This window comes from Melopsittacus undulatus, chromosome 2, assembly GCF_012275295.1.
Source record: "Melopsittacus undulatus isolate bMelUnd1 chromosome 2, bMelUnd1.mat.Z, whole genome shotgun sequence".
NCBI lineage: Eukaryota > Metazoa > Chordata > Aves > Psittaciformes > Psittaculidae > Melopsittacus > Melopsittacus undulatus.
In genome coordinates, this window is record NC_047528.1 from 97,451,986 (window position 1) to 97,596,164 (window position 144,179).

Below are 144,179 nucleotides of genomic sequence, written 5' to 3' on the forward strand. Positions count from 1 at the left end.
TTTAGAGTGCTTGGGTTTTGCTATGAACAGAGTATCTGTACAGGATAAAATGCTGAAGTTCAGACATTTTAAATTCACTTCCTGAGGGAAGTGAAGAGATTATGCTTTCCAGAGTACAATATTTGAGCAATGTCATTAGTAAAAGGATAAACTGTTATGTTATACTGAAGTGCTGCTTAGGCATGCACTCTCTGAAGAGAAAATCATCAGGAAGACTAATTTAAACCAGGTTCTGATGCTGTTTCTGTCACTGACACCAATGCACAAGAATGAAAGGGTAAGTAAATGTGTGAGATATGACCTGGAAATATGAATTTATTTCTTGGGTCAGACATAGTGTGCTTACATTGCAGGACTCAGAATTTAGGAGGGAAATGGTTTTCAAAAGCAATAGAGTTGGAGTTCAAAGTGTAAATTAAATTTCAGTTGTGTCCTGAAAGATGTCCAAGAAGCCTGGGTAAGCATAGGTATTATTCAGTATATAAAGCTTTGGGTAATTTTTCTTTGTCTTGGTAGCAGTGGTCGTCTAATACAGAGAATGTAAAAACAGGTGAGTAGATTATTTTGATCACTAATTCACAGTACTAGTTAAATTCACTGCATATATCACTCATAAACAAAGAAATCAATGTTAATAAAAACAATATGTCCAAATTTAGGGCTGTTTTGGAATTCAGACTGCACTTTCATTGCATCCATTGCTACTTTGATGAGGAATTTGCAAAACCTACCTCATTAGCAAAGTTCCAGCATTATATATCATGTCCCACTGGTTCTTAGAGATCTTTTCTGGTATAAGTTGTTATGCTTATTTTAAGCATGTATAAGACTGCTTGTGACTGGTGCTACAGTATTCTTATGTGTTCTCTGGGATTACCTCATTCAGTTTGCAAATTCCATGTTCATCAAGAAACAGTAGCCAATATCTTGATCATTTGTTTGGAGGAGATCAACCTTGGTAAACTATCTGGTAAGAGAACTCAAAAATGATATACTGAGATATCAGACTGCTCTTTGATCTGCGGTCTAAGGTCTATTTAAATTGTCATCAATACAGCCAAGGTGGGCTAGATGTTATAGCATATGGCTGGAATATGTTATCAAAACAGTTGGGTCACATATTTACATGATTCCATGAACTTCAGTGGCAGTATGATTATACTTGAGGAAATAAAACACACAACTCGGTCCATGGAAGGTGACACTTGTCTATGGACAGAGAACTTGACATCAAGCTGTATTACACTAAAAAGTTATTCAGTCTAACCAGGCATATGTGATATAATGTGGAAACATACACTGTATTGCTGGTAGTGAGACGTGAAACAAAGAATCGAGCAGACTTTAACAAGTCAAGGTCCAGATCCCTTCAGGAAGTGCCTCTAATCTTGAAAAGCCACATTTGGTGAAAAAGGGTAGGGACCTCTGGTTTTTAGAGGACAAGTTATCTTTCCCTCTTACATTTCATAACCCCTAAATCAACCCAAGATTTTGGAGACCTACTGCCATGACAGTGTATGATACATGCACCCGGTCATTCAACGTGTCTGGACAAAGATCTAGTTATGAATCAAAACTATTATAAGACTACTCTTCAATCAGCCATTTTAACATGTGTCACCCTCTCAATCATGCCACTGCTGAGCATTTTCACTTGTTTCCAGCTTATTACTAGTATACTTAGCCAGAATGACAGACTGGATTAACTTCTGAGATAAATACACAGTTTAACTGCTAAAGCATCTTACATGATTCTAGATGGGATTTGTCTTCAAAAATTTGAGAGAAAGAAACATGCATCACAAATTATATATTGCTTGATGGAAATCTTGAAAATCCAGCAGTAAAACAGCTGTCAGATTTTGTTTTAAACTGCAGGGTTTATTCTCTTACCCTAGAGACTTAAGGTTTTACGTAACTTTTATCCCATCTAATGTCAGTCTAGAGTGAACCAGGCTCTACTAATTTTAGTGGAAAATTCTCTTAGTTTGCAAGCATTTTTCAGTGTGTGCTAGTTCATTTGTCAGGTTGCACTTAATATACACCATAATAAACTTCAGTTTATATATATTTCACTCATGCTGGGAATGTACAAATAGGCAAAGGAAAACGTAACTCCCTGAAAACCACATTCCACTTAATGTCAGCAACTGCTTAGTAGGCTCCTTTATGACCTTATTTAAATCATGTACTGCAAGGTACAACAGAGTTTTTTGTAAGCTAAATGGAACTGTCTTATTACTCTTCCTAAGTCAGTGCAACAGAACTCCTTGGTATTCTTTGGGGTACTTTCTCTTTCTGACATTTGCATTAGAGCTGTCATGGACGGCAGTGCATGTTTGCTACCAGTACTTAATCACCACAGGTTTTTAAAGCCTCCTCTTAAACATCAGCTAGTTTTATACAAGCAGCTCTACTCTCAACTGGTTAAAATTTAAGGGCAAGCTACCAGACAGTTTTAAAACAGAAACTAAAATACCCTGTTGTACCTTCTGCTTATATGTAAATACTTCTGCTGCCTTGCAATTTAGTTGGCCCATTTACCTAACTACCTCATGTTGATTATAATCACTCATCTTCATTTTTCCCATATGTACAGAATAAGAAGAGAAGAATTTAAACTGCAGATGCTCCTCCTCATTTGTTTACAACACATTGTGGAAATATTGGAAAGCTCAAAAAGGCACAAGTAGTCTACATATCTGTCTCTTTTATTCTTCTTTCCCTCACCTTACATATGTTATGTATATATGTGAGTATATATACCTATACACTCCAGCATACTTTATATCTCCATCAAAAAAGGAAAAGTTCAGGTAACATAAGCTAGACCTTAAATACCACTAATAAGTCTATTCTATGTAAAGGAAACCCATTAGTTGCAATGGCCTTAATGTTTCACACTGCCTGAAGTACCGTCCATTATTTAAGCAGTGAATTTATTTATAAAAAATGAGGAATGGTCTTTTTTCATGGAATATGAGAATAACATGAAAACATCTATTTCTTTTGTTAAATGTTTTTTCAAAATATATTAAAACAGGTATTCTTTTTCAAATAGAATTTGAAAATTGTTTTGATTTATTTAGGGGAAAAGAAGGGCATGAACATTATAACATTTTTTACTTTTCTAATACTTTTATTTTTGTAATTACTTGCTCTTTACCTTTTGCCTACTAATTTTTAGGAGAAAAAAAAAAGCCTGTTAGACAAAGAGGTACTCTGAGGATGTAAATAGAAAGAAGGGATAAGAAAGACATAGTCTTTTGGAAAAAAAATAGTTTCAAAATTTTACTTCAAAAATAAATCATCTTTCAAAAAAAGGTAAAAGTTTTTACTTTTGCATCAAGAAAACTACTTTTTCATCTTAAACAGTGGAGCTGTTACAGCAAGTCCAAAGGAGAACCACTAGGATGATAAAGGGGATTGAGGACCTCCCGTATGAAGACAGGCTGGGAAAGTTGGGGCTGTTCAGCCTGGAGAAGGCTGCGTGGAGACCTCAAGCAGCCTTCCAGTATCTGAAGGGGGCCTACAGGGATGCTGGGGAGGGACTATTCATTAGGGACTGTAGTGATAGGACAAGGGGTAATGAGTTCAACCTTAAACAGGGGAAGTTTAGGTCAAATATACAGAAGAAATTCTTTAACATGAAGGTGGTGAGGCACTGGAACAGGCTGCCCAAAGTGATAAATGATCCATCCCTAGCAGTGTTCAAGATGAGGTAGAATGGAGTCTTGGGTGACATGGTTTAGTGTGAGGTGTTCCTGCCCATGACAGGGGGGGGTTCATAATTTTAAGGTCCTTTCCAACCCTAATTATTCTATGATTCTATGATTATATTTAACGTGTCTGCAAAAATCAGTACTGTGATTTTGTACTGACAAGAAGCTGTAAGGATTTTTTTTTCATCAGTTTTAATGATGTATTATACTGTGATAAAATACTTCTGCTTTAGAAAGTCCTTAAAGAATATGTTTAAATTTAAACTTCTGGTTTCACTTACAGCAATAACACGGTATTCTTTGATGTTATAGCAGTATTTACTGAGGCTCGCAAACAGTAGCATGATGTCAGCAAACACTTCACTGCCAGAACTGAAATATGTAATATTGCTTTGCACACTTAAATTTAAACATGTGCTCTAGTAAGAAAGCCCAGTACCTGGCAGTCATCTCTTGGTCACTTCTGCTTGCTGCCCACACAATGTAAACAAGCTGGCTACACTGGCATTGCTAGTAATGAACCATAAACACTGTACTGAGTTTGCAAAGCCTCAGCACTGATGTTTGAAAGTCCTTCTCTGGATTAAGATTTCTTGACCTGCCTGCAGCTTCATTTTATTCTGTTTAGCTTTGACAGCAGTTTCTCTAATTGACCAGGCATCCATGGCTAGATTTATTTACTTTTGTTTATGTTTATGTGAGACAAGCACAATTTTAAATAGCAGCAACAAGCAGCTACTCTGAGCAGAAAACATTTGTGACTAACACAAAAACGCAGTGTAGGGAAACAGCCTGGTGCAACAGCAGAGGTTTTGTCAAGTAAAGCACAGGATGCTGAACAGAGGTGCACAGGCATGGGATGGTCAGAATTGGGACACAGGGTTGCCCTGAAGGCCCCCACAGCTATACACAGCTTACCCATGGTCCTTTACAGAAATGCAGACCTGAACAAAATGAGGCTTAAAAGTGACACAGACAACACAGAAATAGTATTTAACATATGTAAAAGGTATCATATATGGTAAACTTGACTGTAATATGGAACTGCAGACCAGTGAAGCAGCAGAAAGACATAATGTGTGTTACTAAACATATGGAAAATAACTGAAGGGAATCCTAGACCAAGGAAGAAGGAGTGATCAGCTTCGGCATAATCCTGCCAGTGAAGGACTCCAGATGCAGAAGACTCTGTGTAACACATCCCACTTTAACACCAGCAAGTGCCACCTGGAAATTAGGACTCAGAGGAGCAGTGGCAGGGTGAGCATCGCTCCAGGTAAAGGAGTAGAAACTAAGATTCAACTGCTAATTTTTCTCCTATTTTTTTTTGTAACAATTAGAAGTAGACTCACAATTCTTGAAATATGGTACTAAGATTTCAGTCATAGTAAAAATAAATTATTAGCTTTATATACTTGTTTTTATATATATAACATATGCCTGCTCTTTGCATATAAAAAAGATTTTGAGCATAACAATGAAGAATTAGACTGTTTGTAGGAAACCTTAGTATTACCAGAACAAAAATTAGTGCATTGCTGGAGTGAAGGCAGCATATTCTATGAGGCAGAATTCTTTCTTTAGAAGAGAAATAACCTCAGGGATATGTCAGAAAGCAAAATTCCTATTGATCTCTTATTTTGCTCAGCCAAGGATAACACAAGAAGCAACACTCTCAGATAAAATTTGCATGACAAACTTTTTCTGGAACAGTTTGTTGATCTGGACTATGTGAGGAAGTATGATTAAGTACCAAATTAATTAGACTAGGGAAAAAATATTGATACAGGGTGTACAGGGACAACTTTTTAACTTTTTTAAACGCAGGTCCAGCTAAGCCCTTTTCACATAAACAGCTGTATATTGGATCATGAAGATGATTTATTTTCTTCCTAAATGCTCCCGAGTGACAGGCTTCTCTACTTATCCTGTCAACATGTTCCCAACTATCACATTCCATCCTGGTACCTGTAGTAGTCTTAGGTCGCTCCATACTCCTTAGAGTCTGTAAAACATCCTCTCTTTTGTTTCTCTGATGTGAGTGACATGGGTATTTGTTAAGCCTTTGGTTCATCAGCAACTTAGTTCCCTTTCAGGTTCTAGTTTCCATCTTCCACAGCTCTTTTTGCATGTTTTTTTAATCTGTCTCTCTTGCCTCATCTATTTTTTCTGTTCCCATTTTATTGTGTTATTTCCTTTTTTTTTCTGATCTTCAGGATAAAAGTTTTTCCTACTCTACCATTTTTGTTAGCCCTGCTTTTTTTTCTCTGTTGACAGATGTTTACACTTCTGGAGTTGCCCATGCAGTTTCTGCTCTTTCCTGTTCCATCGTGTCAGTAAAAGATCTCCACATTCAGACAGACCCACTCCTAAGTGTTACTCCAAAAAAAAATGGCATGATTACAAAATAAGTTTTTTCTTGACTCACAGACTATCAAGGCAGGTCAAATTAACTAGCTTTTGGAAAACCTGTCCCTGAAATTGTAGAATCAAAGAATCTTTATGTTGCAAAAGATCTTTAAGATCAAGTCAAACTGCAAATTTAGCACTGTCAAATCCACCACTGAACCATGTCTCTAAGTGCCACATCTATGTTTTTTAAATACCTCCAATCATTTCCCTTGGGCAGTTTGTTCCAATGCCTGACAGCCATTTCATTGAAGAAATTTTTCCTAGTAGCCAGTCTAAGACTTCCCTGGCACCCTTTGAGGCCATTTCCTTTTGCTCTATTGCTTGTTACTTGGGAGAAGAGACCAACATCACTCTGCTACAAACTCCTTTCAGGTAGTTCTAGAGGGTGATGAGGTCATTCCTGAGCCTCCTTTTCTCCAGGTTAAACAACTGCAGTTCCCTCAGCCAATCTTCATATTTTCTCTACATCCATCAACAACTTCATTGACTTTCTTTGTACATGCTCCAGCACCTCAACGTCTTTCCTGTAGTGAGGGGCCCAAAAGTGAACACAGGATCTGAGGAGTGGCCTCTCTGGTGCCAAGTACAGAGGGACAATCACTTCCCCCCTGCTGCTGGCCACACTTTCTGATATAAACCAGAATGATATTGGCCTTCTTGGCTACCTGAACACACTGCTAGCTCATATTCTGGCTATATCCCCAGGTATAGCTTATACCCCCCTTATACTCCCAGGTAATTTTCTACTGGGCAGTTTTTCCAGCCACTCTTCTCTAACTCTGTAGCACTTTATGGGGTTCTTGTGCAGGACACAGAACTAACAGGTGTTGAATCTCTGTTGTGGTGTAAACCCAGCCAGTAACCAAGTACCACATGCACTCACCCCTCCCCCTCAACCAGGCAGGTTGGGGAGGAGAATAGAAAGAATGTTAAACCTGCATATAAGAACAGTTTAATAATGAAAATAAAGTACAATGTAGTAATAATACAAATAATATCATCAATTACAATCCTGATAATAATAAGGGACAACAATAACAACAACAACAAAAAAAAAGTAATGAAAACTCAGAAAACACAATTGCTCACCACCTGCTGACAAGCACCTAGCCTGACCTGAACAGTGATCAGTCCCTTCTGAGTAACTCACACCAGTTTATATACTGTGCATGATGTGCTGTGGTATGGAATACCCCCTTGATTAGTTTGGGTCAGGTGTCCTGTCTCTGCTTCCTCCCAGCTTTTTGTGCCCCTTCCTCACTGGCAGAGCATGAGAGACTGAAAAGTCCTTGACCAGGGTAAGTGTTACAGAACAACAACTAAAACATTGATGTGTTATCAGCATTGTTCTCAGACTAAAGCCAAAACATGGCACTGCAATAGTTACTAGAAAGAAAAATACTTCTGTTCTAGCAGAAATCAGGTCATTCTCTTTCAACTGGCCTCAGTCCATTGATCCAGTTTGTCCACATCTCTCTGTGGAACCTTTCAACTAATGATTAACTATGTAAAATACTCAGATGGCAAATAAAGGAGATCATATCTTGTGACTGCGTAATATACTAGGTACATAGTCTACTAAAACCCATGGAATACAGTGTTTTCCTCAACCCCTTAATTTAATAAATCTTACATTGGTCTAAATAACAGCTGGTGGATCTCAGACCCAAGTTGAAGCCATGTCACCAGCCCTGCCTCCCACTGCCCCTGCAGATCTTTCCTGGTCAGGTCTTAGTCAGTCTGTCCCCTTGCAGTGCCCACGGCTGCTGAGGGGACTGTGGCCTCCCACAGCCCTGCCTGCCACAGTCAACAGCCAGAGGGTGAGGGCAGGGCCCTGCCTGTACCTGGGGCAACCCTGACTTCCCTGGGGTCAGAGCATTCCCACCATGATCCCTGGAAGGTGTTTCTGGTCAAGCAATCTGTCCATAGGAAACATCAGGTTCCCCTTTGCTTATGGTCCATCCTGCTCAGTCACTCCTGTCTTTTTCCCATTTATTGTTTTCGATCAGGTTAAATGGCTGTGTGTGGGAAAACTGTACTCTTGAAAATGAATCCTAGTATTGCTCTTAACATGCTTGGAGAGTATATGTATCCACATCTGAAATCAAGATGGGGCATTGCTCACTTAGCTGTTCACCTCTCAAATTAATATTTTATAAAGGATATCTTTAGTGAAGCAAAACTCCAGTTATGGAGGAGATCATAACACTGTGGTGGGGGTTTTTAATAAAAAGTGAAGGAAAGCTTAAGTTATATAACTTGTATTTCTTCCCAGATTATTCCTAATCTAAAACAGGTTTATAAATGTGATATAAATTAAATGTTCATCTAATGTTTATAAACATTACTCCTGGAATGGATCAATGTTTACTTTGATTTTAATTATGGAAAAATCAAATATTATCTGTAGTGTGTTAATCTGAGCTTCCTTCAAGGACCTGTGATTTCAAGCCCTAAGCCTTTTGAAGCCTGTTGCAAGATTTTCTCTGCTGTTTATGCTGTACAAGCTCTTTTCCATGGGGTTTAAAACATGACAAGATATTTTAAGATGCAGAACAACAGAAACTTGTAATGGAAATCTGCAGAAGAGCAAGTAAGTATCTACTTATTTGTGATGAAATGAGGAGCCCTAGTGTGGAACACATTTTCATATAAAATTTGTCATCCAAGTACTTCAAGTGTTTTTAAATTTAGGGCTTTTCTGTCAACAAGATTTTAGTGGGTTTTGTCTACACAAAGTCCACAGCATTATTTTTAATTTTTGTTTGGGTGTTTAGTTTGTTGGCATTTGTTTATTTGTTAGGGCAGGAAGAGTGTTTCTAGATTCAGAAGTCAGGTAGTGTTTTTAAACCACGTAAAAATCTTTCAAAATTACCTGAACTTTATCACTTCCATAACTGTAGGTCTGGACAACTCTAGGGAACCATTTTGTTTCTGAAAATTTGCTTATATTTTGGTATTTTTGCAAAATTGTGAAAAAGCTAGAAATAGCCTTGTGCTACCATAAAATATCAATCTCAGCTACAGAAAAAGCCTCCCGCAGATCAGGTGCCTTGGTCACTCAATCTTAGTAAGAGTGTTATGTGTTTTTTTCAATTCCTTCTACACCAGTAGAAAGTTCAAATGTTGGTGAGGAGAGATGTCCGATACTAATTTTTATGCAAACCATTGCATGATTTCTTTGAATTTAAGAATTGCTAAGAAGATGAACCATTATGGCAAAAGGTCCTGCTAATGATGAAAGATGCAAGGTAGTATCCTGGCATTCACCATGGTATCTGTGGTATTCCCCATTTCAGACTTGTTTGATGCTTAAGTACTAAACAAACTAAACTAATTCAAAGATAATTTTGGACTGTGCCTTAGGTGTGGATTTGGAAAATAGTAAACAGACTAGGACTTGGAGAACTTTTACATGGGCTGGCTGTGGAGCGGTAATACTACAGCTTGCCAGCCAGAATCACTGGAACTACAAAACAGCACCTGCCATAAGAAGAAATGTGATCTAATGCTAATTAAATCAATGAATGAAACATGCTATTCTAAACTATCTAGCTATAAAATAAAAATAGCACAACAGTATTCTAGTCCTCTCTTCTTTCATGACATTGTGTTATCAATACCTAATTGCTTCCAAATAAAAAGGCTATAAAGTATCCAAAAAAGCTGACAGATAAATACTCAAGTTTTAGCTGTTATTTCTATTGCAGCTGAATATAGTTTTCCTGTCATTAATACGTTCTCTGAATTTGTAAATGAGTATTCTGTTTATCGGCAATTCTATCACTTCCGCTTTAAAAAGGACAACCTGCCATTTTCTGAAAGAAATATATCTGGATGTTGGTTCTCTTTCTTATAGAATGGACTTTGAAGAGCACATGGCATAAATAAGAAGATCACAATTGTCTCTTGGTTTTGATAAATTTAGAAAGTAAGAAAACCCTCAATCATACAAGATCTCTGAAAGGAAAAAGAAAAATATGTATTTATTTTCTGATTTCAGGGTTTTGCCCATCAGTATAAAAGATGCAAGAACTCATGTTAACCTAGTTCACCTAATTCTGCAGATACTTCAAATACTGAATAACTCCTACAGAGACTATTCTGTCATAAACCTGAGTCTTTTCCTGCCTTTCCCAGATGTAGTTAACTGAAGCAATAATGCACACAGAGAATTAATTTATATAGATAAATTAAATATTTCTAGGATCCCTTTCCATAATCATTGAAAAGAATAATTAACCTCTAAAAGTGTAATACATCAAAAAATGGTCAATTTTTGTCATATTCTCTGGTATTTCTATAAAATCCTTCCAAAATGACCTTGCGTATGTAATAGATTGTATCAGATACTGGGTTCAGGTAAAACCAACATAACAAAACCAAAAACAACAGTGTCAGATAGAATTCAAAGTCATGTAGACTTCTGTTACTTCTATGTATACTTAATTAATCATGAAAATTCTATTTTTAATTTCATTGCAGGTTGAAATATTGTTCATGCAAAATCCTTCTGGAAAAAATAAAAAGTACACTAATTTTTGTATTTTCTTTCTACATCTTGGTGGCCTACTTGTAATGACTGGACATGACAAGGGAAAAATGTTTAGAAGGTAATGCAAGTTACTTGGCAGACCATGCAACTTAACAGATTGTGAATAAGGGGGAGATAAAACATTTGAAGGAAGTTGAAAAGTAAGATATTCACTTTTTTAAAAGAGGAAGGCTATTGTGAGAAATAAGTACTGCTGTTGGAGAAAAATGAGCGTGTATGTAACAAGAATTTGAGCATCTGATTTAAAATAGCCCCAGCTTCTGTAGCCAGTGAAAAGAAGAAAATATCACCACCTGAAATCTTATCCAACTCCTCTGCTAACAAGAGGTGGGTTAAGTAATTTTCCAGAAGTCCCTACTAGCTAAATAGAGTCTAAATGGGTAATCTGGCCTCAACACCTCAATCTTTGATTAAATCAAATCATTCAATGATTAAAATTGGTTTGAGTTAGCTTCTGATGGGAATTCTAGAAATATACTGAAAACAATGAAGAATTAAAACTAGATTTAGTTAAAACCTAATTGTCACTCATTAAAGCAAATACGAATAAAAGTTTGAAGTCACAGAATCACAGATCCATGACAGATCAGCAAGTCTATTTCCCTGTCCTAGGGCACGATAACTTAGATTATAATCTTCTTGAGAGTGTCACAGTCTAGTTTGTTCTTAAAGATTCCTTCCATAGCAGAAAACAAATATCCTGTCATTGCTTTCTTTCCTGCAGCAACCTTTTTAACTCTTTGGAGATCTGTACCATGTCCATTCTCAAAATTCATTTCTTTTGACTAAAAGACCCAAAGTTGGACACATTTAATATATGAGAAATCATTATTTTTTTCTCATTTCTGCAGTACATCAGCTTGGAGTATGGCAAGTGGCTGATTTAGACCAGGTAAGTGTAGGACACATTTTTTTATTCATAACCCTTCCAATTGTTCCTTTCCTCAGTTTTTGACTATTTTGGACATGTAGTTGTCACTAACTAGGCAAGATTACTCTTTTTTAGAACATCTAGGTGCTCTTGACCTATTCTCAGCTTGCAATTCAGTGATGCACCCTGATGCCTTTACTGCATAGCTGCGATCTACAAAGTTATTGATTGCTAGACGAATATGCCTGAGCAGCAGCACCTTTCCCTTTTCCCCGTTAAAGAACATCGTGCATCTTTCATGTCGCATACCATCAATTTTCCAAGATAATTTTGAGTCCCAAATTCCCTCTCCTGTATTTGAGGAATGTCTTTCAAAATGATGTAATCTGTGAGTTGAACAAGCACATTTCTTCATTCTTATTGTTAATAAGAGTATTGAAAGCAACAAATGTCTAATTCTGCTTGATAACCTTTTGCTATTGCTAATAGCAAAACACTGAGGTGCATTCAGATTTCAATGAGTTCATAGCCCAATACGTTATTTTCAGCTAGACCATACTTCCTTGTTTGCACAAAGAAAGTCGTGTCAGAAGACTTACTAGCATGAAAAAATGACATTTGCTACTATCCACAAGTCTTATTGCCATGTCAGGGAAGGAAATTAAATTGGTCTGACAGAGCTTTTTGCTTGACAAATCCATACCTCTTCAAAGACATTTTCCTCCCTCAGTTGTTCAGCTTTGAATTTCTGAACTGGAACTGGCGCTGTCATGAGACCTCAGTTGTTTTCTAATTACCACAGAACTCTTAGGACAGAAAAGGTCTAAATTGCTTAGTTTTAAATGTAATTTTTTGTAAGCTTTTTAGTAGTTAGAAGAAAAATATGTAAATAAGCTTTTACCTTACTTCTGCTAGTGCTTTATTTGAATGCTGTCTCCAGTATACAGATGATTGAACCCTAAACCAACTTATTTTGACTTATTTTGACTTTTTTTACTTTTTTTTTTTTACACTTAGCACTCAGCATTATCTATAAAAAAAGTATTTTATATGTGATTATAGCATGGGACATTCTTACATGAACAATATGAGTAAAAGTTTATTCCCATGAATTTGAGTTCTAGGGCAAAGCTGTACGTTCTCCATAGGTGTTGTAATTTCCTTTAATTCCCAGGTGCAGAAATAGCAATCAACTCTTAAAAAACAAAACAAAACTAAAAAAAATAAATTCTAAACAATTGCCCATTCTAATACAATAATCTATGGTTACCTATTTTTGAGATTTTTTTTGAAAATGCTGTTAAAACAGCTGACCATTTCATTGATAAATGTTCTTTATTTATAAAATAAAGAGAATTAGTCTTTATTCACAAAATTAAAGTTAAAAGTATTTTCAACTTATGGGAGGGTCACTATACCACACACTGTAATGATACAGCTCACACTGGGCAATCTCAATGTCTGATGGAAAAAATAATCTGTAATATTCAATAATCAAAGATGAAAAAATGCCCTGAGAGCAAGGTATCTGATAACAACTTTATTTGTTGTTTGCAACAAGTCATGCTGAAATACAGAAGAGATTCAAGAACTTAATACAAAATGAAGTTATCTGCTAAGGGGGGTTTCTCTTGTCCTTTGTTGAAGTGCTAGTAAATATGTTTTACTGACATGTTACCTGTGTATTTCAAGAATATGAGAACATTGCCCTCAAGCAAATGGCTCGGTCACTTTAAGTCTGTTTAGATAAAGCAGTTAGCTGGACTCTGTTTCTGAATGCTATCCAGTTGTCCAACAGAAGCATACTCTTACTGTGCTTATTAGCTGTCTAACATTTGGCAAATGGTTTATCTTTAACCTTTGTTTTGTTTTTTTTTTTTACCAGATCTGTTTTGAGCAATTCAGCTCTTTCAGTATAACCAAACAGATTTACAAAAAGCTAGAAGATAAATTTCACTGCGCATTATGAAAGTACATTTGAGAATACGTTGACAACCAAAAGTATGGGCTAAATATGACAGCAGTGTTCAGTCACCATTACTGAAGTTTTTACAGTATGGTAAGACATTGTCTGCTCTCCACTTTTTTACAATCTTTTTCTTCTTCCTTATCGATTTTGAGGTCCCTTAATGTAGGAAATTGCTTCAGTGGAGTTAGGATAAATGTTCCCAGCTCAAAATCCAAGAAGAGAGAAGTCAAGAGCATGAAAAACCTCTTATATTTTAAGAAAAACTTGTGATGCAGATTTTTGTTTTTAAAAATTCCTTTGTTGGCTTTTATTATTGACAGCTTAAGTTCATCTCCAACCACACATGCATATATGAAGACTTCTTTTTTTTTAATTAAAATGTGCAATATGACTTCCATTTTTTTGGAAACAGCAGCAAATTACAGTGTGCATTTTTGATTGCTATACATTTGGGAAACAATTTGACAAAAGCAAGGAGTTGGTATTGATTAAGGATAAGTAGTTCTGGTAGGAGAATCATTTTCCAAAGTCAGCTTTCTGCTAACAGTGGCTAGAAGGTGAGAACAGAATATAATTACAGTAAAAATGTTCAAATTTGATTTTAATCTAAGCTATTAATAAATCCTTTAAAATTCATTTCTTGTTGATTACATTCTCTTCTTTTTATAATCCAATTTGATGGCAGTGTTAGGCCTTTCAGACATGGATACGTGACATTTGAGAGTTAGTTAAATGCCACTTAAATCAATCTTCTATCTTTGCTATTAAAACTGATGTCTGTCTATAGGCATCAATAACTCTTCCAGCCTAATCTTGGTACCTTGGAAGGTGATGGAGTAACTTAATTGAATGTTTTCACAATGTATACAGAACTGCCTCTCTCTGGGATCTGTTCAGCCTGGAGAAGAGAAGGCTGTGTGGTGATCTCATAGCAGTCTTCCAGTATCTGAAAGGGGCCTACAAGAATTCCAGAGAGGGACTATTCTTCAGGGACTGTAGTGGTAGCATAAGAGGTAATGGGTTTAAAGTTAAACAGGGGAAGTTCAACATAAGGAAGAAGTTCTTTACTGTGAGGGTGGAGAGGCACTGGAACAGGCTGCACAAATAAGTGGTAAATGCTCCATTCCTGGCAGTGCTCAAAGGGAGGTTGGACATGGGTGACATGGTCTAGGATAAGGAGTCCCTGCCCATGGCAGAGGGGTTGGAACTAGATGATCTTAAGGTCCTTTCCAATCCTAACTATCCTAACTTTCTATGATTTCTGCATGTTTTAAACATCTGATTTTATGAATATATAATGTCAAGCTCCAATCTGGAAAAGTCTTCATGAGGAACTTTATTACAACTTGGATTTACTCATTGTGGTATTACTAGGAAATGTGCAGTGGAGGCAAGAGTGAAGAATTAGTGGCCTCATAGTAAAGGCCAGCAAATTATCCATATTCTCTTGTATGATTTCTTAATATCCTTCCTATATAATGCATTCTTTAAAATACCTTGGCTAGCACCAATGTTTTTCATGTTCATTGAACTTTAATGCATTCACAGGATTCAAAATATTTTCAGAGACTTTTCAATTCTCTTGATCCAGCACTTACACATTGCAATGTTTATGCAAATCAGGAAGAAAGCGATCTTTCTGATAAACAACTTGACCCTTTTCTATTCCTTGTGTTACCTTAAGTGCAGCAGATACATGGCATTTTTGTACATGTGGATATTTGTATAAGCTGAGATAAATGCCTGCTGGTTGCGAAGAGTAGTGATACAAAGTAACTGGAAAAGTAAAATCAACAGTTTGACTCCTGGACTCACAAAGGCAGCTTCAATAGAGCGTTTCACCCCACTGTCCTGTTTCCAGCCTTGTGTTCATGTTCAGCTTTACGCTTTCTTACCTTTCTACCACAGCACTCATTCCAATCACAGTCAATCACAGTCATCTGCAATTACATTACTTACTTCCTTTTTCGTGACTGGGCTTTCACAGAGTGCTGCTGTGGTACAGAAGTGTTCCTGTTGTCCTGACCTGTCGGCTATCCAGAATGGCAACATGACAGATGTTTTCTGTCTCTCATATTAGTCTTACCTGATTTTTCCTTACTAAACCTATGGTAAACGAGGGATGAGAAAGAAAAAGTATGCCTGGATACTGTTGCCTGTACAGCCAATTATGTAACTGAGGAAGACTCCTGCATACATATACAAATGAAAAACACATAGGCATAGTTTTATGTATATGTATTTACAAGGACAATGGCTTAGCACTGACAAGTCCACCACTGAACCATGTCCCTAAATGCCACATCCGCATGTCTTTTAAATACCTCCAGGGATGCTGACTCAACAACTTCCCCGGGCACTCTGTTCCAATGCCTGAAAACCTTTTCTGTAAAGGCTTTTTTCCTAATATCCCATTTAAACCATTTATATTTCTAAATTAAGTCTAAAAAATTAGTGATAATAATGCTAAGTGGTTAGACACCACAGAAGCTTTGCCTATGTTATATCATCATACTCTGAAAAACATATCTGTTATCCCCAGTATTGCTTTGGAAATGCAGAAATGAAGACCAGTGGCTTATGCAAGGCCTGTGAGATGGTTTCTCATATGAATTTTAGTGTCAAACAACCTCATTCCAATTTATCATTAGGTGTCTCTTGCTAGCCCACATTATTTGGCACATAAAATAATTTATTTGTAAAAAAATGCAATTACTTGAACTACTGTGTCAATCTTTAGCTACTCTGTTTCACATAGCTACAAATCACAAAGATGTAGATACACCTTACTTTACTATTATTGCGCAAAACTCCTCATTAATACCTCAACTTGCTGTTATTTCCTACAGTGATAATGGATATAATGGATACAGGAGCACAGTGTGAGGATTCACAACCAAGCAGTAAAATTTAAATGTCCTGCTAACAAGAAAACAAAGCTTGTCACTACTGTTGAGACAGCTTATATTTACAAGTCTTCCATTTGTGACACATTATTTTGGAGGAAAATAGCTATTCAGAAACACATCTATATTAAGCAGTATGTTGAAGAACCTAAAGTGAGAACAGTTTCGGGTGCTGGTTTTGACAGGAAACTAAAGCAGATTGAGGGCCATTGAGACAAATGGAACTGAATTGGAGGTGAGGCTATGAAATTGTCCAGAAGGCCTATCCAATGCCTGCACTCGATACCCTGCAGGACGATCTACCCCAGCAGTGTTGCTAAATCTTGCAATTTTACTGCCCGCTCCATTATACTTTGAATGTTCTCAAAGCCAACTGGAAGTTATATTAGTACATTAGGATCTCTGTTTTCTTACCTTCAACTACAGGACCAAGATATCCATAAAAGCATGCACAACAGAAGCAAATTCACAAAGATACAGAACTTCTCCTTGGCTTAGATACACATCATCATATTTAAATTTGGTCATATATGTACTGCCACAAGTGTGTTTAAACACAAGAATTCGGTTTATGAGAACAGGTCTGGACCTGATTCTGTAATCAGAAAAGAAAAAAATACAAGTGAATTCATAATAAAATTAATAATTGGCATATGGGGGTGATTGTGTAACTTTGCTGCCTGCCTTGAGCAGCAGATAAATATGAAGGTATACTGTTAGGGAAAAAGAATGTAATTTGGAGACAAATGGATATAAATATATGGATTTGATTCTGAGTGATTATAAGGAATTTCATGCATGCTGGTTATTCACAAGCAAGTCAGAGCAGACAAAGCATCAGAGTTGATGGAAACAAGATACAAAGACTTTTTAATCTAAGTTTTTATTTTAGTCTTTTATTCAATGACAGCATTGTTACATAAAGAAAGGTAAATATTAATAATCTGATCTTTCCTTTCCTTTAGTGCTGTGGTAATTTACATATTTTTTAAAATATGGTACAGCATCAATGTTGGTTTTGTATTTCAGCTCTAATTATATATCTTCTACATTAGTATTATAAATTCATTTAACTACTAAGGAATTTGGGATCCCCCTTCTCTTATCCTGATATCACTGTTTCAGATTTGGGACTATTTCATGCAAATCTCTGTCTCTGATAATGAGCTTTGAAATTTAGCAAGCTAGTGCAATACTAATGAGGTGTTTCTTTTGGCTTTTTAGTACCACAAGCAACCATATAAATTAATGTATTCTAAAAGTTTCTCTGGAGCATGTTTTGTGATAACTGTGTCCCTCAACAAACTCAGCAAAACCAGTACTCTACATCAACACATAGTTGGCAAAACCACACTACTTACTCTATATTCTGATGAGTCCTTCAGGCCCATTATGCTTTGTCAGTGACTATATTCGACTCAACTCAAGATCTCAGTATCTTATTGGTAAAAACAGGAAATGGAAAAGTACTTTAATGCCCCCAGCTGCTACTACTTCATTACAGGCTCTACACATATCTCTCTTAGATCAAGGATCATTGACCTGATAAACTTCAATAGTTGATTACGTTTGCTTTCCATGTTGCTGTCATGAAGGTGCATTAATTAAGTAAATACATTAAAGTTGCATTTCTCTGTTGAAAGGCAGATGGTTAGTATGGGCCTGACAAAATAGGACTATTAATTTTACTATAAGGTTTAAACCCACTTAATTCAGATCATTACTTGGAGGACACAGCTGAAGTTGTTCTGCAGACAAAGATAAAAGTCCTGCAACCATAAAGGTAGTCCTACTGAAGCCTGCACAAGCTAGAGAGCTGCACGTCTGTTTTAGAATTAACAGGACAGAAACAGGACAACACCAAACCACATCATGAATGCAGACACTGTTTTGGTTGGTGATTATATAATTTATTAAAATTTGACTGTGATGTAGCTCATTTATGCTCTTCGTATTTGGGGCAGGGAGGTCATTATTGCTGAGATCCCAGCCTCTGTCCATGAGTTTTTCACTCAAGGACCCAATTTCTTCCATACAACAGACCGTGAGCTGCAGGCATAGCACACAGAAATTGTCTTTCCAAAGCTGTCCTTGGCACATTCAACAACAGGGAGCCAAAAGCAGTAGCAGTGGTTTGTGAGGAAAAGAATAACAGCTAACAGCTGTAGCCTAAGAAGACTTCCCTAGAGCCACTCACATAAAAAATACTCCTGCCTGGAGTATTTTTACCTCTCCAAGACTGAACTTGAAGCTACACTCATATCCAACCCAATATCTATGCTTAGCCACACTGGGACTGTATATTTTAATCTTTTAACTAAAGTTAAAGCTTTGTTTGATTTTACCAAGGCAAGCTCAGCACTTTTCTGGAAGTTGTGAATACTCTGAATACAGAAAAAGGATTATATAAGGTCAAATTCTAAACAATAGTACTTAAAGAAGGTAACGTAATGCTTTTCCATTGAAACAGACAAGACTTATTCTAAGTCAAAACAAAATTGCAAAGTAAACCTAAAATAAAATCTGAAGTTCTTCATCTCTTTTCCATTAGTTTCTCATCCATCAATCTGTTAGCAAATGAATTTTGGCATAATTTTAATGAATAATTACTTATATAGGAGTTGTTTGAAACAAGGAAAGTTAATTTGAGGGTGGGAAGAATCCTTTAATTTAGACAAAGAGAACAGTGTACAACTAGTAAAAAGTTAGTCAACCCTGTATTTAGCATGAGCAGATTGATTTGGCTTAGACATCAAAACAGGGCTGAAAGAGCAAACAGCAAAAATATTGTTACTAACAAAAAAAGATACTGTATAAGTGCAAGCTGTGCCAAAGCTTGTAGTGAAAAGTACCAATGCTGTGGTTCTTCTCACTGTCTATTTAAAGGAGCTCAGTCATTTGAATATGAACACAATTAAACTAGCCTAAAAATAATACAAACACCTGCAATTAAAGGCATATTTTCAGCAAAAAAAAAGGTCATATCAAGCATGTAGAGCAGTTGCACTTGGGATTCTGGGCTAAAAATAGACAAAGTGGTTTATTGCACAAAAAATCAGATGTGTATAAAGTTTCAGTAAGATTTTTAAGTGAATGTAACAATGGCATGTTTCATTGCAGTTTTTCTTATAAAATATAATATGAAATTCTAATATCCAAGTCTGATCATAGTCTCCATTTTGTTCAGATATAGAAAAGAGAGATTCATTGTAAAAAATAATAATGAAGAAGCTTAGACAGACCATTGAGATATTCTACATGATAATTCACAAAAAGCAACAATAACTTGGCTAAAGCAGAATGTAGGGCTTTGGAAGCAATATATTAGGGCATCAGGTGAGTGTACATTGAAGAAACAATTACAACAGATACAGAGGCCAGTTGTGTAGCCTTAGAAACTTGTCTTGAATAAAAGAAAGATGCATTTTACTGAGTGTTGAGAAAGAGTAAGTACTGTCAGCAATGTTCTGGCTTGCATGAGTATTTTAAATAAAAAGAAAAATCTTGCTTGGCCTGCTCAGTGAAAAGGAGATGCAGCACAAACAACTGGTATTCAAAAACTAAATATATATATATATTTTATAAAAAATATATAAATCTATATTCCTACTTTAAAAAAAATGCAGTACTCATTATTTTAAGGGACTCAAAGAATTGTAAGTGACATCTGAAATTAAATGAGAAAGACAAATAGAAAATAGTAATGGGGTCAAAGGCTAACGGAGAATAACTGCTGGAAAAGGGCAACATTCATTAATTACACAGTTCTGAGCCTGGGAAACTCCTGACAATGCCATGACATCCTGCACTGACAGAGTAGACAACAGGCAGACTGTTGCACAGCAGTGTACCACAAAGCACACCAATGCTTTCATTTCCCCCATCTGCATATCTTGTGCACGAAAGGTCAAGATCTCTGGTTTAGGCACATTCCCTGCAGACTTTAAATATCCTCACCTTGAGATGAGTCCTGTGAAATAGGAGTTACTGTTACCCCTCCTTACCTCTAAGCCAGTGGAACTTCAAGGCTTAAGGGAGCTATTGGTATTAACGCATTTAGTTTCATACTCAGAGTAACCATTTAGAGACATTTGCCTTTCTTCATTCTTCATATTATGCTTCCAAATTAAGAAGCTTGTTACAATCTGAAATAAAGTATGTCACCGATCTTATAAATTATACTATATTTTTATGTTTTACCAGTCACATAAACATGTTCCATTTCTTTCTATGTCATCATTTAGATTGTCAATAGCGATTTGCAGGTTACTTAGATTTCTGCTACTGGTGTCTATTTCCCTTTCTTTAGGAATAAAGTGAATTACTTATTTAATATATTTTAATGTTGTCCATGGAAATGAAAAACATTTTTTCAGAGAAAATTAAAGGAATAATACAAGATGATTTCTCTTTGGGTTTTAAGCCCTTTATTTTATAATAAATACCATTAAATTCTATAAAATAAATAACAAGAAAGAGTAGGGTGAAGGTTAGGAGAACATACTTGTAATCAAAGGAAGGTCTTCACAACACAATTCAGTGTAGACTGAAGACAGGACAAGGATTGCAGACAGTAGAATTAAATTTCTCAGTCTTATATATCTTATAGGTCATTCATATTGTTCAATTGTATTTATGTCTCTTAAGAACAGTGTGTTCACATACTCTTTCTTTCTAACAAGTTAAGGTACATGACAACTTATAAACATAGAAAGTTTATACCCTGTATTAAAAAGGTGGCTGCTGTGAACATCTCACTGCACTGGAAACGCTTCACTTGAAGCCATGAAAGGAAACTCTTCAGGCTTGAAAGACTAAGTCACAGCCATTGCACCTGATCTGTCAAGGCAATATTTCAATGGTGCAAGAACTTCCATCTGCATCAGAAATCCATTAGTCAGTGAACTTTAATGGCAGAATGAGCATAATGGGTGGATAAGCTTCTGCACTTCTTTGCCTGTTTTCTTTACTTCCTATTACATATGTGACATTTAAAAATATTGACAAAGCACAAATTTGCACTTTAAAGAGCATACTCTTTGAAGTTTTGGATTAAATCAGCACACAATTCAAATATTTGATACCTTTCTAATAGTAACTGCAATTAAAGAACATTAAAAAAAAACCCAACAACTAACCAAACAGAAAAAAACCTAAGCAAAGAAGTGTTCCTTTTCTCCCCTCCTCTCACCCTTCTAAGCATGACCATGACTCATGCTTCCCTAGAAATCTTCCAGGCTTGACTCTTGAACACTATGATGAGCAATCTTGATCATCTATAGGACTGGGAAGATTTTTCCCTTCAATGCAGTATGAAACAGATCAATTTGCCCTAAAATCTTCCTGTTTCCTAGTAGTCCTTCTAAGGATCTGAGTTGCAGTATTCCTCCTCCAGTTCTTGATCTGCAGAGGACACAGGAAACATGAAAATGAGTCCTGGAAAGCATCATGGAAGCACAATAGAAGTGTTCTTAGTATATAAAATTAAGATTCCATACCTCTCTGCTAATGACTATGCATCAAGAATTGCTCATTGATAACTGAGTGCTTTGACAGATGATGTAAACATTAAACATCAAATGATGAGTGGATTGGAAGCAGAAGAATGGGCAGGTACACCTCCTCTTTGTCCTTCCACTTATGACCTGGATTCTAGAGACTGTCACAAAAAAAAGAATAAAGAAAACTGCAGGATTTTAGTTCTGCACACAATGCTTTTCTTTTTCTTAACCCCTCCCCCAGACCTAATTGTCTCAATAGGTCCAATGTATTTCTGTTCCTTAAAATTTTTAAATTAATTATTTATTTTATTTTCATACAAGTATAAAATTATGTTCAAAATTGCTAAAAGTATATGCTATTCACCATTGCTGTTGAACATATTTATCTTTGTATTGAAAAAAGGCTAATGCCTTTTAGTGATGCTAAATTCCATTAAGATGAACAAGGATAAATTGGCAGATGAGGTTTTACTCTCCAGTCCCTTCCACCAATGAATTTTAAGGATTTTTACAGATGTAGTGACAGATTTCAATAAAAGCCATGTTAATACACCAAGAGACATTACTCAAAATTTTAGCTACCAGAAAAGCCATGACAAGACTCTCATTGCCTTAAAAGCAGCCAAGATTTTGTCCTTCAGTATCTGCTGGTGAAACAGAGACACAGATTCCACACACTAGTGTAATTCTGTTGAACCAACCCTGTACCAATATCTATTTTGCTGCATGGGACATATTTGGCAATCAAGAATAGCATACCAGGTCTGAGACTCAAGTCACAAACTTGTGGTTTTCGTTGCTTATTTTCCTGGTCTGTAATATCAGTATGATTTTATTTATGCAATATATGTGTCCCACAGGAGACATATCGCAAGAATTTCCATTGATTTCACTGTTAATTCAGTGCAAACAGAAAATATAAGGCTGAATTACTTGTTAGCAGTTTTAAATAAATGCAACAAAGAAAAAGGACAGGGATAAAAGACGTGACATCAAAAGGATACAGGCTCACTACAGTAAATCCTTCTATGGTTATTATGCCTACTTCTAGTTCTATTAACCATTATTTTATTTAACATCGCAGGTGCTTTACTACAGCCCTAAAGCTTCCTTCTCTTAGAATTTTTATCTTATTTGAAAAATAGTTTTAGAAGCTTTCATTGTATTTGCATGGAATTTAAAAGATCATTGTGCACATATCACAAATTTATGTATGCCATAGCTAGTTATTTGTAACACAAGTGGAAATGGTGGCTGCAATACTGTTCCATGTCAGAAAAATCTAATGTAAAATTTTATGGATTTCAAAAGGAAATGCAATGTTGGATTATATTAAAGGTGCAATTATACCCCATGCATAATCTAGCTGGCGAATTTTCTTTTATCTATTGCCAGTAAACAGTGATTGCTGCAAACTTTTGTATTTGTATCTACTAGGCTTTGATATAATTTGTACAAGTTTTACCCCACATTTTTCTCTCCTGCACGCTGACTGGCATTTTATACTTCTTATTTATAAAATGTAACAGATCACTGATACAACATATCAATTTTTCTTCTTTCCAGATGAGGTGACTTATCCTTTAAATAAGGGTGAGTTGCTTTTCCTTTTTTGCAAATTGTTAATGGATATTTCTTAAGAATAACAAAAAATAAAAAGTTTATATTATATAGGCTTTCCTTTTCTTAATGACCATTTATTGCTAAAATAAGCTTTTTTTTCCCATAGAGATGGTTTTACTATGTTTTCCATATATGTTTCAGTATTTAAAGTAAGATGTCAGTTTTAACATTGCTTAAAGTGTTATAGTTTCAGCACTACAAAACAGGTAATTAATTTTAGAACTAAAAGAACCACAAAACTTTTAAGCATGCTCTTCATCAGTAATGACTGTTGCTTAGCATCTCTTCCACAAGTTATCCTGAAAATGTCTGCTTTAATAGACAATTGGGGAAAACACCTTTAATGTGTAGTTGTTTTAATTGCCTTGCCTATAAAAATCAGTGAATTTTATTAAGTAAACCATGTCTGTTTTGCATAGGCAGATTTGTTCAGACTATATAGAAGTGCACCACAGAACAGTAATTGACTGCATTTAATGCCACTTGCAACACAAAGACAAAAAAAAAAAAGTGAGCTGTGTTCTACTACTGCATCAGTCTAATTCTAACAGACACACATTGTGTGGTTAAATATACAAATGCTGGAAAAGTGTCAAAATTATAGCTACATATGCAGGTCATTTTGTTCAGGAGCTGTCACTAGAAGGACTATCATTTCATAGACAATAGAGTGAAGAGACCAAGTACTGATCCATAAAATCAGAGCAAATGAATTGAAATTGATGGACCCCAAAAGGTTCAATGCTTCTGACTTAACTCTTTCCAAAGACTTTTGGCTGAAGAAGTGCACTGATACCTACTGCAAGTATAGCTGGATTTAAATTTTAATCATTCTATCCATTTCATAGTTCCATGCTGTCAAATTCTGTTAGACAGTAGAGATGATGATAAATCTAAAACATTTCTTTCTTGCTTTCAGAGCTACCCTCAAAGTCAATGGTTACTTACAAGAAAATGACAAGATTGAAGTGTGCAAGGTTATATTTTAGCATGCTTAAAAAAGATGAACTTCCCATGGGACACACTTGAAATGAAATCTCTCACACTCAGATTCATGACTCCCATTCCCTTACCTGAATATCAAGCTCTGGTCAGAACAGTGTGAAAAGGTTTATTCAACCAAATTTCTCCAGTCTAATTAACATTTAATAAAACTGAAGTTCATTTTTAAATTAAACATTTATTTCAAGAACATTTATATACATCTAACTCATGGAGGAAAGAAGGAGGCTGTTGATCAGGGAAGCTGGGAATTAGTAACAAAAAAAAAAAAAAAACAACAAAAGGAGGAAGAGAGCAATTAAAAGCAAGGGGCTTCCTCCTAAATCTGCTGTACCCACCCAGAATTGCTTTTCTGTCCTGCAAGGAGCTGATGAGGAAATGCACTTGCATCAGAAACAGTCAGCTGGTGCACTGGTACAGAAGATCTCTACTGGTGCCGCCAGGAAAAAGAGGTGGGTTGTAGTAGTAGGGGACTCTGCCTTGAAAGGGACAGAAACGCTCATCTGTCGGCCTGACGCGGTCGCAAGGGAGGTGTTTTGCCTACCTGGGGCACGGATCAGGGATGTTGCGGAGAGGCTGCCTGCTCTAGTAAGTCCCACGGACTATTACCCGCTTCTAGTGACACATGTGGGTGCTAGGGATATAGATAGTAGTAGCCTGAGGGGTATAAAGAAGGACTACAGAGCTCTGGGAGAGGTGGTCAGGGGTTCTGGAGCTCAGATAGTCTTTCTGACAATTCTCCAAGACACATGGGAGGACCTTCCAAAGGCAAGAAGGGTTGGACAGGTTAATAAATGGTTAAAAGGGTAGTGTCATAGTCAAGGGTTTGGGTGTCTTAGACATGGGGCCCACATTTGTAGGCCAGGCCTACTGGGGTCTGGTGGAACTGCTCTGATAAAGAAAGGGAAGAGTGGCTTTGCTGGGAGGCTTGACAGACTTATTAAGGATGCTTTAAACTAGATGTGTTGGTGGAGGGGATCATCATTCCATCCCAACACACCCAGTCAGCCCCAACTTTCTCAGCCTGTCTTCATATGCGAGGTGCTACAGTCCCCTCATCATCCTCGTGGCCCTCCTCTGGACATGTTCTAACAGCACCATGTCCTTTTAATGTTGAGGACACCAGAACTGCTCACAATACTCCAAGTGAGGTCTCACCAGAGCAGAGTAGAGGGGCAGGATCACCTCCTTGGACCTGCTGGTCACGCTCCTCTTGATGCAGCCCAGGATACGGTTGGCTTTCTGGGCTGTAAGCACACAGTGAAGCTGGCTCATGTTCATTTTCCCATTGACTAACACCCCCAAGTCCTTCTCCGCAGGACTACCATGAATTTCCTTTTTGCCTAACCTGTAGCTGTGCCTGGGATTGCTCCCACCCAGGTGTAGGACCTTACACTTGGCATGGTTAAACTTCATGAGGTTGGCATCAGCCCACCTCAGAAATGTGTCAAGGTCCCTCTGAATGGCATTCCTTCCCTCTAGCGTGTCAACAGAACCACACAGCTTGGTGTCATCGGCAAACTTGCTGAGGGCACACTCAATTCCATTGTCCACTTTACCTTCTTGTTTGTATTACAGTTTAATGCAAGATCACAGGTGAGATACTGAACCTACAGCAAATTTGAAAGTGAAGGAAAGACTTTTTTGTTAGCTGTGAAATATTGTCACACACATTTTTCCCATCCTCAGCTGAAACTAGGAATTAAATCTTCAGAGGATCATTGAATCATAGAATAGCCCAAGTTGGAAAGGAAAGGATCCCAGGTCATAGAATCATAGAATACTTAGGGTTGGAAAGGACCTTAAGATCATCTATTTCCAATTGCCCAGTATAATTTTCTATCAAATCTTAAAAACTTCCAGGGATGGGGACTCTACCATGTTCCTGGAGGTGCTTTTCTGGTGAATTATTGTTCTTTGTGTAAAAAAAATCTTTCTTATACTGAGACGAACATCTCTGCACTGGAAAATGTTACAGGTTGTACCCCTCCCATTGCAACTTGTACTCATTTCCCCTGGTCTTCTCCGTGTGGTCCTTTGTGAAGAAAAAGCCTCTGACCAGTTTGTAGACACACTTTAACTGTGATGAGTTCTCCCTCGCGTCTTCTCTTCTCAAGGGAGAAAAGGCAAAGGTCCTTCAGACTTTCCTCCAAAAAGTAAGATGCCCACTTTTTGGTCATCTTTATGGCCTTCCCTCGGAACCTTCTTTAGTCCAAATTAAATTATTACTGTTAATTAAATTGACCTTTCTAAATTTCTATAGCTTGAGAAATGAAAAATAAGGAAGAAAAATCTATCTGCCTGAGAAAAAGAAATCTTATTTTAATGTAAAATGGAGTATGTTATAAAGAATTTTAATGAGCTTGGAAAAAGATTTTCTAGGAAATTTTGGAAATTAGCAAATTAGATACCTTAGTAAAATGTTCCTTCCTCCAAATTCACCATTTTCAAGTTAAAAAAATGGTTTTATAAATTCCTTATAAGATCTGATTTATAATGAAAAAAATACTAAAACAGAACTGCAAATTCATATGAATGACTAGAGAAAAAAAAGAAATATTACTATTCCTTTTTGCATTAAAAGTAATAAATGCATTTAAAGATAAATTCATAGTGCAGTGTCCCATGAGAAGCCTAAGAGAAGCATGAATTGAACCTGCATTATAGTCTATGACCTTAAGTGTAAAAATATGCAGTCTTGAAGCTGTATAATTATTACTACAAATGAAAAGTTAATTACAACTATACTCTCCTCACTACAGTCATCCTTTTGTTTCTCCGTTGAGAGGAAAAAAAACTAGTAGAGTGTCTCTGAGAATGTCATTCACTTTTATGGACTGTTATTTCCTCTGTGCCTTTTAAATCTAATTGTCAAACAGCTCAAAGTCTCTTTTGTTGAGAACCTCAGTAGCAGTTTGAATGACTATCAAGGGCAGCAGCAGCAGTTTAGCTGCTGAAGGCTGTATGGTGCTGCACACTTGGTTCTGGAGGCTAGACTGAGAAAACAAAGTGTGTATTTCAGATAAATTCAGCTTTGATTTTGCAAGTCATTTCCTCTCTTTTCAGATGCAGGAAACTTGATTAAACAAGGAGAGTTAATTGCTACAGATGGTTTTGCTTTTAGTTGAGTTGGTTTAACAGAGTGCTGTGGATTGCTTCGGGTAGGATGACCACAATGTTGGGAAAAAAGTATAGCCAGTATTACAGTGTGTCCAAGGAACACAAAACAGAACACCATGAGCAATACAAAGTGACATGAACAAGTACATATTCCTGTTACTTCCATGATGGCTGACTTGTATTGTGCTTTCTCTAGTGTATATGATGTTCTGTGCACATTTTAGAGAGCATGACATACCCGACACTATGGGGAGCACTGGATAACATTACAGTACTGTGCTCAAATGGCTCAAAACAATACATTTTAAAGACTAAGAGTGTTAAATGGTTAGGTTTCTGAAAGTCAGGATGCAAGCAGCACTCACTGTCTTATGGTCTCTGTTTCCTTCTTCTGCATGTATATGTCCTTCTGGCAGGACTGCCATCTTGGAGGAAAGGTGACACAGATGTTTCACGTGCCTGGATGATGCTAGAGTGTATCAACCAGCTTTCAACCACAATAGTACATTCTTAAGGAAAGAAGGAAAGATATGTCTTCTAGAATGCTTCTGAACCAAGTAAATAGCAAAAGGAAATCCTGTAGGAGAATTTAGCATTTTCTAATCTGGGAATAACATGCAAGGAGAACATAGAACTGGAAAGGGTTGCACTGAAGTAAATGGAGTCAGAAATTGTACTGCTCAGAGGATGGAGAGAAATATGGGCAAAAATATTTCAGTGGATTGTTCATTTATCACCTTAATTTCTTAAATAATCTGACAGGGGTTTACAAACATTCATCTGTGTATCTTTAAAATAGAACTATGATATTTAAAGTGTTCTGTTTTGCATTTATTATTCAGGCAATACTTAGTCATCAGAATAATTACTAGAGGATATGCAAAATAACGCACCAGACCCCCCCCCCCAAAAAGAAAAAAAATGTGAACAGCAGGGTGATGGGCATTTTTGTTATATTTAAGATTAGTAGAACTATACAAATTTCCTTCGTTTTTCATATGAAAATCAAGTTTATCTTCCCATTTTGTGTAGATGTACCTCTGTTCTAGATTAAAAATCTGCCCTGTAAATCAGCTTTCATTTGTTTCTGAGAATTTCATAAAAGAACACAAAAAAATATACCATAAATAAAGTGGATTTGCCAGCCTTTAATATCTGTACTCTTTGCCTCACTCTGTATTAAATAGCATTGTGCGCTATTTAAATCTCAGTAAGATGTAAGAAGAAATCATAACAAGTAAAGCACTTTATTTCCACAACATTTTGGATTCATCAGAGCAAAACACTGATACACATTATTACAGCCATAAACACATTGGGACTGGCATTTACCTAAAGAAACACACAATGTATATAACTATTAACACAGCAATTAGTGTAGTCATTCCTATACCAATATAACATTACATTATTTTATTAATATAAATTTCCCAGTCTGGACATATGAAAACTACCTTATGTAACATATAATTGAAATTACATAACCTTAAATAATTACATTTCCAATAAAATTTAACACCTTTGCCAAAATTTCACCCAGTAACCAGCAGTAGAGGGAATGGTTTACAGCTTTATTTGTTTAGAAGCTAGCTTTTATTTCTTCATTTTAAAGGAAAGGGTACGTTTGTAATAGTTCTTATTTATTTCACTAAGTCATTGACCAGAGGTTAACACCATTCTGGTATTGCACTGGTTTTCTCTTGCATAGCATATATGTAACATAACAACAGACACTACATTCTTAGGTCAGCTTACTGATGAAGAGAAATGATTGAAATAGAATTTTCTGCTAAAATAATTGCTTATAATTTAAAATGTTGCATTACTTTTTAAAAGGCTATATGACCCATTTTCTTTTCCCCACAAATCCTTGATGTGTAAGAGGGGTTGTGGTTTTGGTTTCATGGGGTTTTAAAACTGCTATTATTATGTTTTATTATCTGGTACAATCTAACAAGTAATAACAGAGGATATCAGTTTGTAATTACATTCTCAAAAATCTTTCAGAGGTTTTTAGAAAAAAACAGTCTCCTAATCCTTCCTTGATTCCTTAACTTTTTCCCTACATTTTAATTTGCAATGTAAATATGATGATCACAGGAAGCCAATACCTCTGAAGAATAAAATCTCTTTACTACTGACTCACAACTTGGTAAAAATAATATTATTGAAAGGGGGAGTCTGATACTTTGAAAATATTTTTGAGTTATGAAAACTTTGAATAGCCAGTTTAACTGAAACGTTACAGTTTCTGAGTTATTTGACTACACAATCTACCTCCAAAACTATTCAACCTGCATTCACGCAGAGGAACACAGAAAGAAGAACCTAAAATTTTGTATGCTTGCTCTTGAATAAAAGGTATTTGAAGAGGTATTCTAGTTTGTCACCAAAAAAAAGTGACTTTTGAGCTTTTCTGGCCTGATGGTAATGGCAAGCAGTTTGAATCCAGTTAATTTAACTGTACTATGCAATATAATGGAGAATAATTTTAAAGGGTATTTATGCTGTCACTTGGCTCGAGACATGGCCATAAAGGATTATGCTTTCAGAGAAACAGTGTCAAAGAAAATATTCTCTAAGGAAAAGATTTAAAAAAGTATAAAGAAATAGATATAAATTATGCTATATATGGAAAATTTACTAATATATGGGAAATCTACAAATTTTTTAAGAGATATAAAATGTATCTGCAAAGAATAAAGATATTGTAGAGTGTAAATGGTTTAGAACATATGATTTCTTATTTCTGTTTTTTTCAGAATTAATGATGTGGGTTTGTTACCTTCCTCCAGACAGTGCAGAGAGGTCACATGCCTGCATGTGCCTTCACATTCACATTTAGCAGCTAGGATTTCTTAATTAGCTTAGGCATATGTAGAAGCAAGATTTTTCTGAATAAACATGAATGCATCTGTACAATTTGACTTAGAACACACTTAATATATAGGGTACAGATATAATGTTTACAAAATGTACTTTGTTGCTGTTTTTTGTCAAACAAGCAGAAACAGAAGTTTTCCACATCCTTTCACAGAACCAGCTTAAAATCCCAGAACTCAGACTGCCCATCACCTTGCAGAAGAGGAGTAAGAAATCAGTTTTCTTTGTTACAATATATTGCCGTCACCAGTAATTTGTTCAACATTGAAGGATAAATGATGCCCTTTTAATAATGAGGTATGATTACTGACCCAACGTACAGGAAAATTGCATAAATGTGACTTTGCAGACAGGAAGTGAGGTTTGGGCCATATTTTTGTCCTGGCTTGCTAGATCGTTACTGTTGACAGTCTAACGTGAAATGCACCTACAGGTTTTGGTGCAAAAGCCTGAACTGTTGACTCCGCCATGACTGCCCATGTTACTTCCCAAGAGAATATGCTAATGTTAGGCTCCTGTGAGAAAACGGGATACCATACCTGCAACATCATTTTTAATTCCTTTCTTCTTCATTATCCTTTTTATGCCACATTTCATAATGAAAAGCATTTAAAGTTTTATATGTAACTTTTAAAGGATGATTATTAAAATTCAATGAACCAAGCAACCAAGCAGAGGGGTCGGACTACAGTACCTGAGGACAAGACCTTTAGACAGTAGCACAGTTGAAGGCATAGTTTGCTACTTAGCTGCTTTATATGTTGAAGATAACTGTCTACTCAGTGTCTGGCCATGTAGCCTCCCAGACTAAGAGTCTAACTTTTTAATGTGTGGCATATGATTGAGATTTCATACTCACCTTAAAAAAACCCTTCAGATGGGGTGTTAGCTCCTGCCACCTGAGGTATCAGTTACCTTGGGGTGTTTGTAATCACATACGCTAAAATTGTTATGGGACAGCTTTTGACTACTCAATTTTATATAGTTTAAGTGATGTAAAAGAACTTGGACAATGGCCTCTCTTGTACAGGGATAAATGTTTATGGATTAAAGCACAGTTTGTTCTGTGACAAGATTGTATATAAATCATAAGAGAAATACTCTGATAAGATTTATAATGAATTTAAGGACTTTTATTAAGTTATCTCTCAAACCAGCTTTTTTTTAAAAAAAGTTACTGCTTGCAGTATATTTTTGTATTGGCTCTCATGTTTTCATTGCTGTTGCATTTCCATCATGTTTTTCACATGACGCATTTTCAGCTAACCTTCTGGACTAAAGTGCCATTATTAGAACAAACTTGAACCTTTATCTCACAAGACACAACTTTGTCCTTCTTGTTATTATTAATGATCATTGCTATGGCCAATGAGTAGACATTTAGCAATTGTATTTTTGCAATTCAAATCTCAGTTGAATATTTTATTAATATTAATAATAATATTATAAGCTACTATCCATTGTCCCCAGGGACTAGACAAATCTAATGTAATAATAATTCTATTAATTTGAAGTAAATTTTGTTCAGCTCTAAAATTCATTTCAATTAAAAAATTTATATGGACAAGCAGAGCACTCTTGTTAAGTACTGGCAAGTAATAATCTGTAATTCCCATTTCTTACAAGTCTGGTAACTGTCCTTTGCAGCGATAGGAAAACTTGAGTACCGCAAAGGGAAAATGAATTAAAGACCATGAAGACACAATATGCCAGAAGAATTAAACTAGCTTATATTTTGAAATAACCTAGCAAGATGACAATGAAAAACAAAATGAACTGCAATTCTTAAATTATACAGGAATATTCCATCTATACAAGAATACAAAATACCTTTTTTCAGCCTATTATATAATGTAATTTCCACATGGAGCAACTTTAAGGAAAGGTTTACACTGAGGTCTTCAGTGAAGACCTAACAGCTGTGTCTGACATTCCTGTCATCATAGTGTACCAATGTTAGGTGAAATAAGAGCACATTAGTAGTTTCTCCCTTCTATTAGAATATATGTAATTTTGAAATTAGGTAAGAATCTTCTTCACTTTGAGCAGCTCATCATCTGAGCTAAATCAGTTCAGTGTATTAGCCACCTATTTAAAACCTCTAATATAATGAAGGTCTTCAAGGAAGCAGAAAATCATTGTAAACAAGTGGAGGAGTAGAAACAGAAAATTTGAACAGATCAAAAAGAAAACCAGAAAAAAAGAGATAAAATAAAGAAATATGTAACCTAAAGCCCATAAAACATGCAATATTGGTTTTTTTTTTGTGTCAGGTACTTAGAGAAAAAGAATAAATGATGGGGTCTTCCATGAAGAATCCAAATATTACGAACAATCTGAAGGAAAAAGTCATAAACTAGCATTTTACTCTTCAGTGCTCTTTTTGAATTAAAAATCAGTAATAATTTCTGACAAAGTAATTTTCCTTCTAAAAAAAAACCTCTGAGTAATGAGGCAATAACAAAAAAAAAACAAAGTAAGTTTCAATGTGTAAATCAAAAAACAAAACCACTAAATCAATCCAAACCAAACAACAAAATAGCCAATCAAACATGGAGGAAAGAATGGTAAAATATTGACTTCAAAAGACTGACATTTCAAAGTAAGTCCCTTTGAACCATGGACCCTTTCCCTCCTCTCTTTATACTTTGACCTAATCCATGTATGAGGAATCAAGGGAGCTGGGAAATAGAAAGAAGAAATGGCAGAGGGAGGAGGGAAAGAACAGCATCCTAGAAACATTTTAAAGAAATTATGATTAAGAAGAGGTTGCCAGAGTTAGGGAAAAAATTAGTGGTGTCTAAGATCTGATCATTCGGTTTCCTCAGTGGGTTTGTGAAATTAAATGCTTCCTTTAGACCTTTATTATTTAATAGATCCATATATGTATGCTTTCATGAGCTCTTTTTTTAACATTATATAGTGATTTTAAAGTGAAAGTTCTGGATGTTTTAATTACCTCATTCCTTATGTTGAGGTCAGACAGTATATGTATCAACTCTTGTACAATTTATAGAATTCTTTATCTGTGTAGCTTTCTCTGTGAGGCCTCTTGCTTTCAATTACTTTCTTTATAGTCTTTTATACATTAATGTGAACTAAAAATTTACTTCTGTACTCGTCAAAGATACTAGGCCAGCTGTCCAATGGTACCCTTCTTCCTCTACCTGACTCCTTTTTCCACCTGCATGATGGTTATATTAACACAATGTCTCACAAGGGTTTTCTGAACCTCAAAAATGTGATTGGAAGTGCCCCTGAATTCCTTAAAAAGAACTCATCTCACGTCAGCATATGACTCTTTTTTTTCTGGATACCTCCCCCAGATTTGAAGAATTCAGGCAACAGTTATTATTTTTTTTTTCTTTAGACATTGCATAGCCCATGTGTGGGCTGTTTCTTTCTTTTGCTTTTTCACAGGAGTAGTCCTGTTAATAGAATAAATGTAGCACCTAGTTATGTTTTATAGTCCCTATAGCACCTTTTTTTTTAATGATGATTCAATTAAAGAGCTCTCCATAAAAAAATGCCACTACTGAGCATGCTTGACCCAATCAGGCTAATTGTTTACTCCATTCTAGAAGTACCCTTTTTCAGGGGGTAAAAAAACCTCATGAACCATATGTTTTAGAGGTAATTTTATAAAAAGGATTCAAGGTACTTAATCTCATCTTTGCATAGATATCCTTACAAGGAAACAACACAGTATTTTATTGATGGCACACCTCTTCCTTTTGAAAGTGTTCTGTGAATTGCAGCAACATGAACTAATACAATACTATGTTGATCATTTAATTTTGAAAAGTAATACAGCTCTGCCTAGTTGTATACAATATGTTCATTTCACTTGTTACACTAGGAGACAGAAGAGACTTCTGAATGAAGACTTATGATGCTCTCACTTCTCATATATTTCCATTATCCATTTTCACACAATCATAATGTCACTGCCAGTGACAACACCTTTGAATTTTTAGATGAAAAAGTTTACAGCTTGCCTATTTAAAAAGGTATGTCAATTACTATTTTTGCATAACCCTGTTATTTTGAAAGCTTTACAACTTGGGGGTTTCCCACCCAGGTTGGTGTTTGGTTGGTTGGTTGGTTTTGGTTTTTTTTCCTAAACAGGAAGAAATTAATAACAACACAAAGAACTTTTGATAATGCATGAGATCGTATGCCTTGACCCTTATATCTTCATGAGCCTCTTACACATGCACAGCTGCTGCCTCTGCATTTTTACAAGAATGGCAAAAAATAAGCCTACCCAATACGGACAGAATACTTATGGGGAAAAAAATACAATTACTAACAGTGTTTATGTGCAGGTACTGGGAAAATTACATGCTTTTAGCAAGCTATTTGAAGTAATGACTGCTCACAGTTCAGAACAGTTTTAACTAGATGAAGCACCTACTTTAACAGGCATCAGCTTTACCAAAATGGTTTATAAAAAGGTGAATCAAATGTGCCGTGAGTTAGAGTAGGGAAATAAGGTACTGGTATATGTACATATTGTAGTTTCAATGTTAACATCACTGCAACAGCACAAAAAGGTGACTACCCAGTGAAAGAAGAAAATGCAACAGCAAAAGTCCAGAAACAGGTGAGGCATGTAGAGTGGGTGAAATGGACAAACAGAGATGGTAGCAGAGCCCAGGCCTTGGTGTCTACAAGGACTACTCCAGAAAAGAAGTGTCTTGGAATCATTTCTATTTCCCCTGCAAAGCTTAATGGGAAAGTCCTATTTTTTGCTTTAGTGGTCTTTACATATTTTCTTAAGTGGTGTTAAATTAGATATAAACCAGAGCTACACTTGACTGCTTGAAGAAATAATATAGGCAGGCAACCTATGAGTCTAAGGGTGCTTATAAAGTCCAGGCTTCACCTAAAACAACTGAACTCGTATTCCCATATCCAAAGAAACAGGGTGGCCTAGAGCACTGAACCTATTGGGTTCAGGATTGGACTCAGAAACTAAACTTTCTAATCTGAGTTGGCATGCAACAAAATTAACAATAAACTGGTGTTTGAACAGGTATTCCCAAGTGTTAGCTCATAGAAGATTGCACTAAATATAACTCCATTTTATATCTTCACATTATAACAAAGTAAATTTGACATTTTTGTTTGCGGTGATTTTCATATACTCTGCCAAGCTATTTCCTCATAGGTGAAAATTTCTTGATATCTGTGCTGCCAGGTTTTTGTGGGTATTTCTGATAAAAATAGATGGCCCTCTATTGCCTTTGTAGATTTTTCTCTGTCTGATGGCAAGGGGTTAAATAAGATTGATATAGAAGAAGCAAAATGGAACTGAATCAGTCAGAAAAAAATGTGCAAGGGAGTAAGTCTGGGGAGGAGAATTGTATGCCTCTCTTGAGTCTGGCATGATGTCAGAACTCTAAACTTTAAAGACACTGGAAGATCAGACCACATACAAAGCATCAGTAAAAACTGTCAGGCACACGGAAAGGCATAGGGAGATAGAAGGAACATGCTGAGAATGTGCTGAGATGGCGTTTTCTCCAGGAGCAATCAGGGAGGGGAAGTAGTACAGCCAAGGCAAACTCACAAGGAAATACTGAAATGAAGAACTGTAGATAAGGAGAAACATAGAGAGATTATTATTATTATTTGCTCCCTCTGCTATTTATTCTACATAATATAGATTCAATCATTTGGTCTGCAGATTCTGTTTCTATGTCAGTACAAATTTATACTATTAAAGGCTCCTGCAGATAATTCCTCACAAATGGCAGATGCAGTATAGCTGGTTATATTAGGTTTCTGACAAAGATTCAGCCTTCAAGTACTATACAACTGAATCCTAGTCTGAATCAGAAGGGAGAATTGTGGACTTTCAACAGAAAAGTCCAAACTGAAATATTAATACATGTCAACTGAATAAACGTCAGCTGAACCCTATCAGCTTAGTCCTCATTTCTCATTAATATTTTTAAGATTTTAGTAAGATTTAGATGAGTTTTCAATGGGAAATCACAGTCTATTCCACCTCAGTGTTTCCTCTTGTCCCAGCAAAATGCCATATAATTCTCCACCATTTGCCCCAGATATTTGAACATGTAATGAAGCAGCACTTAAGAAATTTCTAGGCCATAATGGATTGAGTGGAAAATTTCTAAGTGTCTATGGGTTGGTTTTTGGTGGTTTTTTTTTTTCCTAGCAAAACATATCTACTCATGTTTTTACAAATGCTGGGGAGTTTCACTTGCGCAACATTCTGCACAAGTCCAGACTCTGAAAGCAGCTTGGGCTGGAAGGGCCCTCAGGAGGTCTTTAAGTCCAACCTAAAGCATGGACAGCTCTAGTGCTAAATTAGGCTGCTCACAGCATGAAGAGATTGAGATCAAGAGGAACCTGTGGATGAAGAACTCTACAGACAAATAGGAAAAGCCTCACATTCGCAGGCCCTTGTTCTCATGGGGGACTTCAACCACCCTGACATCTGTTGGGGCGACGGTACGGCCTGGCACAAGCAATCCAGGAAGTTTCTCGATTGTGTGGAAAAAAACTTCCTTCTGCAAGCAATAAAGGAGCCGACGAGGAGAGGTGCCCTGCTTGACCTCGTGCTCACCAACAGGGAAGGGCTCATTGGAAATGTGACTCTCCAGGGAGGTCTTGGATGCAGTGATCATGAGATAGTCGAATTTGAGGTCCTCAAGACAGTGAGAAGAGCGTGCAGTAAGCTCACTGCCCTGGAGTTCAAGAGAGCAGACTTTGGCCTCTTCAGGAACCTGCTTAGCAAAGTTCCATGGGATATAACCCTAGAGGACAAGGGGGCCCAAGACTCTTGGTTAATATTCAAGGATCACCTGCTACAGGCTCAGGAGTGTTGCATCCCTACTAGAAGGAAGTGCAGAAGGAGGGCCAGGAGACCACCTTGGATGGATAAGGAGTTGCTGAGGAAAATTCACAAGAAAAAAGAGCCTTATAAAAGGTGGAAACAAGGACAGGTGGACTGGTATGAATACAGGGATGTTGTCAGGGTAGTTAGGGACCAAGTTAGGAAAGCTAAGGCCCAATTGGAGCTAAACTTGGCAAGGGATGTTAAAGATAATAGGAAGGGATTTTATAGGTATGTAGCAGCTAAAAAACAGACTAAGGACAATGTAGGCCCCCTCCGGAAACTTTCAGGAGAACTGGCTACCCTGGATTTGGAGAAGGCTGAGGTTCTGAATGGCTTCTTTGCCTCGGTCTTCACTGGCAAAGACTCTGACCGCAGCACCCAAGTCTTGGAAGGCGGACGCAGTGACTGTGAAAACCTAGACCTTGGGCCCACTGTACGAGAGGATCTGGTTCAACACCATCTTAAGAACCTGAATGTACACAAGTCCATGGGACCTGATGAAATCCATCCGCGGGTCCTGAAGGAGCTGGCGAATGAAGTTGCAAAGCCACTGGCCATCACATTTGAAAAATCATGGCAGACAGGTGAAGTTCCTGATGACTGGAATAAGGGAAATATAACCCCCATTTTCAACAAGGGTAAAATGGATGATTCAGGGAATTACAGACCAGTCAGGCTCACCTCTGTGTCTGGAAAAATCTTGGAGCAGATTCTTTTGGAAGGCATGCTAGGGAACATGAAAAAGAGAAATGTGCTTGGTGACAGCCAGCATGGCTTTACTAGGGGGAAATCCTGCCTGACCAATTTGGTGGCCTTCTATGACGGGGCTATGGAACTGATGGACAAGGTTGGAGCAGTTGACGTCATCTACCTGGACTTGTGCAAAGCGTTCGACACTGTCCCACATGACATCCTTGTCTCTAAATTGGAGTGTCATCAATCTGACAGATGGACAACTCGGTGGATAAAGAACTGGCTGGTTGGTCGCACTCAAAGAGTTGTGGTCAACGGTTCAATGTCCAGCTGGAGACCAGTAATGAGTGGTGTCCCTCAGGGATCGGTGTTGGGACCAGTCTTGTTTAATATTTTTGTCACTGACATGGACAGTGGGATTGAGTGTGCCCTCAGCAAGTTTGCCGATGACACCAAGCTGTGTGGTTCTGTTGACACGCTAGAGGGAAGGAATGCCATTCAGAGGGACCTTGACACACTTGTGAGGTGGGCTGATGCCAACCTCATGAAGTTTAACCATGCCAAGTGCAAGGTCCTACACCTGGGTCAGAGCAATCCCAGGCACAGCTACAGGTTTGGGCAAAAAGGAAATTCATGGTAGTCCTGCGGAGAAGGACTTGGGGGTGTTAGTCAATGGGAAAATGAACATGAGCCAGCAGTGTGCACTTCACAGCCCAGAAAGCTAACCCTATCCTGGGCTGCATCAAGAGGAGCATGACCAGCAGGTCCAAGGAGGTGATCCTGCCCCTCTACTCTGCTCTCGTGAGACCTCACTTGGAGTATTGTGTGCAGTTCTGGTGTCCTCAACATCAAAAGGACATGGTGCTGTTAGAACATGTCCAGAGGAGGGCCACGAGGATGATGAGGGGACTGGAGCACCTCGCATATGAAGACAGGCTGAGAAAGTTGTGTCTGTTCAGCCTGGAGAAGAGAAGGCTGCGTGGAGACCTCATAGCAGCCTTCCAGTATCTGAAGGGGGCCTACAGGGGTGCTGGGGAGGGACTATTCATTAGGGACTGTAGTGACAGGACAAGGGGTAATGGGTTGAAACTTAAACAGCAGAGGTTTAGACTGGATATAAGGAAGAAATTCTTTACTGTGAGGGTGGTGAGGTACTGGAATGGGTTGGCCAGGGAGGTTGTGAATGCTCCATCCCTGTCAGTGTTCAAGACCAAGTTGGATGAAGCCTTGGGTGATATGGTTTAGTGTGAGGTGTCCCTGCCCATGGCAGGGGGGTTGGAACTAGATGATCTTGAGGTCCTTTCCAATCCTAACTATTCTATGATTCTATGATTTGCATGACCTCTTGCAGCCAGCTCAAATCCTTCACTGCTCTCAGGGTGGAAAAACTTTTCCTTATATCCAGTCAGAATGTCACCTATTTCAATTTATGCTCATTTTCTTTTGTCATCCCACCAGGTATGATTGTAAAGAATCTCTGCATCTCCTTGGTAGAGACAGGCAGGAAACTGTCAGACTTCCCAAAGTTGTCTCTTCTACAGACTTAACAAGACCCAGACCTTCAGCCATTCTTCACAGGGCAAGTGCTCCAGCCCCAAACATCTTGGTACCCTTCCATGGAACTTGTCCCATTTTATCAACGTCTTTCTTGTACTGGGGAGCCCAGATGTGAAGCACACAGCATGCTGAGTAGGCAAGGATAATCCCTTCCCTCCACCTACTGGCTGTTTATACAGCCCAGGACAGCGCTGTCTTTGCTGGCCCTCATTCAGCTTGCTGTTAGCCTAGACCCCCAGGGCCTTTTCAGCACAGCTGCTTCCTGACTGGTTAGTCTCCAGCCTTTCTTGTTAAAAAATGAATATCATTCCTTTCCAGATAGAAAATTTATCATTTGCCCCTGTTGAATTTAATTAGGTTCACTCCTCCAACTTGTGTCCACGGGAGACTGCATTTTGGAAACATTTATCCTTACAAACCACACTTGCATGATGAAATTGTAATGCATATTAGAAGTAATTTTGCAAAAATATTATTGAAAAAAAGCTGAGGTTTATTGAGACTCCTTCTGAGCTTGTTGTTTTACCTGAAATTTAAACTCAGAAATGCTCTATGCAGCTTATGAATATGCAAAAAGTTCCTTTTTATTTCAACCAGATCACTTTTTCACAGTCAAAATTGTATCTTAGAGACTGAGGAACCAGACCTATTTTTGCAAAAATCCTAATCACAATGTTACTAGAATTTATAATTTGGAAGATAAATTGAATTGGTCTATGATTTCTGAGTGTTTGAAATAACAGTGCAGGCTTTGGTTTAAACCAAAACTCACTGGTATCAGTGGGTTTTGATCCAGGCTCACAGAGTGTGCAGCTGGCAACAACAATATTTGAAACAGCCTCTCATCACCCTTGAGGAACACAGAACTGTACAGAAAGCTAGAGGTGTGCCAAATAGCACTGATTCTTAAATCCAATTGTATTATCATTATTGTCTCTTTTAGACACTATTAGCAATGTTTTCATAGATTGGCTTATGCTTTTAATGGTAAGCGCTTTTGCACAGCTGAAGTGGGAACATATGGCCAAAAGAGGTTTACTAGAGGTTTACTCAGCAAAGAGGTAACAATGACATTTTATGCTCTTAGATTGAATACTTGTTATCCCCAATTGTTCTGTTTTCCCTTTAAATTCATAATATGCAAATCAAAATTATTTCAGCCTTCAAATGGGTGTGATGATTATTTTATTTTCTGTCCTTTTTTCAGGTCTGATCCCTGAAAAAAAGGAATTGTGCATGATATTTACAGATTATATATGCATTAGCTGTTTCCTAAATGGAATTAAAGTTTATCTCATTAAGAGATCCATAACCCTGCACACACTGACAATCTTTAAGCTTGTATTCTGAATTACTATTAGAGTTCTATTATATCTATTAGAATCTAAAATCTAAGGGATCTAAATCAGTAAATCCAATGGTCCAATACTGCAGAAAGCACATTTTGATTGTACTGAGCATGTATTTATGTCATTTCCCCTTCTGTCTCCCTTTCGTCCCTTTTTATGTATGTAAACATACAGAGTTTTCCCTAGAAAAGATGACCCTTACACAACAAATATCAGCCACACTGTTTTGGAACCAATCCAGCAAACATTTGCTTAACATTTCCAGCATAACTAGCTCCACTGATTTTACTAGGATGACTTCTGGCAGTAAAATACATGTGGGAGTATTTTCAAGGCTATGTATTACTAAGGCCCTTGGGATCCTTCAACAAAGGAAACAGGAGCAGGTGACAAAGTGCTCCATTATCCTCTGCTGTCACTTAAGGGAACTGACATCTTTACAGTTACAGTGCTCTTCTTTTAAAAAAATATTTTCTGAGGAGATACATGTGTTAGGAGGGAGGAGAGGAAAGACTTAATTGGCATCTGTGATCACAGCACATGACAAAAGGCCAAGAATAAAGCACTGGCCCTACTCTGCTACTCTGCTCAGTTTATAGATCAGTATCGACTTAATAGAACTACCCCCACCCTATAATAACAGAAAATGAGACTCACTGAGTATAAGATCTCTACCTATAATTTAATTATAATTTCATTCTTTGTACAATCCCAGAAAATGTCCTTGGTAAATCACTGTAACAGCATGTCCATCTTTCCTATAATGTAACTGCGCCCTAGAAAACTTCTCTGAGCCCAAACTTTATTCAGAAGCTTTTAAAAATAAACATTTTGAAAAATGTTGAAGAATTCTGTGTCCTAACATATTCTTATTTTGTTTTAAATTTATCTATCAATGTTAAAGGAAAAGTGGACATTTTGACCTTACAATATTTATTGCCATTTTCAGGAGTTCTCTTAATGTCCAACTACTGACTGGACATTCTATGCAATTCTCTAAATTTGCCTTCTAGATACAATAATGAGGTCAAAAACAAATGATTGTTTGTAGCTCTATGGATTTATTTTCACTATTTAAATGTAATTCTACCAATGTATCTTGAACAGAATTAAATAAAACTACTAGATAGCAGTAATGTGAACATGACTTAATAAATGAAATTACTTTGCTGCTCAATAATCTCATTTAACTGAAAGTTTTCAAATTATTTCAGTAGGGTATTGTACAACACACTTATCCGCAGCTCCCAAGGCATTCTTTTATTTTAGTTATTAATTTGATAACTTAATATGTTTTCAATTACACTGTATTAAATCAAATTCACCTTGCAATGTTCCAAAGCATTCATTTTTAAAAACAGGGAGAAAGGAAAGTGTCTTACTAATTCCAAAACAAACCATGCATGAATTAATTTCTGATAGGATATCACTATATACAAAGATTTATTACTGGAGCTAGAGAAAAATTTAAAGAAGACAGGAAAATTCACCTGGCTGTAACTTCTTTGTTTGTGTAATCTTATATTCACTTTGAGAAAGTATACTGGAGACTAAGTTTTCAGAAAATAATATTTATGTTAGAATATATTTTAAATTAATATTACAGAATGTGCATGAGAAGTAAATGTTAGATTAATGTATTCAGATTTTATACAGGGTAAATGATTCTATAAGTTAAATTATTGCAGTACACGAACTGAAATATGTCCAATCAAAACTAGACAATATATCTTGATTCTCGAAAACAGGTACCTGTCAATGGACTGTGAGCCACCTACAGTAAAACAGCTTTCTGTATTAGACTAGAAATAATTAGGCAAAAATACACTTGATAAGACTGAAATTCTCACAGATGAAAAGAGAGTTGGATTTTTCAGAGAACACCAGAAAAAATGTATCAATAAATCCCCCATTGCAATAAATTTTTCTCACTCACAGAAGTTGTGAAATCTTTGACTAAATTATGTGTTATGAATTTTTTCCTTCCACTGAGTTCTCCCACATATTGTAACCTTACTGGCGTGCTTAGACTATATTTGTACTCTGGGCAGATACCAGTATATGTCTTTCCAACTACAGAATGTAACAAGCATCTGACTGAAAACAAGACTTTTATTTTGATTAGGACACTAACCCTAGGTTGACTAACGTGTTTCAGCACAAATTTTGGACTCCTCTCTACCACTCTCACACGTTCGCAGAATGCAAGAAACACCGTCAGCTAAATATTATCCTTAATCTCATATAAGAAAGAAAGTTTTGATTTCAATGGTCTTTTAAAGTCCCATTGGATTTACAAATATACAAGAATGCCTACTTTCTTTATGAATAGGCATCTTTGTTTTTCAAAACATATTTAATGAATAATGATTTTATAGCAATTGCTACATTTACTCTAGGCCTCCTGGCTTCAACAACCTCTTCTCATTGTCAATTTTGCTAAGCATGAATTTTGAAGATAATGTAGAGGTAAAATTATAGTAAAGAATGATAAAGAGATTTTTTAAATGCTAATCTTCAAACCAACTTATTTTTCTTATTGAGAAAAGCTTCCATACATCTTCATTAACTTTACCAGGTCAATTTTTGCTGTAAGTTTACAGAAAATGTAAAATCAAAATTGTACCAAATCTTAATTTTTACCCAATTACATTACAAGTAAAAACTAAATATTAACTTCTGTTTTGCTATACATCTAATGCATATATATTCACACATAAATAAATATTTCTACATTTATGCACACACATGAACATTTTTGCATGTCAGTCTTAAAACTCTGAACTACTGTGCTTCTTCTCCTAACTAGGTTTAATATATATAGAAAATAAACATATACATTTGTAGAAAATGCTGTTAATATGCTATGTAAATTGTAATAGAGCTGTCTCTGCTGCGATTTATAAAATTCTGCAATAATAAAACAATATCTAGATGCCATGGGAAAACCTGAGTTTCCATTTACCTTATTTTTTTTCCATTGAAATAGTTCTGAAACAATGGGTTTCTGGATAGTAGCTCGCAGTTAAGAGAGCATTCTCTCCCAGGAAATAGCAGTACTACTAATTAACACATTTTCAAAAACCAGACTGTTGACAGTGAGCTGCAAGAGCAGAAAAAGGTTGCTAGGTAGCTGAACCCACAAGACCTGAGTTTTTATTCTTTGGGAGACAATATATTGCAAAGGTTTCAGTCCTGGCAACTTTCCCTGCTAAGAAATTTATTATTCAGTGACTGGAAAACATTACATCTTTTTAATGAACTAATGGGTCATGTAAAGCACCTTATACTTTAGCAAAATCATTTTTTAATCAAACATTGTATGTTTAATTGGTTAATACTTGAGCTACATTTTGTACATCAAAACCCCACCACTAGTGTTGCCACACAGATGACAGTTGTGCTAACTAAATGGATAGTTTAAATATTTACTGCAGTTTTCTCACTGTTTTCTTAATCACAGCACCTTCTGTATTTTCAGCCTATCCTCTTCCCAAGGCCAATAAAGGTTCCATATACATATATTTATACAGAAATAGAAATACATATTTCTGTATTAGAGCACTGCAATTTTATGTACATGTGCACATTAGTACAAATGGTGGAATTCTTTTTTATTACCATAGAGATATCTATAGAGCATACTGAGTTTGCAAAATAGGCTGAGATACTTTCAAGATTTGAAAAGTCATGGACATAAGTCTGAATGAGATGTAAGTTCATTTTCTTTGTTAACACTGCAAAATAACAACCTGTTCATTCATGTTATATATGCCCTTCATGCATATTTGTTTGCTCATTTATGAAACCTTCATGCAGGACAGTATGACAGAAACTCCTTCCATTTTATAAAGGACTTTAGTTCATAAGCACTTATATGCCGTTATAAAATTATATGCTGAGTGAAGCAGGATCTCAGCAGGTGAGAAATAACTTAGCAGTACACTGACCAAAAAGGCCCTGTGTGGTTATCGGCCAGAGTTCTGTCAGTGAAAGTAACAGATTTTCAGCAAAATCTGCCTAACATCAGACTATAAGAACAGTTTAGTTAAAACAAGCACTGTTTTTTCCTGGTGTTTTTATTGTATTTCAGTGTGGGTTTTGAGAAGAGGTTGGTTTTGGTTTTGTTTTTTTTTTTTTTCTTTTCGGGCTAAGAAGGTAGAACATTTAGCAAAGAAGGTATAGGAACAAAGCACAAAGACAATGATACTTCCCTCCATTATCGTCTTTTCAACTCTTGGACAATCAACCATAGTTCACCACAAATTATGCTGGTGAGTAATCCACCCCAGTTAGCACCATCCTATAATAATTACTCTCTTTCACGGACACCGCCTTGTCATGGGGAAAGAGCTTGCATGCCCTTGTGAGGTTGGGAGCTATGCTGGTGGTGGCATATGCCTCCGGTAAGGTGTCCCATGCCAGACAGGTCTCAACTGAAGGGTCAGACAAAGCGTGTCCATAGGCAGGATGGGCTCACTAGCCTTCAGGCAACCATCCTAGAAGGACAACTCTAACTTCAAACCCGGGCAGATGGAGCTGCTTACCTCTGTAAGGCCATCCATGTAAGAGAAGGATACTGTAACCAAACCTAGGACCTGAGGACTTTGCTGTCACCATCCAAGCTCGCTAGGCCCTGGCAGATAAACCTCAGGTGTAAAGGGTGGGGCCAGTTCTGTGCACTCTGTGCCTCACCTAAACAATCCACTGCGCAGGCCCAAAGGATTTACCCACACTTAGTCCTGTAGCGACAGGCGAGGGACAAAATGGCAGGTGATAAGGTGCACTGGAAGTCGCAGACCCAACCCTGCATGCAGGAGGTTCAGGACATTGGTCGCTCCATAACGCTGTTGTCTCCTTTGAGAACTCACACAGAATTAGTCTCCAGGAGAAAAGACAACATAGAAAGAATTGCGCCCTGTTTATACCACCCAAGGAGACCTTTCACAGTGCTTTTTGCAGCCAGATTTGCCTATCCCACTTTGGCTTTTTTAGTCACCAGCGCACTTATAGTAAGCATAGGTAAAGCCCTTCCCAAATCTTCGTTTGCGAATTCAAGTTATGATGATGATGGTAATCACCAAAAAGCTTTTAATTAATTTATTTTACTACTCTAGCAACACAATTTAAATGGTCACCATTGCATGGTGGTCACCATTGCATGGTTGTACCTCATGATACTGTGGGGTTAAGAAGTCTAAGAACAAGATTGCTGACATCATCCTTACACATGGAGAACAGAAGGAAAGCATCCTGCTAGTTAGGTGTGTTCCTAGAGCAGGGAAGTGTGTCCCTTGATCATTTCCTCTTACTTCTAAAATTGTGTATATACGAAGGAAACCACAGGTTTAAATTTATCCTGGTTGTTAACATTATAAGAGACATCTTGAAACATTTACTGAACTGTCATTTTGTTATGGCAGATGAGACATTGAACAAGGAATCATGTAGACCTGATACTAATTTCTAAAATGGGATAATTATATTTACTTTCTTCATGATGAATGTTCTACTCCTCTGAGATACTGAGCACCCTCCATTTCCACTGAAGTAAATAAAATGCAGATGTGACCCTCAACATTAATTCATCCCCTTGTGTTTGCTGTAAGCATGATGTATGCTTTTTTCAGCTCTGACTAGACTAGAATAATAATTATAATCATCCTATTATCCCTGTGCTATAAATTAAGAAAACCTTGCCTTGCAGTGAAGAAGCTCTGCAGATTTCAACATATAAAGAGGGAAATGAATTGGAAGAGACCAAAGATGCAGAACTCTTGTCAAACATGTATGAATTGATAGAAGTTGTGAACTACAGCTGCTAATCCAATGAACCAGATGGTATCAATTGTCAAACCAGGTGCAGGAAATAGGGTTGTTAGCCCTCCTGCAAATCAATTAGATCAGCATGAGAAATCTGTAAATGAACTTCCCACCAAACAAACAAATTGTACCAAAAACTGTTGTGGCTGTTCAGCTGAGTCATGAATGATTGGTCCTTTTGCAAGTAGCAGCTGCCATTAAATCTCTTTATTTCTTTTATGAATAAGCCTACCAAAATTTAATTTTCAACTGTTAATGCATCATTGGAAGCTGCCTGATCCAACATCTTTCTTTTTACTGATTCATGCTAATTGGAAGTTTCAGAATGCATGAAGTATGTCACTGAGCTAACACCAGTTCTGTTCCAGTAGGCCTTATTTAGCACAATAAAAAGTTGTTATTTCACTCAGGAGAAAGCTATTCCCAAAATGGTGTTTCTATAAGGTATAGAATAATATTAGTCAATCAGGTTTTGGCTAATGTTTTCTAATGTTATTGAATGTGTGACATTTTCTAATGCAATCTGATTTGTCATTTTCCCAAAAAAGATACACTCAGCATGTTTCTTAAGAGACAATGGAGACTTGTGGGTTGTTGTAGCTACTATGAGGTTGCTTAGCAGAGAGATTTGGGATGATTCCAGAGCAGTCATAAGACGGAAACTCATTAATTAGGTTTCAGCAATTCCCTATATCATGTTGTTTCCTAATTCTGACAGAAAATTTTTTAAAGGAAATGTAAAAGAATACACTTAAATGTCTTCCTATATGTGTTCTGTAAATGATTTTCTAATTTGATATATAACAGAAATCTTGAAATACCTTAAACACATATTAGCTAAAACCACATTTTATGCACGTGTATATATAAATATATTTACATTGGCTATATTTGAAATGTTCTTTTAAATTATATTTTCATTTATCAGCTCAAAGAAGACATAGAAACAGACTTACTGCACTTTGGACTCAAAGTACATTTAAGTGACCCATAATCAACATAATCCTCTCCCTGTAAGCACTTTTGGAAAAAAGAAAGCAAACAAGTGAAGAAAAAATGCACCAAGTGGGGTTTCTATACATTTAAATCCTCATACAAAACAGACTACCACTGGGCTTGAGTGAAAAAAGGTACTCCTATTAAACTTGCGCTTTACAGCTAAAAGTTAATTGGAATCATTAAAAAGGTGTAGCAATCAGGATAAACATGTACATATCTGCATGGTTCTGTAGATTAAATTATCCAAAAAGAAAAAAACAAAAAATAAAACAAAGCAAAACAGGAGAATTTGGTGTATGAAGACAGAGTATATACCTCAGAAGATGTATTGCATGATAATGAACAAGGAGGGTGAAATTACCAGGAAAGCTGAACAATGGAAGACAATTATAACAATCTGTTCCACTCACAGGAGTTCCATAGCTAGAATCCTGTTTTAACAGTCCCTGATTGTCATACATCCCAGAACACAAAAGACTTTGACCAAATAAGCCTGAGCTTAGATTTCTTAAAAGTTTTGTGCTGCTTCAAGCGTTGATTAAGGATACAACTCTGAAATGCTCAGCATGCACACTATCCCAAAAAATTAAGAATAGTATGCTGTTTTCAGGGAAATCCTGGATCAGATATCGTCAGAAAAATAACAAAGCCCCAGAATAAAAAGAGACAAGTCACATCAGAGGCAAAAAGAGGCAAATATTCCACTGAACATGAGATGGACAAATTTAACCTTTGTATTTTCCATAGGGGTACTTATGCAGAAAAGATAATACAGTAATAAGTATCAAAAAAAAAAAAAGCATAGTGTAATTTTCAAGGGTTTGTTTTGCTGGTTGGTTCAGTGTACAATTGATGATAACTGCAGTGTAAATTCAATACAGCAAATAATGTAAGTTGATTTTAACATGAAGACCATCTTCAAAGGCAGAGTAGCATGAAATTCTATCGTATAGTTAACCCTCTGGTTAGGGCCATTTTTAGTTATTATTTAAGATCTGAGCACTCATATACATTTACTTTTCTACTGTAATGGTATTAAACGTGCATATCATATGTTACAAAACCAAAACAAACATACAAAATTACATCTCTATATAACAAAGTTGATTGTACCTCAACATATTTACAATTCTGTGGCAATTTCAATCAAGCCTGTGAAAGCTTCTTGTGGTTTACAAAAAATTAGTTATAATTCAAAATAGCTACATGTTGAGGGAAATTAAGTAAGGATTATCTCCTGAAATGTGTGCATGTGGGAAGAAATGTCACTTTTAATACTATATATAATAAACTCTCAGTGAATGGAATATTAAAGTTCTTTTTCATTAAAGGCATTATTATTCAAAGTGTTTATAAGGAAGAGGGTATTTTTATACTACAGCAAACAATGGCTTAATGAGAAACTACAAGAGCAATAATGCCTAGGAAAGCCTGCATTTTTAATTCTATAGAATACTTAGATATATTTTAGGCAGGAAAGTTAAATTCTCAGTCCTCTACATAGAATATCCATTCCATGCATACAGAATAGTAGAGATATAAAGATACAATGAATATGTATTGTACTGACTAGAATTTGTATGGGTTCCACGATAGAAAAGAAACTGGATTCCTCTTAAATTCTCCCAAGACAAAGCTAACACTGAGCAGTTCCTTCCCATATCAAATTCATAACTGAAGCTGATTACTCAATGCAATAATTCAGTGACTGAATAATTGGAACACACTGATTTATTGATTCAATTTTAAATGTGCCCATTATTTGATCATTGTACTGTTCATCTTTAATTAGCTAATAAAACTCTAGCATATTACTTTAGAAATATGTCTCATTAAGTGAGTATTTGCTTGCTTATGCTTTTCTTTTTAAAAAACCCATAGTTGGCTCATAGAACTGATTTATTTTCTCTAGTTGCAGTATGTGCCATGAACTTTCAGACCACAAGTAACTGTAGATAAGCACCTTCTGAGCAGTTTTCTCTCTTTGTATTCATAAACAGTCAAAAACAGAGATTGAAGAGAGTTTCCTTTTAAGTATATTTTCCCTAATACTGAATCCAAAGCAGAGCTGGATTTACCTGAATGGTAAATTAAAAAAAAAAAAAATAAAAAGGAGGGTGGGGAGACAGTGAAATAAAGGAAGTGGGGGGAAGGAAGAGAGGGAGGGAAGAAAGAAATGCCTCATGCTAGTCAAGTGTTCTGTGAAGTTTTAATGCCAGTCAAAGACAGAGGTTAAAGTGCACTTACAGCCATCTAAGAATCCGCATATAGGATGGTGTGGTGCCCCATACTGAATGGAACAGATCTCAACAGTTGAAACACAACCCTGAGAGGAAAAGAAAAATGACCTTGTATTTTATATAATAGCCTGACTGTGCAAAATATGGTAAGCTTTAGAACTTCTCCATCAGTTCACTCTCTTCCTGTTCCTGAACATCTCCTTGTACTGGGTCTGCTTGGGAATTTGTTTCCTAGCAGCCTGTATGCTGCTATGGTTAGGATTTGCGGCTGAAACAGTCACAGTAGCAGACCAATGTCTTGACTATTTCTGAACAGTGCTTGCACAGCTTTCCCGCATCCCGCCAGTTACAACAAATCTTTTGTAGCATAATTGCCCTATAGATGTTTCTCCTAGTTAAGCACAATGAACCTAATAGACTACCAATATAAATAACTGCCTCTTTAACCAAGTCAGTTCTGCACTGATCCAAACCAGCTGGCATCTCAGCACAGGAGTCAAATATTTGAAGAATTCTTTCATTTTTTTACATAGCTGTAAATAATTTTCTTGAAAAAACAGATTTCAATGAAAATCATAATCTCAGAAATTAAATTGCCACTATACTTTCCTGTTATAGCAGAGAGTACACTTCTATTTTGAGAGTATTAATCAGAGACACTAGATTATATTCACTAGAGGAGCATCAAAGGGGAAAAAAAATTGTAAAAGAGGCACCACATATATTTCCATCAAATTACTGGACATATTAATTGCAAATATACGATCTATATGTAGAAGTTAAAGTCTGAATACACTGCTTAAAAAAGATATTTTGTAGAAGGGTTGTCAACAGGAAAACCACATATTAATTAAAAAAGGAAGTTCAAGATCCTTAAGTCATCTGCTCTTACCCAAATGCTCACTTAAGTACAAATTAAAAGACAAAATAATGATTGCAATGTTTACAAGAACACTAACAAAAGATTTATTGATGTAGAGTGAGAAAACTATTTTACTGACACTCATTAGGACAATTTAAAAAATATCCCCATGAAAGATTTAATATAATTAAAAGGTAAATAAACCAAACAAGTTTTCTTTGACTATCAATGAAAATACATCACCTGTCATAAAGTATCAGTGGTTTAACCACAGTCTCTTTCTAGTTATGACTGTACAAATCCTAAAACAAAACAATGCATGGCAAAGGAAAAATATATAAAACAAATGAGTTCAATTGAGCAGTAATGTGACACTCTCTTGACTGTTTTATCGCAATACAGATTTTTTTATTTTATTTTCTTTAATAGCATCTTTCTGCTGAGTTCCTCATATGTGAGCTGCTGGAGTATGTATAGAAACAGCACTGCTCCACTGATTCTCTGTGAGTTTAACCTTTCTGTTTGCAATAAACTCACATTTGAAAATAATTACTTCTCTCCTTCATATTGGTTGAAATCAGTGACCTTGACAGTGGATGGAAGTCATAGTTGGTTGGTATAGCCTTTTCTGCTGGCTGGACACATATCACCAAATGCTCAGCTCTTCCCAATGCCATGGACCCTCAGAGGCTAAAAGCATTGCTAACAACATGAACAGGCAGGTTTACAACAGCTTCAAATGTCTCTATGAGCAACTCTCAAAAACCCCAACCAAATTAGAAGTTAGTTTAGGCACTTCAGATACTTTTGACTCATTCTGTTTCTTTTATTAAAACATCTCGCTACGAATGTCCAGAGATACTTCTGCCTAAATGAACACTTATTTAAATCATGCCTGTAAATCTTGTATATATCAAACGAAAAAACATAAATTTTGTTGACAGATTCAATGTACATTTTAAGCTTAAATATTTTTTTTTGTGGGGAGTGATAGTGTATTCATTTGTTAAACAGCGTTTTATTTAAAAAACCTAAACACATAGAAAGATTAATAAGAAGATTCATTTGTTCTATTAAATTCCTAAAGAAACAAGTCACAATAAACCGCTGACTTTTTTGTACTTTTGAATGGTCTGTACACTAATTTCAAGTTCCTTGAAGAAACTCCTTTTTTCGTTTCAATAGATCAGGATAGGTGAAACTTTCTGCTTTTTAATCTGTAAATTGACTATGAATATCCCTTTAGCTGTAATCATGATCTGATGTTTAATATTCACATTTAATCATTGTTAGTAGCAGGAGTTATTACAGCATTAACTTTTATTCATATTGAAAGTCACAGTAGTCAGTTCTGGGGCTTCAAGATTGGCAAACATATCTAGATGGTCTCCTCCCACTGAAGTTATAGGTAAATAAGATTACCACATACTTGACAGTGGAGAGGAGAGTGAAGAACAGGATGCCTAGAGGTCCCCATGTGTTAGAGAGAGAAGGGGGTGAGATGGTCTTCTGTGAATCTCCAAATTCCAAACTAGGATTATATTTATAGGTGTCCAAGAATCCCAAATTCTTCATGCTTTCAAAAACTAACCAACCTCTGACTCCTGGCCATTAAAAATTAGCTTTTAAGTTCTCCCACCCCAAACAATGCAATGCTTTCTAATACAAATTCCTAGCTCATGACTACAATCCGTTTTATGAAATCATACTATTTTCAACACACTTTTCTCTATGCCTCAAATCTCTAACTTAACCCCCATCCGATTTTCTGAATCCTCTCTGATTGTTGTCATACTCTGCAACCATCCTGCAGGTTGCTCTGCCTGTTTAAGACCCCTCCTTGAACTTCTTTGAAGACACAAATTCCTGTTGGTTTTAGGTGAAGTTCAGAAGCCCAGCTGTAGGTGACACTCACCAAAAAATCTTCTCATGTTAATCTTATTAATATGAATGAAGTTGAATAATTACTGAAGATTTGTGCAGTTTTTTCTTCCCCCCCCCCTTTTATGCATTCTTTGTCTGCTATTAGATCACCATAAAACATATTTAGAAACACAAACTAAACTTACATTCATTAGGTTTTCATTTATCTGAAGTAATTGTGAACTTTACATCTGTGGTCATATTTCTGAAGTGTGAAATAGGTCTTTGCCAAATGATCTCCCTGCACTAGAAGCTCTTAAAATCAGCTTCTAAATTCCGCTTCTCCAGTGGACTAATTAGTTTTTGTTGCAGAGAAAGTGTGTTATGGCAGCAGGCAACTCACCAGGCTGCTAGCTAGGCCCTCCAGATTATGTTGACTGGACAGGACATGGAAGACTACTGGACAATACATGACAAATTGCTGTACCTACCAGGTAACAGTGTGAGAAGCTGGCAGAAGTGTCAGACAGTGCCAAAAAGGACAGAGGGATTTCATAGGTGGTTACAACAGCGAGCTGTGAGCCAGGTAAGGAAACACCTATATGGAAGAAGGATCATGCGGTCTAGTATCATCACCTAAGCACCTACCCACCCATCCATAATAAAGTATACTGCGTTTGTTGTTCCAGTACAGTTGTATCCACTACATGCAGAAAACAAAAAGATAGGTACATAGATCAGAATGTCTTTGAAGAGTATATACTATCTTTGTTCATATTTTCTATGGGTTCTGTGCCAAGTCTCTAGTAACTTGGTTTGGGTAGCCTGCATTCCAACAGCATTCTATATGCCATGTGAAATACAGTACTTTAGGTGTGAATAACTTGTCTGCAGGCATAACTCCTTGCCATATAAAGATAGTGACCTTTGACTTGTAGCTTATCAGTATGTTAATGCTAAGAGGGGACTGCACGAATTCAATGTAAATTCAAGAGAAGATGTCCAGGCAAATACTTCAGAAATACCCTCACCTCTAATGCTTGTTAAGAAAGTCAAGAAAGCTTCCTAAGAATAAGCTTTTAATTCTGATGTCCTGGCTAAATTTCAGCTCAAGTAATTACACTCTGCTTCATTGTCCTTTGCATTTTCAATTAGACTCTGCATTCTTCTGCTTTTGTCCTAAGCAATTTTACAGTGTGGCTGTGCACTATTAACTGCAGCATACTACACCACAAATGTACTGCAGAACTGGCCAAAGCAATTTCTTTCTATATAGCTTGTAATGTAAAATATTTTGAGGCATTCCAGGAAGAATAGCTCTTTATAAACATATGGACACTTAGCATGAAATCAATGTAGCAAGCAAAGGTTGGCCAGCCTCTCTGGTCCTGATCCAGCAAAACACTTCAACATATGCAAGCTTCTTTTGGCTTCATCTCCCATGCATAAGTATTTTGGTAGAATTGTGTTCAAATGAGAAAATTCTGTCTGATCTGCGATCAGAAATGCTGGGGCAGGTTCTGTACATTCTTTGACCCTAATCCCTCATTTGGAGCAGATTTCCACAATCTCTCTCCTCTCTCAGTTCAATTCATGTTGTTTGCTGCAGCAACCACACAGCTTTTCAGGGAAAGAATAAAAGCAGATTACTGCATGTTCTCAAGGGAAAAAGAGTGTCATTAACTCTCACCTCACAATTGCCTTTAAGGAGAAATCAAAATATACCTCATCGCTGACACAAAAAATATCATGGTAATTTTCAGCTGTTAATAAACTTGTCTTTGCTATACAGGATGCTTTGAGACCTGTATAGCTGATATTCACTTTCCTTTTTCATAGCTAATTTTATTAAATTAGGTTCAGGCTGATTAGTGGAACTTCTACATTACACTTGCTTTCCTTCTGTGTTATATTTTAAAAGTATCATGAATAATGATATCTTATTACAAAAAAATCTAGCCCTATCACTTCTAGTGTAATGCTTGGACTTCTGCATTGCTTTTACAATATATACTAGGTTAGCAATACAGACACAGATCCCTGCTATTGTGTTTATTGACTTTAACTGACAACTTACAAGATGTACGAAAATAAGTTTATTTTTTAGGGAACTGGTAAGCGGAAAAAAAGTGTACATTGATACAAGGAGGCACAAAAGCACAAATGTAATCAGTTCTAAGTAATAAGTTTGATGGCTTTGTAATGGAAAATAACCGTGGTGCCTGAAGGTAGTTGACTTAGTTTCAGGTCCTCAGAACCTTAGTACAAAAGGTGTGAGAAAAGCAGAATGGAAGAACAGGACCTGGGGGTGGGGAGTATTTGGAACTAGCTGATGGCCAGGATGGGAGCAGTTAAACTAACTGATAAGTCTAAGGACAGGATGATTGCTATGTCTGTAATGTTAATTAAGCTGGAAAAAGTAAACGACCCTTAAAGACCACCATCACATTTTTGTATGAATGCGGGAAACTTTCTGGAAATGATGTAATATGCCCGGTGATCATATAAGGATGGCCTGTAGAGCAATACGGGGAGACACGTTAGGAGGAGCTATCCCCGGTGTCTCCCGGCGCCGCAATAAATAATACCTGCTTGTCAACTTGAAAAATTTGTTGGCAAGTTTGTTCTTGGAGTTTTCTCCGAATCAACACCCAGTAGGAATTTGTTCTCAAGGAACAGAAAATCTCTTTTTTTAAAGAGTGTGAAGATACTCTTCTGATGGTATTTGAAAGAAATAGTACGGATGCAAAAGACTCTCTACAGAGAAAAGTACTTCATTTCTAGAACAAATCTCTTTGAAATTAATTTATAAATATTAAAATCTTAATTATCTTAATAAAAAAAATCCCATTTTGATTACAAAAGCCTTAGGGTTAGATATAAAAAAAAAAATCAAAAGGTGTAATTATTATTTAAATACAATACTATAAGGTGTCCTTATGTATTGGTCATTTTAAGACATATGACATCAAAGGCAACTATCTGATGATGAACAATCAGAACTGATAAATATTTGTACAAGAATGTCTTTTTAGAGAAAAGCACAGATTGGTAACATGAAAACATTCAACAGGTTTGCATTGATTTTGCTTCATTGTTTGCTAGGCAACTGCTTCATTTAGCAGCTCCAATACTGATTGCACAGATTCTGGAAAACAACATTACAATCAACCTACTTCTGTATTGAGGAGATGGGGCATAGAAACCACACAATAGCAGACATGGTGCTAATTGGAGCCAAATGGTTTGATTAGTCCTTGAGGCTGAACTTAGATGCAAACAAACAATTGAATTAGGAGTTAGAACAGGCAGTTTCCTATAAATGACAATAGGACTACTCTTGAGAGAAGTACTAGCTCCTGAGAAAATCTGAATCACTGTTTCATAATGAATATATGGATGCATTAAAAGAAAGTATTTAATAATTTTGAAGTTTTGCACTTTCTTTCCTACCAGAAGATGTTGTCACGAGCTTCTGTTCTCATAATGTAAAGGGAAGAAACTAAAAATCACTCCAAATACAGAGATGACATCAGTAAAGTAGTCTATTAGAAGGCACTGGACAGTGCACAGTGTTAGTATATATACTACCTATTTCTATTATCTATAATATTAAGCACTTCCATACAATTTTGACAGATATTCTTATGCAGTTGTATGTAGGAGAAAGTATATCTATCATGTAACAACATTTTATTTGCACTTTTTTTTAAAATCAACTTGCAATAGTTTTTCATAGTGTTCTAAGAATATGTATTTGTGAGGAAAACAGAAAAAGCTGCTTCTGAAATGCAGAGAATACACTCATTTCAACAATGAATAAAGCCACTACAAACCTTGAAGACACTTACAAAATCTTTAGTGAGAAAAGTAAATCCATCTCAGTGTACATGCTTACATGTCACATGGACCTATAGGCAGCATTGAGCCCTGTTCTTAAGGTGTAGCTAGCTAATCCATACACTGCAGAAATACAAGTTAGAAAATAAGCAGCTTTAGCTTAACCTCCCTTTGGTCAGAGAGACATTAGCAGCTAACTCTTCTTGGATGTACTTGGATACTTGGATCTTGGATGTACTATGATTGCAATGTTACAGTGATTTTAAAGTGAAATAAATGCCTTATGGTTGTGATTATAAATACTTCTTGCAAAGTCTATATGTGGTGTTGTCCGGGCTCTCCTCTCACATCTCTAAGAGCTAGACTTTGCCATATTAAGAGAGAAATTCTCCAACTGCATGCTCTTTTAAAAAGCAAAATGCAGTAAGAATGCCAAAAAATTCAAATCCTAGAGATCTCACTCCCTCAAGTGCCAAGCAAAAACAGCTTAGATTTCCATCTTAGTAGACAATGCAAATTAGTTTAAAAAAGAGACAATCCATTCTACTCTACATATTACTGTAAGAAACTATAGACTAGAATATTGTTTATTAAGATTTATGTTAAGCCCAATTTAAAAAGTAGCCAACAGACACTGATAAGATCACCGCCAGGTGCCCAGGAAATCGCATATGTGAATAGCCAAGATGACCACCAGGTGCCCAGGAAATCGCATATGCGAATAGCCAAGATGACCGCCAGGTGTTTAGGATGCAAACAGCCACCAGACACTGCTTGTGCAAGATAAGATAACCGCCAGAGGCCCAGGAACCGACAGAGTTGTATAAAAAGGGGCTGTTTGAACTACTCAGTACGGCAGTAGGCGGAGCGCAGACTCTCCTGTCGTCCAGCGCTGTATTTGCTCATATTCTACTTGCTATAATTAATAAAATTTTAATTGGATTATGATCCGTTGTGGTCTCAATTTATAACATTACTAAGCAAAAAAATTATGTTTTTCATATGCAGTACTCAAAAAAAGTGTACTAAGTATTTTATATATATATATACCTATATATATATATCACAATTAAGACTTTTAACTCAATTTCAGTGACATAAAGTGCTCCTAAGGTTATCTCACAGCAAACTATGAAGATCTCCTATATCCTTGTTAGCAATGTTGTACCAGTCATGTGTCAGTGTATTTTGGTTCATTTATCGTTTGATCTCAGCCAAGGAGAACAAAAACCTCAGGGTGATAGTGAAAACAAAAGTAAAAATAATGTGGTTTTTTTTTTTTTTTCTGGTTTGCTATGTTTGAGTTTGAAGGCTTATTTTTGTGTTCTCAAACTAAACATCCCTTCCTGAAGGCAATAATTAGGTTTATCATTCTTTTACCACTGAGGTTTTGAGTATAAGAAAAATCATGAAAACGTGGATGTAACAAACTAGTAAAAGCAGAATGGAAAACTAGATGGAGGAAGGGTGTTATGTGTTTGGGTTTCCTTTAATTCACCCCAGAAAAAAAAAAAATGAAGTGGCTCAAAATAAAAACATATTTCAAGGAATCATACCTTACCTATAAATATTCAACCTCTTTAAACAAGCTAATGGTCTGTCACATGATTTTTAACTATATTCTGATAAACTGGAAAACATGTTTTTCTACATAAGAAATATGTTTTCCAGTTTATCTTCATTTTCAATACTGCAGCTGACCACTTCAGAGCAGTGCATCAATCACCATTCCTGCTTCAGAGCAATGATCTGTCTGACAAACCTGATGGCAAGCAGACAAGAAGTATTTACATTGTGACCACTGAAGTGCTAGGAGGCTACAGTAGCCAGTGAGAAGCAACTGTGCTTTGAGTGTAATCCTGGTGGTAGAATATATTTAATGAAAATGTATGATTTAGATTATACAGAGTGTGAATTGCTATGTTTCTAAATAGACAAGAAAACAATGGATAAATCTTTTTTGTTAACTGGAAAATATCTGCAATTTATCCTGTTTATTATCATTCAAATGCAATTAATTGTACTTTTGAAAGATATTAAAAATGTGCAATACAGAAATAATCTCTTAATGCACTTCAGGACACACTGCATTCAGAACAGCAAAAGCCTGGGGGAGGCTTTCTTCTTTTTTTTTTTTTTAAAAAACCTCTCTTTGTGGCAATATTCTCAAAGAAATTAAGAGAGATTTTTAACCTCTGAACTTCACAAACAGAATTTTTTAACAGGGAAGCACAGCTGATCAGGTGGCAGCCAAGAAAATAGTAATCCTGGCCTTAAACACTTCAAGGGATGGGACATCTACAGCTTCTCTGGGCAACCTGTTCTAGTATCTCACCATCTGCATAGTAAAGAATTTCTTCCTTATATTTGATCTAGAATTACATTCCTTCAGTTTAAAGCCATTCCCCCTTGTCCTATCTCTAAACGACCTTGTAAAAAGTCCCTCTCCATCTTTCCTGTAGGCCCCCTTTTGGTTCTGGAAGTTGCTATAAGGTCTCCCCAAAGTCTTCTCCTTAAGCTCTCAATCTATTCTCTGTCCAGCCTGTGTCTGGGATTGCCCTAATCTAGGTGCAGGACCTTGCACTTGACCTTACTGAACTTCATGAGGTTTACATGAACTATTATATCCTATACAAAAAAAAAAAAAAATTATTCTCCAAAAATAATCACCTGACTTAAGTTTCTAGCAAGTTTAATTTCCTTTTAGCATAGAATTATATAAGGTATTAAGAATGTAAATTCAGAAAGAAACAAACGCTAAAACCAAACACTTTAAAAATTATTTCAGTCTTCTTTGACCTTGGTATTCCTAGCTCTGCTGATCAGAAACATGTGTCAAACTTCATTTTGTCAAAGAGACTGATAACTTGTTTCTATACTAAAACCTAAAACCTACAATCGATTGCATTGTCATCATAAACCATTGCCATCCAGACCATTCCTCATATCCAGCAGCATATTTCAAGTGTTTCTTTAGCAATAAGACACTTTAAAGCACTGTACCAGCTATGAGTAATAATGTTTCTCAGTCCCTACAAAAAAAAAAAAATCTCCAATGTCTGATTCTAAAAAAACATGAAAAACAAAAAAGGGGGAAAAATATGTTAAATACAGGAATTCATAAGGGATCTTATTACACAAACTTATTTACACAAGACATCTGCACTCAATCATAGACACAGTTTAAACTGTAACCTTTTCTTTAATCCTACATAAGTTTATTGTAATAATTTGGGAGTTAAGATTATTAGACAACAAATCTAATTATTTTAAGATCATTGAGAAGACTGAAGAAGCTTACATACTCAGTAGAAAGACAATATTTCAAGAGATAATGGCATCATGCAACAAAGAGATTGAGGGAGAATGGAGTGGAAAAAAAGTTAGAGCATCCACATCAGATATTTATGCAAATAGTGTGGATATTCCTTAGTCTACTCATTGGTAAGACATCTAAACAGAGAAGTGAGGTAGGTATCAGATGGAGATTCTGAACATAGATGATAGAATTACCACATAACACATATTTCTGAAGTTTTCCTCTACTGAAAGGGATTTTAAAGACTCATTTTAAAACCAGTTTGCAGGTCTATGTACTTCCAAGAACATGAGCACTACAACAGTATAACAGATACTGCAGACAGTGGGAAGCTACTATGAGGTCTCCCTTGAGCATTCTCTTTCTCCAGGCTGAACAAGCCCAACTCTCTCAGCCTGTCTTCACAGGAGAAGTGTTCCAGTCCTCTAATCATTTCTGTGGCCTTCTTCTCTATTTGCTCAAATAGGTCCATGTCCTTCCTACATTGGAGACCCCAGAGCTGAATGCAGCACTGCAGGTGTGGTCTCATGAGAACAGAGTACAGGTGCAGAATCACCTCCCTCAGTGTGCTGGTCTCACTTCTTTTAATGCAGCCCAGCATACAGATGGCCTTCTGGGCTGCAAGCACTGTTTGCTGGGTCATGTTGAGCTTCTCATCAATCAAAAACCCCAAGTCTTTCTCCTCAGGGCTGCTCTCAATCCATTCTCTGCCCAGTCTGTATTTGTGCCTGGGATTGCCCTGACCCAGATGTAGGACCTTGCAAGCAGCCTTCTTGAACTTCACGAGGTTCACATGGGCAAAAGAGACAAAAAAAAAAAAAATTCATTTAACTAATACCGGTTGTATTTGATGTGTTATACCAACCTTCCCTCAGTTATGTCCACAAAATCCTATTATGATTTGTGTTTGCCGGAGTCAGCAGGATCACACAAAGGCATCCAGTGAACAATGCCAACAGAACAAGTTCATAAAAACCATAATTTGTTCTCAATTTATGAACCAAGAAAGGTATACTCATTGAGTATACAAGCTGACTGATATTGATTCAATGAGCCTCTTTCAACATTTGTGTTCCTATGACTGCATAGTGCAACCTTGACTGAAGAAAATGTGTGCTTTAGTTCTTGACACTTTAAAAGCTATCACCAGGAGGAAGCTGGAAGGTTTTTATAAAACCCTATTTATTCATCGAGAATACATTGTTTGTTATCTTAATGGTATCTATGAAGCACTGTGTATCACTACCTATCCCTATTAAATCTACTTTCATATTTCCTGCTCTCCTGTTCTTTCAAATCCATTTGGAGAACTTGATGAGGCTGAATAAAGACTATAATAACAGGATTTAATGGGTAGAGTATCTGTAGGTCGACAAGGTTATAAGTATTGAGCAAGTAGTAGCAAAGGCAGAGGAAAGAAGGATGTTCTTGAACAAATCAAAACCTTGCAAAAAGTTATTGCTAGTTAATATGCTAAGGAAAAGATTCACTTTCATTGTGAGTGAAATTCTCTGTTTGTAAAAAAATCATTAGATTGTTATTTCTATAAGCTTGCTCCTTTCCTTGAATTTTTCATCAACTGTCTTGCTTAGATAGTTTAATGTTTATAAAGGCACAGTTTAACTAAAAGCAGCAATGCAACAAATCCCCCTTGGTTACAGAGGATTTTATGATGCAGAATCCTTCTGTGAATCAGGAATTTTACAGATATTGAGAGTAATCCTTTCTATAATTTGTAATTTGATTGTTCTGCTGTTGCCTGACCAAATAGTTTAAACTAGGGCTAAATGAACCTTCCACAGGAGAATATAGTGTATTGTCAAAGTTATTTCACAGATGCTGTTAAGTGTAAGCAGTACTGCCAGCTTGATGCATGACAATAAGTTAATTTTAATATATGGACTTGAGTATCTTACGTTTTAAGGGTTGAGTGATCATCATTTTCCCTAAGAAATAAATTTCAGCTGAATGCGTGTATTTTTATTTTTTATTCTGTCATGTGAAAATATCAACAGCATTTAGCATCTATCCAGTCCAAGAATGAAGTGCATATATTTTGTCAGGTTATTTTAACAATAGTGCTACTAAAACAATAAATCACACAATTACAAATATTCCAATTTTCATATGTAGCCATTCTTCTTCTCTTGCTCATCTTTTTCTTCCTACTTTTGCCTAGCTCACATTTATCTTCTTTTCTTCCTCTAAAGCCTTGAACCATTGCTGTTCTTGAGCCCGACAGCTCTTTCTTGTCCCCACTACAAGTGTTTCATCTGCTTTTATTTCCCTTGCAGGCCCTCAGTGATTGTTGCATCCTCTGTTACACCTCCTGGCTCTTCCCAGGCCTATTCCATTCCCTCACCGTTTCCTTTCCTCTTTCAGCTCACATTCTTCTGCTCCTAACTTCTAACACATTCAAGTTCTGGGTTAAATTTGGCTTTTACATGTCTCAAAATAATAATAATTTAAAAAATGCATATACTGGGTCAATACTCAAAAGTTTTTATTATTCAGCATTAGCTGTACAAGTAGAATTCAACGAAACACCATTAAATGTATTGGACTATTAACCCACATTAGCAATGGGAGCATACAAAGTCACCCACCCACACAAGGATTAAAATGAACCAATATTCATTAGAATACAATCAGAAGCAAGATTTATTTCCTAATAATAGATGGATTTCAGGGAGAAGAGATTAAGTGAAGGGAAAAGACTATGTTTGATGTGAGCAGCAATAATAAAGGATCAAACTAAACATTTGAATCATAACCTTCTAATAAAACATTCACTTCATTTTGAGTATGTACTTTGCAAACATATAATATCCTACTTGGCATCGCTTTTGGTTGATTAATTCTCTCCAGGTGTAAGTCAGGCACTTTCACTTACACGCTTCAATACACATACTCATTAGTCGAGTCATAACATACTTTTTTTCCCTCATCTTTTTAACTACCAGGAGCTGGACTAAATATATGGGTAATAGAGAGGTAAAACATCCTCCCAGTCTGTTTATTACAGTAACTAGAGATAATGGAGTAGCAGTGCATTATAATAAGGACCAGATCTTTCACTGGACTAGTGATTTCACGAGCAAATTTGGCTGACAATCTGGTCCTATATTTCATAGTGATTCACCTGTGACAAAGACAGAAACTTGCTATACAAAAATATAAAGAGGATTTCTAATGTGTTAAGAAACAGGTAAAACTATTACAGACCTCCATTGTCTCCATGTGTGTTTGAATTTCTCTGCAGAAGTGATTTTTTTTCCCTTTGTGTCTTTGTTCCCCAAAGGCTCTGGACGCAACACTACAAGCCTCCTATCTTCCAGGCAGCTAAAAGTATTCCACATACAGTCCAATAAACTTATGAAGTTCTCATGTTTTCACTAGGCTTCTGAGCACTCTGTATGCTGAGGTTAACCTAACTCCCATGTGTAGTATTTATGACTATGTCATTATAAGTGGGAATACTTCATAACAAACTTCACAACTGACTTCACCAAGCCACACCATTTCAAATAATTCTGCAGTTTAGAATGAAAAAAAAATTGAGCTGCCCATGGTGTATTTTGATCTTACATAAAACAGTATCTGTAGTTGGTATATATCGCTGCTCTATATTAAGGGTTCAAGAATTAAAGATAGTAAAAGTTTACTAGATTTCACAATAGAAAAAAATAAGTCCAAAAAATGTCTGTACAAGGCCTTACAAATTGTGTAGGTAATCAGAGAGCTTTTAAACAAAAAAAAAACAAAAAAAAAAACCAAAAAACTAGATTCCAAAGAGTTCAGATGTAACTCAGTAAAGGCTGTCCAATGTACAGAGTAATTTTACAGTTTGCAATTTAAATGCTGGAGATCTCACTACTGTCTCCTTTAAGTTCATTAAATTCTTTTGAGATCAAGTCATAATTCCTCTTGAAAAGTATTCCCCTTGAAATTTAGGTGATGATTCCCCTTTGCATGTTTTAAAATTCCAGCCCAAGTGGTTTATAATCAAAAGATCTTCAGTGTGTAAGTACATGCTGCTTTGCTTGCCCATTTGCTTTTCTGATGTTGCTTCACATTATGTGGAAACATAAGCACTTAATTAAACCTCTTTTTTTTTTTTAAATTGAACATATTGTCACTAATGAGAGTATTGAATGATTTCTGTAACAATGTTAGTTAGCTGATTAGGAAAAAACAGTCAAATTTTTGTGAATTGGTGTTGGAAAGAAGGTTGTTTAAAAGCCTTGCAACTGACACAGAATAAAGTAGAGGTAGGATAACTGCCTAACCACTGAATTACATTACACAAATGGTTACATATTCTTTTTTATTACCTCACACCCTCAACTTCTCTTATAATAGTCCCTCAGTCACTTGCAAAACTAGCCAAATGAGTGCTTGTTTTTTATATAAGCATATGATTTCAAAATCTGGAAAGCTGGCAAACTAGTAGCAAGTACACTTATACAAATTACTCAAGGGCAGGCAAGTGTATAGAGAAAGATAAAAAGAAAGGCAACACCCTACACTTTCAATTTATGAAACTGAAGAATTTTGGAGGTCTTCAGATGAGCTTGCCTTCTTCATTCTCCTGTGAAATAAATTTACATTTTAGGGAACTCCAGAAATACACAATTCTTGCAGAATTGACTGTCTTCAGCATTCAGCCCATCTTCCCTTCCTGCAAAACCTGTATAGCTGCTATTGACTGTGGAAGGAATCTTCTGAGGAGCACATCTTGACAGGCCTTTCTTCTTTACAGTTAACAAACCAATGAAAATATTGCAGTGACCGTAGGTTTACGATGGGAGAAAAATCCAAGCTGCTCAACAGCTTAGCTTGCTACTAAAGTTAATGAAGCAACAGTTGAAGGAATGAAGAATGCCTTGAAAGAGATCATTTCTGCATATGAGTTAGCTAACTAAGGCCACAGTTCTTTCATGAAATACAGGGAATATCCTTGACTCAAAGCATAGCTATCACAGTGTTTGATTTGAAAATTTAGCATATTCTATCATATGCTTGACTTTTACAAAATGGGTATATGCATGTGCCTAAATTTAACATCAAGAGCATAGATAAGTGTTTCATCATTGTAGCACTGAAGAGAAATCTATTCACCATTTATTTCTTTTTTATGTTGCTTAAAATAAAATGATAGGATTGGTACTGGAAATAAACCTCTCAAGAAAATATTTATTTTTGTTGAAACCAAGGACACAAACTTTGGTTCAAATTTCTAGGTAAAACTGAAAGTTTTTTTTTTAATATAATCTTGGTCAAAGGATTTTCATATCTTTTCTTTTGATGTGGAATCTAAGCCCTGGCACATGCAGGAGCCTAATGAATCTCCATGTTCTAAGGATACTGAGCTAACGTGTTTGCCTTTAAAGACCTCCACATTTTAAACCACAGTAATTTTTTTTTTGTTCCCTCAAAGTTACCAGGATTAAAATAACTTTTAGATTAATATGAGACACACATCACCTCTGGTCTATCATAGCCAAACAGGTCAGGGAGATTAGAATCCAGCAAACTGACAAATGAGAAGATAAATGCTATAACTCTGAATACACACACACACCCATACACCTACACATACACACATCTGCTTCTCCCCTTAGGTCTTATTCCTGAGTGTGATATCATATGTTATATCCCTTTGGTCAGCTGTCTCAGCTGTGACCCTTCCCAGATTCTTGTGCATTCCCTGCCTAGTCACTGGAGGGGCAGTTTGAGAAGCAGACAATGCTTGGCACTGCATAATGAATAGCTAAATGTTTGGTGTTTTATCAACATTGTTTTCACCAAAAATCCAGAACATAGCACCATGCAAGCTACCATAAAGAAATTTGACTCTATACCAGCCAAAGCCAATACTATAAGAATTATATACATAAACTTTGTCAACAGTACACAGAAGCAGTTCACTTTTTCAGAAATACTAAGGCTATTTTTATGAACAGAAATAAATCAGCCATTGGTGATTTAACCTATTAAAAGCTGTCACTTTTGAAATAAAGACGAAAAGTCCTCTTTTTAATAATATTAACAATATTTTCTTCTCTTTCCTATCCATTCTATCTTTTCCATCCATTATTACTGTCAATATATTTCACAGTTAATCAGATTATTTATTTCAAAAGCATAAGTATTCAAATTCCAATGAAGGCAGATTTTTTTTTCCAGCAAAGGACTTCAGAGACAGTGTTCTCACAGGAGAATGAATATTTGGTACATGAGGTCTGAATAACTCTGAAAGATACAGCAAGGCCATGAGAGGCCCGAGGAAACTTAAGCAAGCAAGATAAGAAGAAGCTGGAATTCACTGAATGATGAGAACTGTGGACAAGCGTTCAAGGTCAAGTTCTCACACCTGTGCTTAAGCAATTATATGTTAGTCACTAAGGGTCTTCAAGACAAGTATCCAATCATGATATGCCAAATTGCTGTAGGTGTGTGTAAGCAATAGTATATAAGGAGTTAATGCTTTGCAATAAATGGCTTTTTGTCTGATCATATTGATCTCTGAGTCCATTCCGCGGCAATGGACCATATTTGAAACATATGAGGCAGTGAAGAAACATCTCAAAAATTATGTAGAATTCATTCTTTTAGGTATCTACCCTTAAGATAAGTCTTAGTTGAGCTAAGACTGATCTTTATTTAAAAATTATATTTTTATGTTATACTCTTCTGTAGGAACAGGAAAATCATGCTTATAAAAGTGATAACTATTAGTCTAAGAAAGACAAAAGTCTGATTGATGTCAAAGGAAGAAACCCTGCTAGGTTTCAAAGATACCTGAATCAAGTAGTCTGCTTTGCAGACTGATAAAGCAGCCATTGAACTCCTCAGAAACCTGAAGTTACTAACAAAGCTGAAATGCCACAAACTAACTTGACAGCAAGGCAAAAAAGTGTACTTTTTAAACACTACCTAACATTCATTCTTAATTTTTGAAAAGTTAACCACAAAAAGCTATGAATATGCCATATGAACTTTGAAAGGGGTTGTTTTAATAGCTGTTCAGCAGTATATAATGTGTCTTGAGGTAAAGAGAAGAAAGATTGATATATTCTTAATCAGCTGCTATGAACACGGAGAGCATCAGAAACACAGAAAAGCAAGGATTTTCAATAAGAAAATAAAGCAGTTTATATTCACATATCAGTGACAGCCCATATATAACGTAAATTTTATCTGCATATGCCTAATAAAAGTATTTTTTGACAAAGGCTCCTAAACTGTTACACAATGCTGCTGTCAATCTGAACTATCAAAACAGATCATGAATGTTAAACAAATCTATCACTATGCCTCTGAAATGAAGCCTGTATCACTCAAATGTACTCGTCATCCATGTAACAGTGTATATACTACTTCAATAACATGACAGTAGTACTTGAAGACCAAGCTTATTTTACATGATTTCATATTTGAATGTCTTTTTCATTCAGCTCATGAGTTTTTCAATCTTTAAGGCCTTATATAAAAACTAAAGATCAGAGCTGGTCATATGATGATAAGTAATATTAATACATGTAAGATACATATTATACAGCAGTTTAATAACTGCACCAAATATAGATCTATGCTGTCATGAAAGGAACAGAAATATTCTGGGAAAATTACAAGACATTCCTCCAAGCCAGTGTCCTGAGTTAGAACACTCTCTCTTGTCACCTTGTAAAATATATTGCCTGTCTATAAACTTAGGCAGTCAGAAAATTACAAGTCAGGATAAAGGATGCCATTTATAGCCCTGCTTGACAACTGATGGGTCCTGTCTGTGTTTAGCTTAATCCCTTCTGCTTCGGAATAGACCAATATGGGGATCCTAGCAAAAATAGAGTTGTCAAAGTGGAACTTTCCACATCTTCAGGGAAGTAACATTAAACCACTATCTCTTATTTAAAGCACCTTCAAAACCACACAGTGATATCTGTTTTCACTGATTTGAATATAACCAGTCTTCACTCTTTGTCAGCAGCTGACTGACATCCAGCAGTGTTTGCAGTTCCTTTAAAGATACACTTGTTTTTTTGAAATCACTATTGAAAACATTCTTGCAGGAGCACAACTGAGCCCTATTTAAGCTGTTCCCTGGCTGTCTTCTGTGCAGAAAAGAGAGCTGGCAGTGGTCTATGCGTGCTGGGGTCTCACTTAGACCTGACTTAGAGACAGGATATATTAGCCAGATTTCTGCATCTAGACTCCCAAAATTAAATTAGCTTTCCTAGCCTGCATGCTGTCAATGGAGTCCATGTCAGAAATTTCAAACAAACATTTGTTTTGTTTGTTCTCCATTATCAAACCAAACTTAAAGTGACTGATTTCAAATTATGTGTGACTGCTATAGTTCTTTCTGACCTTCCTTATCCTTGCACAGTTCTTTTAAAACTCCAAGAAGTTAACTTATAGAAGTTAAATATTTTAACAAGTTTAGTAAAGACAGACTTAACAGTCTTTCAAGTCTGGATAACCTTTTCAAAACCTGTAACCATTCATTTTATTTATTTTTTTTATATCATATCCATTTTATTAGAATAAAATGTGAATCATACAAAGAACACCCTTTCCTCACACAATACAGCACATCTATATCCGTTACAGTACTGTATTTACATTCTCACCAAGTCACATTATTTTTGCCATTTCAAAATAATAAAACTAATTTAAATAGTTATTATTAACAAAGATAATTCTTTGGTCTTTTGTTAGATCTATCTTATCTCCCCCTCAGCAGTTGTTAGGCTTCCTCAATATATCCCTCAACAAAAGCAAACTGATAATTTACAGCTTCTATAGTATCTCATTACAGGGACTGCTTTATTTTGCTTTACAGTTTTCCCCTCTTTGCCAGGGTTTTTTCCCAAAGGACCATCTTCCTCTTCTGTGGGATTCAGTTCTATGTGCTGAGTTTAAACATAGCTCTAAAGACCTAGGAGCATTGTTCCAGGCTCATGAGGGGGTTAGGTAGTGCGTCAGTGCATAATATATAAATATATGAAATATTTCTTTCAATGAGGGAAATTGAAAGGTGTAACAAGGACTGCTTCCATATGAAAATTATAAACAATGTCTTTTATTAGGAACAAAGTTTAGCTCTCCCATGTCAAAGTATACAGAATTCAATATTTTAAAATAATATCATCCATTACAAACATTATACCAAAAAACCCCACAAACCATTGGTTTAGTGATAATAATATAGATGAAGAAGATTCAGTAAACCTCATCCCTTAAAAATATTTCCTTGCATAACATTTCCTGAGTAATTAGTTATGTTTTTTGGATGGGATCTACACTTCAGAGTTTCATCTAGTAATGAACTAGATTTTAAAGCTGTTTTTTCAATCAATCCTTTATTTAGTTATTCAATTTGATACCTAAATTGCAAGCAAATGAGAAATCCCAGTGAAGCTAGTCACATTCTAAAGGTGCTGCAGATTAAATAACTGTACAAAAATATTACTCACTTAGGGCCTAACAGTGAAATATAGAGTGACTTCAAAGGTTTTCAGATACCTCCACTTGATTCAGAGCAATCATAAAGAGCTGCCAAAATCCCACCTGAACAAGCATATCCCCAAAGCAGTGATAGATACAGTGAATTCCTTTAGAATTGCATCTGTTGAAGATATGGTTACTATCATTTACACAGTTCACTTATAAAAGATCACAATTTAGTCCAGTGCTAAATCTGACACAACAGCAACAGTCCTAATGCTGGCACAATGTTTCTATATTATCACAGCAACTGTGGTGGCTTTGTCAGGCTTCATGCCCCACTCAGAACCCTCAGGTATTTTTCAGAATTTATTGACACCACTTTATAAACAACTGACATTGAATCAACTGCTCAAGACACTTTTTTTTTGACCACAGGTATTTGCAGGCATACCTACCAAGGGGAGAGACTAATGAGAGTGCAAATTAAATAGTCCAGTGATGACAGAGAACAGTAAGACAGAGTCATTGGTGTTAACGAAGGCAGAGCAACATGAGTGTTTATCTTGAATTCAAGATGAAGTCAGTTTTAATTTCAGCTTCAGAAATCTGAGCTCTATACTGGTAGCTTTCTTTAGCACTAGCTTGATCAGACAAATTGAGAGTAAACAGTATAAATTTAGGTTTCCATCTTGATTTATATAATTAGGGGGCACAAATTCACACAGAAGTTAGGTATTATTGATGACTATTAATTAATTTATTTATTAATTGAGGACATTCTAGCAGCCCTCACACCAGAAGCTGGACCTACATGATCTGTTTTTATTTAAAGTCAGAATAAAATGGCTAACTAATTTTTCCATCTCTATTTACTGTGATGTGTAAAACTGGCCTATATATAAGTCATGTGAGGATTGTGAGGCACTGGAACATGTTGCCCAAAGAAATGGTAACCACTCCATCCCTCCCAGTGGTCAGAGCCAGGTTAGAGAGAGCCTTGGCCAACATGATCTAGGATGAGGCATCCTTGCCAATGGCAGGGTGCTGGACCTAGATGATATTAAGGTCCTTTCCAACCTTAACTATTCTAAGATTCTATGTATGTTTTATTTATGATACGCTTATTTGCCGATGACACCAAGCTGTGTGGTTCAGTTGATATGCTAGAGGGAAGGAATGCCATTCAGAGGGACCTTGACACACTTGTGAGGTGGGCTGATGCCAGCCTCATGAAGTTTAACCATGCCAAGTGCAAGGTCCTACACCTGGGTCGGAGCAATCCCAGGCACAGCTACAGGTTGGGCAAAAAGGAAATTCATGGTAGTCCTGTGGAGAAGGACTTGGGGGTGTTGGTCGATGAGAAACAACATGAGCCAGCTTCAGTGTGTGCTTGCAGCCCAGAATGTCAACTGTATCCTGGGCTGCATCAAGAGGAGCGTGACCAGCAGGTCCAAGGAGGTGATCCTGCCCCTCTACTCTGCTCTCGTGAGACCTTACTTGGAGTATTGTGAGCAGTTCTGGTGTCCTCAACATAAAAAGGACATGGTACTGTTAGGACAAGTCCAGAGGAGGGCCACGAGGATGATCAGGGGACTGGAGCACCTCCCATATGAAGACAGGCTGAGAAAGTTGGGGCTGTTCAGCCTGGAGAAGAGAAGGCTGCATGGAGACCTCATAGCAACCTTCCAGTATCTGAAGAGGGCCTACAGGGGTGCTGGGGAGGGACTATTCATTAGGGACTGTAGTGATAGGACGAGGGGTAATGGGTTGAAACTTAAACAGCAGAGGTTTAGACTGGATATAAGGAAGAAATTCTTTACTGTTAGAGTGGTGAGGTATTGGAATGGGTTGCCCAAGGAGGTAGTGAATGCTCCATTCTTGGCAGTGTTCAAGACCAAGTTGGATGAAGCCTTGGGTGATATGGTTTAGTGTGAGGTGTCCCTGCCCATGGCAGGGGGGTTGGAACTAGATGATCTTGAGGTCCTTTCCAATCCTAACTATTCTATGATTCTATGATTCTGTAATTCTACATATATAGCCTTTATATACTGACAAAACAACTTATTAATGATTGTATTGCAACTGATTGTTTAAGAGGAATTCCAATATGTGAATGACAAAAGTATAAAATTGAAAGAACAGAAAAAGTTATGAAATTGCCTTCTCTGCAAAGCCATATTGAAAATGCAGAGGTATATATATTTCACACCACATACTTCTATAGAGTTCAATAACTTACTGAAAGAGAAAAATATTATGATTCTTCCACTGCTATCTTATTCCATTTATTTAAGACTAGTGCTGCTTTGAGTAATTCTACAGGACTCACCAATGTCCCAGAGGAACAGTATGAGACAGATACAATACTAAAAGCTTTCTTAAACTGGAACATATGGCATCAGTCTTGCTGCAGCAACCTTTAACGGGCTGAAGGACATCCCCTGTAAGAAACTGAATCATATTCTCATCCTTTGCTCATCAATTTTGCTTTTGTTTCTTTGCCTGCAAGATGTTCATTAACATCTTCACATGCATATCTTCACATGCATATATCCCAAGATAGCTATTATTTACTTACACTGCACATTACTTTATGCATGTTATATGCAAATCAGGATAGACAATTCACCTTCTTGCAGGTTGATTCAACCTGTCAGAAAACTGTGCAAATGAAACCACTCTGAGCTCCAGGTTGTCAGAGCTGGATTGTTTCTGGCTACCTGATTAAACCTAATTCATATATCTCTATAGTAAACACAGTCCTCTGTAGACACATTAAAATATATACAGATACAGTTGTGAAAAATCCAAGTGATTTTCAGTCACTACTGGTAAAAATAATGGGGTGTTGAAGGCTGATGATAAAACCAGGTTTTACTAATCACAAATTTGAGCATTCACCTTCTACTGAAATAAAAAGAGTATAAATGTAATTATATTTATCTTAGAAGTAAAGGGGGTTGTTCTTTAAATAATTTTATTTAGTTTTCCTTTATTGATAAGATGTTATCTCTAATAACATCTTGATATCATTCAACATCACAAAGTACAAACCTTTAGCAGAAAGATTAGTGTAGTAACAAAACATGAGTGTGTAGACATAGACCATAACACTACATCAAGGCAAATTGGTGTTTTCAAAGCAGTATAGTATTAGAAATGCCTATATCAAAATAATTCTGTCAGAAGAAATAAATTTCAGCTAGTTTTCATATATAGAAAAAAGTAATAATTTCTAAAAAGATAAACTGTAACATGAATCATCCCCAAAGTGACTTTGGTGCTAGGTAACTACTAACCCTTCCTGTAACAGAAGTTACAAAAACGTTTGCAACAATGTTCTGTTTACATAAATGTTCAAAAAGAACGAGAAGAACCTTTCATGACTGGAAATTAATTTGTTCTCATAGCTTCTATTGATAAGTAAATTCCACAAGAGCATAGTTTCTAGAAAACAGAGGTATCACCTAAGAGCATAGAACTAGTAAAAACCAGCAACTGACAGTAAGATAAACGGACAGTTCCTTCATTATTTTCAAACAATCCTCTAATCTGTTTCTATATAAACAGAAAAATCAGAAGGGCTAAGGAAAACAAACAGAGCTTCTGTTGTTCAAATAAACTGCAAATGTGAATGCAAACTGAAGTAAGGCTATAAAAAAATAAGAAGAAACCTATGGGACTGAAACAGCAGGTCTCCTCAGTGACAACTGACCACGTGTTTTCTGCAGGCGTATTGACTGAGTTTGTTTTGAATATGGGTGAATAGTAACAGAAAGTTCTGCCTGTCATCAGATGGCTCAATATTATTTTTCTTCATCCTAAATGCTGTTATTATTGTTAACTCATTTTTAAAAACATAAATTTCTTTTAATTTATCAAAATTCTTTCTTTCTTCCTCCCTGTTTTCCCCAGGAATGTCTTGCACACTGACTGATTTATGCCAAGACAGTGGATTGTATTTTTATTTGAAATGTCAGATTTACAAGTTCTGTGTACTTATTCATAGATACTTTCATCTCTCCATGCTAAATGGGATTTTTTTGTACTTCAAAGTTTGAATCGTTTTCTTTGGGGGAAAAAAAAAAAAAAGAAAAAAAAACCCACCCCACAAATTCTCATTCTTCTGCATATATATAGGAAAGCTTGATGTTAAATTTCATGGAAATGTATGGTCAAGCATGACCTTATTTTAAAATGTAAATCTCATGTTTTTGAAGCAAGTAAAGTCTAGTGCATGTCTTTCTTATCTTTTCTATTTAGTTCTGCCCTAAGTTTGCCTGTCATATTAACTGCCTTTTAATAATTTCCTAAATTGATAGGCCTTATTTATAAGCTGGAATATTAAAAGCATTAAGCTGTTGACTTAGAGGTGTGAAATGATGGCTAAAAATCTGTCTTTTAGATGCAGCTGTCTGTTCCTTTATACCTAAGATTTCTCTTTCAATAACTGTGAAAAAATCAGTTTGGTCAGCAAAACCTGGGGACATTTATAATACCAAAGATATATAGAATCATAGAATCATAGAATAGTTAGGGTTGGAAAGGACCTTAAGATCATCTAGTTCCAACCCCCTGCCATGGGCAGGGACACCTCACACTAAACCATGTCACCCAAGGCTTCGCCCAACCTGGTCTTGAACACTGCCAAGGACGGAGCATTCACATCCTCCCTGGGCAACCCATTCCAATACCTCACCACCCTCACAGTAAAGAATTTCTTCCCTATATCCAATCTAAATCTCCGCTGTTTAAGTTTCAACCCGTTACCCCTTGTCTTATCACTAGAGTCCTAATGAATAGTCCCTCTCTAGCAATCCTATAGCCCCCTTCAGATACTGGAAGGCTGCTATGAGGTCTCCACGCAGCCTTCTCTTCTCCAGGCTGAACAGCCCCAACTTTCTCAGCCTGTCTTCATATGGGAGGTGCTCCAGTCCCCTGATCATCCTCGTGGCCCTCCTCTGGACTTGTTCTAACAGTACCATGTCCTTTTTATGTTGAGGACACCAGAACTGCTCACAATACTCCAGGTGAGGTCTCACGAGAGCAGAGTAGAGGGGCAGGATCACCTCCTTGGACCTGCTGGTCACGCTCCTCTTGATGCAGCCCAGGATACAGTTGACATTCTGGGCTGCAAGCACACACTGAAGCTGGCTCATGTTGTTTCTCATCGACCAACACCCCCAAGTCCTTCTCCACAGGACTACCATGAATTTCCTTTTTGCCCAACCTGTAGCTGTGCCTGGGATTGCTCCCACCCAGGTGTAGGACCTTGCACTTGGCATGATTAAACTTCATGAGGCTGGCATCAGCCCAACTCACAAGCGTGTCAAGGTCCCTCTGAATGGCATTCCTTCCCTCTAGCGTATCAAGCAAACCACACATCTTGGTGTCATTGGCAAACTTGCTGAGGGCACACTCAATCCCACTGTCCGTGTCAACAAAGATGTTAAACAAGACCGGTCCCAACACTGATACGTGAGTGACACCACTCGTTACTGGTCTCCAGCTGGATACTGAGGCGTTGACACGTGAGTGACACCACTCACTACTGGTCTCCAGCTGGATACTGAGGCGTTGACCACAACTCTTTGCGCGCTGCCATCCAGCCAGTTCTTTATCCACTGAGTGGTCCAGCTATCAAACTGATGTCTCTCCAGTTTAGAGATAAGGATGTCGTGTGGGACAGTGTTGAACGCTTTGCACAAGTCCAGGTAGATGACCGCTCTACCCCTGTCCAACAGTTCCATAGCCTCATCATAGAAGGCCAGCAAATTGGTCAGGCAGGATTTTCCCTTAGCAAAGCCATGATTCCGGAGGGGGCCTACGTTGTCCCTACTCTGTCTTTTATTTGCTACGTATCTATAGAATCCCTTCCTGTTATTCTTAACATCCGTAGCCAAGTTTAATACTAACTGGGCCTTAGCTTTCCTAACCCGGTCCCTAGCTTCCCGGACAACATCCCTGTATTCATCCCAGGCTGCCTGTCCTGGTTTCCACCTTTTATAGACCTCTTTTTTCCTTCTGATTTTCCTCAGCAGCTCCTTATTCACCCAAGGAGGTCTCCTGGCCCTCCTGCTGCACTTCCTTCTAGTTGGGGTGCAACACTCCTGAGCTTGTAGCAGGTGATCCTTGAATATTAACCAACAGTCTTGAACCCCCCTGCCCTCTAGTGCTACATCCCATGGAACCTTACAAACAGGTTCCTGAAGAGGCCAAAGTCTGCTCTCTTGAAGACCAGGGCAGTGAGCTTGCTGCAACCTCTTCTCATTGTCCTGAGCATCTCAAATTCGACCATTTCATGTGATCGCTGCATCCAAGGCTGCCCTGGAACATCACAAATGTCCAAAGATGTGTTCCAAAGCTATTTTGTAATTTAATAAAACTAGCAAATTAAGTGAAACATTCTCCCTATCGGTACCTGCAGCTTTTAAGATAGAACAGAAGAACCTAAAACTACACAATGGACAGGTTTAGAAAGTAAGGTGATTTTATGTAATCTTCAAGGTAAATGAATGCTCCTACTTATTCACTAAAACGTGTATTTATACAGAGAATGAAGTATTCTTTACAAATAAATTAAAACAGATATTTTATGTAAGCATTTAAAATGTCAGAAAACCGATTCAGTTTCTTCACTGCAATTGCGACTACAGGAAGGATATGTGTGATTGACTCCGGTTCTGATGTTGTTAAATACAGAAACATATACTGGTGGCAGACTTAAAGAAGGCAGTGTATCCCTGTGGATTTACATCAGCAGGATGAATCAGAGAGACTTCATTAGTATTAATACACTGTGTGGTCATACAGCTGGAAAAAACAGTCATCCATATTTTCTCGTGCCATAAGCCTCATCAGATGCCCCTGAATCATAGCAAATTTATGAAGAATAGAATTATTTGGCTGCCTACCAGAGATACTGGGATACTTAATTATGTGATGTGCTCAGCTAGTTCAGTGATCAGTATGGAAAAATAATATCTACCACACAGAAATCTGTGCTCATTTAATTGCTCCTGATTTGGATATATTTTCTCAGCCCAGTCTCTTCCCCCTTAAAACTCTTTGTAGTCTCTCCAGAGACTGCCTAATATGAACGAAAGAGAATGAGTTATGATGAAACATTTTTAAACAGAATGATTCTTACTGAGACATAATGTGTCCAGCAAGAGGTTTCCCTGAAGTTCTCAGGACTGTTCATTTACTCTTTTAAAAGAAACACTATCTTCATTACCCTAATCCAAACTCTGTGGAGTTCAGCTTCCAGTACAGACCATATAGGCCCTGAGCTGGCTCAGGTTTTTGAGGTATGCCCACAACACATGCCTGTGGCATGACCTGGGATTTTCTATATAAGCCACTGGACACCAGGCACTGTATGTTACAGAATCTCAAATGACACCTGGTGGTCACATTATAGCAATTGAATCCTTACTACCTGGTTAAGGATCAAGCTTATAACCAGAAGTAAGGTGGTTCTTTGACACAGAGGTATTCTTGCATTTTCTTAATGCTCTCACCTAATAATCTAAAGTATCACCTCACTTTGTCTTATAAATCTGTTTTAAATCACACATTCCCTTAAATGACAGGGGGTTTGGAGTTAGATGATCTTTAAGGTCCCTTCCAACACAAATCATTCTGTGATCCTATAATCTTGTCCTATGAGTAAAACTAATAACTGCAATATACATAATGATTCCTGAGTAATAGCTAGGGTAGTTATTTTCCTGGTGTCTCTTAAGAATCATGATTGTAATACTAACCATTTGTCTGTTTTAAAGAATTTATTGTGGTTTTAGGACTTCAGAAAAGATTGGTAAAATATTGGGGTATAATCTAGTCATAAAGTGTGATCTACTGATAATAATCTAAAACCAAGCCCAATAAAGTTATACATCCCTTCTCTGGCTATGTTACCAAGTGAATTAAAAATATAGTGAAATACACATCATGTGTTGTGTTTTCCAAATTTGTTAGAATAGAGTAAGCCTGTCTCTGGTAATTACAGACAAAGCCAATGCCTCTAAGAGACTAACAAGGGAGTTGTTGAGTATTTGCTTAAGTGCCAATTAATTACCACTGAAGTTAGATTTTGTACTCTGATGACCTAGTTAAAGAAACATTAATTACAACCAACTAACCTCTTTTTGGCCTTGTCACATGAGGCCAAAAGCTAAAGACCTCCTATGGAAACAAAATTAATATGCTTCTACAGTCACACATCTGTCCGAAGGGTCAACTATTAACATTTCTTTTGGGACTCTCAAGATAGAATAAACATTTCCAAATAGGAAAGCATATAGTTCACATGTACCAACAAAAAGATAAAGGATTCCATTGCAATAATAAATGTAAGGTGATGAAGCTTTTAAAAATGTTCCAGCAAAAGATAAGCTTGTTTAGAACATGAACAGGAAGGGGCAGAAAAAGATACCAAGGGAGCACTGGGCACTATCCAGCTTCTAGTCTCAGGGAACTGAAAGACATTTGAGTGGATGAAAAAGCTAAAAAAATTAAATAGGAAACAACTGGTGACAAGTTCAGGCCTTTAGGTTTCTGCTATTCTGACAGTGAAGTAAGTGAATGTGCATTTGCTATAAAGGAAGCATTCAGCACACCATCAAGCACAGAAGTGATCACTGAGAATTTTCTGAAGTGCTGCATCTAGGACCTATTGTGAATAGCTTCTTCCTCAATGTGCAGTCTACCACTGACATGGGTTATTAAACCTTTCCCAGGTTAGATGATTTTTATGTAGAGATGAATATTTCGTATTCACCCATTGTGTGACTTTTTTCAGAAAACAAAGTAGCCTCATTCTTTTCCTTCCCATCACCATAAGGGAAGAAAAAAATTCCAAATATTTCAAGCTCAACTCTGACACAAGGAAGACAAGTCTTCTGAATGACACTTGGTTTAGATCCATATCTATAACCTTCCAGCTAATTTTCTTAGTTTCTATAATTATAATATCAGAATCCTAAAGTAATGGGAAAAAAGCCACCTAGTATTCCTTGAGGAACAGGTGGAACAATTTACACATTTAAAATTAAGCTCATGTTGATTTGCTGCAATTAAGTAAAATTGCTATTTATGTTATAGTTTCAATCGTCTCCATTAAAGCAGTATCGACTAACACAGTTATCTTGTCTGTCACATTGTTTTTTTAATTGACAATATGAATGTCGTGCATGTTTGAAATTTGCAAAATGAGAGGTATAAGAGAGAAAAACTGAGATAAGGCAAGTATGGTTAGTCAGTTTGCTCATTATTAGAGTTTATAATATGATAGCATCCAGAAACAATCAATCAAAATAAAAATGAAACCCAAAAAATAATTAAAATATATATACTGAAAGAGAAAATTTGGTATCAGCTTTAAAATTCTCACTTTGGTGAGGACTGTATGAGTCTATGGGGCTCAGGCAAATATAAGTAAATGAAATATGCAGGTTTCATTATTATTACCGTTATGGCTGTGATTGTGTTAGAATGTTCATAAAAATATTGGATGCCTTGAGCTTAATAAACATTAGTTCCACCAAACACTTTTTTTATTCTTTAAGTAAGAAAATATAGAAGCAATTATTTTTTATAGGATTTTCAGGTTTTTTTTTGTATTAAAAATTATTTTACAGCAGTCATGTAAGCTTGGGTTTTCTCTTGTTTTTCAGATTCTAAACCTGAATTCCATCACTGGTTGGTATGGTATAGAGCATGAGGCAGCTATGATAAGGATTAGGAAATTTTTGTCGCTAAGTACACCTACAGGTTGATTCTATAGACTTCTTTCTGTTGATTTTTTTGGTTTCCAGCTCCAGCAAGATACCTATCTTGTACCAAATAAGATTTCTAAAGTATTTTATGAAAATAAATTATTAAAATTCTTTTATATGCAAACAATCATACACCTAGGAAAGGAATAGTTATCAAGATTACAGTTCACTATCACAATTAGATTTTAACACCTAAAATAATCTATACCAAGAGATGTCAGAAAATAATATTTTTTGATATCTCTCCTACAGTGGGCTGGGAGGGAGGGAAGGAAGGTTAAAATAGCATGGTATTTGAAGAAATACAAGTTCTGCACTTTTAAGCATATAGAATTAAAACCTAAGTCCATCACAACAAGCATTAAGACTGCTGTCTTCTTTAAAGATAAGGAAATCTCAACTTTTTTTTTTTTTATGAGGCATTTACATCAGTTAAACTTGAAAGTAAAATTCTGTTAGTAATTTTAGTGAACTCCTGACGTATTTATAATCCAACATAGCTTACTGCTTCTAATAACAGAAAATCTTACATTCGCATTTCGTTCTGTGATTTCACCAGTGAATTTTGACAAATTTCTTGTCCAATACTTGAACAGTTGAAAACTAAGGAAATGTTAAGTATTCTGCTGTTTTCATTATTTGTACCTACAACACCTGCAAATTTTAATGGTTTTTATCATAGGCTGAATGAAAATAGATTTTTCAACATTAATCTTTGCAAAGTGAACAGAGATTAGAAGTTTACCCATCACATAAAATAAGTATTTAGGCAACCATACAGGCATAATGAAAAGAAAAAAATTCTGAATTAATTCAACACACTTACTTGTCATGTTTCTTCTATTAATTTTAGTTAGTACTAAAATTCTATTTAAGTAAGTTCATTAGGAGAAAAGTTATAGTATTCCCACAGAGCAACTGGGTAGTTTATCCTTGATATTAACGGGAGATTGGATTAATGTTGAATAATGTAGAATTGCAAGTGGATTCTACTTTGATTATGAGCTTCCTATAAAATTAAAACATCTGGTTTAAAATTTACAATTTCATGTGCCGTAGTTACTCAGAAATGTGCCTAACTTTACATGTGAGAGCAATGAGATAAACTATGTATTTAATTGTACCCTGTGTTGCTGCCCTTCTCAATGTACAATGCTAGTATATAATTTGTCTGCAGCTACTTTTCCAGAACAAGACTAAAAAATTCTCTACCTTTTGACTCTGAACATAAGGAAAAGGAAAAAGCCTCAGGGAGTCATACAGCTGAAAACACTAGCATCATTTGTCCATAACCCTAGCTTCTCACTTGTGGCATTCCTTGTGTGAATTTAAAACTAATACTATGTATACATCACTAGCAACCTAGAAGTTTTCTGATCATGAATGCAAAATATGAGAAATCATTAGCGTTATTACTGCCTTGGGTTGCTGAATGGTGTTAAAGCCTGAAGTTTAACATAAAAGCCCCACAATATTTTCACAATATTTGAATGAAAGTAAAATTCAGTACTTGTAATCAATAATTGAATGCCTAAATATTAGGAAAAAATCTCAATGATTAAACAGAAGCATACTTTTATCTTAAACGTGCATGTTTTGATAATATGATTGTCATATAGAAGATGCTGAAAAAAATATTCTTACTGAAATTAATGTTTATCATTGGTTTTGATGACACTAGATTTCTTGTAAATTATAATTTTTGCTGCCCAAAAAGCATGAGGCTTAGAAATGGTCGTTCACCATTCCTCTTAAGAAATCCAGGCTACAGTATACTGCTACTGTTACTAAACAATAATTTATGAAGCTCTGTTAGTTCAGTTGAATTTAATGAATATCATTTCCTTCAAAAAAAGAGATGAATAAATGAGTATTTTTGACCAAATGGGAAAATCTTGGGGGAGCAAATGGAACTCGCCCTCCATATGCATTTTCAGAGAGAGTCTGGTGAAATGCAAGTGCCATAGAGGGATGCAGAATAGTTGAATATTGTTTGCACTCCTATCCCCCAGGAATTCTTTCTTGGAATTTGTTTTTAATAATGGACCAAACATGGTAAAAAAAAATTAATTACTTGCCACACAGATATTATTCCCCAGTTTCTGAATTTACTACAGCAAAACCAAATAATTTGGAAGGATTTTTTTCTGTTAGAGACTGCAAAAATATATTTGCTGTCTAACTCCTTATAGGTCTTCTATTTAACCCATGCCCTGATAGTATCCCAAACTTAGATGAAAAAGAATCCTGGTAATTTATCAAACAAAAAGAGCTGTCAGAGATATGTTTCCTCCTTTTTTTTATTACCATTACATCAGCAGCTTGCTAGAGCAGACCCAGAAGTTCCTCCATGAGATGTAAAAGAAGTAAAACTGAAATAGATTTCCTGCTACCCCTCCTCCACAATCACTGCCTCTAAAGAAGTATGTACTACCATCCTTTACACAAATGGGCCAAGCTCAACTTTAAGTGTGCTTTTACAGGCAATTCTCTATCTCACTGCTTGTGGTTACAAAGCTGTACTCATTTACACATTAATTTAATTTTCCTCCCTTCTTGTGTTAATTTTTTGTAATAAGGTTTCTATCCCTTTATCTCACTTTACCCAAAATACAGCAGACACCTTTCTCTCTTTTTGCTAGATAAATTTAAAAGTGCACTTTCCAACTGCAAAAAGATTTTCTTTTTTTGCTTATTTCCTTGACTGCGTCTGTTCCACAGAGTTGCAAAACTGTTTTTTCCAGGGTCTTGTACAGTGGTACATTTGTCTTAATTTCTTCAACTATATGTGCACTCAAAAACCCTCCTGAAATCTTGCATAGTATTATGTTCAGACTAACACATCTCCTGCCTTCCAGTAATTGTGGCATTTTGTAGATTTGCTGAAGTGTCAGATTTATTGTATCATTGATTTCAGAATCAGTAGCAAGTTTTGTCTGATCCCTACAGCTTCAAAGTGAATACCTCAAACCTTAGCTTCTACCTCAGGTCAATTAGTTTCTAATTCCATAGGCTTGTCCAGTCTTGCCTGGAGGGACGAGGGGGAGCAGGTCATCTACCACACTGTATGGTTCATGGGAGAAACCACAGGCCCTCCAGATGTTGAGAAATAAAATAATTATAATTGCTGTTTACAATTTCAATTGTAATTTCAATTACAACTGAATTTACAATTTTACTGTACACTGCCCTAAAACTGTGTCAGGAGAACAATAGTCTTGGCAGGTTCTTATTCTTATAAAATATTTGAAGTAGAAGGAGAAAGGAAAGTAAACAGAGAAATAGCATCATCACCCACCCCATCGATCCAGCAACATCTTCTTGACCAGCGAGTGGATGGTCTTTCAGCTGTGGCCCTCTTAGTTGTCTTCAATGACCCCACTGTCATCCTGGGTGAAGGAATGAACCACACAACTGCAGGACGGCGCCTTTTTATAGGAACTGGCTCTTCAGGAACCCTCATAGAGGTCAGACTCACTTGCCGTGATCTGGTGAACCCCAAACCCAGCTCAAATTGAGCCCTGGCAGGCACCACAATGTCTGTGCCACTGTCTCCAGGTAGTTCATTGCCCAGGCAGCTGATGCTCACAGCCTCAACACAGGGAAGCATTCCCCACCTTGATGGATCAGGATTCTCATTCTGCCCCACCCCTGGCCAGCCCAACTGGTAACGAGCTGTCAGGTCCCTTGTCTTTTGAATTCATAGAATCATAGAATAGTTAGGGTTGGAAAGGACCTTAAGATCATCTAGTTCCAACCCTGCTGCCATGGGCACGGACACATCACACTAAACCATGTCACCCAAGGCTTCGTCCAACCTGGCCTTGAACACTGCCAGGGACAGAGCATTTCATAACCTCCCTGGGCAACCCTTTCCAGTGCCTCACCACCCTCACAGTCAAGAACTTCTTCCTTATAGCTAGTCTAAACTTCCCCCGTTAAAGTTTTAACCTGTTACCCCTTGTACTGTCGCTACAGCCCCTAACAAATTGTCCCTCTCCAGCATCACTGTAGCCCCCCTTCAGATACCGGAAGGCTGCTATGAGGTCTCTTTTGAGGCAAAGACAAAATGGGTCATAGTCTGTGGATTTTCACTATAGCAAATATATCACTGATTTCTACAGTACAAATTCAAAACTTTCATAAATTTCTAATGTCACTATGGCAAGAGAAATGAATCTTCAAAAATCAAACCAGCAACAAATACTGCCTTTACAATTTTTTAAACATGAACAAAGCATCACTCTAGAATGCAACATCAATTCATCAAGATACAATCCAGTATTATCTTCTCTACATAGCCGTTTGCATATGAGAAAGGTCAGCGACTCACTCGTTTGAAAATGATAGTTTAACAGAAGCCAGTGTTCAGCTTGCACATTCATTAGCCAGTAAGTATTTTAACTTTATTATCATCCAAATTCTTTTATGTAGTTTGAAATGTATCTGCACAAAGGTAAAAGCATTTCCTCTTCTTGATTGAATGCAAACATGTAGGAGAGCTTTATTGGCCAACATAATTTCCTAAGATTTGGAAAAATCACATTATTGTAAGTGGAAAGCGGTAGAATAATAAGACCATATATCAGCTTTAGAGAAAAGTAGGGAGTAATATCTGAATAAGATGAAACAATAAACAGGAAAAATGAAAACTGACCTTCAGTCTGCACAGCAGACCATATGAAGTGCATATATCTACAATTGCACAAGTTCACAGTGAACCAATCATTTCCTGCTAAAAGGGAAGCACTTCTTTATCGCAATGGAGCTAAGTATCCAGGAACATCACACTGGGGAAAGATTTGAAGGGGAAAAAAACACTGTTAGGTGTCTTTAGACCTCATTTTATCTAGAGTACAATCTCATTTTAAGCAATTGTCAACCACAATAGTACATTAAGAGAGATTTTATTTACACAAGTCACTTCTATTACATTTTTATCATTGCTGGAATTATATTATTATTATTACAACTTAAATTTGCACCTTGTTATTAACCAAAAACAGTTCTATTACATAATTCAAACATTTTTACCTGAACAAAAATATGTTTCTTCTTTCTGACTTCTCTGAGTGAAGGTTCATTTAAAATAACATTCAAAAGATAAGTAATATTACAAAGCTAAAGCAGGCTTAAAATTATGATTGTTATGTATGACTCTGCCCTGACACTGTCTTACATGAAAAGATCAGGTCACAGGTATGTGAGACTGTGCAAAATCAATCCTGTACAGTGAAATCTGGAGCTAAAACCACTAAATGTATGTTTTAAAATGTCACATTTTGATCCAAGTGATCTTTTTAAAGTCTTAATTAGTCTGAACTTTTTCAAAGGAGACAAATATAGGTGGGAAGGCACATCATGTAAAGACCATTTAACATAGAATCTTGCTAAATTCTAGGAAAAAAAAGTAATTCATTGGTATATTGCTTGCACCAGTCTACAAAATTTTTATTTCTGCACCATAAGAAAGAGGCCAAGCAAATAAAAAAGGAAAAAAAAAATCTTGTTATTAAAAAGAAAAAAATTACAAAAAAGGAAAGTAAAAAATAAAGTCATTTCAGGTAAAAGTTTGGGAGAGTTCCAAACAAAAATAAAAGAATTCTTTTTCAGGCTGATTTTTCATTCCCTGCTTACTGCTTCTCGGAGAATGTAAAAGAGGGAAGTAAAGTGAAAAATTAAAGCATGTTTTCCTTTAAGACAAAATTCTGCTTGTGAGAGAGCCCTTTTGATTATAGTTGCTATCAATAACAATAGCAATTATGTATACTTATTAAACATTTAAAATATCATATGAAATGCCCAACAGCTTGGAATAAATATTAAAACTCTTTTTAGAGCTATGTAAAGCATCACAATTTTTTATCTTTTGATATATTAACATAAGTTTGCATAAGAATCCATACAGAAAATGTCACCCATTACACAAATTAAAAGGCCAGTCTTCAAATGTTAAGGTACACCATGAGAGGGATATTCTTTGTGAACTGCATTTTCAGACAGTTAAATGGCACTGAGAGACTGCAAATATGAATGAGTAAATATGCTCCAAGGCATGGTATATAGTATTATAGATAGTATTTGTTAATTAGAAAATAGGCATGTATTTTCCTTAAGCTTCATATTTTAGGAAGATAAGATTTGTTATTTAGTCTTTGTATATCATTTATGGTTGCTTGCTGTACCCAATTGTAAAACCTTAGTTCCTAGATTTCCAAATATAAACTACAGTGTCTCATAAGCTACCCATGCATTCTGCTTCTGTATGGTCACACAGAATTAACTTTTCTTTAGGTACACGCTTCAAATATTATTCTATAGCCCAGACTGGCTGTATACTTTTACATTGTGTTGCTGTAGTAGATATTAAGTAATATTTGAGGAAAAGTGCTCATTGATTACATTGATATTTTTATATTTAAGTATTCTGCTATCCCAATTTAGAGTATGCTTTGAATATAAAATGTCTGTACAAGATGATAGGTTAGAAGTCCTCCATGGACTTGTAAGAGACAACAGACAGTGCCACAGACAGTCACAGCACACCTGACAAAGGCATTTTGAAAACAGAAGATAGAATGAAAGCAACTTATAGCCTTTTAGCTTTCAAAATTAAAAACATCATTAATAATACAGTTCTTGTGAATGTACTACAATGGATTCACCTAGGCACACATAATGCATTCTTTTAAAATTAAAGGATGCTAATCACAATGAAATAGAGAGACTGAAGGAAACAAACAGTAATAAAAATCTGTGCAAAACTAAAAAATCCTTGACCTCTGTCAAGCATTTTGGTATTATCTTGGGGAAAAAAAGTGTCAGTAGACAGTGAAAATGAGCATACAATCACGAAATTTGAAGGTCTACTAACTCATGTGGATGAGAGAAAAAAAAGGGTAGGTCTTTCCTATAGCTCAGAAACAACCAATCATATCCTATTTATGTAAGTGTACTGTCTCTATACTACATCAACAGAATTAGGTTATGAAAAGATAGTGAATTTTTAAATAAATTTGCTTTAAAAAAATAAATCCCTTTTCCCACTGAGTTGTACACAGGCAGAACTGGGCCACTGATTCGTTTATCCACAAAGCCTGAGAGCCTGAGATCCTTTGAAGTGCTGAGCAGTCTTCCTTTCCTTTAACTCAAAATGAGAGGGTAAGGAGAGTCTGCTGTATGCCCAGTCCTGGCTGGTTCAGGTCTTTGATAAAATACTCACACGTCTTCAGGTGTCTCAGAGTATTTAATGTCATTTCAAACAGGCTGTCAGCCTAAGTTCCCATATTTTATGAACCTAAGGAGACTTTTTCTTAAATAAATAACAAATCTGAAAAAGTTGTAACCTTAGAATTTTATAAAGCTAGTTCTTCTAAAGTATAAAGCTATGATTAGCTAGTACAACTGCTTTTAGGAAAATGGATAAAGTAGGTCTAGGGTGAAGGACTGGGTCTCTTTTCCCCTTTTAAAGAGATTCTTTTGTTCGATATCAAAGTTGTTGTTTGGTTTAGACAATGGAAATAAAGACTGATATTAAGGCAGAATTTTATATAACTGTTTTGATGAGCCACATATTGTTTATAAATTCTACCTGAAAGATAACAGTGTTGTCAACAAACTCTCAAGGTATTTTTCTTCTTCACATTTTGCACTCTGATGTTTATAATGTCAGCATTTCTGCAAATGTTAAGATCAGCAAAATGAAGAATGGGCAGGGGGGGAAGAATTTTTATAACTTAACTGTTGTAGAAGATTCAACTCTTAAGTAAGGTTTTGAGCTGTTAAGAAGAAATTCCAGATCATTAGTCTCAGGCTCTCCTAAACTTACAGTGTTAAATTTAAAAAAAGAATACATGATTTATTTTTAAAGGTTAAATGTGTCAAAATAGCTCCTATTGTAACTAAGAAATACATAAGAAAGCAGTGAAAGCACAAGGAAACTGTGGTAGCAGCAACAGAAAGACAAGTCTGTAATAGCTACCACCAGGCTGTAAGAAAATGAGAAAGGGAAATCGTGCTGTATACATGCAGACTGCTAAAAGAAAGGAGGTGGCACAGGAGTCCAAAGTGTTGATAATTTAATTTCTGATTCTGGGTTCAGGATCTCATTTATCTTTGTATCATTTTTTTGTTCATTAATATCTTGACAGTATGCTGCAGAATGAGAAAATAAGAAGGCACCTGGGCACACAGCACTACACCTTCCCTCTGCGCATATTGCTGCATGCAGCACTTTCAGTGAGGTGGCAGCAGGGGAATGGCTTTGTGGCAGTTCAAAATCAGCATAGGGCAGGCTTTCAGATACTTGTTACTACAGTGTGTGCTAAGATCTTGCGCAGCTCCGTTCTCCCTTAGACAACCTTCAAGATCACAAGTGCAGAGAAAGCACAGGATGGGGAATGCAGAGCTGTATCTAGCAAAGCTCCCAGGCATGTTCTCTAATGCACACTTTCAGCCCCTCACTGCCAGTGGTGTCATGCACAGGAGAAGGACATGAAGGAGACTTTCAGCTGCTGAGCAGTAGTTTGTCATCTGATTTCTGTCATCTTTTAGGGTGCTGCTTCATAATTTTTTAATTGTTTTAATAATTTCCTTGGGCTATGAGATAATCTTCACATAAAAGCTACCTGCCTAATGCCACTTATGAAACTATATAAAAATAATTCAAAAAATCCCAAACAAACAAAAGCAAAAAAACACTGACGTAACGAAAAGCTACAAAACATTGATCTCCATAACAACAAAAATTTATGCAATGGACAGTGAAATATTAAGAATAAACTGTTCCAATATTGTTAAAAAAATTACATAGAAACACAATCAACTGTGAAATATTTAATACTGGGTTCTTTTAATGCTATTTTCAGACAGATATATTTCTAAGGAAGATAAATCTATATTTTAACTGTGTAATCGTCTTTACCTTTAGTGGGGTACTTGCTGTCTGAGATGTAGAGTTAGAAAAGTGTCTTTGCCATATAAAACTATAAAATTACTATTCTAGCCACTAGACTAGAATGTCTTAATTCTAGTTGTTTATTTGGTGTATTTCTGATTCATTCCTTCTTTCTTATTGAGAAAGTATCACCATTTATTTCATATCCAGCTTTCCATCCCAGGATCTACCAGAAGGATTTTCATCAGCTTCTAGGACACTTAGCTTTTCAAAGAGCTGAAATCCTATAACAGAAGAAATCAAAAACTGCAACACTGGTGAAACACATGGGTTCAAATATCACTATGACATGTATAATATCAACACTGCTTGGTGTCTACATGCTAATTTCCCAATTAACTTCTTCTATATAGTTACAAAACCACTGTGATTCAAGGACTTTGCTTTGTAGATGATCCTGGGAGAGAGATAGCTACCCAAAATTTAACTCAGTTTTAAAAAGACAATCAACTAAATTTTCCCGAAGTGGTGTGTTCTTTGTTTCTCTCTCTGTATATGTAGGGATATATGCGATCATATACATATATTTATGTGTGTGTTCCTGTATTTATGCATATGACCAATATATTAACTGAGCTTTAAATTTACTCAAATGACATTTTATTAGCAACAGATCTAAGAATCTCATTTTCCATACAATAACTATCTTTCCAGTAATTTGCTGATGAGAAACAAAGGCACAGTTATTAATTAGTTAATTAAAAAAAAACAAAAAAACCCCACCAGTAGAGCCCATAAAGTATATCTAAGAACTCCACTTATGAACTTAAGAACTTTTACTTTGAAAAAATAAGGAGGTCACCTGTTGTGAATCAACTCTCATGGAAACAGTTGACAAGCCAGAAGTCTGATTGTATTACATAAACTACACGAACATGACCGCTTAAGTATAGTTTGGGTACAGTTTGGGTTTTGTCTTTTTACAGGATGAGAGCAAACAAACAACACTGAAGCTAATCCAGTTTGGAACAATCCAAATATAGCATGAACTGGTGGGAAAAAAGGCTCTAAATTATGGAGCCCTAAGTCCTATTTCAAAAGTATCTCCAAAGCAAGCATTAAGCTGATATGGCTATAAATCTATCTCAAGGTATGTGGATTCCCAGAACAGTGAAATTACCCCATTAACACTATGGAAACGTATGGAGAAATGGACAGTATTGGCAACTGTAACCCTACCCGCACTTTCCCAAACTGACAGATGGAGCATCTGGGCTCCCAGGGAAGTGGTTAAACTGCTTCCAAATTCAACTGGCATTTTCACACATATCTGAATGATTGTCTTGTGCAAACCCACATCCTCTTAGGAATACACTAGATTAATCACCACCCAAATACACTTTTAATTCACAGAAGTGGTGTACCTGCTCAATTACACCCTTAAGGAAGAAAAGAATATTGGTCACACAAAACATCCAAAATACAACCAAGCAGCAATGTCCTCTGCCATAGAAAGGCATTTCTCAGCCAGTGGTGCAAGCCCCATACATGCTGTCATACTGCATTTAATGCATAATCCATTTGTATTGAGTTGTCACAGAAAACAAGGATATGCAGACAATGAAACTTCATTTTTGGGTGCGATGTGTTAAATTGGCAGGCTTTTTAGTTCCAGCTTGCATCTCTTTCTCATCAAACTCTCTGCTCCCTTTTACTCTAGTCTTCTCTGATTTTTTTTAGTGCTGTCTTTACAGAGTTTATTTAAAAACCCAAATAGAAACATCCCATACAGGGTTTTGTAAAGAGATGCAGTGAACCAGTAAAACTTGCCCCAGTTCCACATATATTAAGCTTGCTAGCTGGCTAACACAATTTTCTAGATCCACTCCTCTATCCCTCATCTTCAGGCCTAATTCTGTCTGTGCAAGTGACATTAACAAGATCAGAAGTCAGGGCAGTGGAGTTTATTTTCACAACAGGTCATCGTCTTCTTTCTTTACATTCTCCTTTTAGATAGCTGTATAAATAGCTCATTGTCTTTTATGTGAGTTTGAATTTAAATGCTTGCTTCAGAAATGTCTATTTCAATAGGCTGGAAAGTTTTCAGTGGGAGCTCTGAATGCATAGTACAACACAACAAAAGAAATATTTCCAGTAACCCTAGGGGTTAGATATTCTTGCTTTCCTGGGTGCAAGAAATCAGCATAAACCACCTGTTGCAAGACACCATAGTGAATGCCTACAATATTCTTTGCACTACATTTTATTACTAGATTCTTCCTTGGAGTAACCCTTCAGCATCTTTGTATTGACAGCAGCACAGACTTGATTAGTTTCAAGGCTGCCTATCATGGAACAGTTGATGGTTGATGACAAAGCTGGATAATCATATCTTTCTAACATTTCAGTAATCCAGTCTGAAAACAGATTACATTTTGCCTTGGGCAACATTCCGTGAGAAATGTCTTTAGAGTATCTCTAGTACACAGTTATTGAAAAAGCTTCCTTCTTATGCTTACCGTGTTATGCAGTCAAGAATAATGTGCTGGTTTTAAATAATCATTAAGATATAACTGGACATTCTGCAAATCATGGAAAACAAATCTGCCAGGTGTCATGGTGCTGTGTTTACGTGTGCTACTGTGTCTATGGTGCTGTGGTATGGAATACCCCTTTGGATAGTTTGGATTTGATGTTCTCTCTCTGCTTCCTCCCGGCTTCTTGTGCCCCTCCTCACTGGCAGAGCATGAGACGAGATACTGAAAAATCCTTGATCAGAGTAAGCATTACTTAGCAACAACTTAAATACTAGTATGTTATCAGCACTGCTCTCAAACTAAAGTCAAAACCACAGCACTGAACCAGCTACTAAGAAGGAGAAAAATAACTTACAGCTGAACACAGGATACCTGGAAAAATGTAAATCTATGAGAAAGAAATATTGATAAAGAGGTTTGCTCTAATGATCTTTATTACATATTATTTTTCCTACCTATTTGCTATACCTGTTAGAACAAGAAGAGCATAGAAAGCTAGGGTGGGAGGAAATGCTTGGAAACTTATTGAAGTGTATAAAAAATTAACTTCTTTCTTCACAATGATTAGTTCTTGGATTTGTCTCCACCAAGCTCTTGAAAAAGGACATTATTTAAAAAAAAAAACAACCAACTTTTACTCTGTAGCCTCACAAGATGTTACTTGACATAGCTGTGTGGTTCAGTTGATACGCTGGAGGGAAAGAAGGCCATCTAGAGGGACCTTTACATGCTTGTGAGGTGAGCTGATGCGAATCTTATGAAGTTTAACCATGCCAAGTGTAAGTTTCTACACCTAGGTTGGAGTAAACCCAGGTACAGCTACAGGTTGGGCAGAGAAGAGATTCAGAGCAGCCCTGTGGAGAAGAACGTGGGGATGTTGGTTGATGAGAACATGAACATGAACTGGCTACAGTGTGCACTTGCAGCCCAGAAGAGCAACCGTATCCTGGCCTGCATCAAAAGGAGCATGACCAGCAGGTCAAAGGAGGTGATTCCACCCGTCTGCTCTGCTCTGCTCTCGTGAGAACTCACTTGGAGTATTGTGTGCAGTTCTGGTGCCCTCAGCATAAAACGGACATGGTACTGTTGGAACAAGTCCAGAGGAGGGCCACGAGGATGAGGAGAAGACTGGAGCACCTCCCATATGAAGACAGGCTGAGAAAGTTGGGGCTGTTCAGCCTGGAGAAGAGAAGGTTGCATGGAGACTTCATAACAGCCTTCCAGTATCTGAAGGGGGCCTGTAAGGATGCTGGGGAGGGACTATTCATTAGGGACTGTAGTGATAGGACAAGGGGTAATGGGTTAAAAATTAAGCAGGGGAAGTTTAGATTGGATATAAGGAAGAAGTTCTTGACTGTAAGGGTGGTGAGGCACTGGAAAGGGTTGCCCAGGGAGGTTGTGAATGCTTCATCCTTGGCCGTGTTCAAGGCCAGGTTGGATGAAGCCTTGGGTGACACAGTTTAGTGGTTTAGTGGGAGGAGTCCCTACCCATGGCAGGGGGGTTGGAACTAGATGATTTTAAGGTCCTTTCCAACCCTGACTATTCTATTACAACCTATTCCTTTCTATTCTATGTTATAATATGCTATTCTCACTGGAAATTGTCTTTGACAGAACACTTATTTGTATAACACAGATCTATTAATTTGACTTTGTTGTTCAAATGGTCAGAGATTCACGTGGTCAATCCACATTCTACTAGACACCAAACACCAAAAAGAAATCTACAAAATGGAACAAAAGTTTCTCTGAAAGTGTTAGATTCTTAATCGTAAGATAAGGTGTATCTGATGGATCTACAACCACAGTGAAGAATGCAGAGTGAAGGAGAGGGCATAATAATAATCTTCCATCACTTTCATGGATGTGACCTTTTGTTTCCCTTCCTGGTCTGCTAGTGCATTGGCTACTGATGCACATCATGACATCAGGTTTGATACAGCATCCTTCTGAGAGTTTACCAAGAAGCTTCTGCAACATGAGATGTCCATTTGTCAGCCTTTACCCCTCCACTCCTCATCAAGTATTCATTTTTCACAGTAGCAATGACAGATGCAGAGAGGGAAAATATACGGGGAATGTCATGCTGCTGTCACTAACACTGGGTATCATGTCATGCCTGAAAGGAATATGTTATGCTACATTATGAGTAAACTGCGTACCCGGGGTTTTTAGTGGTTGCAATCTTGCATTTCTAGTAAAAAAAAAAAACAAAACATAATCCTGTTACAAAAAAACTAATATGTGAAATAGGATGGTCTACAAAACTTCCTGAATTATGTTGGTATTCCAGATATGGGTGAAATGTTATACAAAGTGGTGATACATTCTTTCTCATAATGCATAAAATACTGGGATAGGAAATGTACACCTAAATCATAAAAATCATTACTCCATATTTTTTAAAATACCTGATGTTTATCTCCAGTCAAAATGTGCTAGACTAAATTCATTGAAGAAAAAAATCCATCAAAGGCTCACTGCTGCACAGGTTAAGGATACCCAGGAGATCACTAAAAAAAAAAAAAAAGCAAAGACAGTGTCTGACGAGTGGGTTTAGTTCAGAATATTGCCTCTGATTTCCTACAAACCAAGAGATAGGAAAGTAATGACACTGGTTCAAGAGTTTAAAGTGATTAAGTTAGCATCACAGATATGTTTACTGTTAATACGACTGCTGGCATATCAAATGACATATTTTAGCCACACAAATACATTTCCACTTATTATGGTTTGTGTTTGTTTTTTTTTTTCAGCAAAGGGGTCAATAATTATAATCTTCATTCCCAACAAAGAAAACAAGTACTTTAAGTTTGGTTGTGTATCATTTTGTGTTGCTGCAAAAATTGTGTATAACAAAGAACAACACTAAAACAGTTTGTCAAATTATTCTGTAGTTAACATTAGTTCTGATAAAAATAATACTAAAACTGTAGCTGTAGTTTTGCTTTCTCCATATCTTGCTGCTCCCTAAAACCAAGGAAGTGGATGGGAGCTAGGTACTACTGATTGCCTGAGCATCCAAAGGCTATAGACACTCTGAAATACTTCCATAGGAGCTGTACGTTGAGAATTTCAAGAGCTGCATTTACAAGTTGGAGAGCTGCATGAAGTTTGGAAATAGTCATTTGCCTGTATCCAGCATAGATACTAGTTAAAGCCTGAAGCTTTGTAAGTTACATAGATCATTGCTTCTCAATATGTTGCTGCTATTAGGGTTGACAAGATGAAAGAATCTTGTTTTCTATATTAGAAGAATATTAGAGGATTCCAATAATCTAATTTGTTATATTATTAGAATAAAGGAGGAAAACATTCTGATTTTTTTTTTTAGATGCAACATGGTTACATTATAGAGAAAGCTATAGGAAGACTACTGTGCTGGGTTCAGCAGTAGCAGTCATTCTTTCTCCTTAGTAGCTGGTGCAGTGCTGTGGTTTTCACTTTTGGCCTGGGAACAGTGCTGATAACACCAATGTTTTTAGTTGCTGCTCAGTAATGTTTAGTCTGATCAAGAACTTTCTGAGTCTCATGTTCTGCCAGGGAGGAGGGAAAGCCGGGAGGAAGCACAGACAGGACACATGACCCAAACTAGCCAAACTACCACAGCACGTCATGCACACTATATAAACTGGGGACAGTTACCTGGAAGGGTTAGATCACTGCTTGGTCAGGCTGGTTATTTGTCATAGGGTGGTGAGTGGTTGTATTCTCTTCCCTTGTTATTTCCCTTATCATTATTATTATTATTTGTGGTAGCAGTAGTGATTTGTGTTATACCTTAGTTACTGGACTGCTCTTATCTCAACCCATGGGAGTTACATTCTTTTGATTCTCCTCCCCATCCCTCCAGGAGCAGGGGAAAGGAAGAGGGGGGAGTGAGTGAGCGACTACGTGTTTCTGAGTTACTGAATGGACTTAAACCACAACAACTATGTATAAAAACATCAGTCAGATTTTCAGCTCCTCCGACAGAGGTTGTCAGAAAATCTACCCTAAAATTCCTAGGAGATTCCTTTTTGCTTGTCCATTGCTTTATATCTCAATAGTAAAAGAAAGCTGCACAAATGTGATTGTATTTAGTTTGTTTTCTTCTTTCATTTTTCAGGATAGGCCTTGTCAACCTCAAATTTAATGCAATGATTATCAGTGGGCTACTGAATAATAATTACAATATATTACTCCTGTTTATCTCACCCTCTAAACTCACTTCCATCTGAACAGCAGTTTTAGCTTAAAACCTTCCTAATGTCTCTATGGAAGTTACAACAAGGGCCAGTCTCAGAGAATTAATCCTGGCATTTAGGAAGAGTTTGCATAAAATGTACCCATCAAAAGGAAGATATTTTCACTTCTCTCCAGATTCTGAAGTACTTGATAAGGACACTGTAACATCACTCAGCATCCAAGACTTGTTAATTGTATTAAACCCATTTTAATTTGCAAAGAGAGACTCTATCTCACAATTTACCCTGGTGGCACTTCAGGCTTTGAATTTAATTTTAGCTACAGGTAAAGGAGAAAGAAAGCAAAATAATGAAATGACGTTAATTCTCAATATTACATAAAATCGTCATTAGCTATCTGCACACACAATCTGATTTCAGTCAAGTCCATCAATACCTATTCACATTATTCATTGTAAGAAAGCCAGTCAAGCTAGCCATTGAAGTGGAAAAAAGTGTATGCTTGTTTGTAAGACTAAGGCCTGTGACTGAGTATTTACTAAAAATAAAAAAAGTTTCATTATAAAATCATACCTTAGATGTTAGCAGCTCTGTCACAAATGCAATTATCCTTTGCATTTACTGTATTCCCTTTTCTCTGTATTTAAGTGCTTTTGCCTTGCATTATTGTAAATTACAAAGATGGTTAATATTACTCTTTACCTTTTCCTACTCCTTCACTAAAACCAGTAAGAATATGATTTTTTTCTGTGGATCTGAAACTATGCACAAAAGTCACACATAAAGACAGAATCAAGTGCCAGTATTCTGCCGGTATTCTCCATACTGCCTTACATAGAAAGCTTGATTGAATTTGCTTTGCTGTACAGTTCTTATGGGTATATATTTCACTTGCATATTTGAAATTGTGCTTTTTTTTTGTTTATAGATCTTTAGAGAAACTTGACGCAGAAATGAGACAGTTTCAAAGTGTTCCAAGTAGACTACCTTCTTTCCTAATAATCATTTATATAGTTCTTTTCCTAAGGCAGATTCCTGAGACAATAATGGCAATCATGATTTACTTTCAAGATAGCATACACAAATACTTTATAGCTGACATATACAATATTCTAGGTGCTACCAAGCCATTTTCAACAACATTAACACTTCACTATTGCTTATCCTGGATTGCTTTCATTCAATAATATTCTGTTTAGTCATTATAAAAAGCTAATTTGAAAGTAAGCACATAACTGACATACCCATTCTTCATAAAACAGTAACTCTACAGCAACTGCATTGTCATTCCATTGTTTTAATGCTCATAAAATACTGTTGTCTAAAAGTCTTCCTGTTCAGAATATGGACTCCTCAGAAAAGGATCTATTGCAGAAGTTCCTTCATTTATAATTTTCACCTACTGGCTAGTTAGAGAAAGGTTCACATTTAAATCTGCATGCTTACAGCTAATCGCTTCTGAATCCAGAATCCAGAATAACTAATACACATTTTTAAATAGGTATGTTTCCCTCTAACTTAATGAACGCTAGGAATGATCCTGTGTAAATAAAAGTGGGTTTTATTTAATATTTCTGTGTTTGATACTCTCTGTTCAAAATATGTATAAAATACTGACTCAAAACTCAGCTCTAAGGAAAAATGGTAGAACAGCAGATCTATAGAAATGCATTAATTTGCTGTGAATCTGTGATTATGCTACTTGCATATAGAAGTGGCTTTATTTATTTTTCTTTATATAATCTTTATTAGCCTGATCTTCTGACAGTTAAGCTTGAGAACTGAACTTTTGCTCTTTGTGTGAGCAAAAGGCTGACAACTGGTACATTATGAAAGACTGAACTTAGCCCCTTCAACCTACGTTACCTTCCTCCTTCATATAAATAAAAATATCAGAAAAGCTACTTGGACAAAAGCTTGCCACTGACACTGCCAATTATGTGGCTTTAAGGACAACTTTTGTTTTATGAATGACATAACATACATGCATGCATTATATTTTAAGAATTCAGGGGGTGCGAGGGGCGAGGGAAGGAGGGAGAAATCCCAGAACTCCTATTATGACAATAGAAGAAAGGCTTTTGAAAAAATCCGTGTCTTCCATTTTTTCTGTTTGCTCAGTACTCCTTCACATCTTTAAAACTGAATGCCACTGCAACTTCTCTGGCACAGGTGGCCTTCCTGCTATTTTGCTCTCTTAGCAAAACTCAAAGAGACAACTGCCCTGGTGCTCATACTTTCTTCTGGCCAGATCAGAGTCTGCAAACATAATCTGAGAAAGTCTTGTCCCTCTTACTGTCATTGAATGTGTTTTTAATGATTTAATGACATTTTGCTATAAAATATCTTCTATTCCTAACACTAGCTCTCCAAATCTTACCACAATTTTTATGAGCATTTTCAATTGAAAGAAAATGATAAAATCAAGATGGCTGCAGCCATAGCTTTTTAAAGTGCAAGTACTGAAATTCCCTGTGATACACAGATTTTCATTTTCATTTGCAAGCCAAGCACATGTGAGCCATTGCCTATTTATCTAGGTTTTTTTTTTCATTTACATTCCAAACTGTAATAGAGCTTACCGCTGATCACAGAGTTGCATTGTTTTAAACATGTAATTTTTTTTTTTACTGCACGTAGTTCTACAATATTTAGAGGAAAAAGGAAAAGAACATCCATTAAAAGATGGGATGGCAAAAGTTTGATCTTTTTGGCTGTGACTTTTGGGTCTGGATATGGTGAAGATAACAATGAAAAAGACACATCTATGAACTGTACCAGGAGCATGGGGGAGGGATTGATGAGAACCTGACCTGCTCTTCCCCAGAAAACTTACAGGAATAAAGCCTTCTTAATTCTGTAACTATCTAGAAACTGACTACCTAGTGATTGGAAAAGTGACTAAGAACAGTCAAGAAGAAATATAAATGCTTAGACTGAGTTTATTGCTAACTCCTGTCGTGGGTTCAGCAGTAGCAGTCATTTTTTCTCCTTCCTGGTAGCTGGTGCAGTGCTGTGTTTTGATTTTTGGGCTGGGAGCAGTTATTGGTGGTGCGTAAGTTTTGAGTAACTGCTTAAATGTTTGGTTTTGTCCAAGGCCTTTTCTGAGCTCATGCTCTGCCAGGGAGGAGGGGAAGCCGGGAAGAGGGAGAGATAGGGCGCCTGGACTGGGCTAGTTGGGGAGGTATTCCATACCACAGCACGTCATGCTCAGGGAGGTAACTGGAAGTTGGCCGGAAGGGGGGGGGGGGGGGGGTTAGCTCTCTTCCAGGTTGGGCTCGTTTTGGCGGGTGGTATCGTATTCTCTCTCCTTGTTTATTTCCTCTAACATTGATTTATTAGTGGTAGCAGTAGTGATTTGTGTTATACCTTAATTGCTGGATTGGTTTTACCTCAGTCCGTGGGAGTTGTATTCCTCTGGTTCTCCTCCCCATCCCTCTGGGAGTGGGGAGGTGGGGGGGGGGGGGGGGGGAAAGGGGTTTGTGAAACTGCAGGAGACTGAGGTGGGGTTTTAAACCACGACACTCCTCAGTTAGGAAGGGAGATAGCCAGTAGCTAAGGAAATGAATTGGATGCCACTATGAGGGATTACAAAAAGTCAGTAAAATTTTCCTAACACATTTTGGGCAATGTACTATGCTGTTCTATGAGCTTTGTTGATCTGTGACACAGAAAAGATCACGTTATCGATAAATCAGAGATTGAATAATAAATCTAGATGCAACTGCAATCTATGTTAATTACTGGACAGTAGCAAAATTTTTTACTATGGGAAAAGTATTTCATTAATGCCTGTGATTCTACTTCAAAAAGAGATGGACACAGCTGTGCAGCTGGAGCAGAAGTGAAGCTAGAGAGCTATTCTGGAGAGTATTCCTGGATCCACATTCTGGATGTTACTTCATATTTGCTCAATTGGAGAATGATTATGTGCCAATTTGGCACATTTCTTCCTCTTCTCTTCTAGCTCAAGTATTTTGGCCACCCCAGTGAATTGACAGAGCCAAGATACCATCCACTGTGCACCTTTGCTGGTAACACTGATCTATTCAAATGTTATATTTATGTCTACTGTTCTTTATTGTTGTTTTGAATAACAAACACCAGCACACCTTTATACATACACATACTGAAAGAATATCAAAAATCCCTTTTAAAAGCACTTTTTTCTTTTTTTATTTTTCTGAAAATAGAATACTTCATTATGAGTGCCTACCTTTTCTTCTGAAAGAAACCAAAGCAAAATAAAAAGAAAAAAGGATAATCATATACTGTGTCACAGGCAAATTTTATTGGGTCTTAAGATAGCAGACCACAGCATTATGATTGACATAGCCTAGTAATGATGCTTTTTCTGGCACTTACTGTTTTCAAATCTAATTTTAACCTTTTAATAATTTTATTTGTAATATTTAATAAGCTCTTTAAATAAATATAATTTTGCATAATCAGGAAGAAAATGAAAACCACAGATGTCTGTTAGGTGTTAAGGAATGAAAAGTATTTTTTCCCAAGATATTGCAATTCTTATTGATAAATTTCATCAGAATCTGTACTAACAACAGAACTAGAGATGCAATGTACCAGCAACCTAGTCACATTTTTGACAAAATGTATTTAGTGTGTACCTGAGAAGCTAATTAGCATGATATTCAACTTTAGAAATTTTCTTTTTACACCTATTTGAATAATTTTTCTTGATCCTAAATATTCTATAGTCAAAATAAGTTCATCAATGACTACAACCTAAAGTTAAAAGCGTATGCACTAGACAGACCCCAGTTTCAACTTATGATCATAGACAGCTGCATGTTACTGAATCTAAGATTTAAATCAGAATTTTTTCCATGGTTTATATTCTGATAGAACTATGCCTTATGCCTTATATTTATATTGAAAAAAAAAAAGGTTGAAGCAAATACACTGAATAGCAGAAATTCAAGTCAGCTGAAGAAAAAGAAGTGATATCGTACACACCTGCCTACAAATTCCTACTATAATGAAGTATTTTTCTGTTTAAATAATAAATACGTACTATTTGGCTGAAAAGCCAGTGCTACCTCTGGTTATGAATGAATGAAAGATAGAATATATCTAGAACTGTAGTCTGTAATTCTTCTTCCTTATGCACTAAAAGCTCTAAGGGATAGATTTATGACTTGATGATGGAGTAACTAACAGCTTTCCAAATATTTTCCTTCTCACACCTGTCAAATGTGATACCTTTGTTACTTGCCTATGATATAGAGCTCCATACTAAAACATTTACTGTATATTAGTACTCTTTGTTGTTAACTCCTATACTACTGGAAAAATATAAAAGAGTAACAAGAAAGCAAAAAGTAGACTGCTTATTTGTAAGCAGAAAGAAACAATGTTTTCAGAATGAAGATCCTGTCAAATGTCATGCTTGTTCAGTGCAGCCTTTGAAGGATCTGGCCCATTAAGTTTTAAAAAATGATGCTCAGCATAGGTTTGATAACTGAATTACCTAGGTCTAGAAATTGCCTGTCACTTCAAAAAGCTTCCTTGTCTGAAGAAAATAAATACTCTGCAAAACAGTTCTTTGTTGGTAACATTCAGGGAGACAGCTCTGTATAATTTATATTGGGAACATCTTTGGAAGAACAACTTTGCATGCATAAAGATTAGAATCAGTTTTTAAATAATAATTAAAAAAAAAAGTTAAAAAAGAAATCCATAGCAAAATGGCAGTGGCAAGGGGCAGTACTTGCCCACTGTGACTTGATTAAGTTTAGACTGGGCATCAGGAAAACTTTTTTACCAGCAGAGGGACAGGGAAACTGCTTATGCAAAAGGGCATGAGGAACCTCAGTCCCTGGAGTCTTTCAAAGCTCACTAGAAAAAGCTACTGCTGACCAATTGCTAGTGAGGCAATAAACCCGATTTGAACAGCAGGTTTGGATAGATGACCTCCACAAGTAGCATTCAACCAACTTTTCTATGACTACTGTTACTAAAACTATGATAATTTTAGGTGCATCCTCCATAGCTGTATCCTGCTTAGCGATTTTATAGTCAGTGATTTTTATAGTCAGTGGGAATAAATAACTATTCAAAATAAGATCTGATTTCTTTTAGCTGTTTACTTTAAGAAGGAATGAATTATGCCCTAGACTATTTTGACTGTAAATGCGTCTGAGAGAACTTGAAATAAAGATGTTCAATTTCAGCAAAATTAACCCCACCTTCTCTGATTCTAAAGAAGATGATATACTGTTGATTTAGTTAGGAGTTGATGGTGTGTTTATGAAGCCTACTCTGTGATTGTTTCAGGAAATAAATTTAATAAGTGGTCTGGAAGGGAATGGAGCTTTAATGTTAAGAGGAATAGCAACACTACATAACAATAATGCACATCTCAAGAAAATGAAAATCAAAGCCTTTTTGCTCTTGTTCAGCAGTTGTATTTCCTACAAGTTTTTGAGAAATTCCAGCCTAAGTGATAAACTAATTGAAATACTTCTTTAGCCCATTCATCATTGGCTTTGGCTTCAGTATCCAAATCTATATGCATATAATTTAACCTATAAGCATACCTCGATTTTGTATATTCAAATATTCAAAACTAAACTGCTAGATGTTGAAAAATAAGAAATCAAAATCTAGACCTACATCTGATTAACTGAATTCTATTCCATGTTCAAAGCTACAGAAAACTTACTTGGTCCTCAACAAAGACAGTAAAACAACATTAATGACTGTAATTTTTCAGCAAGTAGAATATTAAAGGCACTCAGGAAAGAAAGTTATAATAAAAAAACCCACTTGAACTAAAATAGAATTACAAGTTGTTTTTCCTTGAGGATTGAAAATTGATTCTAAAAAATGACAAATGTATGTTTTTCTTCCCAGATGATGTTGTCAAATCTTATTGACCAAATGACTTCTGAAGGCCAGATGAAATAAGAAAGTATAGGTACTTCAATGCTCCGCATGGGTTTCAGCATATGTTTAGAATTATTTTTCACTGCTTGAATATGTAAGATTTTTTTTTTACCATCTTACTGATAACTCATTTAATTTAACTTTGCTCTAAGGTACTTATTTTAGATTACCTTGATTTAAATTGCTCCAATTTATGGTTTGATTTTCAAAAGTCTGCAGTTTCTGTAGAAGCTTTAAAAGCATGTTCATGGCAACATGCTGCAAGTTAGGCGTGTGAATGAGTTACAAGCTCATACTTCAAAGACAGATTTTCCAGAATATGCACACACAGTTATGAAACCAAAAGAAACCATTATGTGTAGAGGTGGTCACCAGTAAGCACAGAGTATCATTTACATATGCAAACAAAGGATGCTCAAATGAAAAAATAAGACTGAAAAAATGAAGAAAAATTAGAGGCATTTGGATATGAGAATAAATATCTTATTATATGAACTTAGGTAAAGATGATGAATTTGAAGTCAGTGGAACTCTGCTGATGACAAATTCTGAACCAATACAGCTTCATTGTTCCCTTCAAAACTTAGATTATTACTATTATAATTATTATTAGGAACTGACCCCTGTATTACCCATGTCCATGGCTCCAGACCATGACTTAGTCATCTGCCAACATTTTCACATTAAATTGAGATGCATTGTAATATTTTTCAATTTTATATTGTCTTCCAGTGAAATTGTTCCCCTCAATACACTTAGCTGATGAAGTGGTGACAGATTGTTTAATCAGTAGTAACTTTAGACACCATTGTACCTTCTGAATATTGCTAATATTTATATTATTTTGCTTGGAATGCCATTCTGAAAAGCACTGCTTCTGTTTCTCTCTGTTGACCTTCCGTTGTCCTCCTTTGTATAAATAATAGCTAAATAATTACAGAAACTACATTCATTTATTTGTGAAAAATAACATCTCTATTGTCTTATCTGGATTCGAGGCAGACTGAGTTAATAAGACATGCACTTAAATCTTGTTTTTCTGCAATGTATCTAAATGGTAACTATTATAGATCTGTTTACTTCCTTTCTTTTTAAGCAGTGGCTCACCTTTAACATATCTTTCAAATTATACCACTTGTTTTTAGAATCCTCTATGTTTCTGTTGATTTGGAAGCCTCATTATTTTTTTTTTAAAGCCCTACTTTGACAGTTTTTTTTTTTTTTTTTTGCTTTTAAAAGAGTCAGCTGTATGAGAAATTGGTCCAACTAACATTCCTTCTTGCACTCACTGAAATGTTTCTGTGTCTGGCAGGTTGCATTGCATAGCTGTATTTTATTACTTGCTGTTGTGGTTTAAAATTTTAAACCATGACACTTGCTTTATGTTTTCTTCAGCTACTTAAAGCCATTCCTTCTCCAGTTTATACTAACAAGTGCTTTGGTCTTTGTAGTACTCACTTTGATGTAAGGGAATTTGGTTCAAGTTCTTGTTTTAACTGATCAGGTCAGACACTTAAAATGATTACCTCACACATGGCAGATAAATTCATTGGAAAATAAACCAGTCTCGGATGGAACATACTTTCTCCATCACTTTCCATTTTGTACTAAAAGTGTATTAACATAAGAATAAGATAATAAAAATATATAATATATGCAAAAAGAGTTTGGACTGAGTCCTGAAAAAAATCTCTCAGTACATTTTATAGCTGTAGTGGGTGTTCACAAGATTTCTGTCACAACTACTAGAGTGCAGGATTTTTAGATTTCTTTGTCACTTAGTAATGTTCAGTTTGACCACTCCTTGAAAGCTGTGTTTCTTAGGGAAAAAATCTGAGCTTTCTAAATAACTATACAGTTCCTAATTATCCAAGATTTTGGTACAACAAATTATGCTTATAAAAATATTTTGAGATGACAAAAGAATACTGAAAACCCATGAAGAGTTGGTCAGAAAACAGTGTTGCTGGCTGAAAATGAACCTTCTTTAACTTAAAAATTCATAAGATTCTTTATTTATTATCTTTCAGCTTTGTGCCTATTCACAGTTCCTGATTCCTGAAACCAAAGGACTGAAGGCAGAACTGAAGTCCAGCTTGTTTTCACAAATACAACCATCTAAAATTTCCTTTTTTACAAGGAAAACTGATCCCCTATTCTACTACAAAGCTAAATTCCTATACATATGCCTATATAGATTTTGAGTCACATTACTCATGTGAACAATTTTTAAATGATAGAGATTTCTGTTAAGATCATGGCCCAGACATAAATTATTCAAAAAGTGTATCAAGAGTGTTAGATACTAGGTATCTCTTTAAACAGTTTTCATAATTTCCTCTGAGCCATTAAAATTTAGCACTCTGCTTTGAAGAAATCTATTAATTCTCACAGGTTTCAAAAAGCTCAGGTGGACAACCTGTGCTCTAAACAGAACTTATTGACAATTAGTAAATTTAGAGAAATGTTGCAACACATACGCAAAAGGAAAAAAAAATGTTTTTCTATAACTCTTACTTTACATGGAACCTGTATGACTAATGATACTCAGACTACCCAGGGTCACTAAAAACAGGAGGGTGTGAGGGGGTGAAAAAAATACACAGTCAACTCTTCCACTGACAATTAATTTACTATTTGTTTTCTGGAAAATGAATTTTCTCCTACAAATTGCAGCTCAACAACTACCTTGGCACCCTAAGATTTCTTCTATGGCCTGCTATTACGTGTTCTTAACTCTGCTCCTTATGTTTGTGTTTGGAAGTTCTGGCAGATGTCACAAGCTCACAGCCAAATGGATCAGAGTTTCATAAATATGGAAAGCAAATACTTTTTGCAAGCACAGATATGTGACTTTCATACATTGACATATTTTTACATCTCTTTTTGTCATTTGGAAATCTTACTCTGCTTATCTTCTGAGGCGTAGAGAAACTGGCAGCTGATTTGGGAATCCTTGCTTGTGTTGTAGGCAAAAAAGCTTTGAGGAGACCATTAAGGGCTGAAGTGCCAAAATCTGTTTCACTGCTCAACTAAAAAACTTCAAAGATGAAGTTTTAAAAGATTAAACCATCAAGAAGAAATTGTTTTAACACAGAGCTACAGACAAGTTTCCAGCTAGGCAAGTATATTCAATTTCTTTACTTATTTACTAACAGATTCCTAAAACATAAGAAATCAACTTTTTGCTTTGACATCCCTTTAGAACTCAACTCCCGCCTTTGGGAAGCCTCCATCCTTCCTGTACACTGCCAGTGTATGTCTAGTAACATACTGTGACGGTCATTTGTATTTATTGATTACAAAGTAGGCACAAAATGTTTTATAGTATAATCAAATGTATTTTACTGTACAGAACAGTATTTCTTCACCTATTATAATAAAAATACCTAAAAATTACATAAATATTCTATTTTGTAATCATAAACATTTTGACATAATGAAATACAAACACAATACTCTATTTTTTAGAGCTTCTATTATTTCTTTGTACTTCTTAGTGTGCTCCTGTTAAATTAATTGAAAAAATACGAGATTACTTCTGTAGGCCAATTGATACCTCTGAATATCTGGGGATTGCTACTAGACTTAACTAAACACAATACAGTTTAATGCACACAGCAGGTGCATCAAATTACTAAGTAGACTTCATCTTTGTCATTTGAACAGAGCCCATTTCTGTGGAGAGCAGTGATTTGGTGATGTAACAAGCACAATCAAAAGCTTAGGAAAAGCATTGAAATCAAATTATGTGTATTTTGCAGTTATAGCAACCAAGGACTATGTGGATACTGCACAGTTGCAATACAATGTGGTTACAGTGGAAAGACTCATGAGTAGTTTGATTTATTGTCATTTGCAGGTGAAGGAGTACAATCCAAGCTTTCCATCAAGCATCTGCAACTGTAGCCTTCTGAAAAATAGGCAACGTTAAATGTGCCTTAATTAAACAGATCCACTATATGGGTTTTCACTGTAAAATGCTACATGTGGAATTGACCCAATGTCTCCTAAATTCTGTTTTAAGAGTCTCTGATCACCAGTTTAAGAACATACTTTTTTTAATACTGCTTCTCTTTTAATTTGCAGTTTCTGTGCTCACTATTCTTCTCCAAAGGAGCTTGTAGCATTACTATGTTTCTTCTGCTAGGAACTTCCATACATGCCACTTCTGATTTTGGGCTCAAAACCGATATAAAATAACACATCCATAACTACACTGGTCCTGGTGGCTATCTTCTTCTGTACTTAGCAAATAATAGTTGTCATAATTTATCTCTGAATAAATTAGTTTTATATTTTGAATCCTGGCATTCAAAAAAGTGATGGTTCTTTTTGGAAAGCTGGAAAAAATGGAAAAGCTCCTGAGTGATCTAATTCACTTAGGCACTGAACTATTTCTGGAATATCTCAGATTTAGGGAAGCACAAAGATACTGAAATGATTCTTCATCTCCACTGCTCAGGCAGTATCTTTGAGAAAGACAGCTAAAAATCTCACTCAAGAACATAGTTCTATTCAGGACAGAATAGACAGTTCTATGAATAAAAAGTGTTTGTGATAGGGATGGACTCAAAGCCTAAAACATGAGAAGAACCTTTGATCTTTACTTTTCATAACGCACAAAAAAGGGCTGAAATTCTAATCCACTGAAATCAATGGCAAAAATCTTGTTTTCTTACCTGAAAGACCTGCAAAGAGGGAAGAATGCTGTTTAGTTTTGGGTTTTTTTTTTGGTTGCTTGTTTTTTTGGGTTTTTTTTTTTTTTGGGGGGGGGGGGGGAGGGCACTGTAAAAATACAGACAGCAATTTTCCAGCAACAATTTTCATGTAAGTTCTTGCTGCAGGGCTATCATTTGAATCTAAGAAGACAGCAGTTTCTTCAGTTTGAAATTGAATTGGAGGTGTGTACCCTCACACCTTCTAAAGTGTGAAAGTACTCAGACCCATCTGCATCCTTCACTGCTTCGCCCACTTTTTCATGTGTTAATCCCAAGCAGTTTGAGGTAAACCCGCGGTTCTGACTCATTTCTGATATATCTACTCCAACAGATTTTCTCTACTCTCACTTCAGCTTCAGGCTCTTTTAGGGTCTATGTCTTCAGCTCCAAAAGTTTCAGCTTTATCTGCATGGAGGAAGCTGCAGATGTGATGAATATCTCACTCATTTTCTGTTCCAGGACCAAGAAAGATGCAGAAAGCAGTTCTGGAAATCTTTTACTTTCACTAGCTCCTGCAGCTCCACACTGGCTGGTACATGATGCTGTTACAGCTGCACACAGGACACAAGGCCTGGAGAACTGTCAGTGAGGTAAGGCAAAAAACTGGTTAGATATTTCAGACCAACCATATAACTGAAGAAGACAACACAATTACAGAACACGAATGACAAAGTGCTGGGAACAGAACACCTGTGGAAAAAACATACTTGGTCAAAAAAATTTATCTCAGTTATGAAGCCAATGTAGACCATGAAGACTTTTTCTCTAGTCTCCTTTTCTATTCCTAGTACACAAATTGCAGAATAAAGTCAGGAGAGTTATCAGCATACTGTTATTTTGTACCCTATTTTCTTAAAATACACTACTTAAATTCAAATATAAGACAAAAAATAATGTAACTTCTATTCCAAGGAAAAGAGACCAAGAAGGCACTGTGAAAAAGCAGCACCTTCATCCAGTGAGGTGCATAGTCACACACGAAGGGGGATGTAATGGGAACTGGTACTCTCTATAAAAAACATTTCTCCTTTTCTGTTTCAGAAGAACTTCCTCCAACTCTGCAACATGCCCAGAGACCATTTTCATCACTTTATCATTTGTCCTTATTGCTTATCTTCAGACTTAGTTTTCCATATTTGATGTTTTGTCTGCTTAATACCTTATTTGAATAACATAATAGTCTGATATCTTTCTTTTTAGACTTGTCTTTATCTGCTTGACTGAACTTTGTCTACTTACTAGCCATTAGAAGATTTATATTCTGTTCATTTAATGAGTAGAAATGACAAACAATTTTAAATTGCAGTGTTATTCACTGTAACTTGAGAAGTGAAAATTAAAACTTTAGCACAAAAAACAACTTGACAATGGAATAAACAAACCATACTTTTGCCATTTTTGCTGTAATTATTCAAATTAATTCACTTAGTCTTTTAATTGGATTCATTCAGGGTCATTATTTTTCTTTTGTGGAGAACAAAGGACATTTGTTGTGTGGTTATTTACTAATGCAATACACCATAAACACACACATACTAAAACGGAAAAATGGCATTGAACTAATATTGTGTACTGCTTTATTAGGAAAATCCATCTGGGTTAGATACATTTGAAAGTTATGCTGTTAATACTTATATATCATAATTTCAGTAATAAGTAATTGAGAAGTTAAAATAAAAATGTTCCAAGTCACTGAAACGCACAATACAAAAAACAAAGATAAGTAAACATTTTTTTGTGAAGTCAATAAGCTGTTCCAATTACAATTTCCCTGTGTATGATATATGTTTTTTCTATTCTAGATTTTCTTCATATTAACTAAAACTGCAGAAAAAACAAGAGCAGAGCTCAGCTTCAGCACTTTGTTGTCACACCCTGAAGCCTGAAGCTAAGGCTAAATAGGACAATGCTTCCATTTTAATTTTCAGAAATAATACAAGGTCTACTTTCTTTGTGAGATGCCAATTTGGCAGAGGGCGTGTGGGGGGCAATCTGCAGTGTACATCTGTGCAGGATGCCTTTCACAGAAGAAGGATGAAGTTGACGTTTTTGGCATTTTACTGTTAAATCCTGAGACTTTAATTGCACAATTACATCAAATTCAAGTAGTAAAGGTATTGCTGAAGAAGTTACTCAGTGAAGTGTTGAGTCAAATTCATTTCACTACTAGTAAACTGTCAAAATAGGCTACTAGACAACTGGTTTTATGTGCATATTAAAAACGAGAGACAGAAGGATGTGTCTGCATGAAGAATAGATGTGTCCTATACTATATTAGGGGTGCTGCCCTCCTGCTCATCCAAGTCTCTTCTGCCCTGTCCTTGGAATGGAGGGGAATGAAAGGATGGGAAATAACTCCATACCTAGCTGGCAGTAGTCTCCCCCTGTCCTCGCCATCCCCTCAGTCATCTACCTGCCTCCTTCCTTTCCCCTCCTTCGATTAGTGGAGGATGCCTGGGGTCTTGGAGGCTTTGGACTATCCCAGTAGCCTTTTTCCCCCCTGGTTAAGGACAACCTGAGATAAATCAAGGGGTTTTGCATCAATCAATAATTCCTTGTGATTGTGGACACCTCACCTGAGATCTCTGTGGATCAATCAACAAAGGAAAAATCCTATTGCTTTTCATATTTATAGGCTAATATGTGATTCTCATTTGAGTATTAGAGTGCAAACATTCACCTTAGTGAAACACTGCCATTTACAGCAATTTCTTTCAGTTTACCTCTGAACAGATAAAAAATTTATAATAGTGTTCATGATAATTAACCTTCCCTTCCTTGAACACTGTCATTGGTCTTTGGGGAAAATGTTCTTAAAAGCTGAAATCCAAAGACTTCCATTCTGGTTTTCTTTGCCTTTTTAATTAACCATTATTTCAGTCTCTAAATATTTTATTTGGAAAAAATGAAAATTAAAAAAAGCTCTATAGTTTGTTTTTAAAGCTACTGGCAGATTAAAAATTGTAATCAGAGATGGCTATTTAGCTATGAGGTTACCTCCAGGCTATCAATATGAAAGAACATTTTTCAGTGATTTTAGTTCAAATTTATCTCCCCTGAATTAGTCAGCCAAAAGGCAGTCAGATGGTTCCCCAAATTATCCAGTTGCCTTTCAGTTGCAGACATACTTCAGATAAATCATTTCCCCTTTGTGTTCCACAGGCAGCACTTGGGATGGTAGACACTCATCCTGAATGATCCAGCTTCCTTTTATCTTGACCTGGGCAGCTGAATAGCCTGAAGCTTCCAAGATGTTTGCCTGCCAGGCCCACAAGATGATCTTGTCCTCCCCATCTATGGTTCTCCACAACATTTCAAATATTTATCCCAACTATCACAGCTCCCTTTTGCAAGCAGAATTGCTCGATTGTTTTCTAATATAAGGAATAGAAAACAATTGGTCATTTAAGTGGAGACAGCAAGGAATAGCTATTTTCCAGACAGAAAAATTGTGTTCCTAAACACTCTTCTTTCCCAATTACCTTTTTCACTCCTGACTCTGCATCAGGAGGTAACAGTTTTACATTTGAATAATAGTATTATACTATTAAATGGTAGTTTTATGTGTTTGCTAGATGAAAAGTTTAATGAGGGGATAGTTCTTGAGAAAAAGCAAAGCTATGGGGAAATTAGATCAGCAGCACCCTGCAGCTTCATGTGTTTCAAGGCAGCAGCCACATGCTGTTCTCCAGACTCTCCAGATCCATGATTTTTATGTGAGACAGAAAAGACCACAAGTTCTGGGAATTCTCTCATCAGTGTGGCAGTAAATGTCATGAATGTTCCACTTCTCACAGATATGAAGAAGATATGATTCATGTCTTGGTACCTTACATCTGCTTTAAATCACCCAAATTCAGCTATGATAATAGACAGCATCTTATCCCTGAGAAAGAGTACATCCCATGACCATCAATATCCCATAACCAGGGACAGCAAGTTGAAGATCAAATTTGAAAACTGTATTCCAGAAACACAAAGTAAAAACACTCAAATATGTACTTATCCAGACGGTCCTTAGATAGAATAACATACACTTCTGAGAAAGCCAACTTTTCTTTATCTCTTCTACCAATAACACCTGCCTGACAGTAGAGCATGTACAAGACCTCTGGGAATCCCAACCAGAGAAGGCCAAGTGCAGCTACTGATTTACTTCACTTTGGGATGGATAAAGGCCAGTTCTGCAGTACTAATGAATGTTTTGTCTCCTGATGCTTGCTTGCATGACCTCATCAGAGCTGGATATGTTTCCAATGAGGTGTAAAACAAACTGAGTTTCCAGCTCTTCTGTCCATACTTATTCATCTTTCTGTATCACTACCTACATGTTTTGCCTGAAACAGGTATCTCTACAAATTTATTAGAAGACAACTCTGCTAGTTATCTTTCACATAATGTTTGAAAATTTGCCTAAACCTTCACATCAATTCTTCAAACCATTGGTGGGAGTCCCACTTTTTGAAGCAAGCTTTTTAAAAAAGTCCACCCATTTTTTCCTTTAGATAATTTTGGGGTGTTTCTACTACTTCCTAACTTACAATCTGAATCCACATGATCTGAGAGATTTGTCAGGCAGTAGAAAAAGCAGAGAACCTTTGGAAACTCAGAAGGTATGTATGTCTATGAAGAGATTGACCTATGAGATGGTTCTTCCAGTGGTTCAAACGGATGCATATTTTAATGCAAGTTCTGTAGGCATGCTATATATTCCAGGGTCAGGTGGGGCAGAATGATATGAAGTTTTTCAAAGTTTTATCAAAAATTTTTGGTGAACTGAAAGAAAATAAGAACCTTGCAAGAGAGTAACACAGAGCTGAAAAATAAGTTAATAAATTATGTCTCAGAGCTGAAAAAATAAGTGAATAAATTAAGTCTAGCTTTTCAAAATCTGCTCAGACTATAAGACAAATATTAGTGACCTCAAGAATTAATGTATATAGACTTGGCTACTGAGGAAATACTTTGTGGAAACTACCTAGTTACAAAACCCAGACTTGTTCTGATGTGAAACAATTGTATTTCATAGTGAATATTTTACACAGGCACTTCTTATAACTGTGGACATTATCTGACTGCTGCCAGCTTGCTCACTGCAAGCAATATGGATTCTTCATTAATATGTGTAAAACAGTGTTCAGTGTTTTCACAAGGATTTTTTGGAATTGCAAAAACCTCTTTAAAGTCCCAGTGTACACCCACAAATATTAGGAAAATAAAGGAAACTGTGTTCAGGAGAAGGTTAATGAGAAGCCATAAGTAGTGGATATTTAGTTTTGCTTCCTTTGAATATTGCTCACAGTTTAAAATGAAGCTTCATGAGCCTTGAGCCATGAAAAGTTGTATATATCTGAAGATATAGTGAAAACAGACTAAAAGAAAAAAAATAAATCCTGTTTTCCTAAAGTTGTACATAAATTACCTTACAAGCCTTATTTCCATATTGCTTTACACAAGATTCACCACGAGTAGGTAAGGCCCAGGATAAGCCTGTTTCTGGAAGTTTTGGTTTTGAGGGAAGAAGGCATACTTGATGCTCTTGAAAAGAGAAGATGCGAAGAAAAGAAAAATATGCCTAAACACATCTCAGAAATTAACCAAAAAATAAAAACGAAGGATGCCAGCAAAGAACATGCTATTTAACCAGATATTTTAAAGTCTGTGGCCTGCCAACACTCATTGCTTACTAGCTTTAGTATGCCTCTTCATAACCACATAGCATAATCATGATAGCCAGGAACATACACAATCACTATATCTGTATTATCATGTCCACTTCACTATTGTTGTTCTAGACATCCAGATATCATATCCAGAAACCACTTCTGAGAGCAGAAACAACAGTGACAAAGGATACCTGCTGCTTGAGAAAGACAGGTATTGATTTTTTTAATACGTCATTGGCCACAGAAATGTGAGTTGGTGCACTGCCTCTTATGTTTTTTTTATTGCAATCAGATGGTGCAATAAGAATGTCAACATCCTGAAGGATAAAAGAGAATTAAGTCACTATTTTTCTCCACCAACTAAAAGATATGGACTTACAGTGAAACTTAGATGAGTCCTGCTTCCAGTTAGGGAAGGAGTAGGGATTAAGTAGGGAAATATTGGCATTGCAATTCATAAATAAAAAAAAATGTATAAGCTTCTTATGATGAGATTGGTGAAACTGACAAATGGACAGAAAAGTATATCTGTTAGTATCACAAATCTTGCATCACAAGTCACATCATTGTGGCCAAAACTGTGGGGTCTTTTTATAGCCCTGAATTCTGAACAGAAAAATATCACCATGACATGGAATGACCTGGGAGGTTATATAAAGATTAGATAAAAATTCAGGTTAAAGTGAATAAATATAAATAAAAATGTATTGTTCTCTTTCACATCTGAAGACAATAAAACAGCACTTTAAGTGGCTTTTATGAAAAAAAAACACAATTAGGTATTGTAGTATCAAACATCTGGGAGTACCAAGAAGGATTACTGTAGTATTATAATCTGTATTTTATGGAAGTGTGGTATTAATTCTTATTTTCTAGTTATTAATGATTTTAAAAGTGCATAACCAGTGTACCTATGTTTCTGCCACAAAAAAAAAATCATAATTGATATAACTCTTCCCAGTAACGGACTCAGAATGGATCATATGTTAATTAGCATATGCTTATAGGACTAGTACAGCTACCTCAATCTTGCAGCCATTTTCTCTGTGAGGAACTACTCTTCAGGAGATGGCTGGAAGATGAATTTGTAAAACTACTCTGCCAAGTAGATTTTTAAAAACCTGTTATTAAACCATTATATTTTTAAGCGTACTTTTTCAGGGTTTTTTTCTTTGCATGCATATGAAGCAGTATTTGCAAAAAGCCAAATGTTTCAAGACAAGCTGCCTTCCATTTTTATGGTGCATTGCTCCTCTCCAGATTTTCTGCCCACAGTGTTTGCTATTAAAAAGCTCCATCTCTAGTGGAAAATTTAGAAGGAGAATGGCTATTAAAATTTTGCTGTCTGCTCTATCTAGTAGAGTAACTTAATTGCATTAAGTAACTATTTAACAGATGCACTAAAATTATGAAGCTCCGGTAGGTCCTCTGAATATCAATGCACTATTTAATATGTTATATTGTTTACCACACACCCATGAGTAAATAGACCATATATATACTTGAACACAGATTTTGCCATTTAATACTAAATAAGATTACTACAAGATATGTACATTTTCCACTTTTTAGAATATTAACAATTATCTTCCTTTTTTTAGATCACTGTTTTTTTTTTTGTCACTAAGGAGTCCATTATTTTCTTTTACAGCAGTTACTTAAATAGGAATTACTTTCAAAGAAGTATTCAATAAATCCTTTTTTGCTATAGAACTGAAATGAAGAGATACACTGGTTGTGTGACAATATTTACACATTTCTTATGTGCACAATATGCAGTATGAAATAAAGAATTTGTCCACAAAATACACAGCTATTCTAATACTTCATCAGTTTTATTTCAGTGCATGCTGCATATCTTAGCTGACTTAATTTGACAGTGATATGAATTATTAGTATAGCATAAGGGTCTATAATTTGTTTGCTATAGAAACCAATCTCCAGTAATGAAGGTATAGCTGATTTCTGTTCTGAACACCAGATGCCTGAATCCCACCTTTGGCAGTGCAAGAGCTGAGCTAAGTACCCATAGGATATCTTCTACATAAAGGAGACAGCAATGCATTCTGGCTAGTGGATGCTAGTATCACTATCATGGTCAAAACACTACAATAATAGTTCTCAAAATATGTAGTCTGTTGTTAATTATGATCTAATCTAAGTAGTACTAGAATCACTACAATGAACCTTTGGAAAATTAAAAACATTCAGATGAGAAAAATACACAGAGAAAAACCTCCTTGGTACAAATATTCAGTTGAAGTCAATATGCCTACATCAATTTTTACCATTGAAGGCTTGAGCCTCTGTTATCATCAGGATACTACAGCTTAACCAGTACTCAGTAGGACCTTGCCTTTCATCCACTGATATATTTTTTCAGATTGTATCATCATATGAATGGAGCTGTGAAAAGGTTGACACAAAATTTAAGTGATAACTTGAGCCTTCTGACAGTCTCCTAGAAAGACAAGCAAAATAATGTAGGGCAGTACAAATTTTTAATTTTCAAAACAAAACCACTGTTTGTGTAACAAAGCAAAGTTTGCATGCATCACAGCAGTGGAGAGAAGTGATTGTCAAAGGCTGAACTCTGCTGGGAAACATTTTTCCATGGCAAGTATTTCCTAGGTGATCTACAAGTGCAGTTTCAAAGCAGAACAAAGCAAAAATGCTGAAGGTCTGATTATATCTCCAAAGCAAACTTCTTGAAGAAGGAGGAAAAAGGAGGGGGAGTAAAATTGGAGTCTCACACGAAATTACAGGTAGACATTAAAAAATCAGAAGCAGTAACTCAGTAACTGTACTAAACTATATTCTCATCTCCAGCATAAAATTTGAAAGCAGGAAGAAGGGCAGTTATCACTATATCCAGCTACTGACAGTGCAGTCATGGTCTAAAATATTCAGATCTCATAGAATTACTTAGCTCTTAGTCACTTCCTATCATGAAACATCTGTTTTTCATTATTTTGTCTCATGATTTAGAAGCCAAACAGTTGGTAGCTGATTTATCTAGAGCAATTTGGATCTGGCTGACTAAATCTTAAAATCACTCCTTCTGAAATGATATGTGTTTATTCTGAGACCATCCTTGTTGTGACTCACTAATATATAGTCATCTGTTCTTCACAAAGTCTGAGTATAAAACCTCACTTTTGCAGAAGGTGGACAAGTCAGTTTTTTTAAGATTTTAAAGTGTAATTTTCTTGTTCTGTAAACTCCAAACTTTGAATAGCACTGTGAATGCACCACCATGCTCCAATTGTTCTCACCAGCATGTAACCATCTTCCCCTGCAATCCTTTGCAGCACCTCCCTACCTCTTCCTCATCCCTGGGCTGCCCTAGTCATCAACTTTATGTTTCCCTGGAAGAAGGAAGCACCCAAAGCCTGGACGCAAGAAATTTCTCTGTTTTTTTGGTGGGGAGTTGAGGCGGAGGGCCTGAGGGCTGCCACAACCACTGCCACCTAGGCATCATATTCCCAATACAGCCATGCTAAGTATGACATCCTCAAATCATGGGCCAACCCTTACCACTGCACTGCCTCCATGCTGAGCTCCTGAAGCCTCTGATGCAGCTACACAGTCTCTTTCAGCAACAGTCCCAGCTGCATGCTGTGGCTTTGCCAGCACCCTTCAGAAGAGGAACACCATCACCCACAGTATGATTGTATTGGCTAGCTCGCAGGGAGCATCCAGGACCTGGGTTCATTTCCCCTTTCATCTCACCCCACAAGGACTTAATATTTTTCATGGAAAATATGAATCAATGGGAGAGAGTTTGCAGCAGCATTTCACAGGAAAACAGTTACAGGGTGGGGGTGAGGGGGTGCCGGGGAGGGGGTCAGGACAGCCAGAGACTGCTAGTACTCACAGGACCCTGACAAAAACTCTTGTATAAAATCACCCTTAATAATTCAAAGCTAACACCTTACAGTAGGGTTGTGCATGCATATTTTTCTCCACCAAAACCTGCACTGCATAGTAAGTACAGAGACCGCATGTTTCATTGTCTAATGAGAGTGTTCCTCTATAGCCTCTTGCCACAAGAGAGATGGAAAACAAGATTATTTGTATGCAAAAAATACTTCGGCTGCTATTTATAGCCACTCTGTATGTGTTCTTTCACCTGTTAGTTGACTTCTACTGGAAGCATAGTTTTCAAGTCCAGTCAGAAAATTATCACCTTTTCTTCCTCCTTGTTTGTACATTGTCTACAGAGCCATGCTTTGATAGCAAAGGCCTTGATATATTCACAGTTATTTCTTTTCTTTTTTTTAAAAAAACATCACAGAAAGCATAAAAGATGAGTGCTCAAAACTACTGTGTGGTGTATGAATGAAAGATAGAACCCCCGCTGTACACTAAACTGAGAACTGGAGTCTTTGAAGCTACACCCTGAAGAACTGGAATATGTCTTCAAGTTTATACTAAAATACCACCTATATTGAATTTTTCTACAGTTAAATCATCAGCAAGTTAACTTTAGGTACTAGAATCTCAAAAAATGCATTTTCTAATTCATGCATTAAGCCAAATGTATTTGCTTGAATAAAAGCAGCAAGAAAAAACAAGGAACTTAAGCTGTCTCACCACTCTAATTCACAGAATTCATATTTTATCCACTAAGCTGAATGGACTCAAGGTGCACTGCCACCATCGGATCACTCCAACAACCACAGGGGCTGCCACGGAGAGAGCAACTGCCCTTCCTGTTTCTTCATCTTCCTTTACAGCAAGCAGCAGCAGCTTTTGTTCAGCCATTCAGTGAACTGAGCTGGCATGAAGATGCATGAAGACTGTTCCTCAGAAACGACCAATCAATAACTCAAACAACTAACTTACATAGCCACAAGAAGGACTTGTGGGAACTGGGGAAGTGGGACTATGAAATTGTCATGGTTTAAGTACAGTCAGTAACCCATGCAGCCAGCTCTCACACTGCTTCCCTTTCTCAAACCCTCCCCCTCCTCTACTCACGAAGGGAGGGGGATGATAACTGAAAGAATGTAATTCCCACTGGTTGAGATAAAAACAGTCCAGTAACTAAGGTGCTGTAACTATGCTGCTACCACCAATAATAACAAAGATAAGGGAAATAACAAGGGAAGAGAATAAAATACGACCCGCTGATACCCAGCTCAGCCGAGCAGTGCACTAGCCCTTCTGGGTAACTCTCAGTTACATCCTGGGCATCCTGCTGTGGTATGGAATACCTCTTTGGCTAGTTTGGGTCAGGTGTCCTGTCTCTGCTTCCTCCCAGCTTCCCTCCTCCCTGGCAGAGCATGAGACTTAGAAAGTCATTGGTCAGACCAAACATTTGAGCAGTAACGAAAACCATCGGCGTTATCAGCACTCTTCTCAGACCGAAAGTCAAAAACACAGCACTACACCAGCTACTAAGAAGGAGAAAAAATGACTGCTACTGCTGAATCCAGGACAGGAATAAGCAGCAATGAGAAACTGGGGGCAAAGGCGGAGACATCCCCCTTGCCTCAGATCCACAGTCTCACATTGACAAGAGTGAATGCCAGGGAATGAGTTGTTGTAGTGAGGAAAAATCTAAATTATATATAAATGGCAGGGGACATCTCCAGTGATCTGGACCAAAAGGAGGACTAGATGCCCAAATGATGTAAATCAATGCAGTTCTTTTCAAGGAAGTGCCTCATACTAACTGGAAGTTCAGGTTAAATTTTCACTGTTCAAATTCACCAGCCTAAACCAGAAAAATTATACATTTATGAACTGGTTATTAATAAATGGGAATAAATCACTGTTTATCAGACAGCTGTGTAATTTATCCTAATATCATTTTAGCTAAATCGCTTTTCTGTAATGATTGGTTTGTCTGTTAAAGTAAGTATTTGGAACATGGATGTTTTTATAACCTGGAGATGTAGTAAGGTACACATACTTTAACATCTGAAATATTTTTAAATCAGCAACTCTGATGTGAAAAATAAAAATGTATTAGAATATATTAAAAGAGCCTCTCTATTCTGCATGCAAGCTCTGTAAGAAATCTCTTTTGAATACTGAGTTTATCCCAACTATACATAATATTGCTGCTTTTGAACTTGGGAATATGGAGAAAGTTATATAGGTCATCAATTCTGTTATTTTCCACATTACTCCTGTAACTCAAGAATATGTTGTCCTCAGAAGAATTTATCCAAATAGAAATCTACAAAATCAGAGAAAACAGCCTCCTGAGACTATGATATGAATTAATAATGTCCTTGTTTTATCAAATGCCTGTGAGATGGTCTGATTTTACATAACACTTCTTAAGACTGCTTTAAAAAAACTAAACACCAGAGAAGATTAATATACAAAATAAAATAGAAATATTAATTAAATACATAATGTTAAACAGTATTTATAAATGCTCCTAAACTTAAATCAACAATGATTATGAGTGCCTACATAAATTATGCATGAAACATCACACAGTCAATCTGAAACTGTAATATGTAACAGTGCGTCTATAAATAACTTAAAAGATCCTCTCTGTGTTAATAAACATCATACCTCAGTATGCCTTTTGGTTAAGATCCAAAAGTCATAGGTTGGAAGAATAATTCAATTTCATTGTCTAAGAACTGGTGCTACTTAGTCAGCTTTCTCTGATCAGGTGAAAGAAAAAACCTAGTAGAATATGACAGTTATATTCAGTAATAATGAATATAAATTGAAACTTAGCTAAGTGTTTAGTGGTTAAACTGAAGTACAACAATGAGGTAGAAGAACCTGGAGTACATGAATCAGTAAACAAAAACCTTTGTAGCTTTTGGGGGGTTTTGTGTGGTGGCTTTTGCGTGTGTGTGTGTGTGTGCTTGTTTGGGGGTTGCATTTGTTGCTGCTGCTTTGGCATTTTGGGTGGGTTTTTTTGATTGGCTGGGTTGGGTTATGTTGGGTTGGATTTTTTTTTTTGTTGCATTTACACTTATCATTAAGGAAAGAGGAGACTACCTTGAATTAAAATTTAGAAAATCCCTCAAAGTTAATATTTTTGTCAGAACCACCAAAAGGTGTACAACTGAACACCACAAGGCATTGCTGAAGACAAGAGTCCAGCAGTGATAAGAAAAGATTGCAACAATGAGAACAGGATATCCTTTTTTCTTTTTTTTATAGTGCAAGGAGCATCAGATCCTCAAAGGCTGATCATATAATGATCCCACAGTTTCGCTATGCTGCAGAAAATCCCTTAATAATTACATAAGGTTTGATAGCCTGTGTACTGAATTTCTATTATGACAATGGAATTTGAATTCATTGTTAAAAGGAAGAATTCAGTTAAGTGCTATGCAGAAATGGATTTATATATGTACTTACAAATTTGCCATGGACAATGCCCATGCAATGAGTTATAAGCAAAAAAAAAGCCTGAGTGATAGTATTCTTTCTGAGTCATACAGAACAATTTCTATTTTTAACCATAATAGCATTTACACGATGGCTTTTTCATTTTTTTGGCATGAAGGTTAATTGTCTTTCTGGACAGGGAATATATATGAAACTCATTCAACATTTAACACCAAATATTGCATTAGGAAGAATAGAAAATAAGAAAACTTTGTAGACAGGTGCAAAAATGTTGCAAGACAATCATGGCAGGTCGAAGGCAAAAATATAGTATGCAAAGGCTCTTTCAGGTGGAAACCCTGCCTGCTGTCCAGTTTTATTAACCCTTCTGACAGCGGCAACAAGGGCTACCAAAGACATAATATTTACAAAAAAACATGAATGGATACAACCATAATCCTGACACCAAAGCTATATAAAGATGAATAGTCATTAAGGGGATAAAGAGATGTGTGTACAGTGAATGAAATTAAAAGAAGTTTATGAAAAAATAAGCATATATTAAACACAGCATCAAAGTCTGACAAACTGATGAGAATAAAAAATAAATAAAGAATAATAAAGAAAACATAATTAAAAATATAAAAAAATATTTAGAACATATAGAAATTCTAAAAGGAAAAATATTTAAAATGACAACGTTCCTATAACTGTAGTATGTCTGCACAGTGTGCAGAAGATTTACCATTCTTTTTGTTAACATGAGGCAAAGAAATAGAAAAAACTTAGCATGTAAAGGACAGATACTGAAACAGAAAAATACTGCAGTTTGAAATGTCTGTGACCAAGAGAGTTATTATGATTCTTTTAAAGACATTATTGGAAGCCAAAGTCGTGTCCCAGGAAACAGCACCCCAGCATGTGCTTCACCCTCTCCATCACCTGTCCGAATTGCAGGCAGCTGTGCTGAAAGAAAATAGACTCCAAAAGACGTCATGGAAGGCAAAGAGCAAACGAAGATAAGACCTTTATGAATGCAGTTTCTATATCTCATCACTAAGTGTCACTTCTATAGTGAGTGCAGTATGTACTTTCTCAGCTTGTACAGAGGAAACCATTATCTTTCTCACCACATTTTCATAATTGTCTTTAATTAGGCCATTTTATTCCATGATACACTTGTCTTTTCATGTCTGCCACTTATCACAGATCACAGAACTTAGATTATATGCTTTATCCCTTTTTTTCCACCTGATAGCTTTTTAAATAAGAAGACAAATGAGGTCAAGAACGATATTGAATAGTGCCATACAGTTTTGCAATCTTTAACATGTTAGATTAAAAAGTGTATTTCATGCCAGCAAGCAGATAAAAAATGGCTTTTTTTGTGACTACTAGGAGTCTACTTAGGAGCTAACTTTATTTAAAAGGCTTTTTCTCTTAAAGATAATCTAAAAACCAGGAAATAAAAAATGCTATTTATGAGAAATTTCTCAAATGTAGCTTCAATATATGCTAAATCAAACATCATCTTTGCTTTCAGACATCTGAAATATTAAAGCTGGTTATCTCAATAGTTGCAAAATTGACTTTAGAATTGTTTTTGAGATCACATTCTCTTTGTGCAGGAACTTTTGAAGTCAACTACTTATCTCATACACACTATTTTAAAATATTCTTTACAGAAGAGAGAATTGAAGTTTCAGCAAGAAAACCCTTTCTATACATACACCTTTTTAGCTCAGAAAAAAATATTATTTTGTTGATTGTAAAAAACATGAATTATATTTATCACAACTCTTGGTCCCTGTGCCCCCTTCAAATTTCTAATGCATATTTAGCTTACTAAACAAAACTCATTTCACAGTGCCATAAAAAAGTGCATAGGTTTGTAAGTGGTGAAAACCATTATAAATCCCACACTTTAAAGCAGCAGAGAGGCCAGTGTGCAAGATAGAAAACAGTATTTGTGAGTCAGCTTTTTGCTGAACTGCAAATACTCTGGCAGTTAAGGTGTGAACATAAATGAAGTCTACACCCAGCATGTCGTGAGTGTTCTTCCTGCATACACTGTCCCAAACTATTTTTTTCCCTATATATGTTTAATTGTACAAAGTTTTTTTTTTAACTTATATGTAAAATAATAAGCATGCATTAACTTAATATCTAATTAGAGAACACAGTTTTGTTACTGGTAACATTCAAATTTTTATTTCGACACATGAAAAGATCATTTATTTTCACTTTTTTGTTTCTTCTGTAACACTTAGAACATTGATAGTAGCTCAAAAATGATGACAAATGAGGTAAGAGCAAACCCACATCTATGTAAGTGTTGTAAACTTTGCTAGTTTTCAGTAGAGCTCATTAGATTGCCAATTAACATAAAGCAATGGGTAAAAAGTGCTCAGAGGTTACTTGTTTTCCAAGGTGTTGGCTAAAACATCATCAGTTCCTACAATGACTAAAAAGCTGGGTTCAATAGCAGTCCTAAGTGCATAAAGTAGGAAGAACTGAGGAACTTGAATTCAAAATCCAAACTCTTAAATTCCCCATTTATCTGTCATCTAAGCCTAAAGTAATCAAATTCAATAGACCACTGGTTTACATTCCCCAGGCACCTGAGCTTCTGTTCAAGTTTACCCCACTCTGAGCAGCAACCTTCTTATCAATGGCCTTTAGAAAATAGTTACAAGAATTACAATCTAGAAGGCTCATTTCGTGTCACCTATCTTTTGTTCAAAATTTTGTTATTGTCAAAAGGAAACCAACAACAAGTCAGTGGCCTAAATAAAATCTTAATACTCTAATGAAAATGCAAGTTATTGTAAGTCCAATTACAATAACACTAACATTAATATGCCGTACTGATACAGGAAAGCCTCATTAATAACAACTTCAAAATTGTTATACAACAAATCTTAGGAACACTTTCCTCTGATGTTGTGACCAACTCCTTACACCCCTCTGAGTGCAGGTGGTATTGAAGGAATCTCAATGTATTGTTACACTCAGCACATTTAGGTCCACTCAGGGCTACAGTAACATCTCTGATTTCAGATTAGGTGTCACTGCAAGTTGGTGCAAGGTAAGCTCCTATATAACTGCAACACTTTACACAAACACTGCAGCTGCTAAGTCAGTGAGTACTTTTAGATTTCCTCCCATTTTGAAGGACAGAGTACAAGCAGTAATATTTTCAATAACAAGTCACTCAAACAACATATGGTTGTATTTTACTGTAATTGCAGCTTTGACCTCACTCTCTCCAAGACTGAGTGGTCATACAGCTTTTCTGTTATCTCAGGAGTGAACCTCCTCACACCAACATGATAGATTTGTGTGTTTGCAGCCCAGAAAGCTACCTGTATGCAGGGCTGCATTAAAAGAAGCCTTTAGCTGTGTAAAGCACAAGCTAGGGGAGAAGAAATAGATGTTGTGGTCTCTGAAAAATAACTTTAATGTATGCAGAAATGTTTATGCAAAATCAAACAAATTATAAATATCTTTTACTAAACAAAACAGCAGGGCTGCCCTATTCACAGCTCCCTAAACATAGTAAGAACAATTCAATATTCTAGAAGGCCTAAAATGTCATCACCTTCCAAGGTACAATTTATCCAATAACTTACAACTTCCAATAACAATTTGTCTCTTGGGTATTGTTTTCACATGTGTATAACTGTTTTTCTAGGAAGTCTTCCCATGTATGTCTAGACTTTTCCATTTTTTCAGAAAGTTCCTAAAAATACTTTTTATGATTAGACCATTATTTCTAGTAAATGACTACAAATTCAGCATTAAAAGATGTCTTGAGCCTCTCAATACTTTCTTAGCCGCACATTGATCTCATGCAGTGTGATACAATGATTAACTGACTTATCCCATATAATTTCATAGAGGTACTTGATTTATCAATAATAGAGGTTTTTATCAGCATGATATCAGATACTATGTTCAATAAATGTATTCAAAACTGAAAGGCAAATTCTTGTATCCTGAGCAGTCACTTAATCTATAAGTGTATATGAGCAGGATCAAAAGAGGGTTTGGGGAATTACATCTTTTTTCCTTTTATGCACTTGGAAATTATCCTCTGGGGACAGGATGTTTCCTTTTTCCCAAATTTGCCTTTTATAGATTACTGAAAGAACTCACAAGCAAGCCTATGTAGGTGATAGAACCACTACTACTTTGAAGAGAAATATCTCACACCTACAACAGTATCTGGAAGGGGCTACTTGTCTATTCATTCTAGCTAGAAAATTGGAAGCAACTTCACAGATGGTTTATATACAGAACACCTGTGATTTGTAGCTAAAACAAGGGTTGTTTCTAGACCATGGTACCACCAAAGGGAAATATTTCACAGTGACCTCAGGTTAGAGGATTAAACCTATTACTGTTTCTAGCATACTGAATCATCGAACTTGTTAAAGCTACGAAGGTAGGTTGGAAACAAAGCAGAAATTCTTTATCAAGGTAAACACTGCCTGCTTTTCTACATGGACAATTATGGTCCTGTTAATCTATTAACCTTATGCTGGTGTTACTGCTTTTAAGGGTTGTGTGTCTCCTGTGTGAGTCACTACAAAGACTAAAAAGTCTAACTTTAAAATGTGAGACTACAGCTACTGCAACTGTGGTATTACAGGCAGTTTCCAGGAGAGACTGGCTCCTTCTCCCACGTGTACAGCCCTTGGAGAGGACAAAGGAAGGTGCATGCAGGCCCTATGGCAGAGAGGTGGTGTCACGCAGCTCCTTCTCATATTAGCTCGTATTATCTGTGAGAGAGGAAGCATTATGGAATGCGCACAGAAGGACAAGACTTGACCTGTAGCTATACTAGCAAGTTAACAGCATGAGAAATCACAAGGCATTACAGAGAGCAGAGAGGAGTGCTGCAGCTGGCCAGCCTTGACTGGTGTCTGCACTAACAAGACAGCAACAAAAGTGATACAAAAATTATAAACATCAGAGATAGCAAAGTAGGGTGGTAGCTTCGCAGAGTTGCTGACCCAAAGTAGTAATTGTCAGGGTAACCATGCCACACATACTGAATAAAAGTGTAAAAATAAAATAAACAAGGGTGAGGTGTTCATCTCAGAAGGCAAGAGTATGTTAGAGGGCAAGAACTTGGGAAAATAAAAAGAGGAAGGGGAACTTAAAGGGTAGTAATCATGTGATTTGTTCTGTCCAGGAGCTGTTAGGCAACCTGATGCCTAATTAGCACTATGGAATAGGAAAATGAACCCCTTTGCGACTGTAGATATATCTGATGTACACTTCCAGAGTTATTAGCAAGGGCACACCTTAGGGACTACACTCCCTAACCACATTTGCTACAACTAATGATAGCTAACAGTGAAGGGGAAGGCATTTTCAAATCCACAAAAAAAAAAATACTGGAGAGATAAGGAAATAAAATACAAATGTGAAGAAAAGGGAAGGTTGAGGTGTGGAAGACGTGGGGTTTAAGATTTATACACTTCACTCTAAAGAGTATTGATCTACCCATAATCCTCAATAATAAGCATAGAAACTTAAAGGAAGTAAGCTAAACAAGTTTAACTTAACAAATAAATAGCAAAGATTAATTCCTAACAGGATTTCAATATTTTCCACTCTTCACTGACACTTCTGAAATACCAGGAAGATTCAAAAATCACTATAAGATTTATATAGAATTGTATAATCAATCATCCTATGCCCATAATTGTCTTCAAACATCCTTTGACTTCTCAAATGTAGTGCTAGGTCCTGGAAAGACAATTTTTCCTGAAGAATCAGTGTCGTAACACAGCCCCTTTTTAAGCTAAAATATCATTTTCTCTCTTTCACTGCTCTATTAATTCTTTATCTGGGCAGATTGTAAGGGTAGTCCACATTAACAGCTAAGTGACAAAGAAGGAAACATATTTTTGACTTGCTCATTTGCAGTCTGATCTATAGCATAAAAGAAAAAAAATAATATATAGAGAAAGTTATGAGGATGGGGGAACACAAAGACATCAAAGAAGTGCACTTTTACTAAGGTATTATACAAAATAAAAATTTTTAATTTTGTCAGTTAAAATCCTTATGTTAGATGGAAGTATGCCATCCTAGTTTCTCCAAAAATTAGCTATTTAACTTTCCTTTCACAAGGGATATATGTTCACAGTGCTTTAGGGAAACAGTTCTAGCTGTGAAAACTACATCCTTCAATGCAATACAGCCTACCCAGAGCAGCATCATATTAAAACCTATGTGTAAATGGCAGTGTAGAAATTTCCAAAGACAATTGTTAAAGAAGGACTGACTCATTCACACTCAGTTTATACTGTTACCTGAGGTGTTACATATGACTCAATTTTTAAAAAATATAAGAAATTTAATGCCTCAAGAAAAATATTCAACTTTGAAAGGGGGACCAAAAAAATAAGGAAAAATTGCAAGATAGCTGGTGAAGCCTTTGTGAGGGATCTAAGGAAATGTCTCACTGCAAGAAGATAAGGATAAGGGGAGAAGACGGAAGACAAAGTCAAGCTGCCTGGTAAGACAAGGTTAAATCAAGTGGCAACAGTGAGTATATAAAAAGACAAAAGTTAAATTGAATGGCAGGTAGTTAATGAAATGGCAGCAATGAATTAGAAATAGGCCAAAACCCAAAAGGCAGCAATGGAAAAGTTAATCAAATGGCAACAGTGAGGTGAAACGTGGCAGAGTTAATTAATGGCAGCACAACTCAAATAGTCAAATGGCAGGGAAAGATTAAAAACTGGCAATGCTTATCAGCAGCAGGTGACCTGTGGACTGTGTGGAGAATCCAGAAGGTGTACTTTTGTACAAATCCTGCACTATCCTTTTGTAGGAGGCTATGAAGGCTCTTCCTCAGAGCCCAGCACAGCCTGGAGGATCCAGAGACAGCTAAATTCCTAAATTCTGCCCTTCATTTTTTGACCTGGTTGCCAATGTATAGCCTTCCCATCCAACCTATGAGATTTTAATTTCTGTGAGAGCCATCGGTGAAAAATTTTGAAGGCCTTTTGAAAGGCCAAGTACACTAAAGCTACTGTACCATTCCTATTAGCATGGTTATGCTTTTGACTACAGTAAAAACCATCAAGGGACTTGTGAGCAATGACTTACTCTGCAAAATGCATATTTGTTGTTCTTAGCCTGTTGAATTATTTATATTTCCATTCATTGTTTTTTATAGCTTCCACCAACTTGCTTGAAAACATAACTGCAAAGCAAAGCCAACAGAGCTATCATACACTAACAGTGGGTTGCAGTCAAGCAGAATATTATTACTCATCTTACATTCTTTAACCTTTGACCAAAAAGTGGGACAAAACATAGAATGATTTTTTAAGAAGAAAACTCAAAGTAATATATCAGCAAAATGCAGTAACTGTCATCCTGTGTGACTAAATATGAGCTTCCTATACACCAAGAATTTAAAAGCAAAAGATACAGAAGAGAATGTTGGGAAAAAAGGTATGTTTTCTGCCTAGTGAAGTCTAATTGTGAATGGCTTGTGCCACTGCTAATGAAAATTAGCAGCTCCTTCTTTGGACAAACAAGACTACCAAAACCAAACCCAAAAATAGATACAGTGTACAGCTAAACATAAAAGCCAGCATCTTTAGTAAAATGAACCATTAAGACTAGCAGTTCTGTCGCAGGCTGTGCACTTCAGCATTTCCTATTCAGGGGTGTAAACCTCATCTATAAAACCATCAGTCAATCAGTACTTTGATATATTCAGTGCAGTGACCTTGTATTTACCGAAGAAGCACATACTCATCTACTACAAAGAAGCTTAATAAAATGTGGTCTAATTATAATGAACATTGATGAAAACTATCCTCAATCAAGATGACAAGTTCGAGAAATGAGCAATGAGAGGAGACTGCAGTGGATGAGGTTGGGGTCTGATCAGCTTCAGAAGAGCTGATATATAAAGACACCTTATATAAAGACTCCTATCACCTCTACACCAGAAATTATTTAGAAAACAGTAACAAAGCTTATGAGATCATTAAGAGATTAAAAACAAAACATTTTAGAAGGAGCATGATAATCCCCTCTCTGATTTGCCTTTTCCAGGATTCAGGATATTATTTAACCACTGGTGCATTGACAGGAATCTTTACACTAAATCTTGTTCCAAAATTAAGATATGACAGGCAGTGTTGAAAGTTACAAGTTCATACACTTATATTTGTATGACAGCACAGCTTAAGCTCCCCATTTTTACATTTAAAATAGCTCTAAAAAATCTTAAATTGTTACAGTGTGTGCCTGCTGTAAAAGAAAGGAAAAATTATTTGCATGTAATTATAACTAGCATATCCTAGAGCTATCACAAAGACAACAAAGGATCTCTTAGTTTTCCAAAAATGTCTGTAACTTTAAAAAGGAAGACATAAATTATAAGATATTAAGATGTAGAGTGTTTTTTTTTAACATGAGTCATTTCATCTGTATTTTTTAGTTAAAAAAGAAAAAAAGACAGAAGTGTCTTTAAGTGTTTGTTTACATGCAAGAAAAAATGTGGCATTTCGATTAAGTAAAATATCTAAAAATATCAGTATAATGAACATATCTATTATTTTCTTAAAAACATGTATCTGCTGCAATACTAATTAGTGCTCATTGAACAAGAAATAAAATCCCTTAGAGATTCCTGACAACTGTGTTCAAACAATTATGCTCATAAAAATAAGACTTACACCTTCAACATGTGATTACATCATTTCTAGGTTTGTGGCAGTGAAAATGAACTTGAAACTAATTTTTCAACATGAAGAAGCTTCAAGCACTTACTGCACCTGGGTGCAGATTCTCCACTGGAGCAAACTGTCATAGCTATCCAAGTGCATGAGAACAAATTATACAGTTAAGGACATGCTCCTTAGAGGTAAATAGTGGAAAATACTAAGACAGTTTTGGAGACATAATTTTTCCATGACCTTTCACCATATTTGCATTAAGACAACACTTCAAATGTAGGGATGCTTCTCTTCAAAATAACTGCCATGTACAAAAGCTGCTTGTAAATGAAAAAAACATTTAATGTTTGGTAGAGACCTGACATCCCCCTTCTTCTAGTGAAAGCTGGGAATGAAAAGAAGCTATCTGGAGTAAACTTAACCCTTCCATATCATCCAGAGCCTGTCTTCTGTTTTCTGCAGGAAATGTAGATCGAATTGTATATTACCTCTGAACGTCTGGGCATTATTTACGCAATGTTTCTGCCAGACTGATGGATGTATGCAATGCATGGGTACAAGTTTAAAACTGGAAGTATATTCCTGGTTAATTTTGACAGCTCAAAAGGAACAGTAAGTCAGGGGATGGAAATACATAAAGTTTAGCCAAGACCTGGGGGTCCTGGTGGATAGGAGGATGACCATGAGCCAGCAATGTGCCCTTGTGGCCAAGAAGGCAAATGGCATCCTAGGATGCATTAGAAAGGGTGTGGTTAGTAGGGCAAGAGAGGTTCTCCTCCCCCTCTACTCTGCCTTGGTGAGGCCGCATCTGGAATATTGCATCCAGTTCTGGGCCCCTCAGTTCAAGAAGGACAGGGAATTGCTTGAAAGAGTCCAGCACAGAGCCACAAAGATGATTAAAGGAGTGGAACACCTCCCTTATGAGGAGAGGCTGAGGGAGCTGGGTCTCTTTAGCTTGGAGGAGACTGACGGGTGACCTCATTGGTGTTTACAAATATGTAAAGGGTGGGTGTCAGGATGATGGAGCTAGGGTTTTTTCAGTGATATCCAGTGATAGGACAAGGGGCAATGGGTGTAAACTGGAGCATAGGAGGTTCCACGTTAACATCAGGAAGAACTTCTTTACTGTAAGAGTGACAGAGCACTGGAACAGGTTGCCCAGGGAGGTTGTGGAGTCTCCTGCGTTGGAGATATTCAAGGCCCGCCTGGACGAGTTCCTGTGTGATGTACTCTAGGTTACCCTGCTCTTGCAGGGGGGTTGGACTAGATGATCTTTTGAGGTCCCTTCCACCCCTCGGGATTCTGTGATTCTGTGACGTGCTATTTAAATAAATTGGTTTTAATGCAATTAAAGGGTTGAGAAATGATCACAGGAGCCACTCCATATACAGACTTGAGAGCAGCAGACAGTAAAGCAGTGATAGTCAGACTTAGTCTGATGATGGTAACCTCATCCAGCAGGAGTCACAAGGAAAGACTCCCAGCACGAGGCTGCAGAAGACAAAGCAGAAGAGCATTTTACATTTATTGTATTTTCTCCATCCCAAATTCACTATTTTTAGTGTATCAATAAAGTCTCACCTTTTCTGTGCTCATTTACTATAAAACTTACTGTATATGCTGATGTTTATGAATATAAATTGTTCAAAAGCTCCACAAAAAGGTTATTTCAGTTCTTCTTGCTTTATACTACTCCAGGTAATAAAAATACCATTGCATCTATAATACTACATGTGCTAGCAATAGGGTGATCTTTTTTAAAAAAACTTATATTCAGTACTCTTTTATGCCCCATATGTCTCCAAACAATAAACTAATAACACTTTGCCCAAGCTCAAAGACTGACTGGCTTTCAGAGAAAATGGTGAGATGTGCCAGCTCATGTTCCTAAAAGTCAAAATAGGGTTTTACGCAGGCATCCCTTTATTTTGAAGTCTAATACACAAGCTACACTAAGAAGAAAATAGCCAGCTGCGGACTTGTAGCAAAAGATGAAGGCTCTCTGAACTGTTAATTAGTGACTGTAGATTGTAATATTCATTTTTATTACAGAAAAGTCTTTTTAGACATGGTTTTCATTAGTCTTGATTGTTTCAGCTCTTTTGGAGAGCCGCCATTATGTTTTGTCTATTCTTCCCTTCAACATATCACCTTGAAAATGTGTCACTTTTTGTTATTTCTCACACAAACTCATGAAGTTAATAGTAAAGGGAAATTAGTTTTCATCATTATGATGGCATTCAAGCTTTCCACATAGTACAACTCACAAGCCTTACATTGTAATACACAGATTTTCATCTTGTCATTAACTACAACGTGGTTCCATTTATGCTAATGTGAGCTGGACATAACCCTTAAATGGTTATTTTCACCTTCTTGTCTGTGAAATTGAAATTATAACCAGTTATTTCACATGCTTACTTGGAGAACGGAATAATAAAAACTTATCAGCAGATTTGAAATGTTATGAGTTTTCAGCACATTTTTCTAATATGTTATTTTTCATATGCAACTGTAGTAGGTCCAGAGCTATTGGGAGTACATAATAAACCACACTTTTTTCCTCATTTTACCTCTTCTGAAATTCTTCAGAAAATTAAAAAAATAAAATCAAAACCCTATATGCAACACTTAGTAAATTAAAAGAAAATACTGTTTGGTGTGAGTTAATAAAAATATGGAATCTCTCAAAGAAACCTCCATATTGAATATTGTTAGCTGGCAGCTTGTGTCTCATGTCACTGTATTTCTCTCCATTGTTCTACTGCAGATAAATTATCATTGCAGCAGAGCCATGTACCCTTAACACTAGTTACAGTCTGTTTTTTTCAGTTCAATGAATATATAGTTATACATAATACATGAACAGAATCATAGGAGAGAAAAACACAGAGACACACGTAATGAGAAAATACTCAAGCATGCTAAAGTTGGTCGAAGTACTACTGTATATGCCTACACCCTTTTTGATCATGCTAGAAAAGAGCACAGCTAACAGAGGCAACCTGCAGCCTTTTCTAGACTTCCCAGGAACACCTTCTGGGATTTTCAGAGGACTTTGGGAACTCCTGAAGACAATCAAGGTGCCTGCCTCTGCTGAGAGGCTGTCACTGCTGGTGAGCTTTAGCAGCAGATAGGACTGCTGAGGCAATCATGGGGATGATCTACAGGGCATGGTCTCCAGAACCCCTTGGAGCAGCAGCTCCCCCCACTACCTTAGCTACCCAGCATGCCAGAGACCATGGTTCAGCTGAGCTCCTGAGAGAGGATGCAGGTCTCCAGGTTTAGGACTGCAGGAAGTATATGGGGATATAACTGGAGTTAGTCCAGTAAAGGGCCACTAAGATGATTGAGAGGTTGTCACATCTGATATATGAGGGGAGGCTCGACATTTAGGACTTGAACATAACAGCCTTCAAGAGGAATTTTTTCAGTGTAAGTGTGGTTGAACACTAGAAAAGGTTGCACAGACATTGTGGAGTCTCCAAAGATGGATACAGTCCATCTACAGTAACCAGATTTGGGAAAGTTGATTACTTAAGATGTCAAGTGGGCAAAGAGTTTAAGCCAGTGAAGGCAACAAGGAATGCTTAAAAATAAAATAGAGGTTGTTATTACCATTTAGCAGTCATGAATCCAAACCTGACACCATTTTAATGTAGCCTAATATACCACTTACTACATTATATAGATAACTCAATTACCACATTTTGAAAACTCTAATGAAGGATTTTATTCTACATCAGGTAACACAGATCACAATATAACTTTTAGGAGTTAACCTACTGTTAGGGTATCAAGTAACTCTTTCATTCACCAAAGTCAGCCCTGTGTGGCCTGTAGATTCTACACTGTGCTGTTTCATATCTCTTCAGAAGTATGCCCTCACCCACACCGTCATGCAATAATGCACCAATTCTTTAATCCTCTTCTCAGCTACCTCCCTTGGCAGTTCATTGGTTTGTTGAAGAAAATACACCTCCTCTCCCCTCATTTCTCTTTATTCTTAATTTTGTTTTTTACCCCCAAAATTAATGATCTTCTGGCACTTAATCCTTTTATTTTTGTTTTTACCTTCATTGTCTGTCATTAATCCAGCTTCACAAATTATTTATGTCTTTCTAGACCATCTCCCTTATTATTACATTTTAATTGTTTTTTATTTTATAATGTCTTTTGCTTTTTTGGCCACTTTTTGTCTTCCTTATTTGTCCATCACTTATTCATTTACATCCAGATTAAAAACAATTTTAACTCTGAGTTGGCTTTTTTCATTGAAACTTTCCTTATAGCCTATTCTAATGTATTTAATTCTTTTCCACTCAGCTTGATTTTTTTCCTCCATGGCAGTATCCTGCTTGCCTAAGATCAATAGGCAGTTAAATATCACAATATCTAGTGCGGTTGTTGCAGAGAAATAAACTATTGTGTATGTTGATCATGTAAGTGCTGAAATGCCTAGGTTTTCATAAGCTTATCTAGTAAAAACTGACACAATCTGGACTTTAAAATCTATTTTAATAATACACAAAGGATTTATATTAGTAGCTCTGCTTGAGCTCAAGTGGAAATGCATATTTTTATCCTTTTCAAAAAATGTTCTCTTTTATGTAGAATTTCGATCCATATTATCAAAATGAATGCTTAAAATTAATGATAAATTGGTTTACATAGTCAGGGAAAATGCACAGTTATAAGATAGTTACATACATTCTTAAACTACTATCAATAAAAACTTTTTGTAAATCAAAATGAAAATAGATTTTCACAGGAAGGTATATTAACATTTATCATTACTGATGGAAATCACTAAGACCATTTGATAGATGATGGGAAAAACTGAACTTGAGTTTAAACAAAATTGGTAAACCTTGCCCCTGAAAGGGGAAAAAAATGAAATTACCTATTATTTTGATTGAGCAGTGAAGACAGCCTTCATATGCATGGAGGAAAGCTTACTCTTAATTCTGAAGGTTTACCAAAAGACTCACTAGAATATTGTTAGTGTGGTTAGTAGAAATTTATTTACTATAAAGAAGCCTTCAGTCATCATTTACTGCTTCTTTACCTAGAATAGTAACAGTCCCGTTTCTATTAAACCATTTCTCCCTATATTTTATAGTACTAGCTTCCCCTGGCAGATATTAAAGATCAGTTCCTGAAGTTTAGGTGGCAAAATATAATTCACAGTCATCAAGAATATATTGAAAACTTTAGGAAGAACTTCAAGTTTAGAATAGGATGTGTCTGTCTCAGATACTAGTAATGTCACCACAAAAATCAATCTTAATTAATGCCATGCTAGTTTGCTCACTATATACCTGAATGTTTTTGTTCATTCCTATGCACGCTAATTTACCCAAGCCCTTGACAGCAGAGTGTGTGTGATTAAGAGGGCAGCACTGAGACAGTCATATCAGTGTTTGCACCTTTTTTGTTATTATTTTGTCGAATACATCATCGTGCTTATCTTTACCATTTCCCTTTATCTTTTCCACACTGTGTTCCATTCATTATTTTTTACCATTTGCATCACACTCTCATTGTTATTCTGTTTTTGACATTTTTACTATATAGAATTAGATAACTATCATACTGTTTCAGACATGTTCATTATTACCTTCTGAAATCCTTATATCATGATTGCACTAACAACGTAATTAAGTAACATGTCAATATGTTGGCCCTAATGCATTATTCATCATTTGTGAAGCTATGATCCACCATAATGGCTTACTGGGAGCTTTCAAACAACCTTATTTGATCAGCTTAATCAATTGGCTGCTGTTGATTAATGTTGCTGTGCTAGTGAAAAGCATGCAACTGCAAAGTTTATCAAGTTTTACTCCAAATTATCTGTTATTATACATTTGCATACGGACTGAAATATGTACACACGTATATGTGTGCAAGTATATTCATAGCTACAGCAGGAATCAAATAGGACTTTTGAAAATCTAGCAATACTGGTTTGCGAGGAAAAAAAAGAAACGTACAAGTATGTCCTAATTTCACACCAATCTCCCTTTGCCTAGCATGACAAAATCCCTTTCTGAAGTGTTACTAAGGCACATTCTGGCATATTTTGACTATTACTATATGGTGTACCACCATAAAGTACACACATAATATTGACAGAGCTGTTGTAGGCAAGATGAAGATTCAGTGCTGATAGTGTACAAGGAACAGCATATTGACATTACTCTATTGCCGGTCTTAATAAAAAATGTTAAAAAGACAATTGCTTAAAGCATTTCTGCAAGAATCTGATATCGGCTATATGCAATTGCCAGTTGTATGATTTCCTTCTATATAATCTGAGATCATAAAGTGCACTTTAAAAGAAGAATCTGATATATCCTTCTTGAATTATTTTTACCTCCTACTGCCCTTCTAGAGTTAACACTTTGTAAAGAGTACAATCTTTTATTTCCAGTATTTGGTGTGACATGTTTAAAACTCACAGAATGATGTAGCCTGCAGTAAAGACATACATTTGATACAAGAGAGTTTATTAGGATATTTAGAATCCAGATTTACACACCACTGATGCTTTAAACTTGCTAAGCATTTATTCTGAATGATGTTCATCCTGATTTGCTCAAAGTCTAGATAAAAGGAGTTAATTATATAGCATATTTTAAAGGGAAACGAAAATGACCTCTGTGAGATCACAAAACAACATATACAGCAATAGAAATAAACTTCTGTTTTCCTAACCTAATGCTACTACTACTCAGTAAAAGCAGGATAAATGGGTACTTTTCTATATTTAGTATTGCAAGAAAAAGGACTTTTCATTAGTATGAAAATATTAAAATAGCTATCTCCTTGAAATAACATATACAGCAGTTTTCAGAATGAGTTGAGCAGAATGTTCCCAGGAAACAAAACCTTATTCCATAATGTCCCCTCCATCATCCTTGTGTGCATCTGTATGATTGAACATGATAGTTATGTTACATAAAAATTGTTCTAGACACACACTTGATGGTGTTGGCAATATGCAGCAAAGAAAGATGACCAGCAAATGTCTCCAGGGAACTGAAAGGATATCGTTCTAAACTCTGAATAATGCAAGAGAGAGAACAAATGAAGAGTAAGATAGCTACCTCTTGTGAGCCAGATGTCTACAAAACTAATTACTCATTTTTTTTTTTTTTAACAGAAGATAAGAGCCAGAGAAAATTCCTTCTTTGAACTTAAGTGGAGAACACAAAATGCTGGGATAATCCTCTGGGATAAACCTCTGGATCTTTGTATGCATAATCTGAGGAGGGCCTACAGCCAGGGTTTGTGCTGCTCTTGAAAAGCATACTGTACACCTGGAGGTAGATTTTTGGTGACTTGAAGACCTAGGTGGTTCTTGGCTACAATACTTTATGATCAATTATTATCCATTTTGATCCAAAGGTACTATCAAAAGCACTTACTAAGACCTGAGCTGTGTGAAGAGCTAAGAGAAAAAAAGTAGGAAAATTAATAGTTCAGTAAAGACCTCTTGAACCATATTTGAAATAGAACTAAGGATATGTTCTACAAAGGTACAGTAGAAAAGCACTTAGATGAGCAGGTACCAATTAGTCAAGAAGAGCAGAAATTGTGTCTGATCTTTGCCCAAGAATTCTTCTTGCCCTTGCATTCCCATTTATGTCTATGCACTAGTTTTCACTAATTGTTCAATCAATTGCTACTGCTCATTAACAACTCTTCTACCTACTGGTATAACAATGAAAGTATTAGACCAAGATGTGAGCTCATTTTTTTATGACATAAATGTACATGGGTAGAAAATGGCAAGCACTTAAAACAATCTCATAATAGGCACAATCTAAGGTCACATCACTTTCTTCTGTTAAAATGTACAGTGGAAGGGTTTGAAATACAGTTATCTAAATGATCTTAATTCTACAATTTTAGAGCTTCAAAGTGTGTGTTCTCCATACTTAGTCTATAAAACATATGTAAATATATACATATATAGACAAGTATATATACTTGTGCACATTTATGTGTAACAATTTGCATCAAAATGTTTCAGAAGATATTCAAACATACTAATTGGCCTCTAATCATTCCCTCTGCTTCACATTTGAAATAATTGGAGATTTCATGTTCTGATCACTGTGAGGTGCTAATGACTTTTTCAAAAGAACAGTTGTAACCAGCTGAGTTAATAATATGGTACACTCTGGTTTTATAAAATTAGGGTAAAATGCTAAATAAACCTATACATTTAATACCATATTTCTCCCAAAGCTTGAGGATTCAGAGAAAATAGAATATTCAGGTGAGAAGAGGAAAATGATAGGAGAGCAGAAATGTAACTACATATTCACAAAGACCATTATGGCTCTATTGCATGGCCCCACATATATAAAAAAAAAGAGTGTTCTATGCATGCTGCATTAACAATTCCATGTTATTTTTTACTGTAAATACTTTACAGCTTTATCTAATCTTTTTTAGTAATTAATATTCATAATGTTGCTTCTAAAGAGAGGTTTATACTCCTTGGGAATAGACCATAAACTTGATTTTTCTGTATGAGGCATCTAGCAAACTTCAGTGGTTCTCTAATCATTTTATTCCACAAAACACTTGTAATTCATCACACATTGAACCAAATTAATTTCAAAATTTAACATCAGCCTCCCCACAAATCTTTCATACAGATTTCTAATAGTTGACTGCAATTTTAAGTAAATGTTTTTATCTGATTTTAAGCTTAAAAAAGTTTCAGAAAGCCTCAGGATATTTCAGTGATACTGACTCCTAATGAATATGAATAGAAGCAACTAACATTACTATATTTTTAGACTACCTGTCATAATTGCTGGAAACCCAATGACTTATGTAGCATATTCAATAGTACAAGTTGCCCGTGCAGGTGTAAGTTGAGCTTGACTCACTATCTCCTAATTTCCTCCTACCTTTCCATAAATTTCTTCTTATTTTAGCCTTCTCAGACTCTTGCTAAGCCCTTATGTTTGATAGCTTCTGAAATGTTAGAAAATGTTATCTTTCCAAATTTCATATTTTGCATCAAAGCTTTATTCTGCATAATTTCTCCTGTGTTGTACTGACTAACAAACTCCCTTTACTTTTTCTAATCAGTGTTAGTATCCTAGAGCTAATGTTTTCTTCTTATTATGAACCCTTTGAACTAGAAAGGAACTCAGTCTTTTAAGTGTTATGGTGAATTCCAGTAGCAGTAATATAAAATACACTGGCAGTCTATGACATAAGTAACAGAAGGCATGCAGGAAGAAGCAGTAAGATGCCCTGAAGTCACCAAGAGTTCATTTCTGCCAGCCTAGCTGTCATCACACAGAACTATTCCTTTTGCAATAGAAAATAAGATACTCTCCCTACAGCCATACACACAGAACTGTTATCTTAATGGCATGCTAAAAACATCAGCATCTGAGAAACACGTTTACTGGAGTAACAAAACTTAGTAACTGGAGACAATTTTTTGTGCATTCATTTAGTTTCATGATGCAGTATTTTAAAAGAGGCCTGAATTTTTCAAAATCACATGTCACTACACCATTCAAATGAGAGATTTTTTAAATGGTACCTAAATCAGTACAAATTTAGGAAGTATCTGCTCTAATTAAAATAAACAAACAAACAAACAAACAAATAAATAAATAAATGGAATAATCTCACTATGTTCTGTTTCCTACTTACCTGAATGTGCACTAAAGCATAAAGAGTAAATATTAGTTCACCAGTTTTTCTTTTACAGTATTCAACATCCAAGCTGCTATTGTTATTCATTCAATATCAACATAGAATGTGTAATGATTAAAAATAAGTACACAAATGAAATATTGCATATCCCATCTGGTATACTTTTACCTTTTATCAGTTTATAAATAGCTGTCAATATGACAATTAAAAGGTAAGAGAAATTTTTACTAAGAGATAATACTTTATATTAGCCTAGGCTGAAAACACCCTTCTTCATCTTTCCAATTAGATCAAGAATAAATCTTCCCCATAAATCCTAAACAATTATTTTGATGCGTATTTAGACAAAATTAAAACATTAGTCTCTAGCAGTACTTTTGACAAGGAAAATACATAATGTGCATTTTATATAAGACCAATATAAAGCACTGGTATTTGCTTATTAACAGCTGTCTTTATGCATTGTTTGCATTACTGAGTTTTGGTTATATGCATGTAGTGATTGTGAACACACAGTAAGAAAAGGTGTAAAAATATTTACACAGTGCTCCAATGTTTACAAAAAAAAAAAACAAAGTCCAAACAAGACCACCTAAGAAAGCAGCCATTAAACGTTTTTCAATGGAGAAATTCATACCACAGCTTTTTTCTGAAGAATATGCACTTAAACAGTGCACAAGATGAAATTATCTCCAAACCTTTATTTCCTAATAAGCAGGAAAGCCTGCATAACAGAGCCTCTCTCCAATAGCTTTGAACTTCCTTTGTACTGGGGAGCTTAGCACTGGTTCCAGCTCTCCAGATGTCTCTCACCAGTTCTCAGCAGAGGGGAAGGGTCACCTTCCTTGATCTGCTAGCAACACTCCTGCTAAGACAGCCCAGAATACTCTTTGTATCAGATAATGTTGATCGTTATCTAGAAAAGATTAGTCATCAACAACTAGACAGCATTATGCATTTATAAATAAAGGCTGACACAATGAAAAACAAATACTGGAAAATAATACACATCTTAGCAAAATGACTTTATGTCCTTTTTTAACTAGACAATAACGAATATTGAACAATATTGAATGAATATTGGTGGTTGCGATGAATTTGACACTGCAGCTCAATGAGTTAAGATATTTTTGAAATAGAGGATAAGCATACATACTTTTTTCCAAATGTGAGAAAATCACTTAAGAAGCTATGAAATTGTTACAGACTTAAGAAACTGATCTATAATTAGAATCATCATATTGGTTTACCTCCTCAGAAACACCTATTCACAAGATATCAGCACATGACAGTAACAGTCTATGTGTGTTACAAACTACTATTCCTGGATTCCTGAATATCAGTTCACAAAAAATGCAGCCTTCCATTATCTGCTTATCTCATAAATTATTGTATTGGTCTTTTTAACTTAGTTTCCATAAACATACAAACATAGTTACAGTACTAAGACTACTGTCAAGACAAACTTGAAATGCAGACTTATCCACAAGTCACGGAAGTCACTAAAGCTCTCATTGGTTTAGTGACTTGCCTATGTTGCCTGTCCTCAGTGTGATTCTTTCCACTCTTGTGCATTAGCTTCCCAATTATTATGGCTCATGTTTTGTCCAAAGACTATAGAAATTAAGAGTATGTTCTGTGTCAGAAAGTGGACAATTGAGAACTCTGAGCTAGTACCAAACAATGACTAATGACAATACTAATGACAATAAGTACAGCAGAGTCGTACCAGTGTGGACCTAATTATCTCTGCTGGGGCACCCAGCTAATCAGCATAACTGTCAGGCCATGCTGCTGCAGTTGTATAGCTTTGAAAATTAAGATGCCGCGCCAATACAGAACCGCACTTGCTTGGACCAATGTGGGAGGACCACAGAACATCATGCTGAGCTACAATAGCATGTCTTAGAGTTCCTTAATTGTCCAGAAATGCTTTGAGAAAACCAGAAGATGCTCTACTGCCGCAATTATTACTACTTATTATTACTTATTTTTGAACTTAGGAGGGAGTTTTCGACAGTTTATTCTTGCACTGCTGCTGCTCCAAGTTTCCTGTTTCAATCAGCTCAGATTACATGTTTTTTACCAAAAGGTCTGTGCTTCACTTTTTGATGCAGCATGCCCTGACTGAGTACTTAAGTTTTAGAAACCAGCTTTTCCATGTTTTTAAAAAGAAATTTCCTTCAAGTCCACTTATCCATATGTCTGAGCTTTAAAAACACTGGGCTGAAATTTCACTAGAACAATTTCCTTGAAATTTGGAAAAAAAATGCTCTGTAGATTTTGGCTCCATTTTTTCTGTGCTATATGAAGCCAAATAAGTGCCTGGGCAGCAGCAGTTGGAATCAAAGCAAATTGTGTGCCCTTCAGACCTTTGAGATTAATGTTTTGACAATGTATTCACTGCCACAAAATATATGCAAAAATATGCCAGGCATATATCCCCATGCACAAAATGAAATTCTAAACACCATTAAGCGCTGGTTTAGTAGTCCTGTCCTTGAAACAGGAACAAGCATGACAAATGTGAGGACTATAATTATTATAAGAAGTCAGGTATTCAATGTTACTTTGACTATAGCTTTGTTTTTCATTGCAAGTATACACCTGGGCCAGTTGCCTTCCCAGTTTGTGCTAATTACTGTCATTCTGTTGCTTTGTTGTAATTTTTAAGTAACCCATATGTTTGAATTGAATCTCTTTTCCATATGTTCTTTCCTATCAGCTGACACATGTAGAACAGGAAAGATAATCATGCAAAGAGTTTAACTTATCTGTAAGCAAAATACTTAGTTTGAGTTACCATAAAAATGAAATTTTTATCTCAACCATGACTTCAAGAATCTATTATGACAATAACACACATGTAAAATTGGTATGTTTTCAGAGAGAACTTTTCTTACAATGTAATATGTGCCGGCTTTATTATTTGGTGTGATTTCTTACTTTATGAATGTAACTCTACATGAGACAGACATATTGGTCAATATACAGACAGGTAGAGCCAAATACTGGTTTTAATGGGTGTAGACAACCTTCTGTATTTTCTATCATCTCAGACAAATCCTGACAATTTCAAACAGACAGCAAAGTAAAATATAGTTCTTCTATCATGTTCTAAAAGTCAAACAGGTAGTGTCTAAACAGTTTATGCATGCAAAATTGTCCAAAAATTGTCAGTAAACCTGCCATGAAACAGTTAAACTGGTGTCCTAGGAGCAGAAAATGCTCAGTTTGAGCAATCATTGAATCCTATATAGATTAAGCCTTACAGTAAATGTATATTACTAATTTCATCACACTTTTTCTTTTTACAGCCAGGTAGGAAAACATAATTCAATCCAATATAAAGTCTGCTTCAGTTCTGTTCTATGATTGAGTCTTTTTACAGAAATCATTGCGCTTCTAAAGCCCAAAATACATTGCCAACTGAGGATTCAGAATGTGGTAGGAAGTTACATAGGTGGAATATAACCAGTCCAAATTTTTTGGTTTACAAAATCCTGTTAACCATTATTTCATCCCCAAAATCTCTTACTACATTGTCTGACAGCCAATCTACCTGGGTTATGAAATCTCTGTACTCCTATAATTTCATGCTAAATCTCAAGTGCAAAATACTTGTTTACCAACTTTAACCGAGAAAACATTCTAAATTTCCCTTCTGTGGGATGTGTCTGATATTTGCAGACATGGTTTTAAAGAAAAAAAAAGATATGTGCAAAATTTCACACATACCTTCCCCACCAACCACAAGGGAAATTAATTCACCTTCAGAAAACACTCATTTTGTTTCAGTCTGCCTACCTGAGATTGTTGTATGAATTGACAGACAGACCTAGCTGAGAATTGTAATATACCACTAGGAAGCTTATTTGCAGGGAGCAGATATTTTATCAGTCTGACAGTGCTATTGAATTCAAAACCACAAACAATTTTAGTCTGCAACAAATTGAACATTGTGCAGGACTAAAATAGTTGTGGTTGAAAAGCATATGCACTTTTTACCACTTGCAGTAGTAAAATGAAGCAGTACATGCACATCATGGATGCTCACGTCATATAAAGAAGAGTTTACCAGCATCTTGACTACCAGGTACTAGTCCAAGAGGAAAGGTTTAGTCCATATACTGAATAAATTATTCCAAAATCTGTTTCACAAAGAATTATGTGGATCCTACTCCTTGTGGCTGCAGGTACGCTCTCTCATTGCATCCTCTGCAACGCCTCGGAGTCAAAATCCCTACCACTCTATATCATGCTAGATACAGACACTGTACCCATGGTGAGAACATACACAGGTATCCAGACACTCTCCAATGAATTTCCTGGCTGTCAGGCTCCAAAGGTTACTGTGGCCTGTTTGTCACACCCCAGCTCTTCCACACCACAACTCCCAGCCCCGTCCTTTTCTGCATAGTGATGTTTTTTGGAAGCAGCACATTGTAGGCAGGACATGCAGCCCACACATGCAGTCATGTCCTGGGTGTCATGTCCATCAGGCACCTGTGGGGGCTGGTCCTCCACTGCAGGGAAAACCTCTGCAAGACACTCTTGGTGCTGCCCATGGCACATATGGGCTGCCATCCATAAATGGCCATTTTGAACCCATTATACCTATGTGATCTCTAAGCAGCAACAGATTAGCTACTGTCTCCTCCTGCCATATTAAAGTGGAGACAGAGAGATCTCACATCTGTCCCAGACGAACAGGATGTTTGTGCAGCATTTCTGGGACAGCCTCTGGGCTTTGTATGGTGCTGCCAGGCTCAGTCAACCCTGTACGTACATATGGGAACCAGGACAAAATGCCAATCCAGGAGAATATTTAGGTGAGGACAGCAAGGAAATCCCCAAAGGGAAACCCCAGAATGACCAGGTAAACCAGAAAACCCACCTGATGGGTCTGAAAATCAGAAACCATTTTCAGGAAAGTTTGGATGGATATCGTGCCAGGGTGGCTATGGAAGACAACAGCCCAAGCCACTAGAGAGGCCTGAGGAGGCTGGATTCCAGAGACTTAATCTGTTTTTTAAAGCTTTAAACTTTTATCAGCAAACTTTCATCATCTTTCTAGTGGTTCTGAAACAACCTTCTCAATAAACTTATTGGTCTGAACACAAATTATTTGAACACTTTCTTTTATCCTATGATGAAATTTATTTTTTTCTCCAGCTGTTACTAACAGAATGTGAGATTGATGATACAAACTTCTCAATTTGTTAAACTGCATATTTGTTTAACATTGTCAGAAACATCCTCTGTAATGAAATCGTACAGAAAATAAGTTTTGTCTTACTACGGTGAACTGAGTAAAACTTCTATCTAATTCTTGCATAGGTTTTCTTCAATGATCCTGACTTTCTCATAGCAGGCCTTTAGGAACTGAATTTCATATTAACTATATGGTACTGATCACTTTGCCATAGTAGAGAGACAGCTGCTGCTCCCAATCGTAAATTCTGTATAGCAGAACCTAGATGAAGATCTGTACCTGATGTCAGCTACCATCTCCATTATAATTGGTAAAGTTCAGATTAGCTAGAGAAGTAGCCCTTAATAAATACGCAGTAGGTGCTGAAAATATGATGACGATGTCTTAAAAGAGTGCATCTGTCCTAGCAACGGCATGTGCATCATCTGCTTCTTTTCAAAGAGCTTTTCAGTTTGTCTTGGATAAAAATGGATCATGTGAAGTGTATAATAGAGAAAGTGGGAAGGCACATCATAAAGCTCACCAGAATCCAGTAAAGCAAGAAAAACAGCATCTGAAGAGTGCATTAGGGTAGAATTTAAAGACTAAAATGATTGCACAGAAGGAAGTGAACTGTAATCTTCATCTGTAATTGCAGGCCAGGAAAATGGAAAGTTTATGAAAATCTGTTGCTGAAATACACCCAAAGTTTGTGAGAGTTTGGAAAAGAAAACTTATGACTCATAAAAGTAGATGCCAGTTTTTACCAATAGCTACCAAACTGTACAATATGCAAGAAAATAAAAATCTTGGACTTTGCAAGATTGTAATAACAGCCTTCATATTGATATGAATGGGGAAGGGCTTCAAAAATCGCATGTGTTGTTGATACCCACAGCAGCACTTATCTATCTGCAAATTCTCAGGACAATCAGATCTGTAATAAACAGAGTGATTAAATCCTGGCAACTCACAGACATGGGATAAGATAGAGATATTAACCAGTGTCATCATTTGACTGGTACCAAGATGACACATCCAAAATCAGCACACTCCTAAGAAGAAGCCAGGAAGTATGGGGAAGAGCTCAACACCTGGCACCTCCATGTTACTGCAGC